The sequence below is a fragment of the Abramis brama genome (assembly GCF_963993115.1).
Source record: "Abramis brama genome assembly, chromosome: 7".
Classification (NCBI taxonomy): Eukaryota; Metazoa; Chordata; class Actinopteri; order Cypriniformes; family Leuciscidae; genus Abramis; species Abramis brama.
The window spans coordinates 44,419,902-44,564,080 of record NC_139969.1 but is presented as its reverse complement, the minus strand read 5'-3'; the positions used below and the strand labels follow the sequence as shown (position 1 = coordinate 44,564,080).

The window sequence follows — 144,179 nt, the reverse complement described above, 5'->3', positions numbered from 1 at the left end:
GATTAGTTGTGATTTAATTTAGACCAAGGATTATTCTGGGCATCTCATAATTTCAAATATTCGTTCATTACAGACCTAGTGTCACTTTGAGACGTCGCGAATGTGCGCTCACGCTCACAAACTAGCCAGTCCTGAAATAGTCAGAGGGTGCATTGAAAGTGTTTTACCCTATGCTCACTGCAGACTCATAGGTGTAATTTATTATAATATTTGCAGTGTACAACATGCTAAGTCAGGGAATAGTCAGAAATCAGAAGGTCTTCCTAAGATGTGCCCCATGGTCCATTCAAGGTGCCTTCAGTTTGATCTATCCTGGACAAAGATTTGCGGAAACACCAGACTACACTTTTAATCTACTGGAAATAATGATTTCAGAAGAATGCAGAATAATTCAAGGTTAACATGTATTTTTGCCAGGCAGAATTAAACATCCAATAAAAAGAATTAAAAAGAATACATAGTACACAACTGATCAGCATATAATAAAGACATCATTCAAAATGCAATATCAAAAATAGTTTAAAAGAGTCAGCATACCTGGCAATAGAGACACACAGCAACAGTGTGGGAAGTTCTGTTCACAGATGCTTCCTTGAGTGGTTTGCCAATTCCCTTTAAATACCCAAGTGGAACAAAAGAACAATAAACATCTAGCACCCAAATATTTATTCAGCTTTTGCTGGACCCTTTCCCGTGCCCCAAGTGGTCCCGCCTGAGTTTGGGAGATAAAGACAAATGTTATCAGCGATCTTTATTGGGGCATCTCCCACATCAGAAGAACAGGCATTGTTTTCTTTGTTCTGACTGTTCTCCTGCTGCGGGAATGAAACTTCTTTACCATTCGCACCAGAAGTATTTATTTTGACCTCTCATAAAACAACTGGAGACAGTAGGTGTGTGTGTGTGTGTTTTGCATGACTGAATGAGACCTGGAGGGGAGAAGATAGTGTGAGGAGTCAGGAACTCAGCATGGGGGGAAGAGACGAGATTGGAGAAGTTGTGTTTTTAACCACAAATGCCCGTCTTGTACCATCTCTGAGATGTGCCACGTATTACATCATCACGTTGGAAAGGTCACGCGTCACGTCATCAAAAAATGTGTTTTGGGGTTTCATGACCCTTTAAAAATGATATGAAATGAATGTGTAAACATGAATACATCAACAATTTCAACCTTTGTTTTGTTACAGTGTTGGTAGTATATTTAAATGAACAATGTGTAGTCTTTCTCCATGTTACCTTTACCTTGATATCCCTGTTTATTTGTCAGCAAAAGTCTGCTGGATGAAGATGAACACGTTAGTTGATCATCATAGATCTGAGTCATTTTCTCTTTCTGTCTTCAGTCTGAATAGATGCAGTATTACAGAGAAACAGAGTCTCATCCTGACTTCAGCTCTGAAATCAAACCCGTCACACCTGAGAGAGCTGAACCTGAGCAGGAATACACTAGGAGACTCTGGAGTGAAAAACCTCAGTGATCTACTGATGAACCCACAATTCAAGCTGGAGAAACTACAGTTAGTATCATTATACTGTACAGCAATTACAGTGTTAAAACACTTTAACATTGTATTTGTGCAAACTTAGTATTTTGTGATCTGGTGAAATAAAGATGAAGATCTCTCTTCCTCTGCTTTATTTGCTTATGAAGATGATGTGACTTTACAGAATAAAGAGTTTTCTTTTCTTCTGTCTTATTTTCTTCTCTCTCTCTGCTAATGTAGGTTAATCTACTGTGATATGACAGATGAAGGTTGTTCTGATGTGACTTCAGCTCTGAGATCAAACCCGTCACACCTGAGAGAGCTGAACCTGAGCGGGAATAAACTAGGAGACTCTGGAGTGAAAAACCTCAGTGATCTACTGATGAACCCACAATTCAAGCTGGAGAAACTACAGTTAGTATCATTATACTGTACAGCAATTACAGTGTGACTGAAGTTTATTTATTTGAAGACAGCAGGGCTTATGTGTCATTGTTTATAGCAGTGCACTTTCTGGGTTTTTAAAACTAAAACACTTTAACATTGTATTTGTGCAAACTTAGTATTTTGTGATCTGGTGAAATAAAGATGAAGATCTCTCTTCCTCTGCTTTATTTGCTTATGAAGATGATGTGACTTTACAGAATAAAGAGTTTTCTTTTCTTCTGTCTTATTTTCTTCTCTCTCTCTGCTAATGTAGGTTAAGCTACTGTGATATGACAGATGAAGGTTGTTCTGATGTGACTTCAGCTCTGAGATCAAACCCGTCACACCTGAGAGAGCTGAACCTGAGCGGGAATACACTAGGAGACTCTGGAGTGAAAAACCTCAGTGATCTAATGATGAACCCACAATCCAAGCTGGAGAAACTACAGTTAGTATCATTATACTGTACAGCAATTACAGTGTGACTGAAGTTTATTTATTTGAAGACAGCAGGGCTTATGTGTCATTAGCTGCGTTTACATGGACACTTATAATCGGATTGACGACTCAATCGGACTAAAAAACCTTCGTGTAAACACCTTAATCGATCCGATTGAGCTCGATCCGAATGAAATTTCGATCGGATTGAAAGGGGTGGTTTATCCCTTTTGTAATCCGATCGAGAGAACATGTAAACACTTGATCGGATTGAAAACCGAAACTGAAAGGACTGCGCATGTGCGATGACGTTAACTAGTGTAATGACGCGCGGAACGAGCTGTTCTTCCTGTTGAATAAAGTGTCATATTAATAAGTTTCCCGTCATTCTAAAATCCTCATTTCACTCGCGCGTCTGTGAAGTGAAGCAGGACAACGTCCTTGTTTTGGATTCTCATCCACAGACGACTGGTTTTGGCCGCGGGGAGAGGCATTTTTACTGCATGATCAATAAGCAGCACGGCAAAACGGTTAAAATGCTCTAAATTATGACCAGAGACGAATTAATATTACGTCTGCTGTTTAAAACAAATAAAGATCCAATAGAGGAGAATATTTATGCGCGAAAAGCGGGAAACTCTGTATATTCGTGCAGTGTGCGCATGTCAAAACATCAGATCCGATTTGAAACTTGTGACATATAAACGCGCACATCAACCCGATTACTTTATTTATCATTCATGTAAACACCTTGTTCGGATTCATCAATCGGATTGATTTCATTCCGATTGTGTCCATGTAAACGCAGCTATTGTTTATAGCAGTGCACTTTCTGGGTTTCCCCTATTGCTCACAGGGGGTTAAAGTGGGATGTGAGTGTGCCGTACGGACTCTTATTCTGGCTGTACTGAAGACGAAGCGGTTTGACCAATCAGATCAAAGGGCCGTTTCAGCGCCGCCCACATGTGCAAACGAAATATCAAAGCCATAAACCGATTTGTAAACCACAAACGAAAACTTAGAAATCGAGCTGAAATCTCATTTTCCGTTTATTAAACTAAACGAAACACCGAATAAACGATCCGTCTTTTCATTTCTCGTTATTCCATTCCAAACAGGAAATGAAATGATCAGATGATACACGGACCGTGTCGTGTGTTCATTCGTTATTGATTTAATATTGAAAGTAGAGAAACGAGAAAACACTTCCTTTTTCGTCTTTTTATTTTTTCAAACAAACTAAAAACAAGTATTCAGCTTGATTTTTCACTTTTCGTTCTCAGGTAGAAACATTTATAAACAGCTTGAATATTCGATTTTTACACGTAGGCGGGAATGAAACGCTCCTTTCCTCTGATTTGTCAGCCGAAGATCAGACTGTCCCGTCATCAGTTCTTCCTCAGCTCCGCTCAGCAGAATAAAAGTCCTCTGCTGCTGCAGTTGTGCGGATTCTGAACGCGTTTATTGCAACTACTACATTTCATCTTTTCCTCATCAAACACCCAGACTAATGGCTCGACACGACCCGCACCGGGGAAGAGCCTCGACAGGGCTTTCTTATGAGGCTTTCAGTCCTCCAGTGCCAGGGGGTCCGTGAAATAATTTACTATAACCTACTGTGTTTTCCGGACTGTAAACTAAAGTCACGTTTTTATCAGGAAACACGTTGTGATTTATTCCAGAGTGACCTAGGCCTTTATAATGCATTTAACTTAGTTCACATAATCTAAATGTTGACTTTCAGAAGTAGACGCGCCAAGAAGACTATTCGCTGTATTTTGGTTTATATATATATATACTTTTTAGCCACAAATGCCCGTCTTCTACCATCTCTGAGATGTGCCACGTATTACATCATCACGTTGGAAAGGTCACGCGTCACGTCATCAAAAAATGTGTTTCTTGGGTTTCATGACCCTTTAAAAATGATATGAAATGAATGTGTAAACATGAATACATCAATGATTTCAACCTTTGTTTTGTTACAATGTTGGTAGTATATTTAAATGAACAATGTGTAGTCTTTCTCCATGTTACCTTTACCTTGATATCCCTGTTTATTTGTCAGCAAAAGTCTGCTGGATGAAGATGAACACGTTAGTTGATCATCATAGATCTGAGTCATTTTCTCTTTCTGTCTTCAGTCTGTGTGGATGCAGTATTACAGAGGAACAGAGTCTCATCCTGACTTCAGCTCTGAGATCAAACCCGTCACACCTGAGAGAGCTGAACCTGAGCGGGAATAAACTAGGAGACTCTGGAGTGAAAAACCTCAGTGATCTACTGATGAACCCACAACTCAAGCTGGAGAAACTACAGTTAGTATCATTATACTGTACAGCAATTACAGTGTGACTGAAGTTTATATATTTGAAGACAGCAGGGCTTATGTGTCAGTGTTTATAGCAGTGCACTTTCTGGGTTTTTAAACTAAAACACTTTAACATTGTATTTGTGCAAACTTAGTATTTTGTGATCTGGTGGAATAAAGATGAAGATCTCTCGTCCTCTGCTTTATTTGCTTATGAAGATGATGTGACTTTACAGAATAAAGAGTTTTCTTTTCTTCTGTCTTATTTTCTTCTCTCTCTCTGCTAATGTAGTTTAAGCTACTGTGATATGACAGATGAAGGTTGTTCTGATGTGACTTCAGCTCTGAGATCAAACCCGTCACACCTGAGAGAGCTGGACCTGATCTGGAATACACTAGGAGACTCTGGAGTGAAAAACCTCAGTGATCTACTGATGAACCCACAACTCAAGCTGGAGAAACTACAGTTAGTATCATTATACTGTACAGCAATTACAGTGTGACTGAAGTTTATTTATTTGAAGACAGCAGGGCTTATGTGTCAGTGTTTATAGCAGTGCACTTTCTGGGTTTCCCCTATTGCTCACAGGGGGTTAAAGTGGGATGTGAGTGTGCCGTACGGACTCTTATTCTGGCTGTACTGAAGACGAAGCGGTTTGACCAATCAGATGAAAGGGGCGTTTCAGCGCCGCCCACATGTGCAAACGAAATATCAAAGCCATAAACCGATTTGTAAACCACAAACGAAAACTTAGAAATCGAGCTGAAATCTCATTTTCCGTTTATTAAACTAAACGAAACACCGAATAAACGATCCGTCTTTTCATTTCTCGTTATTCCATTCCAAACAGGAAATGAAATGATCAGATGATACACGGACCGTGTCGTGTGTTCATTCGTTATTGATTTAATATTGAAAGTAGAGAAACGAGAAAACACTTCCTTTTTCGTCTTTTTATTTTTTCAAAAAAACTAAAAACAAGTATTCAGCTTGATTTTTCACTTTTCGTTCTCGGGTAGAAACATTTATAAACAGCTTGAATATTCGATTTCTACACGTAGGCGGGAATGAAACGCTCCTTTCCTCTGATTTGTCAGCCGAAGATCAAACTGTCCCGTCATCAGTTCTTCCTCAGCTCCGCTCAGCAGAATAAAAGTCCTCCGCTGCTGCAGTTGTGCGGTTTCTGAACGCGTTTATTGCAACTACTACATTTCATCTTCTTCTCATCAAACACCCAGACTAATGGCTCGACACGACCCGCACCGGGGAAGAGCCTCGACAGGGCTTTCTTATGAGGCTTTCAGTCCTCGAGTGCCAGGGGGTCCGTGAAATAATTTACTATAACCTACTGTGTTTTTCGGACTGTAAACTAAAGTCACGTTTTTATCAGGAAACACGTTGTGATTTATTCCAGAGTGACCTAGGCCTTTATAATGCATTTAACTTAGTTCACATAATCTAATGTTGACTTTCAGAAGTAGACACTCCAAGAAGGATATTCGCTGCATTTTGGTTTATATATATATATATATACTTTTTAGCCACAAATGCCCGTCTTGTACCATCTCTGAGATGTGCCACGTATTACATCATCACGTTGGAAAGGTCACGCGTCACGTCATCAAAAAATGTGTTTCTTGGGTTTCATGACCCTTTAAAAATGATATGAAATGAATGTGTAAACATAAATATATAATGTTACAGTGTTGGTAGTATATTTAAATGAACAATGTGTAGTCTTTCTCCATGTTACCTTTACCTTGATATCCCTGTTTATTTGTCAGCAAAAGTCTGCTGGATGAAGATGAACACGTTAGTTGATCATCATAGATCTGAGTCATTTTCTCTTTCTGTCTTCAGTCTGAATAGATGCAGAATTACAGAGAAACAGAGTCTCATCCTGACTTCAGCTCTGAGATCAAACCCGTCACACCTGAGAGAGCTGAACCTGAGCAGGAATAAACTAGGAGACTCTGGAGTGAAAAACCTCAGTGATCTACTGATGAACCCACAATTCAAGCTGGAGAAACTACAGTTAGTATCATTATACTGTACAGCAATTACAGTGTGCCTGAAGTTTATTTATTTGAAGACAGCAGGGCTTATGTGTCAGTGTTTATAGCAGTGCACTTTCTGGGTTTTTAAACTTAAACACTTTATACTCAATATCTCACAGTGAGTCTGAGTTCACATTATATTTGTGTAAAATTCTTCATATTCATGATTTGTTTGTGAGATAATCTCTCTTCCTCTGTTTGTGTCTTTCTAGTCTACAGGACTGTGGCATTACAGATGTTTCTTCTTTAACTCAGTCTTTGACTAACTCAGAAGCACTGCAGTTTCTAAAAGAGCTTGATCTGAGTTTCAATAAGATCGGAGACTCACAGCAGCGACTCAGAGACGAGCTACGAGACTCAAACTGTGTCCTGAGGTGAGGAAACATCACTGAGATATAATATATCTTCATTTACCTCTGATATGTGAACAAACCTTTCAAACATTCGTGAAAGGAAATTATCATTAAGCTTTATTGCAACAAAGGGTTTGTGTGAGAACAAAATGTGAAGTTATTGAAATGTTTAACACAAAGGAGGAAAGAGAAGAAAAGCTCACTGTCACAGCTTTATACATCAACACCTGCTTTATGAACTGTGTCAGTAGAAGTGAATCATTTCAGTGTGAAAACAGACTTGGTCAGATTGTAGGAAAACGCTGCACTCCTGCTAAAATCAGTGCAGTTCCAGCTTCAGCTCTCAGCGTCCAGCTCACATGAGGAATGTCTCTGTCTCTAGTGTGTTTTTACTGTGACAAGACACACGTCACACTACTTTACACTTACTTTACTCTCAGTTATTTACTAAGAGCCTACAAACATGTTTGTAGTAACAGAGACTCAATAGGAGTCGCACCGACACACACACACACACACACAGACACACACACACACACACACACACACACATATGAACATGATTCATGCTTTACATCCATTATATTTAAAACACAAATATCTATGCAAGATCATGTAGAGTCAGTAATTAATCTGATTACAGGAATTCAATTTAACTTATTTTTACAAAAAAAAACAGTAATTGAAATATAATAATTTGCACTTTGTTCCACTGAACACTGATTGTTTTCTCTTCTGTTCCACTTTACAGAGTAGATGAAGATCGATCGCCAAACATCCCTGATGAAGATCGATCGCCAAACATCCCTGATGAAGATCGATCGCCAAACATCCCTGATGAAGATCGATCACCAAACATCCCTGATGAAGATCGATCACCAAACATCCCTGATGAAGATCGATCACCAAACATCCCTGATAAAGGTCGATCACCAAACATCCCTGATGAAGATCGATCACCAAACATCCCTGATAAAGGTCGATCACCAAACATCCCTGATGAAGATCGATCACCAAACATCCCTGATGAAGATCGATCACCAAACATCCCTGATGAAGATCGATCACCAAACATCCCTGATAAAGGTCGATCACCAAACATCCCTGATGAAGATCGATCACCAAACATCCCTGATAAAGGTCGATCACCAAACATCCCTGATGAAGGTCGATCACCAAACATCCCTGATGAAGATCGATCACCAAACATCCCTGATGAAGATCGATCACCAAACATCCCTGATAAAGGTCGATCACCAAACATCCCTGATGAAGATCGATCACCAAACATCCCTGATAAAGGTCGATCACCAAACATCCCTGATGAAGATCGATCACCAAACATCCCTGATGAAGATCGATCACCAAACATCCCTGATGAAGATCGATCACCAAACATCCCTGATAAAGGTCGATCACCAAACATCCCTGATGAAGATCGATCACCAGACTCTGCTAAATGTGTTATATCGTAGTGTGAAATGATCATGAGAGGAGCAGAAACCATCAGCTGATCCACAGAAGAGTCTCACTACTGTCTATGAGGAGAAATAAATGTGTAAATGTGATTCATAAAGGTGGAAGAGACTCAGACTTCACAATTAAATAAAGCAGCGTGTGTGTTAGCATGCGTATTAGAAACATGTGATATTGAATGATCAATGTTGGTTTAGGATGTATAATAATTATTATAATAATTCATTATTATAAATATCTATTTAGTTTTGTGTGAAATCCAAGTTTTGGAATTGTGAATATATTGTTGATTCTGATTTGTATATTTCATTGATATTTTATGTGAAGTTGTACATGTCTTATATAAAAAAAATATTATTTATAGATTTTTTTGGTCAAATCTATGTTTTGGAATACATTTGTGACTCTGATCTGTTATATACAGTGAGGAAAATAAGTATTTGAACACCCTGCTATTTTGCAAGTTCTCCCACTTGGAAATCATGGAGGGGTCTGAAATTGTCATCGTAGGTGCATGTCCACTGTGAGAGACATCATCTAAAAAAAAAAATCCAGAAATCACAATACAGTGTGGTATTTTTTTTTTCCTATATAAATCTCAAATGACTTTTCCACAAATGGTTTACAGTGTCTTTTTCTTTAACCAATCAAATTTATCAATAAAACAATTTTATAGAAACGTGTCAGTGTCTTTTCTATAAACCACATTCAAGAGTTCCTTATAAAAACTCTTTACAGTGCTTTTCTTCATAATAAGGTTTATTATAAAAACCTTATACAGTGTTTCCATATAATCAGGTTTCTTATAAAAACCTTATAACGTGTCCTTCTTATACAACACTTTTCTTACACAGTCACAATTATACTTAATACCCTATTATAAGCCTATATGAGGCATTAATCATAACAGAATAAATTGCATGTTTACCTAACAATAATCGCATACTATGATGCAAACCCATGATATTTATGTTTTCTTATTTTGTTTTGTTTATTGTCATTATGATTGTTCATTGTTAAAGAACTGGAATCTTTCCCTGATCTTGTATGTAACTATAAGTTATGAGTGACAGGTGCACTAACACTTCATCACATCAGTAACTCGACAGCCTAGAGCAGTTCTCCTCAGCGTGTGTAATGTGTGTAATGTGTGTAATGTCTGCACAGAGGAGACGAGCGGCTGATCCAAGATCTCGCCTTTGGAGAAGGCACACACACTCCTGTGAGAGAAGCATAGTAGAGCGAGTCTATAACACACTGAACACACACTGATGCTTTATAGAGTCTGAACTGAACCTGTGAGACTCAACAACACACACTCCTGTGAGACTCAACAACACACACACTCCTGTGAGACTCAACAACACACACTCCTGTGAGACTCAACAACACACACTCCTGTGAGAGAAGCATAGTAGAGCGAGTCTATAACACACTGAACACACACTGATGCTTTATAGAGTCTGAACTGAACCTGTGAGACTCAACACACACACACTCCTGTGAGAGAAACATAGTAGAGCGAGTCTATAACACACTGAACACACACTGATGCTTTATAGAGTCTGAACTGAACCTGTGAGACTCAACACACACACTCCTGTGAGAGAAACATAGTAGAGCGAGTCTTTAACACACTGAACACACACTGATGCTTTATAGAGTCTGAACTGAACCTGTGAGACTCAACACACACACACTCCTGTGAGACTCAACAACACACACTCCTGTGAGACTCAACAACACACACTCCTGTGAGAGAAACATAGTAGAGCGAGTCTATAACACACTGAACACACACTGATGCTTTATAGAGTCTGAACTGAACCTGTGAGACTCAACACACACACACTCCTGTGAGACTCAACAACACACACTCCTGTGAGACTCAACAACACACACTCCTGTGAGAGAAGCGTAGTAGAGCGAGTCTTTAACACACTGAACACACACTGATGCTTTATAGAGTCTGAACTGAACCTGTGAGACTCAACAACACACACACTCCTGTGAGAGAAGCATAGTAGAGCGAGTCTTTAACACACTGAACACACACTGATGCTTTATAGAGTCTGAACTGAACCTGTGAGACTCAACACACACTCCTGTGAGACTCAACAACACACACTCCTGTGAGACTCAACAACACACACTCCTGTGAGAGAAGCGTAGTAGAGCGAGTCTTTAACACACTGAACACACACTGATGCTTTATAGAGTCTGAACTGAACCTGTGAGACTCAACACACACACACTCCTGTGAGACTCAACAACACACACTCCTGTGAGACTCAACAACACACACTCCTGTGAGAGAAGCATAGTAGAGCGAGTCTTTAACACACTGAACACACACTGATGCTTTATAGAGTCTGTACTGAACCTGTGAGACTCAACAACACACACACTCCTGTGAGAGAAGCATAGTAGAGCCAGTCTTTAACACACTGAACACACACTGATGCTTTATAGAGTCTGAACTGAACCTGTGAGACTCAACACACACACACTCCTGTGAGAGAAGCATAGTAGAGCGAGTCTTTAACATGAACACACACTGATGCTTTATAGTGTTTTGCGGAGTCACGAGGCTCCATCTGAAAGTGGCATTTCATTCACTTCACCCACATCTCAAACTCGACGTCAACGAAGGAAGGGTCACAATAAGAAGCCTGTAACTAATAATGCTGCAGATGCGCTTTCTGGTTTACTAAAACATATGACTGTCTAAAAATATTGTTTTGAATAAAGAGTTTTCTGTCCATTGCTGCTACTCTCAAGTCACATGAGAGAGCAGTGACAAGGGTCTTTGTCCACACATACAAAGGAACTATTGTATCTTCGGAGGAAAAGCCACTGACTGGACAGTCAGGCTGGTACAGGAATAGTATGTCAGACACTTGCTGGGATCAGCAGTTGTACATGTGATATGGCCTTACAGTAAATATGACGAAGACATTTGAATCTGGACTATAAAAGAAGAGACCTGGACAGAATTCACTTTGCTCTTCCTTGCAATCTCCAATCCGGAACGCCAGCAGTTTTCGGATGCAAGAAGCTTTAAGCCTAGCTAATATTACTCTGTTAGTTTAAGTACTCTATTATATTCTGTAACAAGTATTCTTTTCATTTTGATTCTTTTAATAAATATTGTTAAACATTTATTCTAAATCATCTGACTGGAACTTGGAATTTTTGAGTACGTCTCACCTTTCTTTCCTGGACCAGGACGGTCCCAACCGGGGGGAAAACTACAGAGGGTGAGCATGATTTCTGATATAAGAATAATCAGTGTGAACTTTGATTGATTGATAGCCTGGCCAAAGAGGCAGCTTACGACAGGTTTATTTGTTGTATAGCGAACACGGTTGAAGAGTACCTAAACAGGTAGACTTATACTACTTAGGGGACATTTATTATAGTTATAATCCTTATTATCATTATAATAAAATACGAATTTGTAGAGACTGATCGCCTAACTCTTAAAAGCACGACTAAAGGATAGGCTCTTTAGTTACCGCGGGATTATTTATATGTCCTGGTTAGGATGTAAAATAATTTGGAACGGTATCAATCGTGAATAAACTTTTACAATAGAGTCTGAACTGAACCTGTGAGACTCAACACACACACACTCCTGTGAGACTCAACAACACACACTCCTGTGAGAGAAGCATAGTAGAGCGAGTCTTTAACACGCTGAACACACACTGATGCTTTATAGAGTCTGAACTGAACCTGTGAGACTCAACACACACACTCCTGTGAGACTCAACAACACACACTCCTGTGAGACTCAACACACACACACTCCTGTGAGACTCAACACACACATTCCTGTGAGAGAAGCATAGTAGAGCGAGTCTTTAACACGCTGAACACACACTGATGCTTTATAGAGTCTCTGAACCTGTGAGACTCAACACACACACACTCCTGTGAGAGAAGCATAGTAGAGCGAGTCTTTAACACACTGAACACACACAGATGCTTTATAGAGTCTCTGAACCTGTGAGACTCAACACACACACTCCTGTGAGAGAAGCATAGTAGAGCGAGTCTATAACACACTGAACACACACTGATGCTTTATAGAGTCTGAACTGAACCTGTGAGACTCAACACACACACTCCTGTGAGTGAAGCGTAGTAGAGCGAGTCTATAACACACTGAACACACACTGATGCTTTATAGAGTCTGAACCTGTGAGACTCAACACACACACACTCCTGTGAGAGAAGCATAGTAGAGCGAGTCTATAACACACTGAACACACACTGTTATATTTTTAATATGGGAGGGAGTATTTAATATGATGATAAGATGAGACGAAACACATTGAAACACTTTCATGTACATGTAACGAATTACAGTTTAAAATATATATTTATATTTATAATGAATTTTAACGGATTATAATTAATCATAAATATTTTAGTTATTTTTAAAATTTACTGTAGAAGAAATAATAGTACAATTATTTAATCAGTTCATCCAATGAACAGAAAGCATAATCAATCATTAATTTGTATATTATCTTCTTGGCCCAGAAAGTTTAACCTTTTCCAGCTAAAGTAAATAAAGTTCTAGCAGGGTAATAGCAGGTATCGCTAGATCAAGGTGTTTAAGTGACTTCGATATGTGGCAAACAGAGACGAGTAAGTGAGGATAGGAGCAGGCTTCACTCAATGCATATACTATTAAACTTTAAGAGTGCTGGCCTGGATAATTAGAATGTATAAAGTAGGAGAGAGGCCTCACTATGCATAAATATACTTTAATTTGCACAGACGCGTTTCGGCGCATGCTTTCTTCAGTGTGCAACAAGGTAACAATGTAGCCAATCTTATATGCCCACACCCATTGACACACCCATATTAACACCAGCCAATGATGTTAAAGTGATATCCAGTCCAATAATGTCACTAATGTGTCAAACAGTCCATTAATGAAAGACAACAATTGTTATACATACAAAAGAATCAACATATAATACACATATTAGTGTTCTGTTTATAAGAAACAGCTTAGTGACAGATCTTCATTCATCCCATTCGGGATACATGTGTTTGAGTTAAAAATATGCCCAGCCTCTCGCTGCAGGAGGAGGTTCTCACGGTCCCATGAATTTGAGCATATTGACATCATGTCCCGCAGAGTTAAAATGCCTCGCGACTGATGATTTGTCATCATTCTTTCTGATAGCGCATTTGTGCTAAAAAATTCGGGTTTTTAGTTGTCGCTTAGTTTTGCCCACATAAAGCACAACAAGGGCACGTCAGTAAATACACAATAAAAGTAGATAAACATGTGATTCTGCCCTTTACTTTGTATATCCTGCCTGTTTTTGGATGTGTAAATACATTTTCTGTGAGCATGAAGTTACATGCTGCACAGTTCAAACACTTAAAATTGCCGTGTGTAATTTTAAAGGGAAAAGGCGACTGGGGGGGGGGGGGGGGGGGTGCGATCGCACTAACCGCTCTCTCAGGCTGGGTGCTCGTTTATAACAGCTGCGCGGCGGATCCTGGAAAGTGTGACCTATGTCCGGGTCACTTCTTAGAATGTGCCAGTGGCGATGCACAATGTTCTTCAAGCTATTTGAAATCTGACCATAAGTGGATACAAGTGTAACTGTAGTGTTGTTAGAGCTATTCTGATCGATACGTTTGGTCATCAAACCAGCACGTTGGATACTGCGCGCGTGCTCTAGACAATCACGCACCAAGTTATCTGAATATCCCCTGTCAAGGAATCTTTGACATAGTTCCCCCGCTTGTCGCTCAAATACCTCATTGTCATTACAGACACGGCGCACTCTTAACAGTTGACTGTAAGGCAGGCTACGTTTGAGAGAGGGTGGATGGAAACTCTGGTAGTGCAGAAAGAAGTTACGATCCATTTACGATCCCTCCCATGAACAATTCGTCAGTTGAAACGTTCTGCCGGCTGGTAGAACAAGATGTTTTAGTACTAGGTGAGTTATAATCTGTCAAATATAATTCTTCTGAAGGAAATCAACTAATTTCAGGGCAGAAATAGCCTTTCAGTCAATAAGTAGAGGCTTCAATCACTTTCTGGCAGGTGAAATGCTGCATTATAATGGTTGTATTGGCCATCTAAAGGTATTTTAAGAGGTAAAAAGTACTAGGTGAGTTATAATCTGTCAAATATAACCCTCATGAATATAATCAACTAATTTCAGGACAGAAATAACCTTTCAGTCAATAAGTAGAGGCTTCAATCACTTTTAGGCTTCAATCACTATTACCACGGACATAAGCTGATGTTTATTTGCACGTTATGTCTGTTTGATCCACATAAAAGCAGCTGTAGTCGTAAAGAGACTGGGCGATACAGCTTTAACACTGTGTGAAAGTCTCACTAATGACACTGATTTGCGACGTGGATGGATAAGAGCGCTCTCTTCCTGGTTGCGGGGACTCTTATTCTGACGGAACGCAGCTCATTTGGTGGAGTGCTTCAGAGAGCGCACGCGCGCGCGATCCAGTCTTGCATCAGCCGTCATCTTCAGTGAGAACGAGCCGAGAAATCCCCTGACTAAAGTTTTGATCTTCGTTATGTTTCTTTGAGTGTTTAAAGTTGTGTGCGTCCATAGAGAAAGTGAGTATTGCAAATTTCACTGTTACTCGAGCTGAGTTTATTGTTGTTTGCTGAGATAGAGATGTGGAAAGAGTTATGACACAAAATGGATGCTATGTGAAGTATAGAAGTATTTGAGTTTTCATCCAGTACAGTGTAATTATGTATAATTATTATACATGTAAGCTGTGTATTATGTTTCATGTTCTGCTGTATTCAACGGCAACATTGTGTTGATGGTTTTGGGGAAGCCAGTAGTTTTAATGCCATTTATGTTGTTATGAGTGTGATTGTGATAAGAAAGAAGCATTGTTTGTTAGAGCATATCTTTTATTTGTTTGTTACAGACCACACATTCATATGCTGACACTTCTAAGAACATAAAGCAAAGCCCATTAGGATCTGGCTCCTCCTCTTCACCTGCTTGTATAAATAAATCTGTTAAACTGGATTCCTTCTCCGATTTTGGTGTTCTTACCGGCACACCCGGACCAGCTTCACCTCATTAGCAACAGCTAGCACCTTACAGTCCTTAGCCCCTCAGCTACATTTTGGTCCTTCGAGCCGGATACAAGCTGTTCCGGGAACATGCAACAAAACGGTGAAGCATCCTGGGTCCCATCGACTCGACCTAAGAGGCAGCGGAGACCGCCACAGTATCTTGAGGACTATGAGGTTGGTCCAGTGAGACAACAGACACAGGTTTCATCTCGTACAAGTTTGTTACAGCATATGCATGGGCTAGAGGGGTGGAGCTCTCACCATGAGGGAGCGGCTATGATGACGCCCGCTGGAAGTACACATGTCACAAGGTCCCCTCGTCAGGTTCAGTGGGACTCCGATATTAGTGAGCATGATGAAGACTACTCTCCCAGCTATGATACACGTTCAACTGGCCGACGTGCAGAGTGGACAGACACTCCGACACCGTTTGCAGAGGACGAAAATGAGCTGTATGAGATGCGTAGAGAGAACACATCATTATGCCGATCTGAAGAGAACAGGCAGAGCGGCCATGCACAGCTTTGGAGTATTCAAAGGGAAATGCATTCTCCTGTAGCCTCAGTTAGGACACAGCAGGGGGCACGACAAGAATCGTGGCCAGTACCACCCCCTCCTATAAAGGATCACTTTCCGACCCGAAGGGAAGAAGAGGAGTATGACGACTGGCTACCGCCTCCACCATGGCCCTTTGCTGAACCACCGTCAATGCCTCCAGAGGGTGAGGAGACACAGATGGTCACAATGATAGATAGAATGATGAAGGAACTCCAGCTAATCAGAGACAGTGCTGTATCTAACTCAGCAACTAGAAGTAATCTGTCTTTAACCCCTAAGAGACCACCAGCTAGGAAGTTTCATGATACTCAGCCTCTGACTCACTGGTCGCATTTCTACTCACCAGGCATCAGCTCTCCTCCTGTTATGGACTCGGCTAAATCTGGGCATCCACCTAAACACGTACCATATCAGCCTTTATCAGCTATGATGAAGGAAAAGGAATACCATGGGCCAACGCCGAAAATTCCCCTCTTCATCCATAGGGACCCCATGGAATTCTCCCGCCTGAAGCTCGCCCTAATGAATCTGTTGCCAAGGGATGCCACTGAGCTCTTCAAATATCAGGTTCTCGTGGACCATCTGAGGTTGGAGGAGGCTTGCCTTATAGCAGACTCATATATCAATTCGCCTATGCCGTACTCAGACACAATGGCCGCATTGAATGAGAAGTTCGGGCAGCCACATCAAGTTGCCTTAAAGAGAATTGCTGCTGTCATGGACTCACCAGAGATAAGGCGGGGTGATACAGCAGCCTTTGAGAACAGCAGCCTTTGAGAAGTTTGCTTTGCATGTTCAGTCGTTAGTGGGCATGTTAAAGACCCTGGGCTCCGATGGAGAAGTTGAGCTGAGATGCGGCTCACACGTTGCACGGCTGCTCACGAAACTTCCGCCAGAGTTGAGGGCAAATTTCCGACGTCAGATGTTCCATCGACCTGGCTCTACTCATACCCTGCTTGACTTAGCAGAGTGGCTCCAGTATGAGTCGTGGTGTCAAAGTTATGACAACCCATCTGAAACCCGAGTCCAAGGGTCACTGAGCCACAAAGCTGAGAAGCGACACAGTAGATCAGCGGCTACCGTGCTACATGGGGCAGAGAGTTCTGGAGGTAGTAAGGCCACAAAGCAAGATGGTCAGAGTTCCTCAGATTTCAAAAGGAGAGGCAAGATAAAGCATTACTGCCCATATTGTGAGAGTTCAGAACATTTTCTGAATAAGTGCCCTGCCATTCAGAAGTTCACAAGGGAGGAAGTCATAGAGTGGATCAAGGTGAATAAAAGATGCTGGAGATGTGGGAGGTCCCACCAAGCTGCACAGTGTGACCTCAAAAGACTCTGTGACCTGTGCCAAGGAAAGCACTTGAGAGTTCTCCACAGTGTGAACACCCGTCCCGCTGCAGAGCCACCCAAAGTAGAGAGTTGTCTAGTGAACAACGGTACCGAGGTTCTTTACCTGGACCGGCCATCAGCTTCCACTCGTGTCCTATTAAAGGTTGTGAGAGTGCTTCTTCGGAACAAGGACCGTACTCTTGACACCTACGCGGTATTGGATGATGGATCGGAACGCACAATGCTCCTTCCAGAAGCTGTTGACCGACTTGGTTTGCAAGGTAGACAAGAGGATCTTGTCCTTCGCACAATACGACAGGATGTCCAAACATTGAAGGGATCATCCGTCTCATTCTGCATATCATCCCTTGCACATCCCAGAAGAAGCTTTCAGGTTGCAGAGGCGTTCACTTCACAGCGCCTCAGTCTGGCGGATCACTCATATCCCATCTCCATGTTGAAGAGGAAATATAAGCATCTGGCAGACCTCCCTATTGAACCATTCGAGCATGTCAAGCCACTTGTATTGATAGGAGCTGATCACCCCCATCTGCTCACTCCAGTCGAGCCAGTGAGGTTAGGCCCCCCAGGAGGACCGGCAGCTATCCGTACACGACTGGGTTGGACGCTTCAGGGGCCAACTCACCTCATCCAGTGGATAGCATGCGCACAACAGTGCCTCCTTACCAGTGTTTCACCGCAGACAACAGAGTTGATGAGGAATGTTGAGAAACTCTGGCAGATGGATGTGCTGCCTTTACAGAGTGACAAGATGGCAGTAAGATCGAAGCAAGACAAGGCGGCAATAGAGCACCTGGAGGCAAAGACAAGGAGGGTAGAGGTTGACGGCATCCTTCGGTATGCTACTCCGTTGCTACGGAAACAGGACATGCCCCTGTTCCAGGCATCCAAAGAGGCGGTTCTACCGAGCTTGAGGAGTACAGAGAAAAGATTGGCTAAGGACCCTCAACGTGCCAGAGCTTATTGTGAGGCAATCAACCAGCTGGTACAATCAGGAGCTGTCAAGAAGTTGGGCCCAGATGAGATTTCAATGACTGGCGAATCATGGTACATACCCCATCACCTAGTTAGCCATAATGGGAAGAATCGGCTTGTTTTCAACTGTTCCTTTCAGTTTGGTGGACTGAATCTGAATGATGCCCTTCTTCCAGGACCGACCTTGAGTGCATCTCTTCTTGGTGTCCTGCTGCGCTTTAGGCAACAAGCAGTTGCAATTAGTGGAGATATCAGGGGTATGTTCCACCAAGTCCAGCTTCTGCCAGAAGACCGGCCACTTCTCAGGTTTGTGTGGAGAGATATGAAGCGAGAGGATCCTCCTGATACCTTCGAATGGCAAGTTCTGCCTTTTGGCACCACCTGCTCACCTTGTTGTGCCATCTTTGCTCTTCAACGGCATGCTAGAGATCACAGTGTTCCAGGGGATGGTGTCAGAGACTCTGTAGAGCGCTGTTTCTATGTTGATAATTGCCTTCAGAGCATGCCAACTGCAGCTGAAGCCAGAGGATTGGTCGACAAACTCAGGGAGACTCTGGCATCGGGTGGATTTGAGATCCGTCAGTGGGCATGTAACATCCCAAGTGTCATCGGACATCTGCCAAAGGAAGCAAGGTCGGACAGTATGGAGCGCTGGCTCTCACATGATGACACAGGTCTGTCCGAATCAACTCTTGGACTTAGTTGGCATTGGGAATCAGACATCTTGGGGTATAAGAGCCGCCCACTGGATTATGGGATACTGACTATGCGCAACGTGTATAAAGTTCTAGCTCGGCAGTATGACCCTTTGGGTTTCATATTACCTTACACAACCCGCGCCAAGTTGCTTGTCCAAAGCATGTGGGATAAGCACCGTCACTGGGACGACCCCCTCCTCCCTCAGGAGCTACAGTTAGCTTGGAAAGAGTGGGAAGACGAACTCCATCTGTTGACTCGCATAACCTTACCTCGATCTTATGTTCCAGCTCACGTGGGTCAAACGGTTGTCTCTAGACAGATCCACATATTCAGCGATGCGTCAGAAAAAGCCTATGGCTCAGTTTCTTACCTGCGGACCGAGGATGCCCAAGGCCAAGTCTACCTGTCATTCCTGTCAGCGAGATCAAGAGTCGCTCCCCGGCGACGACACTCCATTCCACGTCTAGAGCTCTGCGGTGCCCTAACAGCAGCCCAAATGGCAAAGATGTTGGAAGGGGAGCTGACCTTGAAGATTGATGAGACTATACTTTGGAGCGATTCAACCACGGTGCTTACCTGGCTGCAGTCGGAGTCGTGCCGTTTTAAAGTATTTGTGGGCACCCGTGTAGCTGAAATTCAGGAGCTCACAGAACCCAGCGCCTGGCGTTATGTGGACTCCTCACTGAATCCCGCCGATGATGTCACGCGGGGTAAGACTCTTGGGGAGCTCGCCACACCTAATCGCTGGAGCCAAGGGCCCCCTTTCCTCCTTAAGGGACCCAACGAATGGCCATCTCAATCACCTAGGCTGCCTGATTCAGATTTGTCAGAGTACAGGAAGTCAGTTTCCTGCGGTATTGTGACTAACAGTGATTGGCCATGTTCTCTACAAGGTGGCCAACACACTTGGAAGGATCTGGTTGAGGCTACGGTGCGTGAGCTTCACGGGGCGGCTGGACTGGGTAGCGCTGTTACTGCTTCAGATTATCATCAAACAGAAATGATAATCTACAAGAGAATTCAGCAAGACTGCTTCCCAGAAGAACTGCACCATCTCCAGAAGGGCAAGTCAGTACCAAATAGTAGTCGCCTACTTACCTTGTCCCCAGATTTAGACCCTAAGGAGGCGATCATACGTGTTGGTGGTAGATTGCGGCGGGCTGAAGCGCTCGATTCTGCTTTTAAACACCCGATCGTCTTGGATCCTAGTCATCCAGCCACCAAGCTACTTATACAGGATTATGACACTCGTCTCTGTCACCCTGGACCTGAACGGGTATACGCAGAAATGCGTCGCACTATCTGGATCCTGTGCGGGAGAGAGCGATACTGAACACAAAGCCATTGGGATATACCTCAGCCAATATAGCCGATCTGGATGCAATCACTCCGAACATCCTTTTGATGGGGCGGCTGGATGGTGCTTTGCCCCAGGTGGTATACAACAAGAGTGAAGGCTTGAGCAGGAGAAGATGGAGGCACTGTCAGGTCTTGGCAGACCACTTCTGGTCTAGGTTTATCAGGTATTACTTGCCCACCCTGCAGCCTCGACAGAAGTGGCATACCACCAGTGTGGATCTTGCGGTCAACTCTGTTGTTCTGATGATGGACCCACAGCTTCCCAGGGCTCTTTGGCCAGTCGGCAGAGTGACTAAGGTACATCAGAGCGCTGATGGTCATGTAAGGTCAGCAGATGTCCAGATCAAGGACAAAGTCTACACCAGACCAGTTGCCCGTCTCATCGCCCTCCCAGCTATCCCAGATTCGTAACGGATTCCATCGTAGTGCCTATGGAAGAGGCTGAGCAGTGAGCCTTTCTCAGGAGCAAATTGCATGCAATTTGGGGGCGGCTGTGTGAAAGTCTCACTAATGACACTGATTTGCGACGTGGATGGATAAGAGCGCTCTCTTCCTGGTTGCGGGGACTCTTATTCTGACGGAACGCAGCTCATTTGGTGGAGTGCTTCAGAGAGCGCGCGCACGCGCGATCCAGTCTTGCATCAGCCGTCATCTTCAGTGAGAACGAGCCGAGAAATCCCCTGACTAAAGTTTTGATCTTCGTTATGTTTCTTTGAGTGTTTAAAGTTGTGTGCGTCCATAGAGAAAGTGAGTATTGCAAATTTCACTGTTACTCGAGCTGAGTTTATTGTTGTTTGCTGAGATAGAGATGTGGAAAGAGTTATGACACAAAATGGATGCTATGTGAAGTATAGAAGTATTTGAGTTTTCATCCAGTACAGTGTAATTATGTATAATTATTATACATGTAAGCTGTGTATTATGTTTCATGTTCTGCTGTATTCAACGGCAACATTGTGTTGATGGTTTTGGGGAAGCCAGTAGTTTTAATGCCATTTATGTTGTTATGAGTGTGATTGTGATAAGAAAGAAGCATTGTTTGTTAGAGCATATCTTTTATTTGTTTGTTACAGACCACACATTCATATGCTGACACTTCTAAGAACATAAAGCAAAGCCCATTAGGATCTGGCTCCTCCTCTTCACCTGCTTGTATAAATAAATCTGTTAAACTGGATTCCTTCTCCGATTTTGGTGTTCTTACCGGCACACCCGGACCAGCTTCACCTCATTAGCAACAGCTAGCACCTTACAGTCCTTAGCCCCTCAGCTACAAACACGCTGCGCGCGCTCCCGCGGACGGCAATCAATTTTCGGCGGACCATCACTCTTCGGCACGACACCTGTCAACACCTGACCGGACGCGACATTTTTTTCCCCAGGGCTGCGTTCAGCCCCGACAAAACGTTGCACAACGTTTTTTAAACAGAAACGGTGATGCGTTGAACACACTGTTCTGATGACGCAAGAGTTGCAACTATGGCAGCTGAGAAGGCCATTCTTTGTGTTCTTTGTGAAGAATTTTTGGAGCCTGATGAAGTCGGTATAAATATGTGTTTAATACTACAAAATATGCCCGATGTTACAGTTACTGCACTTGCCGCCCAGAACAAAAGAGAACATCCCAGTCGAGTGAAGGGATTGCTGAAACTGAAGCACACATCTTACCTAATTCAGACTAAAACACATCTATTTAGCCTCACATACTGACTTTATTTGTAGTTCATACTGTTTTAATACCCTGTATTTTCTTTCTCATTTTTAGGAAAAGCACTTAATTACCATTGTTTATTTCTATACCAAATGTCATACACTTGCAATGAAGCTAAAAATATAAACAACTACATCATTATGTTGATATCCTATATTTTTACAATAAAACTTACGACAAACATGTCTTCTAATATCCTCAGTTGTTGCGTATACCGAGCTGCACCTAACCTTTTCACCATTTGTGAGAGATCGAAACATGAAATGATAGTGAAATCTTCTATTGTCTGATTGTCGTTTTGGAAATGTGAAGTGGTGGTCAACATGTGCTGGTCCTCTGCTCACCAGATCAATGCGTACTTTGTCATTAATGACTGTTGGCCAGTCAGCTGGATCCAGTGGAGGAGTAGAAAGAGAGCGAGGTGTGGTGGAAGGCATGGGGGTACTGCTCTCCACTTCAACAGGAGAAAGACCTATAGGGAAGATTAACACAAAAATTTCTTAATTTTAGTAAGTTGACATATCGTCCCCTTGGAATTATAAGGTTCTATCTGCGTTCTGAGCAGTTTTGAGATATTGAGCTTTAAAGTTTTTGCATTCCATTCGACTGTGTAGAAAGAACCTTTTTATTTTCTAAATAAAAAGTTCCAAAATGTACACAACTTAAAAAACAACATCACATAATATAAAGAAGTGGTCACAGAATAAGAATATGTGAATAACTAAATTTTGACAAAAATGTCAGATAGAACCTTATAATTCCAAGGGGACGATATGTTGGATGTTAGTTTTCCTAGCGGTGAATAATTGTTAATTTATTGTCGATGTAGGACTAAACTTACCAGCATTGTCAGCTTGTTGGGTGACACCAGAGCTGGAGGTAGAGGTTGATGGGCCTGCTAATGAAAAAATTAAAATGAAATAAAATAATGAAATAAATTGACTGAATTGAAATTACCTGTGTTCTTAGCATCAAACCTAGAGAATCTTAAAATGCAAAACAATCTGCAAGAGTTTGATGCCATCTTCTTTTAAAAAGTTACTTTAGATAAAATGTCTTTTCAACATTAGCAGCTTTGGAGGAAACTCCATCATGTTGCTCAATAATCAGTCCTTAAAAACAGCTACACGCTCCCCTCAGGACAGATTTCATTTATGAGCAAAGGACAGGACACTACAACAAGTGGGGAATGTATCTTTCTCTATAGGATAAACTAAAACACAGAACTTACCAGCATTGTCAGCTTCTTGGGTGATATGACTGTGTTGTGAACCAGGAATAGAAGTGGTTGATGGAGCTGCAATGAAATAAAGAAAATAATTATACATAAAGTTAGACTTAATTTTTAAAATGCAGAAGGTTATCATTTTACAGCCCCTTTATACTCACCAACAGTTGGAGCTTTGCTTACTGGCAGAATATACTTTAATAGCAGAGGTGGAAGTAACGAATTACAACTACTCACGTTACTGTAATTAAGTAGTTTTTATGGGTACTTGTACTTTTTTGAGTATATTTTTTAATCTGTAATTTTACTTGTACTCAAGTACATATTAAACTAAGTAATCTACTTCGCTACTTGTAAAATCACATTTCGTTACTGAGTAGCCTACAATTTGAATTGATATTCAAATCTTTGACCGGCATTTCGGTAGCCAATAAAAATATTCGATCGTAAACGGACCAATAAAACCCCTGATATTTGGACTGAATTAAAGCCGCCGCAGTCGCAGCAGGTTTTAAGTGAAGGAGGCAAGGAGCTCAGAGTGATTAATGGCTGGACTGAAAGTTTGGAGAAACATTGTCAAAATATCTATATTTTGATACATATCAATACTGAAAAATCTGTCAATACTCATTTTGGCCAAAACACCGATACGATACCAGCTGCGCGTTCTCATTCTCTCATCTCAACGAACGACAGCGAGTTTGACACACCCGCCTCCTCTCAGCACGGGATTGCAGGTAGGCCTATTACGCATAATTTTATTAATACCTGCAAGTTGCTATGGCATATTTTAATGGCAAATGTCACGAGTTTAATATTGTAACGCGAGGGCACATTCATGTGATCGCAGAAAACTGGACGCGAGCTCTCAAATACGAATGAACTGGACTCGGATATTGAGTGTGCGCTCTCGGACTGTGTCATATCATGTGCAATCGCGAATCTCTCCAAGTGGTTCTCACTGCAGACTCAAATGACGTCCAGCTCCAATCTCTCCATGCTCTTGAATTAAACGTTGTCAAAAGTTATGAAAAATCTAGTATTTTTTGCAAATTAAATTCAGTTTGAAATCAAGCTTCCTTGTGCTGTGTGTGAGCTATTGCAACTAACGTTACCCTATTGTAAAGACAAATACACTGAGTGAGTAAATATTTAAGTTAGATTATTGTAATGGTTATTGATCAATGTTTAAATATGTAAACAAAAGCCTAAATTAAAATCTCACCGTATAAAGTGACGTGTCTCTTCAGAAGACTTGAATTAAACTTTTCCATTCAAATAGATTACTGTTACAATGAGTGTTGTGCTTTTTGATGCTTGAGAATAATGAATGCATTGACAAAATGGATGGACAAAAATGTAGATATTAAAATATTAAGTATGTGGTAGTTTTCCCGATGGTATTAAAAATTATAGACTAGGCCTACTGAATACTGACATATTTCACGGTGTCATATTGAAGTTAGAAATTCCAGTATCATGACCACTAATTAATGTCCTTCGACAATAAGGTAAAAGCGTGTTAAAAGTAGCTATTTTCTACATAAATCTATGATTTGGTTGAATATTTATTGGTAATACATTAACTATCGCCAACTAAAAAGTAACTAGTAACTAGTACTCTGAGTAGTTTTTGAGAAGAGTAATTTGTACTTTTACTTAAGTACTTTTTTGACACCAGTACTTTTACTTGTAATTGAGTATTATTTCAGCAATGTAACGGTACTTGTACTTGAGTACAAATTTTCAGTACTCTTTCCACCTCTGTTTAATAGTGCTCCTGGAAAGGGGACATAAGGAGTAAATTAATGTTAGCCCTTTAGTGTAGAAGCCAAACTGGGTTTATATTGTTCTGTTAAATGCTTTAACATCACAGCATGTTATTAGCATGTAAACAACTGTAGCATAACGAAAGTTAATACAAGCACGATTTAGGCTAATGTTAATATAAGACTTTTAGTGCAGATTATCCATACAGGTATGCAGGTTATCTTCCAACCTCTTCTTTTGTCGTTTTTCATGGCCAGAAAGATATTTTCGTTTCTTGTCAGACATCGTCGGAGTCACTGACTGACTGACACTGACCAGGTGACAACGAGTGACATCATAGGGTCAGTCAGGGTCAAGATGTGCGGGGAGCTCGCCATAAAGAACTAAATAAATAACAACTGTGCTTATCATGATGCCTGATAAAGATTGCTGTAGGCCCATTTCTTTTTATTTATTTATTTTATGTTACTTTTGACGTATGATTTTTTTCCCCCCACTAGCTAGCAGTGACTCTAGGGGGCCCTCTGCTGGCCACGGGGCCCTATGCTATTGCAAGGGTCGCTTAGTGGCTTGGCCGGCTCTGCAGCGAGCAAAAGCAGCAGTGAGTATGGCAAGCCAAGTGGTTCAGAATTACGCTATAGAAATAATGTGCGCTCCGTGCAACCAAAACGCGTTTTTTACACCATCATATGGCGAGATGAATGGCGTGAAAAGCAGCGCTTTCCATGCACACTAAACGTTTGACGTTTGTATTTCGCACGTTATTTACGCGTTTGTAATTACAACGCCGTATTTTGCGCGGTCAGATACAGTTTAAAATGCCGTAATTGATGGCGTTTGGCTGTAAACACGATTAATCTATAGCGTAATTCTGAACCACTTGGAGATCAAGCGCGAGAGCGTGGGGAATGATCATGCGCGCACGAGAGCTTGTATTGCGTGCAGAGGAGATGTCATGCACGCGAGCAGGGTTTGAATGAGCTCGCGAGTTCCCGTTTCCTCGCGTGTAGATCTGTTATCCTCTCGCGAATGTCATTTACTGCGCGTACTATTACCATACTATTAGCAAAGTTTAACAATAACTAAATCAGCTATTATGCACAGCTGAGTGAACAACACAGGTTTACTGTGTGTGTGTGTGTGTGTGTGTGTGTGTGTGTGTGTGTGTGTGTGTGTGTGACGCATAAGGTGGTTTTCTGCTGCTTGCAAACGAACTCTTTTGAGGAGACAGTGGATGTCCATTAATTTGTTGTCCTGATTCCACACGCTATGCGCGAATACACTGCAGGCTCACTCTCGCTCGTATCCAGGGTAAATCATCAACACTATCATCCCTAACATGTGTTTAATTTAACTAAATACATAACGATCAGCTGAAACGCATGGGCAGGATACTTTACTTCCTGAACAAGCTCGCACCGAGTCCGGGAGCAACCGAACTCAGAGCGCCTCCTCCAGGTAGTCTCGGGTTCGGGACCCCAGTGCACACCCGGGTCCACATGACAGCGTTCACATTAGCGATTTTTCATGCGAACCGTTCCCCGTTCCGAACTAAACTGCCAGTGTGAAAGCACGTAAGATACTGATGATTCTAATGATGAAAACATTCCCAAAATAAGTAAAGGAATAAACATTTTTATTTTAACAGAGGGGATAAAAACTGACAGCATACCATGAGGGATATAGTGGATCACAATACACACACACACACACACACACACACACACACACACACAGGCGGTGAGAGGACTAGTCATGCACACACACACACACCCCCTCAGCATACATACAGCGTTGGGACTGAGCCATGCAGTGTATTCTTCACACACACACACACACACACACACACACTTTGTTCACTAATACCCAGGACATGCAGTCAAAAAGATTTATGACCTTTTATGACGTGACTTATGAGCAACAGATGTGTGTTTGTCACCTTTTGACCTCCGTTTCCGGACTGTGTGTGTGTGTGTGTTTATGACCCCATATGTTGTGTGATCAGGAAGTGCATGTTTTTCCAGGCTGGTTTTGTCTCTCTCTGGGTAACGTCCACAGGTCTGTGGATTTATGAGCAGAGGAGATATGGTGTGTGTGTGCAGGGCTGCCAACGTTTGAGTTTAGCTTGGAGGGTTTTTTTTTTTATTATTTTTTATTATTTTTTTATATTGACTAATTTGGATACATGTTTATTTTAAATTTTATTAAAAAAAAATAATCTCACCTAATGCTGTAAACATAGAGGGCCCAATCTGCTGGTATTATTAAAGGTTAAAAATATCAAATGAAATTAAATATAATGCAGTTTTTGTTATAATAACAATTATTTAATGACATAAGTAAAAATATAATAAATATGTAATATAGTGCTCAGCAAAATCTCCTCTCTAGCTATTTTTTCTATTCAATTAACCCTTGTGTGGTGTTCATATTTTTGTTACTCAGCCAGTGTTCGTGGGTCTGGTGGACCCGCTGCATTTTTGGGTTTTTAATTCAACACAATCAAAAATGTTATATTAAAATACTCAACAGATGTTTACTTCATCCCAATTACAAGCAATATAAACAGCCCCCTCCCACACACACACACATACACATGCACATGCACATACACACACACACTCACTCACTTGGATATGTGGTGTACGGTCACTCTCCATAGGCATAATGGTTTTTCTAATGTACAAACTGTATAATATATCCCCCTACACTAACCCTACCCCTAAACCTACCAATCACAGAAAACTTTTGCCATTTTTTGAATTTCAAAAAACACCATTTAGTATGTTTTAGTATGAGGACACAGATGTCGTCATAAACCATGTTTACGTTGTAATACCCATGTCATTATACACATTTGTGTCCTCATAAACCATATACAAGAACATACACACACTAACAGCAGGCCCTGACAGGAGGACAGAGTAAAGGTACACAGTACCTACAATTTCCACACTTTTATTAGCCCCGGGTCCAGTGGACCCGAACATCCTGTGTGTAATATAAATGTGTAGGGGGGGTGTACAGTGTGTTTTCATTAAAAATGTGTTCTGATATATATTCCTCACAGAAAATGAGCCAAGGCCAATGAGTCTCAGTTTGAAAAAATAATTAATTGTATCATTTTTCTTTTGATAAAAAATGAAAACGGGTCCAACAGACCCGAACACCATACAAGGGTTAACATGCTATGGTCATTAAATGGCTTTCCTGAGGTTAATGTAACGTTATGTGACTTGTACATAGACTTGCTATTATATATTGACCTCTTTCCGTGGTTGAAAAACACTAATTGGTCGATATTATGTATACTTTCGGTAAGTTGTACTGCATCTTTAAATAAAAAAGCAACAGATGATCGGTTCACGTGCACTTGAACTGAGGCGCTCAGCGATCTGTCAGGTCACATTTACAAGCGCCAAACGTATTTTTGTCTGAATTTCGTAATAAAATTGACGGAATCTAAGAGCTGAGAATTAGTTTAATAAAGTACCTCTTTGCTCCGCAATTTTTCTGTGCGTGAGAAAATAGATGTGTGGCGTGAGAGCGTGTGAAAAGTGTCAATTGCGTCAGTCTCACGCTCAATGCGTGAGAGTTGGCAGCCCTGGTGTGTGTGTGTGTGTGTGTGCGTGTGTGTGTGTGTGTGTGTGTGTGTGTGTGTGCGTGTGAGTAAGGTCAGCAGAATAAGATGTTTATTGCTGAGTCTTCAGGAAACAGTCAGGAGTCACACACGTGGTCAGGAAGCTCCTCTTCAAACACTCCTATTCCCTGAAACACTGTTTTAAATAATCTCTTTGATCGTGTTTAATAGTTATCTCTCAGCCATAACTAACACATTATTTAGATATGTCTGTCATATTACAGGCCCTCTGTCTCGGTCACACACTTAGTCACACATTAACTTTCTGACAAGTCACGTATACAAGCTCATACACACACACACACACGTTCATAAGGGTTAATACCAGTTCTCTGTTGTAATAATGTGGCAGAGGATCATGGGACTCCACACGCAAACCTCATGCATTATATATGAGCTTAATCTCATTACTATCATGTTTCTAAGATTCTATGAATATAAGAAAATGCACACATATAGAACATATGCGTCATTCACAAAGTGTGGTCCATTGTCTGAACTGATTCTTCTGGGGATTCCCTGTAGTGTTTATTGATCAAACACTCTGAACAAATGAATAGTTTGAACTGGCGTGTAGCCTCTTTATTCTCAGAACATACAATACTAACTTGAGTTTAGCTCTCTGTCACTTCTTTTGTGACCCTTTAGGTTTTTGTCCACTCTACTAGGTATTACTGCCATCTAGAGGACCATCATAGGAAACACACCTAATCACCACATCCCCTTTCCTTTAGAAGAAAAATATAAACTGAAATGCATAAAACAATAGAAATAATATAACACAATTATCCATTTGACACTAAACAGAAATTTCAAAACAACATATTTGTTTAGCACATTTCAAATGTAACTGAGCAGAGTTTTTTACAAATTAAGTCGATCAGGTTTCTTTATTATGCGTGATGATCTTCTTATTATAGGAGAGTCATTTGATTCTGCAGGATGACCATTGTCCAGGGGAATGGAAGAAGATGAAGAAGACTGCATGCTGGGTGGTGTTACATCTTCAGGTGAGACCAGAACTTCTTCTCCTTTAATGTCAGTCAGTGTTTGGCTCGTTTCTTGCGTCTTAAGAAGACTTCTGCGATTTCTCCGAAGCACCTGCCCATTCTCTGTTCTGACAACATATGATCTCGGATTCACCTCTTCCAAAACAACAGCTTTCTTGTCCCAGCAGTTGGTATCTTCCACTCTCACAATGTCATTCTTTGATAACACTTTCAGCATTTTTGTTTGCTTGTCATAGTTTGCTTTTTGTCTCTTTTGAAGAGCCTTCTGTTTCTGCTTTATTGCTGCACTGTTCATCATGTCTCGTTTTGTGCCAATCCGGCAGGGAAGTGTCGTTCTTATCTTGCGATTCATTAAGAGCTCTGCAGGAGATGCACCATGTTCCAGAGGGGTTGCTCGATAGCTCAGAAGAGCTAGATATGGATCTGACCTTCCTTCAGATGCTTTCTTCAACAATTGCTTCACAGTATGAACTCCTTTTTCTGCCTTCCCATTAGACTGAGCATGATGGGGACTTGAGGTCACGTGTCTGAAATCAAAGTCCTGAAATTCCTTTGAATTGTAACATGGGCCGTTGTCACTCACTACAACCAGAGGAATGCCATGCCTGGCAAAAATCGACTTCATCTGCTGTATCACACATGCTCTTGAGGAGTTAGACAGCAGAGCTATTTCTGGAAAATTTGAAAAATAATCCACTACCAGCAAATACTCTTTACCATGGAAATGAAACAGATCAGTACCTACTTTCTGCCAGGGATGCTGAGGTAAGTCTGTTGTCATTGGTTCTCTTGCTTGCTTGTTTTGATGCTTCAGACAAACTTCACAAGTACTGACCATTTTTTCAATGTCAGAATTTATTCCAGGCCAATAGATTGAATCCCTGGATCTCCTCTTGCATTTTTCCATTCCAAGATGTCCCTCGTGTATCCTGGAAAGCATCTCTTTTCTCAGTGCTTGTGGAACAACTATTCTGTCCCGTCTCAGAAGAATGCCATCTGCCACACTGAGCTCATCTCTAACATTGTAGAATTGCGAGCAGGAACTTTTGACCCAGACATTGTTCAGATTTTCAATTATAGCCTGGAGAACTGGATATTTTGCTGTCTCCTCAGCTATTTGCCTGAGCTTCTGATAAGACACGGGAAGAGATTCAACAACAAGATTGACATGTGTGTTCACATCATCTTCTGTGGAACTCGCATCTGAAGATGTGCATGTTAATGGTGCACGGGACAGCGCATCAGCTAGGACTATGTATTTCCCTGGTGTGTAGACCAATTCAAAGTCATAACGTTGCAGTCTCATCATTAGGCGCTGAATGCGTGGAGACATCTGATTCAGATTTTTTCTGATGATTGCAATTAAAGGCTTGTGGTCCGTCTCTGCTGTGAATGACGATAAGCCATAGACATAGTCATGAAATTTCTCAAATCCAAAGACGAGTCCGAGACATTCTTTTTCGATCTGAGCATATCTGCACTCGGATTGTGTCATTGTCCTAGAGGCATAGGCTATCGGTTTCCAGCCATCAACATCTGCTTGGAGCAAGACTGCACCTAGACCATCCTTTGATGCGTCCGTGGAGATTTTCATACTCTTAGAGGAATCAAAGTAGGTGAGAACTGGTGCTTTTGTCAAGGTTGACTTGAGCATTCTCCATTCTTGCTCATGCTTACTTGTCCACTTGAACTCAGTTTTATGATTCAACAGTCCCCTGAGCTTCGCAGTTTCTGCGGAGAGGTTTGGTATGAATTTGCCAATGAAATTTACCATTCCCATTATCCTCAGCACACCTTTTTTGTCCACAGGACTCGGCATGTCCAGAATTGCCTGAATTTTGCTTTTGTCAGGTTCAACACCACTTCCAGACAACTTGTCACCTAGAAAAGTCATTTCAGTGACACCGAACAGACATTTAGCTCTGTTTAACTTGAGGCCATATTTCCGAACTCTCTGAAGTAGCTGGAGAAGTCTCTGATTGTGTTCCTGCAATGAGGATCCCCAAACGACTATGTCATCGACATATGCACGAACTGCCTCCAGTCCTTCTATGATATGCTCCATGGCACGATGAAAGATTTCTGAGGCTGAAATTATGCCAAAGGGTAGACAAAGAAATGAATACCGTCCAAATGGAGTATTGAATGTGCAGTTGGTACTGTCTTCATGAAGCTTCAATTGCCAGAATCCCTGTGAAGCGTCCAACTTGCTGAAATACTGTGCATCAGTCATTACACTCGTGATCTCCTCATGTTTGGGAATCTGGTAGTGCTCCCTTTTTATGCTCGCATTCAAGTCTTGAGGATCCATGCATACTCTCAGATCACCATTTTTCTTTTTTACACAGACCATCGAGTTCACCCAGTCTGTGGGTTCCTCCACTTTCTTAATTACTCCTAGAGCTGTCATCTTATCAAGCTCCTTTTTTAGTTTCTCTTTCAGTGGCGCAGAAACCCTTCTCGGAGCATGAACTACAGGGTGAGCATCTTCTTTGAGCTGAATTTTGTAAATGAATGGTAGAGCTCACAGTCCCTTGAAAACATCATCAAATCCGCGAACAATGTTATCTGTAGTTTCCTGCTGTGTTGCTGTTACACCATGACTATTGATACAGTACACTCTTTTTACCAGTCCTACTTCCTCACAGGCTTTGTCACCAAGGAGAGACTGAAGATTATCTGGAACTACAACAAAGAGCAGGTGATGAATTTTGTTCTTGACACATACTCGGAGTCTGCACACACCTAGGGCCCTATTTTAACGATCTGAAACGCAAGTGTCAAAGCGCAAAGCGCAAGTAACTTTGTGGGTGGGTCTCGGCGCTGTTGCTATTTTCCCGGCGGGATAAATGACTCTTGCGCCAGGCGCAAATCTAAAAGGGGTTGGTCTGAAGTAGCTTCATTATTCATAGGTGTGGTTTGGGCGTAACGTGAAATAAACCAATCAGAGCATCATCTCACATTCCCTTTAAGAGCAGACGCACTTTTTCCTTGGCGTATTTCTATTATAATGGCGGATTTGCCAGGCGCGCGCCAGGAGCGGTTCACAGCCGAGGAGAGCAACGCTCTCGTCACGGTCGTAAAAGAGAGAGAAGTGACATTGGGGATGGAGAAACACACCCAAATTAGCTTCGGTTAAACAGGTATATAATAATGTGGGTAAATGTGTAAGCTAGATGTATGCTTTTATAATAAATTGTCTATCTATCTATCTATCTATCTATCTATCTATCGTTTGTAATAATATGATTTGCAAAAATGAAAACTACTGCTTCTGTGTAGATTAGAGAATCAAAGTGTATGCGCGTTGTGCACGCTATACATTATGGTCAAGCATGCGCCCTTAAAATAGCATAATGAACAACGTGCAACGCGCCACTGACTTTAGACTAGTGAAGGATTAAAATTTAATTTACTCTTTAATGCAAGTCAGCTTTAAGTCAGCTGTCTAAACCTTGTAATAGTCAGGGGTTTTGTTAGTCTTTGATCTTCCAACTAAGTGTTGAACTGTGTGTGTGAAGGTTACATAGTCTTAGCTCTCGTGACCATTTGTTGTTTATACCTTTTGGGGAAGTCTTTAATCTTCCTACTCAGAGTTGAACTATATGTGAATGTTACAAAGTCTTCGTTCTCGTGACCATGTGTTATTTATACAATTTGGGGGGTACCATTATCTCAGTTGGGGGTAATTGCCTCTATTGTCTTTAGATGATTAGATTCAGTAGTCATCTCTAAGGCTGTGTGTAAGTTCAGCACCTTTAAGGACAGCCCACTGAATGGCCTATAAGATACCATGTAAAGTTCCCTCAGTTAGATCATGTTGGAAGTTTCTACAGCCGCGTACAGAGGAGTTCTCAATAAAGAATAACTTCTGTTGAACGCGATCCCGACTGTCTCACTGTCTGCTTCGAACAAAGAAAACTTTACAACACTAGGTTTTTTCTGGCCAGTGGCGCAATTGTTTTATGGAACAGTAAAATAGCACCAGGGATTGTTTGCGCCGGAACACGCCTCCTTTTTTGCGCTGAACCGCCCAGGGAGCGCAAGTTCATTCCCTAGTTTAGCGACGTGCTTCTGTGGAGGGAAAAGCGCGCTTTACGCGGGTGCAAAATAGGAATGAAACATGCGTCGGTGTACAAAGTCAATTGCGCTGGGTGCAAGATAGGGCCCATTGAGTCTTTATTTCCTGTCTATTGTAGGTTTTGAGCGACACAGTGTTTCTTTTTATCTGGGGCTTGATTTTCATTTCCTTTATATCACTTATGCTTATGAGATGCTTTGCTCCTGTATCAAGTTTAAGAGGCACAATGGTTCTATTGACTTGTAGTGACACAATCCATTTGTCATCAGATACACAGTTCACATCAGAGTCATTTTTTTCATTTTCTTCATGTTTTTGCTGAATATTTTCTGTGTCTCCATTGATCATGCCCACAAAGAAAGTGTCAGACAACTCTGTCTCATCCACAACATGAACAAATGATGATTGCTTTGTTTTATTCTTTGAAAAGCACTGCTTAGCGAAGTGGTTCATGCCTTTGCATTTTGCACACTGCTTTCCATACGCTGGGCACTGTTTAGGCTGATGCTTTGAGCCACATCTTTTACAGCAGAATAAATCTGTGCCAGTCTTTGGTACTGCTTTTTGACTCTGCCTTTTCATTTTGTGGGTAACAGCGCCAACCACTGGACAGTCAGCACCTGTAGTGCCATCTTTACCGGTGAAAGTCCTAGAATGCAACAGAGCGAGCTCACTCGCATGACAAATCTTAATAGCACTTTCTAATGTCAGCTCCGTTTCTCTGAGCAGTCTTTCTCTTATTTTCTTGTCATCAATTCCAAAAACAATTTGATCTCTGATCATCGATTCAGCTAAGACTCCAAAGTTGCATGTTTTTGCCTTTAGCTTCAAGTCCGTCAAGAATGAGTCAAAACTTTCTCCCTGAGATTGAATGCATGAACGAAACACATACCTTTCATATGTTTCATTTTTCTTGGGTGAGCAGTGCTCGTCAAATTTCTTTATGACCTCATCATATTTTTCTCCATCCGCAGCGTCCGCGAACGTAAAAATATTGTATACTTCAATCGCCTGAGGTCCAGCAACAGTCAACAGCAATGCTATTTTCCGTGAATCCGCCTTACCATCCAGACCAACAGCCTGCATATATAGCGTGAATTGCTGCTTGAATGTCCGCCAGCTGCTATCAATACTCCCGGTGAGTTTCAGCGATTGCGGTGGTTTGACAGCATCCATCTCTGTAGTATCACAGGACAGCTCACTCCTGGTACCATGTAGTGTTTATTGATCAAACACACTGAACAAATAAATTGTTTGAACTGGCGTGTAGCCTCTTTATTCTCAGAACATACAATACTAACATGAGCTTAGCTCTCTGTCACTTCTTTTGTGACCCTTTAGGTAACTGTCCACTCTACTAGGTATTACTGCCATCTAGAGGACCATCATAGGAAACACCTAATCACCACATTCCCCATCCGACACTACGTTGCTGTCTGGGATCAACACTCATCCAAACGCCGGTTGAATTCTCTGGCTCTAGAAAGACTGCATGCCTGTCAGATAACAGTCAGATAACAGTGTGCACTCAATCTCCTCTGGTTGTCCTGCTGGTTTAGCCGCTGCGTCTGCTCTGGCATTTCCTAGAAACAAAATCTTGTTTGTTAGTATGCGCTGTGCATCTGCAAATAAAAATCCTGTCAGGGAACAAAATAGCATACAGCAAATTGGCCAGTAAACTGTGCGATGTCTGTGCGATTTCAGCAAGGTACATACTCACACTGAACGAGTAGATCGCATGCGACGTAAAGCCAAAGCTCAGGATTTATGTGCTCACACTATACGGTCCGAACGTCGAGCTGCGACTGCTCACATTATACGTGTGAAGTATGCGTGATAACCCGGGGTGCGCCAATAGACGATATTGTGTATCCAGAGATATTGTCAAAACAAGCATCAGCTATAAATATTAAGATGATTTAGCATTTCCAATGTATGTATTAAATTATTATTAGTAGTATTGTATTATTAGGGAAGGCCAAGGCTATACTTTATTATTAAATTGATAGGCTATTAAAATTAAATTGCCACGCAATAATTGCATAGCGCATCACCGCTGTCAGGTATTGGGTAGATGATTTAGGAGGCGAACACAAAGATAAATCAAGGGTTTTAATTCTCAAATATAGCAAATACAAGAAACAGGGAGCGTGTGCTCAGAGTACTAACGTGAACACTAACATAAACATTGACCGACAGTGACGAGTGAAAACCAGGAACTTAAATACACACACAGATGAACACAAGACAGGTGATGCAGATGATGATGACGAACAGGTGGGTAATGGAGTGAGTTCAGGTGTGGAAACAAGGAGGATTCTGGGAACTGTAGGGAAGACGAAGACAGAACGATGACAGACGGTGAATGTGACATTACTCCCCTTGGGTGGGCATCCTGGAGTCCGTGACGGGGAGGTTGACCGGGTGCAGAAGGACGGACTCCAGGATGGTAGTAGAGCAGACTGAGGAGAGGACCATGGCGGTGCAGGCTGAGCAGGGGACCATGGTGGTGCAGGCTGAGCAGGAGTTCCAGGGATCCCCAACTGAGCCAGAGGGACCCAGAGCCGAGGCGACACCACAGGTCTGGAGGGCCGAGGCGGATCTGCAGGCTCACGGGACCGAGGCGGAGAAGGGGCTCTGCAAGCCCGTGGCGTAACCAGTGCGAGGGAGGACGACTGAGGAGCAGGAGGGAAGACGGAGCCCGGTGGAGCAGAAGGGATGCAGGGCAGAGGCGCAGCCGGCAGCACGGAGTCCCGAGGTGGAACCAGAGTGACGGCTGACCAATGCGAGGAAGGAAGGAGGAGTGAGCCTGGTGGAGCTATAGGGCTGACAAGACCTGGCGGAGGTGAGGGCACAATGAGCCGAAGAGAAGCTGCAGGGTCGGAGGACCAAGGTGGAGTCAGAGGTTCAGGGGACTGAGGCGAGGACAAGGGATCCACTGACCAGGGCGATGCTGAGGCCTGGAGTCCCAGAGGCGGCTCCACAGCAACACTGGCGGGCAGCTGTGGATGGGCAGCAGGGTTGACAGGGCTCAGTAGAGGCAAAACAGTAGAGCATGAAGACACCAACAGCGGAGGTGGGAGAGGGAGGCTGGGTGGGATCAGCGATGAGGGCTCTGTGCTGGGCAGCGATGAGGGCTCTGTGCTGGGCAGCGATGAGGGCAGGACCGGCGGCGAAGAGGGCTTTGTGCTGGGCAGCGATGAGGGCAGGACCGGCGGAGAAGAGGGCTTTGAGCTGGGCAGCGATGAGGGCTCTGTGCTGGGCGGCGATGAGGGCTCTGTGCTGGGCGGCGATGAGGGCAGGACCGGCGGCGAAGAGGGCTTTGAGCTGGGCGGCGATGAGGGCTCTGTGCTGGGCGGCGATGAGGGCTCTGTGCTGGGCGGCGATGAGGGCAGGACCGGCGGCGAAGAGGGCTTTGAGCTGTGCGGCGATGAGGGCTCTGTGCTGGGCGGCGATGAGGGTTCTGTGCTGGGCGGCGATGAGGGCAGGACCGGCGGCGAAGAGGGCTCTGTGCTGGGCGGCGATGAGGGCAGGACCGGCGGCGAAGAGGGCTTTGAGCTGTGCGGCGATGAGGGCTCTGTGCTGGGCGGCGATGAGGGTTCTGTGCTGGGCGGCGATGAGGGCAGGACCGGCGGCGAAGAGGGCTCTGTGCTGGGCGGCGATGAGGGCAGGACCGGCGGTGATGAGGGCAGGACCGGCGGTGATGAGGGCAGGACCGGCGGCGATGAGGGCAGGACCGGCGGCGATGAGGGCTCTGTGCTGGGCGGCGATGAGGGCAGGACCGGCGGCGAAGAGGGCTCTGTGCTGGGCGGCGATGAGGGCAGGACCAGCGGCGAAGAGGGCTTTGAGCTGGGCGGCGATGAGGGCTCTGTGCTGGGCGGCGATGAGGGCTCTGTGCTGGGCGGCGATGAGGGCAGGACCGGCGGCGAAGAGGGCTTTGTGCTGGGCGGCGATGAGGGCAGGACCGGCGGCGAAGAGGGCTTTGTGCTGGGCGGCGATGAGGGCAGGACCGGCGGCGAAGAGGGCTTTGAGCTGGGCGGCGATGAGGGCTCTGTGCTGAGCGGCGATGAGGGCTCTGTGCTGGGTGGCGATGAGGGCTCTGTGCTGGGTGGCGAAGAGGGCTCTGTGCTGGGCGGCGAAGAGGGCTCTGTGCTGGGCAGCGATGAGGGCAGGACCGGTGACGATGAGGGCTCTGTGCTGGGCGGCGATGAGGGCTCTGTGCTGGGCAGGACCAGCGATGAGGGCTCTGTGCTGGGCAGATCCAGCGATGAGGGCTCTGTGCTGGGCAGATCCAGCGATGAGGGCTTTGTGCTGGGCAGGACCAGCGGTGAAGGCTCTCTAGTGCTGGTGACTGAATTCCGGATGATGATGGGTGGCGTGGTGGAACGGTGAGGGCTGACCCACTCAACCACAACACATGATCAAGATAACTGGCGAAGGTTCCTGGAAAAGCTGCTGCTGGGGTTTGCTGGTGCAGATGATCGTCTAATCCCAACCAAAAGACAGATTTTAAGACCTCACTGGAAAAAAGGCCTCTCCAAAAATAAGCAAAAAAAAATTAATACAAGATATTTTTGCTTGTAATAAGCAAAAAAATCTGCCAATGGAACAAGTGAAAATTCTCTTGGTAAGATTTCTTGAAATAAGACATTATATTTAAGCCTTACAAGATATGAGTGATCTTGAAATTAGCTGGGAAAACTCATTTTTAGCTATATTTTACTAGTATTTGTCATGTTTTGTGTCTCATAATGAGCTTGTCATGCTCAAAAATAGTATTTTCCCCTCAAAAGTAGCATTTTTTTTTTTCGGTCATCCTGTTTGTTTCAAGTGTATTTAACTAATTTTTAGTTCTATAATTGTTACACTGTTCTAGATTTAAGTCACCACCAACTTGAAATAAGATTGGAAACTGGCATTTTGAGACAAAATGTCTTGAAGTTAGCATTCCTGACTCGTATTAGGCAGTGCTCTTTTGCCATAATAAGCCATAATTTACCATCCTGTCATTATCTCAAGTGTATTTACCTTATTGTAAGCTCAACAAAAATAATACTGTTCTAGATTCAAGACATTTTACCTACTAGATTCAAGACATTAACTACTGTTTACTAGACAGAAAAAGTGAAAAATAGACTTGCATTTAACCATTGTTTTTATTTAAACAGCAAAAAGTCCCAGAGGACTGCATAAAAGGGAAACAGCTTCATTTTTCTCAACATTTTGGCTCACAGTATGGAACTGCAATATGAAAACATAGTAGAACATTTTATAGATTATAAATGTAAGATCCCTTAACCCTACTCCACCTAAACATAGCCATTTTTATAGACAATATTAAAAGGATAAAAAGTAATGGACATGTGTAACATTAGGGAAATGGCAGTTTTATTAACAATATAGCATTAAATGATAGTTTGAGCCACTAATCCTACCCCTAAACCTAACCATTTCTTAAAACTACTGTACGTAAGGTTAGGCTACAATTATAAAGAAAGACAACAGACATAACGTTACAAGTTTAATCACAATAATTTATTTAGTGAGAAAATGTCAAAACCGGTACCAAAAGTCGTTCACATGACGATGTGTCGCAGTCCTCTCTGGCAGTGCAGTATAATAGTTTTGTAACGTTATAGAGCAGAATTTAAATTCTTAATCCATGAAAATGTTAATCCGGTTTCGGTTCGCTGTTCGCTCTGTAAAGGCGCGCGCGCTTCTCTGTTTCAAATGTAGAACACAAACTTAAACACGGCATGTTGCAATCTGTGACGAAGCATGCGAGAGCCAATGAGCGTTTGATATCGCTGCCGTAAAACATGTCGTAACGCTTCAGGCGCAATTTTTGAATTTGAATTCAATCGAGCGCGGGATGCTGGGATTTGACGTTTACGGTCTCTGCTGAGAGAAATGATGAAGATCGCTGGATAAAGGGCTGAATTTGGATCTGTTTCTTGCAAACAACACATGGATTCTAAAGATTTGGATTACACCAATCTAATAAAATGGATGTCTTTTGTGAATTTATGTTGTGTTTTTTTGTGTCTCACGCGGTAAATAAACCAAATATTACAAAATGGTTAAACGATAAAAAAGGTATTTTTAAGGTTTTAAAGTGTATTCTTGTTTAACACCATGTAGGCTATTAATCCTCCTAAACGAGATTGCAGCAGAAGCACGAACAGAGCTGTTATTATTTATGAGTAACGTTAAACTATTAATAAATGTGACTGAAAATTTAATTAATAAGACAATTGAATGCAATAGAGTAAAAACATTAATGCCACGATTTTAAGTTAAATAGGAATATGTACAAATTTGTACGTCGGTAAAGCTGTTTATACGTAAATAAATTAAGTTTTTTTGCTGTCTATATGTAAATATTATACATACTCACTGTACTGCATTGTGAGTTGTGAGTTTGGCATGTTGACCTACAGTTTTCAATAAAGCAGATTTGTTGTCTCAATTCAAGTCAAGTCTATTTCTTGAAATAAGACGATTCATCTTTTACAATTAACACAGCAGCTTAAAAACCTTATGACATGTCAAAAAAGCTTGTTTCATCTGAGATATGGCTCAAAACAAGATATTTTCAAGACAGATTCACTTAACAAGATATTCAAGATGCACTGTCTAAAAACAAGCTCCTTTATCTCACTTAAATCTTGGTCTTTAGGCAATTTTGTCTTATATTAAGTGTGATGAGATATTTTGACTAGTAATTAGAAAAATATACTTGGCAAGATTTTGAGTTTTTGCAGTGCTCATCTGACCAGCTTACCCCAGCAAAGAATTCCAGGAAATCGGCGATGTAATTCTCAATTGAAAGTCCGTCTTGAAAAGTGGTGAGTAATGAGTGAGCTGGGTAAACCGGGGTGAGAATGATTCCCATGCTGACTCCTTTCTTGGTCGGTCAATCTGTCAGGTATTGGGTAGATGATGTAGGAGGCGAACACGAAGAAGATACATCAAGGGTTTTAATTCTCAAATATAGCAAATACAAGAAACAGGGAGCGTGTGCTCAGAGTACTAACGTGAACACTAACATAAACATTGACCGACAGTGAAGAGTGAAAACCAGGAACTTAAATACACACACAGATGAACACAAGACAGGTGATGCAGATGATGATGATGACGAACAGGTGGGTAATGAAGGGAGTGAGTTCAGGTGTGGAAACCTTAAGCCAGCAGAAGTGCTGTACGACCCTGTGGTTTCAGTGTTCACCGAGACTGATGATATTCACCTGTCCTCTTCTGCATCAGGACATCAGCTCACTGACAGGGTCACTGAACCTCTACTTTGTGAGACCAGGTCAGGGCGTTCTTTGACTCATACATTTATTATGTCACCAACATGTCCTATTCCGTTTATAGGAAGAGATTTAATGTGTAGTTTGGGCCTGACGTTGATAGCCAATTCTGGGGGAATTAAAATAGTTGAAAACGAACAAAGTTGTTTGTTAGAAACTCCAAAATGGGCTTATGAATGGGGCATCCGGCCTTAAATGCGGTCCCTTTGAAATTATGGGCAAAATATAAATATGACGTGGGGTTAACTGCGGATAGTGAACCAGTGACGATTGTTCCAAAGTGTGATTACAGACCGTGTCAAACACACCAGTGTTCCAGTCACTACGTAAAGAGGGGATAATTGTGCCATAACTCTCCTGTGCTTACATTATTTACATTAAATCTCATATTTAATGTAATTTAAACTGTAATGCAGAGTTAAAGATAGAATAAATAGATACAAATGGTTGTTTCATAAGACACTGCTAGCTATAGAGTATTTAAAATGTATTTAAGCAACAAGGGTATAGTGTTTTGAATAGCATATAACCTATTTATTATTATTATTATTATTTGTTTAATTCGTTTAATTTTGTCCTTTATGAATACAAATAGACTGAAAATATCTATAACTACTCTTTATTTTTTCCACTCATAGTCTGTCTTATATAGTCTTGTTATTTGTTTAATATTTCTGTAATGAAGCATTTATTCGTTCATGAATGACTAAAATATATTAATTTTCTCTCTCACTCGCTGTGCTATAGCCAACATGACAGATTATTAGATTCTAGACAAACTTTAAAACATTACTTTTACTTGAATGGTAGTTTAAGGTTAAACCAAAGTTTTGGGGTGTCATGTGATCATGTGACGTCATTACGTCTCGGTACATTTCAGTCGTTGAAAATTTCTGCTGTCCGCCATTACCTCGCTTCGCAAGCAAAGGACCATCTCCATGTGCGAGTCTGCGAGAAAACTCAATTAAACAAGGTAAGAGCTCGAATGTGTTTTGCTTGGTGACAACATATCTGTTTTTGAGGAAATTAACATTAAGTCAAAGAACCGGGAACTACTTTACAGACGTCGGGGTGTTCTGTGATGGAGTTTAAGAAATATGAACTGGTTAAAATTGTCATCTCGAATTTTTGCTAATCGCATTATGTGGTCGCGTAGTTCAAAAATTACGAAACTTATAATAATCGTGTTTAGATCGCGCTTAATTCAACTGAAGAGCCCCGCCAGTGTCTGGACATGTTTAATCGGTAGCGGGGTCACTGCTAGCCCTCTTCAGAATTCTTTAGGAGTGAAGATATTACTGCGCGTACGTTGAAGTGCTCCTAAGGTGTTATTACGCCTTACAATATAGTACCCCTTTTTATCCGCTTAGAAAATCGACATGTTTACTTTTGTGTAACTATACTTGGATCATGTAACTACTCACGTAACCGTATTTAAATAGGGAAAACGTGGAAGAGCTTGGTCGCTTCTAACTTCACCCCCGTTTGGGTCCATGGAGGAGAGGCTAAATGCTAACAACATCTTTGGACTTTGTGCGTGACTGAGCGAATAGCACCAAGACCAGATTGGTACTCATCAATTCGTCTAAGCTCAGGTAAGAACATATCTCAGTATGGAAAAACGGTGGCCTGTTCCTTTAAGCAGCAAATGCCTAACATGGTTCTTTTTGTATGTTTCTTTCTTAGTTTTCTGGTGAATGTGGAAATGCAAAGACTGTGGTGTTTCTGTTTTACGAAGATCTTAACTTCTTAAACATTATAAGCTTGAGCACAGACACTATGGACGTCGCCATTCCTATCCTTGCATCTATTTTAGTTGTCCATGCACCTGCAAGACTTGGAAGGCACTTTTGACTCATTTGTCCAGATTTCATCAGCCTTCACAAACTGAAGCGACCACATTTAAATGCCTCACTTGCCACTGCAATCAATTCTCAACGTTAAAAGACTACTTGAAACATATTTCGCAGCATCTTCTGAACAGTGAAACAGTAGTTTGTGTCTTTCAGGACTGTTTGTACAAAACAAATATTTATGCCTCATTTCGAACACACAAAAGCAGAAATCATAAGGGCTGTTCAGTGAATGACTTAAAACCTGGAATTCTTGAAAAAACTACATGTTCTGCTAAAACAAATGATTCTGATCATGTCCACATTGATAGCATTCTTCCTGAGCCCGCAGATGATTTCAGGACCGAAGATTTCAATGATACGTCTTTGGATGGGGAACATTTAATTGACTTGAAACATAACGTTGAGCTCAAACTAGCCTCTCTCTTGTTGAAGCTCGAACATATTTATCTTGTTTCTAGTGTTGCTGTTGATGAACTTTTGCAAGAGTTTGTCCATTTGATAAGCGCTGCTTCTGTCCCTCTTATCCATCAAAGTATAGTTCAGCACTTGCGGAATGGTAACAGTCATGTAGATGAAACAGTTGTAAAAGATCTAGTATTTGCTCTTTGTAAATCACATCCAATTACAGCCTCTATTGGAAGTCCAGGCCCTCTTTCCACTGCTTGGAAGAGAAAGGCATACTATAAAGAACATTTTGATATTGTTGAACCTGTGGAAATTGTGCTTGACCGCCAAAACAAAAAATCATTTCAATACATCCCTTTACTAAAATCCTTACAGCAGATTTTAAGTTGTGAAACATTTTTGGATTTTGCCATTAATTTGAAATCTCCCCATCAAATTCAGTCTGGTCAAAGACAGTACAAGTCATTTTATGATGGGAGTAATTACGACGGAAATTTTCAGTTGTCAAAAGAGTGTGCCATTTCACTTTTTTTGTACATAGATGACTTTGAAATCTGTAATCCCCTTGGTACCTCCAGAAAAAAGTATAAGGTCTGTGGGGTATATTGGACATTGGGTAACTTACCTGCTAGCTGTCACTCCTCACTGTCTAATATATATTTAGCTGCACTTATTCATAGCGACGATGTTAAATGTTATGGTTATGAAAATGTATTGAAGCCCTTAGTACAGGATCTTATTATATTAGAACAAGAAGGACTGTTTATTGCCAAATTGGGGGAAAATGTGAAAGGCTTTGTTCATTGTGTTTTAGCAGACAATCTTGGAGCACACAGTATTGCAGGATTTGTGGAAAACATTTCTGGCAGATACTCTTGCAGATTTTGTACTGCAGAAAGATTGGATATTCAAACAAAAGAAGTGAACTCGGGAGCATTTTGCATGAGAAGCAAGGAAATTCATGCTTCTCATCTTAAAGCAATTGAAGAAAAAATATTGGCTAATTATTTTGGTGTAAAAAGGAAGTGTGTGCTGTCAGAAAATCTGTCATATTTCAATTTGACACAAAGCTTTCCCCCTGATATTGTTCATGATTTGTTTGAAGGGATTATACCGGTTGAGATTGCTCTTTGTCTTAATGTATTAATTTCCAAAAAATATTTTGCATTATCCAATTTGAATGAAGCAATAACATTGTTTCAATTTAAATGGACTGACAAGACAAACCGTCCCCATCTTGTGCCCCAAACCTACACAACAAAGAGAACAATTGGAGGAAACGCACACGAGAATTGGAACCTTTTAAGATTTCTCCCTCTCTTAATTGGACTCAAAGTTCCTGCCAATGAACCAGCGTGGCAAGTACTCTGTGAATTGAAGGACATTGTAGAACTTGCTGTTGCACCTTTTCACACTGAGGACTCAATTTGTTATCTAGACTTTAAGATATCAGAACACAGGACAGTATTTCATGAAGTATTCCCTCATGAAAGAATTCTACCAAAACATCATTTCTTGGAGCATTATCCACGACTGATCCGTCAGTTTGGCCCGCTCGTTGCACTATGGACTATGAGATTTGAAGCTAAACATAGTTTCTTCAAAAGAGTAATACGTCATACAAATTGTTACAAAAATGTTTTGTATTCATTAGCACAAAGACACCAATTTCAGTCTGCACATAATCTGCACATCTGTAGGTTTCCTAAACCATCCTTAGAGGTCAGTGAGGTATCAACACTACCCATTGATGTTATTAACGAGGATATAACATGGGCAGTGAAACAGAAGTACCCACAAATGGAGACTGTGAGCCTTGCAAAAAACTTTTTCTACAATGGTTTAAACTACAGGATTGGAATGGTGTTGTCCCATGGATCGCTGGCTGGACTTCCAGAGTTTTGTGAAATTGTTCATATGATTGTTGAACAAGAGACCCTGCTTTTCATTGTAAAAAACTTGGATGTCTGGTACCTGGAACATTATCGAGCTTATGACTTGGTCATGTCTACTACTAGAGTGCTAAAGCTTGTTGGCCTGCATGAACTGACAGATCACTACCCTCTAAATTACTACATGGTTGGTGGATGGCGCCTCATATCCCTGAAGAGATACATCCATGCATAAGGTTGTATAGAGTATATAGGTGTGTGAATGGAATATATATTTTTACTGATTATCTTTTATAAATATATTAGTTTAATGCTGAGCAGTATAAGATGTCTTTGAGCAAGACACTTACAGCCTGTGTGAATATAGTGTGTGTGGGTGAAATGTTGGTCGGAGGGGTTTATGGTGCAGATTGGCAGCCTTGCATCTGTTAGTCTACCCCAGGGCAGATGTGGCCAGAATAGCAGCTTACCATGTGAAAGAAAAAATATGTCAGTGTAGCACTTAAACCTGACACACAGTCTTGTAAAGCTTAACATGAGTGTAATCCATTATTTGTAATAATATTCGCCTTTTGTTCTTGTTGTTTTTAGATTGTTCTGTATTGGGTGACACAGCAGTGAAGATGCCAATCAAGTTGCAAATTATTCTGAAGCCCGATGACACCAGGAAGCTACTTCTGCCAGATGGAATACCAAAAACAATGGAGCAACTCACGGATGAAGTCAGGAAAGTGTGTGGCTTGAATGGGGAATTCAGACTACAGTACCAAGACAAAGACTTTGGAGATGCACTTGTAAATTTGACATCTACAGCTGAACTAGAGGATTTGACAACTATCAAGGTCATCCCAATAACTGATGATTGCAGCCAAAGATTCAATGTCACTGTCTTGGAGGATGCTCAATCTTCAAGCTTCCATTCAGATGACACGGAGATCCTTTCCTCACCATCAAGCTCAGTGTCTACAAGACGTGAAATGTGGCCTAGAGAGTTTACAATCCCCAAGTTTTCGTATGACACTGAAATGCAGTTAGAAAAAGGAAATGCAGAGTATAGGTCAAACAAGACAAGGTTTAAGCACAGTACAAAAACAAAGTCGGATATTCTGGAAAAGGTAGCTGAAGAAATATTCAAGTTCAAAGCTTACCCATCAGATGCTGACTTCAGTGAAGTTGCAGAAGCTCTAATCAAGAAGCATCCATGCCTTTCCGAACCTGGTTCGTACAATGGCTGCTATGGTTGGAAGCAGCGGTTTAAGACAAAAATGACCTTTTAGACAAAAAAACTACCAAACTCAGCTAAAGGGCACTGGGTGTTCTGAGTTACTTGTAAATGCATTGAAGTCCAAAGCCCCAGAGGATGCCTTGCCAGCAAAAAAAGTAAAGAGACCAAAGAGAGGAGAAGCTAACCACATACCCCACATTACAACTGGAGAGACTCGAGAAAAACTGGAAAATGAGAGACACTCACTTTTGACAGAAGTAAAGAAAAGAGACAATCGTGCAGTGGTAAAGGACAAAATGGCCAAAACCTTTTCACTGCGAAGACAAGAAATTGTGGAAAAGGAATTGCGAGTTGAAGAGTTGATAGAAAGATGGCCTGCATTGTTCACAGAGGATGAGGCAATGTAATATTTTGAACTATAAGTAATTGCCTGTAAAGTAGAGGATACTAAATGCCTATTATAAGAAATCTGCTATGAAATATCACAAATTTTGTTCAAAATGACATGCATTTTAATTTTTTTTTGTAATTTTGTATTTCAGAATGTATCTCACATGTAGCTGTCATGTAATCATTCTTCTGTGTTTTGTTTTATTTCATATTTTTAAGATCAACGCTGAATTTATCAGGATTACAACTGTTCCACTTCAGACAAGATTCCTGGCTTCTTTGGACAAGCACCACAGCAAGCTGATCGAGCTCATCAGAAGGAAGGGAAGAGTTATCAGAGAGAAGACCCAGAAGATACTTAAAGTTCTTGATCTGGTATGTACTCGGGTATGTTGTGTATATATAGATAGATCTAGATTCATTTGTATGCCTATCCTTTGATCCTTTGTTTGCCTTGTAACTTGTATTCTGAATTAGAAAGTTACAATTGTGGGTTGAAATTAGTTTTAAAAATTAAAATTAAGTGCCAATTTACTGGATATGGTAAATACACTCCAGTTGAGTGACGCTCTCATGGTTTTATTTCCCTCGTAAAAGTTATCATATGTTGGTTATGTGTCCAATTTTGTCACTTAAAGGAGCTATCCCTTACGAAAAAAAAGTATACTTCAAGTTCATTTTATGAAGTATACTTGAGTAATGTTCAAGTATACTTTATGTAGTAAGTATACTAATGTCAATATGTACTAGTAGTAAACTTGTAAGTGTACTATTTTAATACCGCTTGGGACTAAATTGGCCCACTTGAAGTATATAAAAGTATATGTTTAAGTATACTATAAGTGTAACAGTAGTAAACTTTAAGTGCACAACTCGTTCATAATTATGATTCTCATTTGTACTGCAAGTGAACTTATGAGTATACTAGTAGTTTACTATTTTAATACTTGTAGCAACTTTGAAGTATACTCTCAGTAAACTACTAGTTTAGTAGTTCTCTTACGAGAGGTTCTCTCGTATTGCGTAAGTAGCTTACGCTTCGGGAAAGTTCTCTTTCTTCGAGATCTGAAGCCAAAAAATTATCCTTAATTTTGCATTTATTGTCAACGCAGTGCAGCGGCAGGCAGACCAAAGCAAGCTGTATAAGCGTGCTCATTGGCTGCCAGGCGGCAACTGCTTAAGCCTACCAGTGAGCCCGGCGTTACGTCACACCCAATGAGGGCGCTTCGCGCCCTCCACACCCTTCTAACCGTCAAGAAGGGTGTGGCCAGTGTGTATATATTGAGGGCTCACAGGCTGAACTCTGATTTTCTTGTCTTCAGCGAAGCTCTTCGCATCGCTGGATCTTGAGAAGCCGCCGCCGTCGAAACCAGCGACCAGCAAGCTTAGGACAGCGCCTGAGGAAGCCGGCCGCCTTCGCCGCCTTCAGCCATCCGTGCCTGCTACGCTATCCGGCGACATATCCTTTTATTACTGCTGTGTGTGTTCGCCCTGCGACCCACACTTTCTCTCACTGTTCTAAAAGAGCACGAGGCGTTTTTGTCAAAATGCCTAGTTTTTCCTGCGGCTCGTGCCGCGCCCCGCTCAGCAACGGAGACCGCCACCTCTTCTGCGCTCTCTGCCTGGGCCGCGAGCACGCCGCCACCGCACTCTCTACGGGCGGCTGCCCCGAGTGCGAGGAACTTTCAATGTCGACCCTGCGGGCTCGACTTGAAGTTTTCGACCAAGCTGTCGCTCCGCCTGTCCCTGCCGGGCCGCGCAAGAAGAAGCGCCGCTCGCAGAGACCACCGGAGACTGTTGTGACTGAGGAGCTCGCCGGAACCTCTCCCTCGAGCTTCTCTCTCGCCCTCTCCGCCCCCCCTCCCGGCCGCTCAACCGCCGGCTCTCGCCCCGCCGCCGCCGCGTCAGGGGATGAGGCGAATGAGATAGACACTCTCCCTCTGTTCGAGCCGCGCTACTGCGCCGCTCACAAGGGATGGCAGAAGCGGATGGTCTCGGAGCGAGCTTCCTCTCTCTCTGTTCGAGCCGCGCAAACTGCGCCGCTAACAAGGGATGGCAGAAGCGGACGGTCTTGGAGCTCTCTTTACGTTACAAGAAAGCTACTCCGTCCTCGCGCGTCACTCACCGGCGAAAAGGAGAACAGAGTGTTTTCGTCCCGCTGTGGCCGGACCTACCTCCATTTCTCAGTCCAGAGACCCGTGTTCGATCCCGGCTCTCGCGGCAGTTAATAATTTATGCTGTTCGCTTCCCCGAGCTCGCGGGCAGCTTTTCTTACATACAGAAAGCGAACCCGCTCTCCCCCTTGTTGGGCCGCGCAGATTGCGCCGTTCACAAGGGATAACAGAGCGGACGGTCACGAGCAACGTTCAGCGCGCGCGCCTCACTCACCGGCGAAAAAGAGGAGAGAGAGTGTTTTAGTCCCGCTGTGGCCGGACAAACCGCCTATTCTCACACATTTCTCAGTCCCCTCTTAAGTTCAGGCGGCTGGAAATATTACTATTGCAGTAAACGAGCCTGTTTTTATATACGCACGCCTGCAAACGAACATGAGGTCGCTCTCTTATATCTTCGCGCTAACTAAAAGGTAATGTGTTCTCCCCTGTGGTTCAGTGGCAGAATCATAGGCTTTCGCGCTAGAGACCCGTGTTCGATCCCGGCTCTCGCGGCAGATAAAAATTTATGCTGTTCGCTTCTCCAAGCTCGCGGCCAGTTTTTCTTACATACAGAAAATGAACCCGCCTCTCGTACCACTCCTACTCATGGTGCTCGAGTATTTATGAGCGTCTAAACACGAGGGAAGAAAAGACGGTTAAGTCCCGCTGCGGCTGGACCACTGTCAAAGCTTCACGCTCTGTCAGTCCCCGTTGCCACGGCTACTGCAGATGTTTACCTCGCAGTCATCGAGCCGGTATATCTACCCGCTCGCCTGCGCGCAACCACCGTTCTCACGGCGACCCAGAGAAATCTCAAATGAGCATAATGTCTGGTTGCACGGCTCACGCCGTATGTGTTTCAAATGCAGTGAATGTGCCCACGTTTCCGTGTTCACCCCTGCACACAAGCACTATAAATCCCGTGTCTCTCACAGAGCCCACTCTCATAAAGCAGGCAGAAGCCGCTCGAGTGTTAAAAGTAGGTCACGTGTCCACCTCACCGTGCCCACACCTACTCACTGCCCGCTCTGTCACACGGCCTCTCACGACCGGTCATGTTTTAAATGTAAGTCCTGTGCCCGCCTTCGAGCGCTCACACATACTAACGAACATTTCGCCCCGACGCCGCCCTCGTGCGTCGCGCCTCACACTATATGTTCCCCGTCCAAGCCACCGGGACACCGTGTGTAAAACGGCCAGCTATCGCTGCGTGCGATCCGCCGTATCTAAGCACCAAGAGCGCGCGCGCTGCGCCCACCCCTCCGTTTCGAGCTCTTGAGCCCGCGACGCGCGGCGATCAGAGCCCGGAGGCCATTCTGCCCCTGGCTTCACACTCAAAAGCGTGGGAAGCTATTCCAGGTGCATCAGAATGGGTGCTAAGCACAGTAAAAAAGGGCTATACTCTGCAGTTCGCTCGCCGCCCCCTGCGCTTTCAGGCGTGTACCGAGACGAGAGTGAATGGAGAAGTAGCACATCTACTTCGAGCAGAAATAGCTACACTTCTGTGCAAAGGGGCTATAGAACCGGTTTCCCCTTCTATGAGCGAGTCGGGCTTTTACAGCCGTTATTTCCTCGTTCCCAAGAAGGACGGAGCTCTCAGACCAATTTTGGATCTAAGATGTTTGAACAAGGCTCTTATGAGAAGACCGTTCAAAATGCTCACAACCGGGCAAATTCTCGTGCAAATTCGCCCGAGGGACTGGTTTATATCTCTCGATCTAAAAGACGTGTACTTTCAGATCCAGATAATACCCCGTCACAGGCCATTCTTGAGATTCGCCTTCGACGGTCAGGTATATCAGTACACCGTCCTGCCTTTCTGCCTGTCGTTGGCCCCCCGTACATTTACGAAGTGCATGGACACGGCTCTCGCTCCCCTGAGGGGTCGGGGAATGCGAATTCTGAACTACTTGGACGATTGGCTAATTCTAGCACAGTCAGAGGCCGAACTCATCGCCCACAGAACAGTGCTTCTAAGCCACCTGGACAGCCTGGGGCTCAAGGTCAACTGGACCAAGAGCTCATTAGTGCCCAGTCAATCAACCTCTTTTCTGGGTTTGGATCTGGACACTGTGGCAATGACGGCCCGCCTGTCGACACAGCGCGCGCGCTGCATTCGACACCTGGCCGTGTCCTTCCAGCCGGGCAGCACCGCACCTCTCAAGACATTTCAGAGGATGCTGGGTTGTATGGCTTCAGCTGCAGCAGTGCTTCAGCTGGGTCTGTTACGTATGCGCCCGCTACAACGCTGGCTGAATGCCCGAGTGCCTCACAGAGCCTGGGCTTCCGGCGGCATTCGAATCAGAGTGACTCAGAGCTGCGTTTTCAGCACTGAAGCCCTGGTTAGCGGCCGACTGGTACCAGCGGGGAGTGACAATGGGAGCCATCTCACACCGCAAAGTTATCTCGACGGACGCTTCCACCTCAGGTTGGGGCGCTCTTTCGAGGGCAAACCGGTCTTTGGCCTGTGGTCAGACCAGGAGAAATGCCTCTACATAAACTGTTTGGAGATGATAGCGGTCGAGAACGCGCTCAAGCGCTTCCTCCCATTCATACAGGATCACCATGTGCTAGTCCGCTCGGACAACATGTCCGTGGTATCCTATGTGATCCGACAGGGCGGTGTCAGATCCAGGAACCTGTGCAAGCTGACAGAACGCCTTCTCGTGTGGGCTCACCGCTCATTGCGCTCGCTGAGAGCCGCGCACGTGCCGGGCCACCTGAATGTCGGTCCAGACAGACTGTCCAGAGACATCATTCCCCCGGGAGAATGGTCCCTGCAACCCCAGACAGTCCAGTTTCTCTGGCGCCGATTCGGCAGAGCGGAGGTCGACCTCTTTGCGTCGAGAGACAACGCTCATTGCCCGAAATTTTTCTCGAAAAGCGAGGACGCGCTGTCCCAGACCTGGCCCAGCCTCCCGCTGTACGCTTTTCCCCCGATCTCCCTGTTACCACAGGTTTTAACAAGGATGAGGGAAACACAGCACCCAGTGCTCCTTATAGCCCCGCGCTGGGAGAACCAGATTTGGTACCCAGAGCTGGTGAGGCTGTCGCACTCACCCCCATGGCCGATCCCGGTGAGAAAGGATCTCTTCTCTCAAGCCGGTGGGTCAATCTGGCATCCCCACCCGGAGCGGTGGTCTCTGCATGCATGGGTAATCAACGGATACCCGTTGACCTGCCAGAAGGGGTCGTGAACACGATCACGCAGTCTAGAGCTCCCTCCACGAGACGGCTCTATGCGTCTAAGTGGTCTGTGTTCTCTAAATGGTGTGCTACTAAGAGCTTTGATCCACGCACATGTGGGGTTCCGCAAGTGCTCTCCTTCCTACAGGAGCTGTTGGAAAAGGGCAGGTCCCCTTCCACGCTCAAAGTGTATGTGGCGGCTATTGCAGCGTTCGCTGAGACGACGCGCAGCCGGGCAATCGGAAGGAATGAGCTTATTATCCGTTTCCTCAGAGGAGCCAGGCGGATGAATCCCCCGCGGCCCCCCTCGGTTCCTATTTGGGATCTGTCCTTGGTCCTGGAGGCCCTGAAGGCTTTTCCTTTGAACCGCTTGAATCTGGGGATCCTAAGTACCTTTCGCTCAAAACCGTTTTTCTGATAGCTCTGTCTTCAGTAAAACGCGTGGGGGATCTGCACGCGCTATCTATTAGCCCTGCATGTCTTGAGTTCGGACCGAATGACTCTAAAGTCATTCTCAGACCGAGACACGGGTATATTCCCAAAGCGATTGGTACCCCCTTTAGGGCACAAATCATCTCCCTCTCGGCTCTGCCAATATCAAATCAAAATCAAATCAAGTATATTTGTATAGCGCTTTTCACAATACAGATTGTATCAAAGCAGCTTCACAGTATTAAAATAAAATAATACAACAAAGTTTGTTTCTAGTGGAATTTATTGATTGATAGAATAAAATTAAATATCCCCAAAATATCCCCAACTGAGCAAGCCAAAGGCAACAGTGGCAAGGAACCGAAAAACTCCATCAAGTGACCTAATGGTGTCCTAAAACTCCATCAAGTGACCTAATGGAGAAAAAAAAAAACCTTGGGAGAACCCAGGCTCAGTCGGGGGCCAGTTCTCCTCTGGCATTTATGAACTAGAGGCCGGATTGTAGTTTGAAACTGTGAGATTAACAATATTATATGAATGCCTGGCTGAAAAGATGCGTCTTTAATCTAGTTTTAAACTGGGAGAGTGAGTCCGAGCAACGAACAGTATCAGGAAGGCTATTCCAGAGTTTTGGAGCCAAATGTGAAAATGCTCTCCCTCCTTTGGTTGATCTGGATATCCTAGGTATGACCAAAAGCCTTGAATTTATTGATCTTAAAGAGCGCGATGGATTATAGGGTGATAGAAGATCCGCTAAATAGACTGGAGCTAAGCCGTTTAGGGCTTTATAAGTCAGTAGCAATACCTTATAATTAATACGGAACTTTATAGGTAGCCAATGTAGTGATGATAAAATTGGTGTTATATGATCATATTTTCTTGATCTAGTAAGAACTCTAGCGGCTGCATTTTGGACTAACTGTAGCTTGTTTATTGAGGATGCAGGACAACCGGCTAATAAAGCATTACAGTAATCTAGTCTCGAGGTCATGAATGCATGAACTAACTTTTCTGCATCAGAAACTGATAGCATATTACGTAGCTTAGCAATGTTTCTAAGGTGGAAAAAGGCTGTTTTTGTAACATACGAAATATGATTTTCAAAAGACAGGTTACAATCGAGTATAACACCCAGGTCTTTTACTGTAGAGGATAAAGTAACAGGACATCCTATGATGTCAAAGTTGTATTGTGAGAGGTTCTGTGGGCGTTTTTTTGAACCGATAAGTATTACCTCTGTCTTGTCTGGATTTAATAATAGAAAATTACGCGTCATCCAATCTTTTATATCTTTAACACACTCTGTCAATTTGGATAATTTAGCGTTTTCATCCGGCCGTGATGAAATATATATTTGAGTGTCATCAGCATAACAATGGAAACTAATTCCATGTTTCCTTATAATATTTCCAAGTGGCAGCATATATATTGAGAATAACAGAGGGCCCAACACAGATCCCTGCGGCACTCCATAGTTTACTGGAATTATGATCGATTTTTCTCCATTTAAATAGACAAAATGGTAGCGGTCTGATAAGTATGATCTAAACCAGCTTAATGCTTGTCCTTGAACACCAGTATAATTTTGTAGTCGATCTAAGAGTATTGTATGATCTATAGTATCGAACGCAGCACTTAGATCGAGTAAAACTAGTATTGAGATGCAGCCTTGGTCAGAAGCTAAGAGTAAATCATTTGTGATTTTAACGAGCGCAGTTTCAGTGCTATGATGCGGCCTGAATCCTGACTGAAACTTTTCATAGATATCATTTTCTTGCAAGAAAGAGCCCAGTTGAGTGGACACAACTTTTTCTAGTATTTTAGACATAAAAGGTAGATTTGAAATGGGTCTATAATTTGCTAGATTATGCGGGTCTAATTGTGGTTTCTTAATGAGAGGTTTTATAACTGCCAGTTTAAATGTTCTTGGAACATGACCTAAAGATAAAGACGAGTTAATAATATTGAGGAGAGGCTCTTCCACTACAGGTAACACTTCCTTCAGTAGTTTAGTTGGTATAGGGTCTAATAAACATGTTGTTGTTTTAGATGAAGTGATAAGTTTATTTAACTCTTTTTGTTCTATAGTTGTAAAGCACTGTAATTGTTCTTGCGGGGGGAAAATTGAGGCTGAATTATAAGGTGCGATTGAGGATTGAACGTTTACAATTGTGGTTCTGATGTTTTCTATTTTCTCAGTGAAGAAGTTCATGAAATCATTACTACTAAACTGTAACGGGATATTTTGTTCGGGTGACGTCTGTTTATTTGTTAGTCTAGCCACGGTGTTAAATAAAAACCTAGGATTGTTTTGGTTGTTTTCTATTAGTTTGCGGAGATGCTCAGCCCTGGCCGCTTTTAGGGCCTTTTTATAACGTGACATACTGTCTTTCCACGCGATTCTAAAGACCTCTAAATTAGTTTGTTTCCATTTACGCTCTAAATTACGGGTTTCTCTCTTTAGAACATGCGTAGTATTATTGTACCATGGTGCTTTAATTTTCTCTGTGACCTTTTTTAATCTAACGGGTGCAACAACATCCAATGTTCTAGAGAGAATGGTGCTCATAGTGCTTGTTAGTTCTTCTAGTTCATCTGTTTGTTTGGGTTCAGGCAGCAGCTGAGACAGATCAGACAAGCAACTCGAGAAATTATCTATGGTGGATGGAAGGATTGTTCTGCCTGGTCGAAAACGCGGCGCCGCATGACATATTACAGCAGTACGTAATATGCAAGTTACCAAGTAATGGTCAGTGACATCATCACTTTGTGGAATGATATCTATATCGGTTGGATCGGTTCCATATGATATAATTAAATCGAGTGTGTGATTAAGACGATGAGTTGGTCCGGTGACGTTTTGTTTGACCCCAAAGGAATTTAATAAATCTATAAACGCAGCCCCTAACGCATCATTTGGATTATCTACGTGTATGTTAAAATCTCCAACAATTAATGCTTTATCTACATTGACCAATAGATCTGAGAGAAAATCTGCAAACTCTTTTAGGAAATCAGCGTAAGGCCCAGGCGGTCTATATACGGTAGCCAAGGCTAGAGATAATATGGATTTTTTTCTAACATCTAAGAGCGTAACATTTAGTACAAGTATTTCAAACGAAATAAACTTATAACCCGTTTTCTGAGTAACATTGAGAATATCTCTATAGACCGCTGCAACACCGCCGCCACGACCAATCAGACGGGGTTCGTGCTTATAGGAGTATCCTGATGGAGTAGACTCGTTTAGACCGAAATAATCATTAGGTTTAAGCCAAGTTTCAGTAAGGCAAAGTACATCGAAGCTATTATCCGTGACTATTTCATTTACAATAACTGCCTTAGGTGTGAGTGATCTAATGTTTAGAAGACCTAGCTTTAGAAATTGTTTTTGGTTACTAATAGCAACATTTTCTGGTTTAATAACAATTAGATTTTTTCTAGATCCTGCAGTAGATTTATTATTTTATCTCACTAAACGAGGAATAGACACAGTTTCTATGCAATGTTCTACACTATTTATATCAGTTAATTTGGTGCAGCAGAGACTATGATTTGAACTTTTGGTTACTAGTCAAAAGGTATTTAACATTTTGGAGATGTTATCTGACAGAAGATCCGATCCGAATCTGCTTGGGTGTAAGCCATCAGCACGGTAAAGCCTAGGACGCTCCCAAAACAGATTCCAATTATTTACAAAGAGCAGTTTCTGCTCATTGCACCATGACATTAACCATTCATTTAGCGCGAATAATCTACTAAACTTTTCATGACCTAGTCGGTACGTGGGAAGCGGTCCTGACACAATGATCGTTATATCAGGCGATGTGCTGCGTACCGTATCGATCAGATTCCTGAAGTCTTTCTTCAGAACCTCTGTCTGTCGCAGCCTGATGTCGGCCCCTCCGCGTGCAGGACCACAGTTCCGACGCGCTCGTTCAGAATCTCGGGAACGTGAGCAGCGATTTCAGAAACACGAGCACCAGGAAAGCAGTGACTATGCACCTTACTTTTATTTAACGTAGCTTGTACGTGTCGAACGATGGAATCACCGATGATCACAGCATCGCGTTCTGTTTCGCGAAGAGGGGAGAAGCGGTTTTGTGTGGATATCTCGAAAACCGGGAGGGTCGGAGAGAGTTTTCTTGGTCTAGACCTGACTCGCGTCTTCCGCTGCGGAAATATCCAGGCTTCGTGGTGGCATGTTGGAGCCGGCGTAAACGAGACCATAGCTGATCGCGGCCTCGACGCTCGTGACCGATGCTGAGTAATGCACGGAGTAGACGAGGTCGGAGTCAGCGGGTTAGTAACGTTGATCACTGATTTGTGTGCATCGGCGCGTGATGTTTCAAGAGCTAACCGCCGGTCTATCAGCTCGGCTTTTCTCACTAAAAGGTCGTGGATCTGTTTCTCAACAGCTTCCAGCTCAGACTGCAACGCGTGTAGCTCAAATGTGTCCTCACCTGCACCAAAAGGTAGACTACTTACATCTGATATATTCGCCATTTTAACAGATGGACAGTAAGTTAAGTTAGCAACGACGCTACCAGTGATGCTATCAATATTAATACTAATTTATGACTGAAGTCTTGGATATAATCCGTCTTTTTAGTGGTACAGGTGTAGAGTAGACGCACGATAGGCGAAAAAATGTTTGTTTGTAAGTGAGTGTGGAGAAGACGCGTTCAGCCGTGATCCACAGGAGTAACCTATAAGAGTATCCGACGTTGGATCACTAATAGGCTTGAGGCGCGTCTGCTCAACAGTCCGCGTTGTAACTATGAGGTGAGGAAAAATAGAAAATGTTCGTTGTAAGTGAGTTTAAAGAGAAATCAAGAATTATAAATCAATCGATGGAGCTCCAAAGACAACAACGCGTTCAGACGCGACGCATGCGCATTCGAAACAGAATGCGCTTTTTCTCTCTGTTTTGGCCAATATCCGATAACGGGGACAGTGATAACCTCCTATGCCCTGTAAGGGCGCTGAGAGTTTACATCACGTGTTCCGCCGCTTTCAGGCGGTCCGAGCAGCTCTTTGTTTCTTTTGGCGGACGCACCAAGGGTCTCGCCGCCTCGAAACAGAGCCTGCCCAGGTGGATAGTGGACGCGATTGCAGCAGCTTACGCCTCCAAACACCTGCAGTGTCCTTTGGGTGTCAGAGCCCACTCCACTAGAGGCATGGCCTCTTCGTGGGCCTGGTCCAGCGGAATTTCGATTCACGATATTTGTATGGCGGCGGGCTGGGCCTCCCCATCTACATTCGTGAGGTTTTATAACCTGGAAGTTCCCGCCCTGCAGGCTAAACTGTTATCAGTATAAGTGGCATGTATGCTGCCCAGTCGCTTATGTGCAGACTATGTCGACATACTGGTTAATTTTCTGGTTGGCACCAGGGGAAGGATTCTTTTCCACAAATAGACCAGTGTTTCTGCTCTATTCCCTTTCCCTATACGTGTTTATGCACTGTGTGGGCCCGCGCTGCCGGCCACACCATTTCCACTGATGTATACAGACCGGCTATGCCGCTCTATCATTTATGTGAAGTGAAGTGCTTAGTACAGGCGTGGGCCCAACCGGCCACCTGTTTCAACGTTATGTTTTTCCCCGGTCTCCCTGGGATTCATGTGTTGGATGCTCGGCGCGCACGGCGTTGACAATGGGTTCCCGAAGCGTAAGCTACTTACGCAATACGAGAGAACCTCTCGTAAGAGAACGTACTCGGTTACCTAATGTAACCTCGGTTCTCTCTAGAAGAGGGAACGAGTATTGCGTAACCTGCCGTGACGCGCCACAAGCTTTTGCGCTTCAGACTATGAAAACCAGAGTTCAGCCTGTGAGCCCTCAATATATACACACTGGCCACACCCTTCTTGACGGTTAGAAGGGTGTGGAGGGCGCAAAGCGCCCTCATTGGGTGTGACGTCACGCCGGGCTCACTGGTAGGCTTAAGCAGTTGCCGCCTGGCAGCCAATGAGCACGCTTATACAGCTTGCTTTGGTCTGCCTGCCGCTGCACTGCGTTGACAATAAATGCAAAATTAAGGATAATTTTTTGGCTTCAGATCTCGAAGAAAGAGAACTTTCCCGAAGCGTAAGCTACTTACGCAATACTCGTTCCCTCTTCTAGAGAGAACCGAGGTTACATTAGGTAACCGAGTACGTTTTATACTACAAGTTTTCTTTTAATGTACTCTCAGTAAACTACTAGTTTAGTAGTTTTATACTACAAGTTTTCTTTAAGTGAACTTAACATCATACTTATAGTTTACCATTTATATATTATTTTTACTCTTTTAGTGTACTCTCAGTAAACTACTAGTTTAGTAGTTTTATTCTACAAGTTTTCTTTAAGTGAACTTAACATTATACTTATAGTTTACTATTTATATACAATTTTTGCAGTTGCAGTAGGCCTATACTACTATGTTCAAATGTTATTTTTTATACTTGAAAAATACCTTTAACTCTACTTTAATTTTAAAAACATTTTATTAGCTTCATGCATCCTTTTTATCAACACTTGAATGTCAGTAAGTTTCATAAAGAAAGGCAACATTTTAAACAAAATAGTTGAGAAAATCACATTTTTGTCAAAGACTACGCCTTGATCAGATCCAGAACGATGATCAAAACACAGGTGGAGTAGATCGAGTCCAACACCTCCAAAGCTTCACAGTCGTTTTCTCTTCATGGGTTAGGCCTACGCTTCATTTCATTTGGAAACATTAAGCAGTTTTGATTTACAAGCTGTTTAATGTTTGATATCACATTATTTTACATTTGAGTGAGCAATCTTCTATCACTTGTTTCAGCTTCTTCTCCTGTGTTTTGATCCGGAGAATCTGTACTAGAAGATGTGTCATAGCGCCCCCTACCGTATAACAGTGAAAACATGGATAGCTGGAAAATTCAGTCAATGATGGGGAAAAGTTTAATTAAAGTAAATATGTACACTACCAGTGGACTAGCCTACGCAAAAATTCAGATACGCAGAATTAGAAACATATCTGTTTTATATCAATATTTTAATCAATATTTTCAAACAAAGTTTCATAAAACTGTATATGAAAAACGATGTAAAAAAAGTATATTTAATAGGCTACTCAATCAAAAGAGTTAACACAACTACAAGCCAAGTATACTTTGAATAATTATCTCGATCAAAAGATTGAGTACAAGTATAGGCCAAATATACTTGGACTTTTCTCTCAGTATAAGTCAAGTACACTTAAGTGTAATTAAGTATATTTTTGAGAAGTATATAAAATGTAGACTGAAAGTATGCTTTCTTCTTTTTAGTTGAAAAGAAGTATAATAGAACACTTGAATAAACTTATTTTCCATGCTTATTTTATTTACTCTATATTAAGCTATTCCACCCGAAAGTTTGTTACTATATAAAGCTGAACATGTTAGTTTATAAGACGGTGTGTAATATTATGTTTTTAAAAATGTATTTAATAAGCTACTCAATCAAAATAGTAAACACAAGTACAAGCCAAGAATACTTAGAATACTTAATTATACTTTTAAGTATATCTCGATCAACAAGTATAGGCTAAATATACTTAGATTTTTCTGTCAGTATAAGTCAAGTATACTTAAGTGCAATTTAAAGTATATTTCTGAGAAGTACATAAAGTATATTTCTGAGAAGTATATAAAAAGTAGACTGAAAGTATACTTTCTTATTTTTAGTTTAAAAGAAGTATACTAATAGAACACTTGAATAAACTTCTTTTTCGTAAGGGATATCACGCACACTTTTTTTTAAGTCGATTCATGCGTGTTTGAGTAATCTTCGTGGATCCTGCTTGCTGAGCTGCAGCCCCTCCAAATATCTTTAAGAAAACTCTAGATAGGACATGGTAACCGTTAACATGGCAAATGTGGCCGACATTTTGTGAGTGGCTGATTAGCTGGATTCTTATTTTAAGTAATTTAAGAAGAGGGACAGAAATGTCAATGAATGAAGGTCAAAGAAGAGATCCAGTGGTAATGCTGGAGTCCTAACAACACAGGGAAGGGCATCTGTCTTTATCAGGACATAATTCTACTGAACATGATTCTACATAATTACACCTATTATTATTTTCCTATTAGTATTGTTAGATCGTTACCTTGCCAGCAAGCTGAATTCTCGCTGTATTTGTGAGTTTACAAACACACGAGAATCCATCTTGAACCGCTCCCGCCTTCACCGTTCGGACAGAACCAAAATTGGTTCTGGCGAAAAAGACATTGAACAACACGTAACACAAACACACATAACTTTTTTCAAAACTAAACATTGAATGGATTTGCAGTGTTCTTGATCCAATCAGCAGCAAATGCTGCTCCAAACATGCGAGTGTTGCTTTTTTTGTCACTTTTTTGTGGCATTTTTGTCGTGTTTTTGTCTCGTTTTTGTGGCTTTTTCATTGCTCTTTTTTTCATTGCTTTATTGTCACGTTTTTTTGTCACGTTTTTTTTTGCTTTTCCAGTATGTTTTTGTGACGTTTTACTCGCTTTTTTTGTCACATTTTTGTTGCATCCTCGTTTTTGTCGCCATTTTGATGCTTTTTTTAAAGCTTTTAGATTTGGGTGATGCCAAACTGGAGAAAATGTGCTCGGTTTAGGTGGGGCTTAAGAGGTTAAATTTATGATTTGATGCTGGGTCAAAATGCAAGGCTATTAATAAAATGTTTAATGTCAAGTTTGATACAAACTTCCTGAAATGGGCAGCACTTCCATGAAGCCATAGCGCCAGAAATTAAGTAATATTTCAGTGCAAATGCGAACTATGTTGTGCCAAAGGTAACTTTTTATCATTTGTATATGTACCTATAGTTGACTGTGAAAGACTTAAAGCAGGATAAAGCTCCTTTTATATTGTTCCTGCAAAACATCACAGTTATGTCTTTTCATGCTACCTTTATACTTTAAGACCTCAGGTAAAGACCTAAATGTGATCACAATTACTGTAACTCTGTCCCCATCTTAGTCTTGTCCATGTTTCCGTTTTAAAATGTAAAAATATGTATTTGTATGTGTGTGTACTCATCTAGAGCCTTGAAGTCAATATAAAAAGAGAGTGTCTGCTGAAGTGTCTAATTCTCTACTTCGGAGAAGACCTGGACCAACTCATTAAGGAGTATCTGGTGAGTAGTTTTGCATGAATCCATAAGCTTTTATAATGATAAAGCACATACGCACAGATAAACTTTAAATTTGCTTGCCACGTGCTGCTGCTCTTTTTCTGCCATGCACATAGCAGCGGGATAGATGCTTAGCAGTGTTTTATTCCAATTGTTAAATCACTTACTCGGCTAGCCCACAGAAACTCATGGACAATTCTGATTTGATACTTTGTGGACTGGTTGGAACAAAATGTATCCATTATATCTACTGTATCAGAGCAGCAGCAGTCAGGCACTGAAAGCCTGGATGTAGCATTAATATTACACCAACATATTATGGAACTTGTGTTAGTTATGTCCAAATTATGTAGTATATAAAAAAGTTGTGTCATTTGATGTGGAAGTAAATAATTTTACTATTGTAAAAATGTCAGTCCACAAAACATGTTGGTCCTATTTTTGAAATAACATGCTCAGTGCCCTATCATTATCACCAGTCAGGTGTAAAAAACAATTATAAACATTTTTATCTGATTTTGCAGCAGTTAAATTGTTGTAATAAAAAGCTACTTGGTTTTTTTTTTGGTTTTTTTTTAAATATCTGCAACAAGTAACAGGAAACATACAATTTTATTTTTTTGCACATTTCAATCCCAAAGGGGGGGTAGGATGCATCGGACACATTGCCACCCTTGCCCATGTGGAAGCAAAAGAAAATGTTGCTGGGAAAGTGCTAATTTGGTCATATTTTGATGAGAAAATGCTTCTTTTTTTTTTGCATCAGTTCATTACATTTTGAATTCGCTAGAGACCAAAACCAAGTCGTCAGCAGGGCGTTTTACTTACAATTTATAATCATCCTACTCGAAAACTTGCTTGTCTCTGGCAATCAGACGACTGTGAATCTTGTCTTGTGTATATAATATAAACCAGCTTAATCTCATCATCAACATTTTTTTATTTGATTTTGGCCTGTGTCTGTGTCCTTTATGTCGGTACATTGGAAACCGGTTTCATCAGAATAACTTGTAGCTCGTCTTTTATCAGGTTGTCCAGAGGGATGAAGCTGAAGCAGAGCTTGCAAGTTCCACAATGGCTGTGTTCGTCATCAGGGAAGAGGGTGATTCTCTCCAACCACCACATGACATTGGTATAGTCATTGAAGGTGAGAAAGTCATGAGCAGGTTGCCATCAGTCGCACATGCATGTGCCATGTTATTTGGCCTAATTTATGTGCTGAACTTGAGCTATCCAGGTGAGCTGGAACACACCTTTGATGCACTACAAAAGTTATTTATGGAGATTGAACCAAAGAAAATGACGCGCAAAGTTCTCAGCCTCAGTGTTAAGCTGTGAAAGTAAAGTTGCCAAGAGAAATACATTTGGATATGTTGTATTTGGTTCTGTTTTAGAGCTTGTACTCAAATACATTGCAGGTTAATGAATCACTGTTCAATGAAAAACACTTTAAACTGATGTTAAACTCAATTTATTGTGAAGTTGTTTTGTGGTATAGATATTTGGGCACATCGTTAACATATTAAAATGTTTAAACAGTTTTACAGTTATTAAAGGCTATTGCATTACATTTCTCAAGTTTTACATATTTTACTGCTTCATTGATTGGTAATGTGCTCAATATTGATGTGGGACTCTTAAGCACTTGTTTTTATTTAATTTTTTTGTTAATCTAGCCAAGTTTGTACAGTGTAGAAACTGTATTGCACTCAATTGCTGTTACAAAAAAAGGTCAAACCATATTTACTGTCAAAGCTGTGGATGTTACATGATCTGCGAACATGTTTTAAAAGATGTAATGCTTGCAGAATTAAATTTCAGTCCTTTTGAAGTTAATTTTTGTGTCTTTATTTAAGGAAAGTGAGCTACAGACCGAAACAAGGTATTTTCATTTTATCTGAAGTACAACAAAACTTGAATATGGGAGCAACTTTGGCTTTTTTATTGACACACGTTCTTTGTAACAAACGATATTATTACTTCGGGTTAAAGTAAAACGTTGTGTTGGAAAAAATTTAAATTTTGGTTTGACATTAAATCAAAACTAAATCTAAGTTTTAACTAAATCATAAATACAATTTGAGAAAATCTAAAAAAAATAGTTGTAACAAATTACATAAATTTTTTTAAGTTAATCCAAAGAAAGAGTAGAAGTAGAAGAAGAGGATACGTCATAAAGAGGAAGAAGAAGAAGAAGAGGATACGTCATAAAGAGGAAGAAGAAGAAGAAGAAGAAGAGGATACGTCATAAAGAGGAAGAAGAAGAAGAAGAGGATACGTCATAAAGAGGAAGAAGAAGAAGAAGAAGAAGAGGATACGTCATAAAGAGGAAGAAGAAGAAGAAGAAGAGGATACGTCATAAAGAGGAAGAAGAAGAAGAAGAAGAAGAAGAGGATACGTCATAAAGAAGAAGAAGAAGAAGAGGATACGTCATAAAGAGGAAGAAGAAGAAGAAGAAGAGGATACGTCATAAAGAAGAAGAAGAAGAGGATACGTCATACTCGAACATGACGGAAAGGATGACGGACGAGAGTGTTTTCAAATGTGAGTATTACAAACCCAATGATCGCATGTGTTGAACTACTGTAGAGTAAACTGTTGAGTTGTTGAAGGTGTAAAGACGCTATATAGTATGGTAAATTTGTGATTTTGCTGTAAATCACATTTTATTATGTATAGCTAACAGAGGAGCTCCAGTAAGGACACATACGTCTCCAAAGTGGATTTGCATACATTTTAAACTGTATACATCTTAAACACAATTACTAAATGTCTATTTAATATCTGGCAAGAAAACCTTCTATAAGAATTGCAGATTACTACGTCTAATAGATATGAAATAGATCTGAGTGATGTATGTGTACTATTGTTTAGGAGAACTCACTGTTGTCAACACTGTTTTCATTAGACAAATGTTTAATACATTTACATAAAGTAACTAAACATAAGTAATCCATTTCCTTTGTCCATTAGTACTGTTGAGAAATTGTGGAACATTTATGATCAACATGTAAATGTAGTGTTGAGCTCATAAATCACAGAGGTAACGTGAATCTTATTATAATAAAATAAAATAAAAAATCATTTTTGCAGGATCTGAAGTGTCCGCAGACAGGGGTGAGCACTGAGGATGAGGAGGCCGGAGCTGATCCTGGAAGTGCTGCCATGGATGAGGCCCTCCATCACTCCTCCATCACTCCATCACTCCTCCATCACTCCTCCATCACTCCATCACTCCTCCATCACTCCTCCATCACTCCATCACTCCTCCATCACTCCATCACTCCATCACTCCTCCATCACTCCATCACTCCTCCATCACTCCTCCATCACTCCTCCATCACTCTCCATCACTCCTCCATCACTCCTCATCACTCCATCACTCCTCCATCACTCTCCATCACTCCTCCATCACTCCTCATCACTCCATCACTCCTCCATCACTCTCCATCACTCCTCCATCACTCCATTACTCCTCCATCACTCCTCCATCACTCTCCATCACTCCATCACTCCTCCATCACTCTCCATCACTCCATCACTCCTCCATCACTCCATCACTCCTCCATCACTCCATTACTCCTCCATCACTCCTCCATCACTCCTCCATCACTCCTCCATCACTCTCCATCACTCCATCACTCCTCCATCACTCTCCATCACTCCTCCATCAGTCTCCATCACTCCATCTCCTGCCCTCGTCGCCTCATGTGGGCCGGATGTTGCTGTGGCCTCTTCATCCTCTTCATCCTCAGTGAGGCCAGAGCCAGCAAGAGCCAGGAAAAGGGTGAAAGATCTGGAGGACCTGATCCAGGAGATGGAGGAGAGAGAAGAGGAGAGAGAGTGGAAAGCAGCTGAGAGGGAGGAGAGACTGGAGAGAAATGGAGGAGAAGGAGGACAGAAGAGAACGGGAGAGACGAGAGAGAGAGGAAAGACAAGAAAGAGAAGAGAAAGAGAAGAGAAGAGAAGAGAAGAGAAGAGAAGAGAAGAGAAGAGAAGAGAAGAGAAGAGGCCCCGGGAGGCAAGCGAGAGAGAGGAGAGAAAAGGAAACAAAAGAAAGGGATGAAAGATTTCTTAATGTCCAAAAAATAAATTCTATGACAAAAACATCTTATGATCATTTACACATTTGGGTTAATGTGAATTACATTATATGTATACACACACACACACACACACACACACACACACACACACACAGTACTGTGCAACAACAACAAATGGTGGCCTAAGACTTTTGAACAATACTATGTCTATAAATTATTATTATAATTATTAGTATATTTCTAGGCATTCACAGTACATTATAGACTTCTAGAAGTTTAGTGATACTTTAAGATTGTGATAAAATTCATAAATTAAATATTTATGAAGTGATGAATAATTAGTAAATGTGTGGTGTAATGTAAAAAAAAAACACTTTAAAACAATAGTTTTACTGGAGTGTATTATATGACTTGTAAACGCACACAGAGCTCATGCAGGGCTACTCAAGTCAGGTCATGGAGGGCTCAGTGTCAAAAAGTCTAAGCTGAACTTGAGACTGTTTACACACACTACCTTGAGTTCTGCATTAACCAGGGTTAGTGAACCCAAGCAAATAATCCAGTCATTATTTACTCCCCTTCATGTTGTTTGATCCCTCTGTTTTCTTGGTTTGTTTTCCTGAACACAAAAGGTGATTTTGGTCAGGTTTGTACTGTTGGTTTAATACAGTACCAGTCAATGGACTTCCAGAAGCTTCAAAAGCATCATCAAATAATGCCAGTGCGCTTCTGAAAGTCCATGGACTGATATTGTATGAAACCAGCAGAACAAAAATCCCCTTTTGTGTTTAAACAATAAAAACAGAGGCATCTAACAGCATGAAAGCAAGTCAATAATGGCTGTATTTATATGTTGAGGTGAACTAACCCTTTCACCCACCAAAGAGAAATGGTAGTAAATGTATGCATGCATTTTGTATTATAGTAATACGAAATAAGCAGCTTTGAGCGTTTATGCCCGAGAAATCAATCACATTTATGCATTTGGCAGATGTTTTTATCCAAAGTAAATGGTAAAATGGTAAATGGACTGCATTTATATAGCGCTTTCACAGACCTATGGCCACCAAAGCACTTTACATATAGCCTCACATTCACCCATTCATACACCGACGGCAGTGTCAGCCATGCAAGACCATCCAGCTCGTCGGGAGCAGCTGGGGTTAGGTGTGTGAGAGAGAGAGTGTGTGTGTGTGTGTCGGGAACAGCTGGGGTTAGGTGTGTGAGAGAGTGTGTGTGTGTCGGGAGCAGCTGGGGTTAGGTGTGTGAGAGAGTGTGTGTGTGTCGGGAGCAGCTGGGGTTAGGTGTGAGAGAGAGAGAGTGTGTGTGTGTGTGTGTGTGTGAGGGAGCAGCTGGGGTTAGGTGTGTGAGAGAGAGAGTGTGTGTGTGTCGGGAACAGCTGGGGTTAGGTGTGTGAGAGAGTGTGTGTGTGTCGGGAGCAGCTGGGGTTAGGTGTGTGAGAGAGTGTGTGTGTGTGTCGGGAACAGCTGGGGTTAGGTGTGAGAGAGAGAGTGTGTGTGTGTGTGTGTGTCGGGAGCAGCTGGGGTTGGGTGTCTTGCTCATGGACACCTCGACACTTGGTCAGGTGGAACCGGGGATTGAACCACCAACCTTCCGGTTCGTAGACAACCTGCATGAACCACTGAGCCACTGCCGCCCAAAGTGACTAAATGCATTTATTACAGGGACAATGACCCTGGACCAGCCTGCAGTAAAGAGCCTCGCTGATCGACCAGCAATCTTCTGCTAACCAGTTCAGTGGTTTAGCCCACTACACCACAGAGGTAAAGCTCATAGAATATTTGCATGTAATTGTAAACCTATAAAATGACATTTGGCACGAAACGGAATGCTGACAACATGAATTGTAAAACATTTTAATCTTCTTAAATGTTTTAAAGGTAGTCGTGCTCATGTTTGGAGCAGACACAGATCGTCCCGCACATGTTCTCCCACTCTTGCTGCAAGGTTGTGGGATCAGGGGGCTGTCATCAAGGTCTTCCTCATCCTCTTTAAAATAAAGCGATGTTTTATGTGGTATTGACTTGTATGTATTTATTTATTGTGATGATTTCTTTTATTCATTCATTTACTTATTTTTATTAATGTTTCATATTGTTGTCAGTAAATAAAATATAATAATTTCATTCATTTACTTATTTTTATTAATGTTTCATATTGTTGTCAGTAAATAAAATATAATAATTTCATAAGTTCATGCATTAATCATTGCTTGAATAAAATTGTATGTCTTCACATCAGCTGCATTAGTCTAGTGTGTATTCATGCGTAGCGATGTCATATGACAATACAACAGTTTGCTTGTTTTACCAAAATATATAATTTTCATTAAGAAAATGTTATATAATTAAGTGTTGGTCAGCATTTGTCATTATTATTGTGCATAAGTGTTGGGGTGGGCTAGTAACGCAAGTCATTCTGGGGTAATCTTCATTTAAGTAGTAATACTGGCTTAGTTTGAGTATAAATCATCAGTCTTCTCCACAGGCGAGATCTCCGAGCAGCTGCCCGTCTCCTCTGTGCACACACTCGTCTAACTATTGCAGACATGCCAACCCTTTCAGACGCTGATGAAACCCGTTCTGGTTAGGTTGTACTGATGCAGTCAGATGTCGGTGCACCTGTTGCTCATAACTTTTACATTGTTGCGCTTCTGATGATGTCATAGGTCACATGACAACGTCAACATGGCGGATGATGTCCGGATCGCATTCATACTCAACGAGAAGGGGGCACGGCAAGATGGGGGGGCGCGGCAAGATGGCGGCCATGGTGGATGTTATTTTTTAGCTGCAAAAGCCTTGGGGTGTTTTTTTTCCAAATAGTCATGAAGGGAGAAATACATTTTACATTTACACAATTTTATAGACTATGCTGCATGTATTTTACGTTGGATTTGTGACAGGATTAGTTAAGTGATTGACAGTTGTGGTGTCCTTTCAGGGGGGAGTAGGGTCTATTTAATGCGGGTTGGCTGTATCCTGAGATGCGTCACGTCTTTGCTCCGCCCCCTCGTGCGTCATTCACTGGAAGCTCAGGTATGTGATTGTAGCGGCTGGTTTAAATCCTGTGTTTAGAACACTACTGATGTTGTCATCTCTTCAAATTGTAGCTTTCCCTTAGCACTTTTCCGACGGTGCACTTATCAGTTCAGAGTGAGTGTCTGCTCACCCTTCAGGTACGTGCTATCTCTGTATTCAGCGATTGGGTGCGGTATAGTGGGTCGCTGTTACTATTAACGTGTTGCTTCCTGTACCCCAGCTAATCGGCGGTTTTGATGAATGCTCTAAACAGTAGCCTGTGGGAATTATATGTGAGGGATATCCTCTTGTGGTAAGTGTTATGTAAGATGGCTGGAAAATTGTAGTAAAACGAGCATTAGTAACATCTCGCTTCCTTTAAGGCTTTCGTGAGGCATGGGTCTCCTCTCTCGTCCTTCGGACCGTTCTTTTTGCTCGTCCTTCGGACCATTTCTCTGATCTTCAGCACGATCTCCCTCTCGTTACCACAGTAATTGCACTTCGTATAAACCTGAGTTCATTTTAAGAACCACAGTGTTTGCGCTGTGATCGCGCCGTGGGGCAGCAAACACGTCAACAGGATTTGTATTGTCTACTTCCTTCCTTTTAGAGTGACAGCAAGAGTTACAATTTCTTTCTAGAGTGACAAAGTTATAACGTTAATCTGACTGACTGTTAGTGTATGAAAATCAGTGTATGTGTGTTGCACCAGCTCTATTCTTTTGTCATTCGTTTCTTTAGTTCAGCCTTGTGTATTTTGTTTAGATTTATTTTGTTATCTAAGTGTGTGTGTCGTTGTTAATCTTGATTATTGTATGTGTAATTTGGCTGTGATATTTTCTTTGTTTATTATTTTGGGGTTTTACTAAACTCAATTGTTAAGTGGTTTATTTATTTTGCTTATTTTATTCCTCCCAGGAACTGAGGTGGCCAGGCGGAAGGACCTTCTCTTGCAGTGTTGTAGTGGTGGTGTTGCAGTGGGTGACACTTTTGAAGTGCCTGCATGTGTGATCCAAGTGCACGGTGATGTGTGTGTGTGTGTGTGAGTAGGATTGCGCTTTTGGAAAAGCCATTAAGTGGTCCTTCCGCCGGTCGACTGGTTGGTTGGTACATCTATTGTTTTGTTTGAACCTTCCTTTCTTGAGACTCCTCCTACCCTTGTGGGTAGAGGACTGTGTTGGTGCTGCCATTTCATACTGCTCTCTGTTATTTCTCTTGTTACGTGTCATTAAATGTAGCGCTGGGCGCCTTTTTAAAGCAGAACATTTTAACTTTTTGTACATTAATAAAGTGTTTATTTAATTATTTTGTACTTGTGTCTCTGACCTCCCTGGCACACACGAACCTGTGACCTAGTGTCCATTACTGGGTTATTTAGATATTCCCTGATTGATTCAGGGTGGCGTAGTCGACAATTATCACCGTAAGCTAGAGTACTTATTGAGAGCCCCTACCGCTTCATGCCACAGATTATTATAGACGATAGAATTTGGAATCGTTCCCCCTCAGTTGTTGGATATCGATTTCCTCTCACGAAATGAAGCCGAGTACTGTCAACAGCTCTGGTGGTGCCATTAAACGAAAAGAGAAGACTGCTTCTAAAGCATCAATATCGGTGGAGACAAATGTAGCAGGAAGGGTTATGACCCCTCCTACTTGTCATGGTTTGGCCAATGGCCTGGCATCCGGTGCGTATAAGAGCATGGGTTACCGGTTCCTTAGTGTGCGTCACTATCCGGGGCCGTGACGTCACCCAGGCGCCCTGCTGCTTTTTGCTGGAGTGCAGTGTCAGGTGTTGCTCGTAAAAGATCGTTGAAGCTGCTTATTCACTGTCAGTGCTGTTTGCCAGTCTGTGTGCTTTCTGGAGAGTTCAGTATGGACATTTGAGACAGGTAAGGGAAGCATTTGTATGCGACGGTGTTTTGTAAATGAAGTTTTGCTTTGGCTGAGCGGGTAATCTGACTAATCTGTATGCTTAACGTAGTATAAGATCTATCTGCGCTTTCTGCCAACGAGTTTTGTCGGAGACATCTGGCTCCATCCACCGCATAGTTCGGGGATAGTAATCCCGGGACAGCACGTTTTGTGAGTATACTGCTCGAGCATGAAGCCAAGGGAGAGGGAATCGCGGTGTAACACCTTTTTGTTTTGTTTTTAGGCACGCGATAAGGACAATAGAGGCGTCCTGCATGAGAATTATCTGCCCGTTGCTTCATCATAAAGTGCTGTTTGCTCTGCTCCTCATCGGCTGCTGTTCTGTTTTGTGTTCTGTTTTAAGTGAACTCTTTCAAGTGAACTGTCTTGAGTGAACTGTTTCGAGTGAACTGTCTTGAGTGTTCTGTTCCGAGTGTTCTGTTTCGAGTGTCCCGACTCGAGTGAACCGTCTCGAGTGAACTGACTCGAGTGAACTGACCCGAGTGTCTCGAGTGAACCGTCTCGAGTGAACTGACTCGAGTGAACTGACCCGAGTGTTTTCGAGTGAACCGTCTCGAGTGAACTGACTCGAGTGAACTGACCCGAGTGTCTCGAGTGAACCGTCTCGAGTGAACTGACTCGAGTGAACTGACCCGAGTGTCTCGAGTGAACCGTCTCGAGTGAACTGACTCGAGTGAACTGACCCGAGTGTTTCGAGTGAACCGTCTCGAGTGAACTGACTCGAGTGAACTGACCCGAGTGTTTCGAGTGAACCGTCTCGAGTGAACTGACTCGAGTGAACTGACCCGAGTGTTTCGAGTGAACCGTCTCGAGTGAACTGACTCGAGTGAACTGACCCGAGTGTCTCGAGTGAACAGTCTCGAGTGAACTGACTCGAGTGAACTGACCCGAGTGTCTCGAGTGAACCGTCTCGAGTGAACTGACTCGAGTGAACTGACCCGAGTGTTTCGAGTGAACCGTCTCGAGTGAACTGACTCGAGTGAACTGACCCGAGTGTTTCGAGTGAACCGTCTCGAGTGAACTGACTCGAGTGAACTGCCCCGAGTGTTTCGAGTGAACCGTCTCGAGTGAACTGACTCGAGTGAACTGACCCGAGTGTTTCGAGTGAACCGTCTCGAGTGAACTGACTCGAGTGAACTGACCCGAGTGTTTCGAGTGAACCGTCTCGAGTGAACTGACTGGAGTGAACTGACCCGAGTGTTTCGAGTGAACCGTCTCGAGTGAACTGACTCGAGTGAACTGACCCGAGTGTCTCGAGTGAACCGTCTCGAGTGAACTGACTCGAGTGAACTGACCCGAGTGTTTCGAGTGAACCGTCTCGAGCAAACTGTTCCAGTGCACTGTTTTCTGTGAATTTTGTTTTCAGTGATATGCTTTGAGTTTCTTTTGTTTGCTTTTTCCTGTTTATTTCTTTAATTGATTTATCTTTTTGAATTTGTATATTATTTTGGTTTGATTATTGTATTAGTGACTTATGGTTATATCATTTTGTTCTTGTTGCATATCACTGTTTGATGTCTTTTTCTTTTGTTTGTTGGCAGGGCCTGGGCACCCGGGGGCAGACGAGTGACCATTTAGGTGGTGACGTCCTCACTGTGTGTCTTGGTCTTCTCTGACATGAGTCGTTGAGTGTGTATTAGTGTGTGTGCACTGTGAATAGAGTAATTTTCATAAGGGTGATATCTTGAGACTGCCTCTGTGGGTAAGCCCAGGTTCCTCTGCTGCCAACGATAGAATTAAGCAAATAGATGAGAGTGATTGCTGGTCAACGCCTTTTATAATCATTATGTCTTTTAATAATTAATAAAATATTTTTCATTACCTATGTCTCTGATTCCAACAGTGATTAGAACCTGTGTGTGTCTGTGTTTAGAGGTTGTGTTAAATTCTTGGGGTGAAATTCCCCAGGTGGCGTAGTCGGAAATTATATCAATTTGAGCCAACCCGCGCCCGCTCTGCTACACAAAGAAAAGTCAAGAAGAAGGGATAAGCAGTGACATTGAGATGGCAGATCTCAATATTCAGCAGATATTCATATGCCAGATGAGTTTGACACGCCAGAAAAACCTTGCTCCAAAAAAAAGAAAGACGAACCGTCGCTTCTTGAGATGCAAGAGAATATTGTAACTCTCTTATCCAAGAAAATTAATGAGAGTTCGGGTCACCTGGAGAATCTGATTCGGGAAAATACGCTCAGCATCGGAACTTTGAAAAAGTCAATTGACTTCGCACTGAATGAAGTTAAAGACTTGAAAGACGAAATGAAAGTGGTGAAAGAATTCACTAAATCGCACGAGCAGAAAGTTGCTGAGCTTGAACGAAAAGTTAATGAAGCAGAAAGATATCGGAGAAGATGGAATTTGAGGCTCCACGGTGTTCCCGAGAAAACTTTGAAATTTGCGGTTCAGTTGCTCCAGAGTTAAAGGAGAGATGCCAGGTTGATGTGGACATTGTTCATAGACTGGGTCGAAAAGAACAAGGAAGAAGCACAAGAGCGACGATAGTTCAGTTCACGAACAGGTCTACTCGGGATCTACTCTGGAAAAGAGCGAAGAACTGTGAATTCCTTCAAGCACAGCGGTTACGGTTTACAGAAGACTTGACGGCGTTGGACGTGGAGAGACGAAAGCTCCTGTGGCCCATGGTGAAAGATGCCAGAGAGAAAGGTCGCAAAGCTTATTTTGTGGGGAGTAGAGCCTTTGATGATGGCGTTGAAATTTTCCCCCAAAAAAGGTTTGGTTCTGATGGTCTCTGACCTAATAATTAAACTGAGGATTTGTGAAGGATTGGATTTTATTTTATACAGGAGTATGGAGAGATTTAAAAGATGATGGAAGTGAACCGGTTTTCATAGCAGAGTGGGCTGGATCAACCACGGGTACAAGATACCGACTTCTCGCGGATTATTTCAATAAACACCCAGAGGATTACCTTTACATACTTTGCAGTGATTTTGGAATGGATGTACCCGAATGTTCGTGACCTATTTCTGAGGATGAGCATTTAAAATAGCCTACTACGATTTAAAATTCATGTTTCAATGGAAGGTTTACCTGTGTTGGAACAGATTTCTTCTAAAATCACGTAGCTTTTTTTAAATGGAGCGACGCATTTGGATCTGCTGATGGATACGCACCAATAGGATTACCGGCTGCAGCGAATGGATACCCACAGAAAAGCATCGATTGGCTGAATAAATTGTGATTATTTAATCCTTTCTATGTAAAGTATTTTGAATTGCCAGTGTATAAAATGTGCTATATTAATAAACATGCTATGCCTTGCTTCGCCTATGTCACAGGAGAAATTATATTTAATTCACAACTCTATGCTCTCATACAGGCTAGAACTGACTCACACAAACAAAATACAAATTGTAAAATACAAAGGTGTAGTATTTAAAACGTTAGGCCTATCAGAAAAAGTTAGAATGTTTTCCTTCACATACAGATTTTAAAACCTGTTAAAAAACAAAAAAAAGTAAACGTTAAATCATTTAAAACAAGTTATAGAATGTCTTTCACGAACGACTTTTAAAGATACCAGAAAAATGGTAAATTATGTTTTTTAAACAATGTTTCAAACGTGAGCAACATATCAAACATATCAAACTACAACAGTTAAAAAATACATAAAGTGAATAGTTTTTAAGCAAAACTTTTTAACAATACGATTTGCTACTAAGTTTTATTTAGTTTTTAGCTAAAATATCTCTTAGCCTACACGGTTCCATAGGCATCCTTGCGCTCCGAAAGCACAACACGAATGAGAAATAGACTGGTCTGTGAAGCGAGTCTCCGCCCACCTAACACTCACCCCCAACGCATGAGAATACACGCGTGCAGAGGCAGCTACACATTTAAATGGTGGTAAATGATTAAACATAATAACTCTAGGCGCACACGACGTCACTCGTCAACATGCATGGGGATTTATTCGTATAAAAGTACACAAACAAAACATCCAACTCGGTTCACAAAGTGAAAGAGGCAAATAATAGGAAGAGAACAAAAGTCGGTAGAGCGTTATCTCTTCTCCTGCACAGCTCTCGCATCTCATACGGACATACCCTCTACGTACATGAGCAGTTGTCATTCTACCTCAAATTGCCGTAAATCCTCCAAGTGACCGTTACAATGTGTATGCATTAAACATATCATGCAACAGTAGTTAAAATATGTCTCAAACTATTTTTAAAAATATGAATACAACTCTTGCTTTACAAAAACTGCTATTACTCTAAAACAAGACACAAAATTGTATATTTCATTTACCCCTACAGTTTTTCCCAGTTAGGCATATAGTTATTTCTTTTTTATTCTCTATTTTTACAGACCTAAAATCATGATGCTTTAAAGTATGGATTGGAAGTAAATTACCAAAGACACAAATGACTTCGAACATTTATACAGTAGTGTGTTGCAAAAGCAGAATTCTATCTTCTTTAAATAAAGATTAGTAGTCCTTATGGGGGACCTTATGTCAAAATGATTTACGACTTTGACCTTTGACCTTTTGGCAGGTTGAACTTCCGGTGACCTTTATGATTGACGGGTTGAACTTCCGGAATGCGGTCATGGGATTAACCTATTGACCCTGCTAGCCTATCGATCATGTTTTTGACAGTTAGTTTTGAACTATGACCTAGCTAGGACTAAATCATAGTTTTGACGGGTAGTTTTGTCCTATATTAATAGAACAGATGTTTTTTGCCGTTTGTTTGAACTTTGTCCCAGTTATATGTGTGTGTGTGTGTGTGTGTGGTTATTGTGCCTGCGCCCCCACCGCAGTGAAAGTGAGAAGTGTATGTCACACAAAATAATCTCATCCTTTAAAATAAAAACATACAGTGAAACCAATTATTTTAGTTTTAGATGAATAAAAGTATATAAAATAAAAAGCTACTAAAACCAATTATTTTAGATAAAAATTACATAAACATTCTATCTTTTATATAATTTATATAATTTATATAATCTAAAGCAATTTAACTAAGGTTGAAAATATTCTGTTCTTTTAAAAGCTTACTAAAACCAATAGTTTTAGCTGAATAAAAGTGTATAAAACATTCTATCCTTTATATTCTATCCTTTATATAATTTATATAATATAAATTATATAATCTAAGGTTGAAAAAAAACATTCTATCCTTTAAAAGTATATAATGGAATGCTTACACAGTATATCTTACAAAAAAGAATAAAAATAAAAATCTTCTTACATGTTTGTAAGTCGGACGGTCTCTGACTTCAGTGATCAAGATATCAGGGGGTGAAATTATAATCCTAAAAGTTTAAAAATGTTTTAAAGTTGTAATAATGCTTTTAAAATCAATGAATTATTAAAAGTGGTAAAACAAAAACACTCCTTTCCTGTATGAGCTCACCAGCGTCTATGCACGCCCCCTCTCCGTCTGAGCTCTGACCCCCTCCTTTGCATACTCCTTTGCATCGTGAAATCTCACACTAACAAAAGTTGAAAACATACCTTTAAAAGTGTATAATATAAAATAAAATATCTTGCTAAAGTTGAAAAACATACCGTTCCTTAAAAGTATAATATAAATATCTTATTGATCCAATTATTTTAGTTTTAGATGAATAAAAAATGACTGAGTTAAAATTAACACATCAATGTCCATACCACTGATGCCCACAAAAATAATTAAACTAAAGTTGAAAAACATACCTTTAAAAGTGTATAATATAAAATAAAATAATTTTACTAAGGTTGAAAAATATTCTGTTCTTTTTAAAAGAATATAAAATAAAAAGCTTACTAAAACCAAGTCATTCAGCTGAATAAAATCATCTTACCTTATTTTAGAAAGTTGAAGTATACCATTGATGTCCACAAAAAATGCAATGTATGAATGGATTCAAAATTGTTTTACACAACTGAATTCACATAGTCATTCCTGAATGACCTCACACTGTTTCAAAACATAAGGAGCGCGTGTCTGTGTGTGTGTGTGTGTCTGTGTGTCTATGCGCGCGTCCTCTTCCTGCGAGCTCTGACCCCCCTCCTTACAGTGTAACTGTCAAGTGAATCTCACACTAACAAAAGCTGAAAAAACATTCTGTTCTTTATAATCTACTAAAACCAATTCTTTCAGTTTTATAAAAAATCATCTTACATGTTTATAGAGAGTTGAAGAAGCTCTTAACACATCAATTCCATACGAATGGGTCACAAAAATAATTTAACTAAAGTTGAAAAAAATATTCTGTTCTTTTTAAAAGTATATAATGAAATACTTATAAAATCTACCGAACCAAGTATTTCAGTTTTAGATAAACAAAACTGTCTCAAAACATAGCGCGTCTAATGTATGTGTGTCAAAAAGTAAAGGAGCCGTGCGCGTTTCTGTGTGTGCATGTGTGTGTGTGTGTGTGTGTGTGTGTGCATGTGTGTGTGTGTGTGTGTGTGTGTGTGTGTCTGTGCGCGCCCCTTCACATGTGAGCTCTGACCCCTCTCCTTCGCATACCAGAGCACGGTGAAAGTGAGGAAGGGGTTTCCTAATATCACACTAACAAAAGTTGAAAAACATACTGTTCCTTAAAAGTGTATAAATAAAATGGTTATAAAAATATACTGAAACCAATTATTTTAGATGAATAAATAAAATTCATCTTACATGTTTAGAGTTACAACTCTTGAACTTACAAGTTCAAGAAGCTCTTAAAGACATAAATCACAGAGTGGTTCTCTCTCACACCAGCGTCTCTGACTCAGAGGGTTGTATTCAGTGATGGGATGAGACATTTTGAATGCTGTGTTGGGGGTAAATTAATTTCAAAGTTTAAATGATATCTTTTTAAAAAAATATTTGTTTCATAACATATAGATGTCCATACATCCTATGAATGAGACTGCAGTTGTAATAGAAAAGACTTTTTTTTTCCTGACTCTGCTCCTTCGCATTCCTGAGCACAGTGAAAGTGATAATAATGTTTTAAATTTCACAAAAATAATATAAAATAAATACCTTGCTAGAAATCTACTGAAATGCTTGTAAAAAGAATAAAATTCATCTCACATGTTTAGAGAGTTACGATTCTTGAACTTATGTGTTCAAGAAGCTGTTGAGAGCCATAAATCACAGAGTGGTTCTCTCTCACACCAGCGTCTCTGACTCCTAGGGTTTATTCAGCGATCAGAATGAGACATTGTGTTAGGGCTAAATTTATTTCAAAGTTTAAATGATATCTTTATAAAATGTAAATGTAATGTATAAAAAATGTATAAAAAAGTCTCTCAAACAGAGGCCCTCGCTCGTGTCTATGCTGCATTCTGACATCCCCTCCTTTCATTTCCAGAGGTAACAGTGACACTGTGAAGTGTATCTCACACTAACTAAAGTTAAAAAACATTCTGTTCTTTATAAGTATATAAAAAATATTCTCTCTCTCATCTAAAAGCATAACCTTAAAAAGTTTGCATTAGATATTTTAAAAGATTGATTAAATTAAATCTTTAAAGTTTCAATACATACTCATCTTCTATTTATCTGTACTTATGTATGATATAAATTATTATTTTTTGCTTAACGGTGACCTAAAGTATAATTGTTATTAAACAATGTCTGTTCAAAAACTGTACTTGGTCGTCTTAAATCTCATTTATACGAAAAAGATTCAACCAGCATTTTTTGTCCATGTGGGGGTTTCAACTTTTATGGTGGGGCTTTCCATAGCTATCCCGTACATCTAAACAGAACCATCACAGAAAACTACATTTTCAAAATGTAAACAAAAGTTTTAGCTAAATAAAAACACCTTATTTCCAGAGAGGCAAAGTAGTTCTTTATGCAATGATAAAAACGATCCAAAAAAGCAAATAGTTTAAGTTGTCCTATAACAGCCCCAGGCCCTTCAGTGATAAACTACAGTGTGAACTGAAGCTTCAGGATATAGGGCGACAGACCAGATGAGTCTCGGGGGGAGTCTCTCTGCATTCCAGACTACATCCAAAGTTTACACTAATTTCATTTAAAAGTTTAAATCAAATCTTTAAAATCATATCTTCTTAGAAGATTTATGTATTATTGTTACTAAGCAGCGTCTGTCCAAAAACTTGAGATCTTAGATCTTTTGTCCATACAACATGAAACATGTTGTCAAAGTTTGTCACAATGTTTTTAAGAAATCCTAGGACTTTACATTGCTCTTATTTAGACAAAGTTGTATCATTTGGAAAATCATCACACAATTTGAGAGATGCAATGTGTGATAAGTAAAAATCACCCATCGTATAAGATCATTTTTACTTGTATCTCCCGAACTAGGGTGAAACCCTTTACTGAGAATATACCACCGGCCATCTACTCAAAATATATGTAGAAGTTTCAAATGTTAGCATTTGTTGATGGTGGTCGCATGAACAGACTTTGGGGAGAGCTATATCAGGAAGCTATGCCCTTTGACCTCCTCGATTTTGCAGGCCTTTTTGTTAAAGATTTTAGAAGATTCCCATCTAGCGGTGAAATTCTATTTTGCATTTAAACGAATAGTGCTTTCTAGCAGTTCTCCCATCTACTCGCTTTTTCAACTTTGGTAAATGTGCCAAGAATCTATGACAACGTGTCTTCCGATAGCGCTTCATCGAGTTTAATTGTACATGTTCTACCGTTATGATGTACTTGTTACATGTTCTACCGTACATGTTCTACCGTTCTATATAATGATTTACACAACCGAGCAATAGACCGTACCTTTGACTTACCCGTCGAGAAGAAAGTAGATTCCTAGATAAAAGCTATCCCGATATTTATTTACATACCGATAAATTAAATTTGAATTTAATTAAAACTTCTCCTGTGGCTCGGCTTAACTATGATCCAGCATTATATTGTACCGTGCAGTGCAGCCTTTCAAATGTGGCGGGGGCAGTATCAACGCCTCCCATATGGTCTAGCGGTTAGGATTCCTGGTTTTCATCCAGGCTGTCCAGGCTGCTACTCAATAGTCGAATAATCATCAATAATAATTTTTAGTAATTCATAGTCTTAGAGGCCTACACGAACTGCAGAAACAAGCAGAATGTGTGAAAACTCAGTTTCAGTACCAAATCATTTTCACAAATACAATTATATTGAATTCAGAAAATTTCACTATGGAATACTTTATCTATCATAATTTCAATTTAGTACGTCATCATTTCAACTTTTCATCTCATAATTATGACGCATAGTCATAATTTCAACTTTTTAAGTCATCATTTCGACTTTTTGTCAATTACGCCTTTTTAATGTTTTAAAGTCATAATTTGGTTGTTGACTATAGTAGTGTTGCACCTGCATGTCCACTAACTCGCTTGTGAGAGTCAGAGTGTGTAAAGTAAGCTCTCATTAGTGTTAGTAGAGTATTACTGGACTGGTAGGGTTAGAATAAGTAATATTACAATAAAATATCTGTTGGTGGGCATCGCGATAAAGAGTTAGCAGATATTAAGCACATATTAAAATTAACATTTTTCAACCGAGCGAGTCTGCGCATGAGAGGCCTTCTTCAACTTTTTAATTCAGAATTACAATGACGCCTTTTTAATGTAATGCTTAAAACGTTTTTTAGTCATAATTTGGTTGTTGACTATAGTAGTGTTGATGATGAAACGTGCTAGTGCTTTTTGTACCTCTCTGGTATTATAGTGTTTCAAGATGGCGGAACGACACGGAAGCCTCCTTGGACTTACCCGCCCCATGTAAATAACAGATAAGAAATGATCTGATTTTAAGAAAGATCATTTTACACCCATGAGGACATATTTATGAATAAAGATGATGATTTTAGCTAATAAAATACCATTTTTTTCAACCGAGCGAATCTGCGCATGAGAGGCCTTCAGAAGTCATAACTTCAGCGGTTTAGGCCCGTTGGCGAAAACACTGCATGTGTAAGGTAGTTTTCCAGATTTTCACCCAAAATCAAATACTGTATGACGCTTTTCAAAGTTAGAATAAAAAGTTAAGTGTCACAAAGTCTGACACAAGGCCATTAACCGGTTCTTTTTGTTTTATAAATGTACTTTGCTTATTTCTACAAATATCAACCTGATAAATATGAATACGATTAAACAAGATCATTTTTAAGAAAAAACATTTTTAAGAAAAATACAACTAAACCATGATAATGTTTAGTTTAGATGTGGATGATTAAGTTTCAGGCGTAGTGCAACCAGATTTCTCTAACATCTCACTCACAACGCAAAACGTTGTAAATAAACATTTTCAAACTGTAATTTTATTTTATTAATATTATGTTGATTTAAAGTTTTTGTTATTAACTAATACCTTTATCTTTTAACTAACATCTAACCCCAAATAAACAGATAATGGAATGTTCACAATCTACATTGTTAGATATTCTCCTATGTATCTAAGTAGTTGTGCTTAAATCTTTGGCTGTATTTTGTCACACCGTAGTGATACAAAGTTCCAGACTTTGGTAAAACCTGCAGGTAAAATTCCACAAAAGTAAATTCTAATTCTTCATCATCATGAGCCATTTAAAACAAATACAGGAAAGCCACTATAGTGATCCGTTTTAGCTTTTGAATGTCTGTCATTGACATCTTGTTTCTTTAGTTTTTGTACAGTTTGCAAAAAGTACATAGACTGTGGTCAAACATGTTAGGAATGTATCCTATACATTAGAGGTCCTTCTACACGATAGGCCTTTAACCGGTTCTTTTTTGTTTTATAAAAAAAAAGAAAACAAAAAATATGACTAAAAAAAATGACTAAATCTTTCTGCGATGCCTACGAAACATCGACGTAAAAGATGAGTATGGCTGTTTTTCTGTTACCTATTACGCTATAACTCGTCTAACTATTACACTTATTTTGTTATTTTGTGTGTGTGTCGCTAAACAACGGTTAAGCTAATGAATTACGGTTGATACGTGGTATTTTTACGTGAATTGATTCATTTTTTTATTCCGACCACACTTTGACACCATTGTTTTATTCGGCAGAATGCCGAAATGTTTTAATCTATCGTCAATTTCAATGGTTAGATAAATCATCTAACTATTATATCTAACAAGCACAGTCGCATTAGAGTCAGATTCTTGTTTATTTTGAACATTGTTATTGAACCGTTTTTCAATATTATTGAAAATAATTGTTAAATAAAAGCGCTATTGTTCTCGGCCTCATCAAAGTTCACATAGTTTTCACAGGAGCGTACCGTTTTTGAACAAGACTTTGTTTAAAAGATTTTGTTTGCATTTCTTCTGAAACACCCTGTTTTGAAATTGTTTAACATCGCTAGCGTAACACTTACCGTACTGCCGGTTGTGATTGTATGGCGTTTTCTTTACACTTTTCCTACAGTTAGCTGTAATGTTAGTGAACTCTAGGTCTTCTCTTTGTTCATATACGACGGTATTCGCATGAATTGGCTTGAATTGTATCTTGATTTGATACGAGAGACATTTATTATATTATATTATTATACCATAAATAGCGCTAGAATGTATATTTTAATATTTTAATCTCTGGTTCTATGTTTTTAAAGACAAGGACGCCTCTTTCTATAAGCGACCCTCAAAATCTGTGCATACAACAAAATTACTTTTGTCTCATTGTTTGAAGAAAAACTCAGCGGGTGCTTGATCACTATTGAATCTATTAAACACCCCTGAATTCGGTAATGTTATCACATTTTAATTTCAACTAACTTACTTTTCAAATAACATCTTGTTGGTCAAATTAACTTAAAGCCTGCGCAAAATTATTCTTAAAAAACATTAACTTAAAGCATGCACATCCTAACTACTTTCTAAATGTTTGTAAATCCAAAAACTGTTGTCACTGGATCGAGTGAAAATAATAAACTTCTCCTTTGTTTTTATGCATCAAGTTAAATGTAAATTTGCAAATCCAAATGATAGGAAAACTTTATGATAGGAAAGTACGGACGGCGTCTTTGACCAATCCTCTACATATGGGGCACTTGCGCAGAGAAGGCGCACATTCTTTGCACACAACTAGGTGACCACAGGGGATGAAGACAATGTTTACTTCCTTATCCATGCAAACTTTGCATGTGCGCTCCTCTTGAAGTCTTCTTAACTGTTCCTCCATAGGCAAGTCTGAAAGATCTTGACTCGGGGATGCAGCTTCATTTGTCTGGGCCGTCAGGCCACACTCAAATTCCATCTCCAAAGCAGGATTGTTCTCTTGTTCTCTCACAAATTCTCTCGAGTCACTGTCTCCATGAGTCAATAGCCGCTCAAATAGTCTTGGAAATCTTGCTTGAATCTGATGAACAAACTCTTGGCCCTTTTCTTGCAGCAGGTATTGACATCTTGGAAACCACTTGGCATGTTCTACCCATGGATCATCACCAGACTCCCAACATCTGAGTCCACCATCGCATGAAAAGCACTTCACGTCATCATTACGACCAACATAGTAAAAACCAGCCTTAGCCAATTGGTCTGGTCGAACAGTTATTCTTGAGGGCCAGTAGACAAATGTGAGCGACCTTTCTTCACACCGTTGCATTGCCGATGCATTGAAAAGGCTAGATAAAGGTACATTATCTGCACGGTCACCTCGAATGAAGGGGCAGTTGGGGTAATGTCTCTGGTGCTCTGATACTGCACGATCTCCCGGTTCCCAGTTGCTAAGCTGGCCTCCACAACTGAAGCAAGCCACTCTGTCGCCCTGACCAAGGTAGTAGAAACCACTTTTGGCAAGCTCGGCCGGACTTACTGGTGCAAGAGTCCAATTCTGAAAGGTGTCAAGGCGTTCCTGTTCCCGACGCATGCCAGGATTGTGACAAGCCGGAGGTTGCTGGTGAGACATATCCATGTTTAAGTAAACTCCTCCGTTTGGCCTGAAACGGATGTCGCAGGGGTGGAAAGCTCTCAGTTGCGAAGCGGGGAAAAGGGTGAAGACATAAAAATGGGACCACAGGGCGTGTCCACTCAAGCCCTTCTCTCTGCCGGACTAGTGTCTAGTCATCCATGGCAGAACGCATCATCTTATTAAAAAAATGTAATGAGAACAAGAACAACACCACAAAATGTCCTTTCTTCTGTACACGGCGGGCAAAACAGTTGTATCATTTGATACAACTGTATTGCCGCCTCGGGAATATGGTAATTAAAATGCAGAAAACAAATATTGAAATATTGAATTATTCTAAATATTATGAGCTCAGACATTTTTTACCAGAATTTTATTTCAACATTATACTTTCATACATTGAAGTAAAATGACAATAACGACATTTACAGATGGTCTAACCAGAATAAAAAATCTCTGCAGGCTATCATGTTTTGCTCCAGGCTATAGTTGACCAGACTTTCAACTAATTCACCAACGTCAGTTTTTGCATTTTTTGACACCAGTGACACACAGAGATCCGTTACAAAAGTCCATATAGCGAGTATTTCTGTGATTTCGAATTCGTCACAACATCCACCCAACACATCCAGAACTTTTCTGAGGATTACGCCGTTCGGCTCTTTGCCGTTAAAAAACATGGGCGTTACATCAGGCCATGGCTTTGTCAAGCCTCTTACGACGTCCATTTCATTTTTGAGATTTGTCACACGTTTGGTATCCTGCGCACAATCTTTTTTCATATCACGCGCAGCGTCGATGATCCTGTGCATCAAGCCAACCATTTGGCCTCTAAAATAATCTTTAAACATAGAGTCCAGCATATCTCTTAAACGACACTCTTTGCCCGTGGCACACTCACACACCGGAGGATAATTGTACCCCGTATCGCCAGAACTCAACGGGGAGTCGCTCTCCTTTAGGTTTTGCGTCGCCATTTTTTCAGCTTTTCGAAGAGTCTACTGAATCTCCTGCAATGTTCCTGGAATCTCCCTTGCGGTACAATCGTGCCTTGTGCGTTAATGCGCAGAAGTTTGTGGGTCAGAAGTTTGCGTCAGGTTCAGGACTTTCAACTTTTGTTGCAGTGGCGCAGCAGTCCGAGGCTAGTAGAGCTAGAGTAGAGCGTGTAATGTCGTGAAATATTTATCAGGCTGGGGTCCACCCACCCTGTTGTGTAGAATGTATGGAGGTTGGCCTCAGGAAAGCCATAAATAACTAGTTCCTGCATAACCAACAAGTCCTACATGTCGCCAGAGAGAAGTTTGAATCGTTCGAGTCATACACACAAGTGCAGCGATGGAGCGCGTGAACACGAGCAGTGTGAGAGGATTCCTGAGATCTTGCGACGATCTGACTGAGAAGATTCGCTGTTTAATACAGAAGAAACTCATCAAGAAGTACTTGAGCAGGTATAAAAACCTATTTTATTTGTGGATTAAAGAATAGAATAAAGAATAGCCATTTCTATAATAAAAGTATTTCTCTCACTATGGACAACCAATCCCATGCATGCCAAACTATCATTTGGCATAACTAATCATTATCAACATATATTTTTTTGATAAAAAGAGTTCCAAATGGCACTTATTTTTGACCCACTAAGTGCTCCAAAGTTCACTTTGTCCACAAAAAAAAAGGAACTTAGTCTTAATTTAACGAAGGCTATGGATGTTAGGTAAATACGTTTATTAAATTGTACACATTCATTCATGTACACATGTTATGTGTTTCTTCTCCTTTCACATTAAATCACAATTTAGAAAAAAAGAAATTAGAAACAAATTGATTATTTTTGTAGTTGTTTAACATTTCTCAAAACATTTGTCAAATATGAAATGTTTAGTTTAGCTACTTGCACCTTATCTCGCACTTTGACCGTTATCAGCTATTATCAGATACTATTGTCCTAACATAGACTATTGTTTTAACTCTGGTTTAACCTGCTGTTCACCGGCCATCATGTGCTCTAACACCTGCAGCATCAGCCGGTTCATTGACTTTGAACTGGTGTATGAATGTGTTTATTTTATGTTAACTTTATTTTTGCTGTACATACATTTGATTCTTCTAACTGCTTGTCTTTGGTTAATACAGCTGGAGAAGAACAACAGGGAGGTTGGAAGATACAGTAGAGGAACTACAGAATAAATATGGAGAGAAAACAGCATTAAAAAGGATCAAGTCCATAGTGAAAAAAATCAGAAAAAAGAATATCAAACGTAGGAAAAGATTTATAATTTTACTTTGTTAGTAGTGAATATGTTTCTCAATCTTCAATCTTCTTAAAAAAATTTTTTTTTTTAACAGATGGTGACGTTCAGACGCTGAGCATTCAAACACATTCTGGAAACATGACAAACCAACAGCCTAACAACCATCTACAACGACAGCATAATAATACTAATAATAATAATAATAATAATTCTACATCATTCGGACGGCTATTAATTCAGATCCCTAATCAGCTTACCTTCACAATTGACCAGAAGAATGGTGGGACAATAGTTGCTCCAATCATGGTAGAAAAGACAATATATGGTGATGTTAACATCAGTGTGGTGAGTGTCTGATAAGTTAGTCCATAGAGTGTGGAACTTTGCATCACTACGGTGTGACAAAATACAGCCAAAGATTTAAGCACAACTACTTAGATACATAGGAGAATATCTAACAATGTAGATTGTGAACATTCCATTATCTGTTTATTTGGGGTTAGATGTTAGTTAAAAGATAAAGGTATTAGTTAATAACAAAAACTTTAAATCACCATAATCAATAAAATAAAATTACAGTTTGAAAATGTTTATTTACAACGTTTTGCGTTGTGAGTGAGATGTTAGAGAAATCTGGTTGCACTACGCCTGAAACTTAATCATCCACATCTAAACTAAACATTATCATGGTTTAGTTGTATTTTTCTTAAAAATGTTTTTTCTTAAAAATTATCTTGTTTAATCGTGAATTCATATTTATCAGGTTGATATTTAGAAATAAGCAAAGTACATTTATAAAACAAAAAGAACCGGTTAATGGCCTTGTGTCAGAACACAACAGGTTATTCTAACTTTGAAAAGTGTCATACAGTATTTGATTTTGGGTGAAAATCTGGAAAACTACCTTACACATGCAGTGTTTTCGCCAACGGGCCTAAACCGCTGAAGTTCTGACTTCTGAAGGTCTCTCATGTGTAGATTGAAAAATGGTATTTTATTAGCTAAAATCATCATCTTTATTCATAAATATGTCCTCATGGGTGTAAAATGATCTTTCTTAAAATCAGATCATTTCTTATCTGTTATTTACATGGGGCGGGTAAGTCCAAGGAGGCTTCCGTGTCGTTCCGCCATCTTGAAACACTATAATACCAGAGAGGTACAAAAAGCACTAGCACGTTTCATCATCAACACTACTATAGTCAACAACCAAATTATGACTAAAAAACGTTTTAAGCATTACATTAAAAAGGCGTCATTGTAATTCTGAATTAAAAAGTTGAAGAAGGCCTCTCATGCGCAGACTCGCTCGGTTGAAAAATGTTAATTTTAATATGTGCTTAATATCTGCTAACTCTTTATCGCGATGCCCACCAACAGATATTGTATTGTAATATTACTTATTCTAACCCTACCAGTCCAGTAATACTCTACTAACACTAATGAGAGCTTACTTTACACACTCTGACTCTCACAAGCGAGTTATAGTGGACATGCAGGTGCAACACTACTATAGTCAACAACCAAATTATGACTTTAAAACATTAAAAAGGCGTAATTGACAAAAAGTCGAAATGATGACTTAAAAAGTTGAAATTATGACTATGCGTCATAATTATGAGATGAAAAGTTGAAATGATGACGTACTAAATTGAAATTATGATAGATAAAGTATTCCATAGTGAAATTTTCTGAATTCAATATAATTGTATTTGTGAAAATGATTTGGTACTGAAACTGAGTTTTCACACATTCTGCTTGTTTCTGCAGTTCGTGTAGGCCTCTAAGACTATGAATTACTAAAAATTATTATTGATGATTATTCGACTATTGAGTAGCAGCCTGGATGAAAACCAGGAATCCTAACCGCTAGACCATATGGGAGGCGTTGATACTGCCCCCGCCACATTTGAAAGGCTGCACTGCACGGTACAATATAATGCTGGATCATAGTTAAGCCGAGCCACAGGAGAAGTTTTAATTAAATTCAAATTTAATTTATCGGTATGTAAATAAATATCGGGATAGCTTTTATCTAGGAATCTACTTTCTTTTCGACGGGTAAGTCAAAGGTACGGTCTATTGCTCGGTTGTGTAAATCATTATATAGAACGGTAGAACATGTACGGTAGAACATGTAACAAGTACATCATAACGGTAGAACATGTACAATTAAACTCGATGAAGCGCTATCGGAAGACACGTTGTCATAGATTCTTGGCACATTTACCAAAGTTGAAAAAGCGAGTAGATGGGAGAACTGCTAGAAAGCACTATTCGTTTAAATGCAAAATAGAATTTCACCGCTAGATGGGAATCTTCTAAAATCTTTAACAAAAAGGCCTGCAAAATCGAGGAGGTCAAAGGGCATGCTTCCTGATATAGCTCTCCCCAAAGTCTGTTCATGCGACCACCATCAACAAATGCTAACATTTGAAACTTCTACATATATTTTGAGTAGATGGCCGGTGGTATATTCTCAGTAAAGGGTTTCACCCTAGTTCGGGAGATACAAGTAAAAATGATCTTATACGATGGGTGATTTTTACTTATCACACATTGCATCTCTCAAATTGTGTGATGATTTTCCAAATGATACAACTTTGTCTAAATAAGAGCAATGTAAAGTCCTAGGATTTCTTAAAAACATTGTGACAAACTTTGACAACATGTTTCATGTTGTATGGACAAAAGATCTAAGATCTCAAGTTTTTGGACAGACGCTGCTTAGTAACAATAATACATAAATCTTCTAAGAAGATATGATTTTAAAGATTTGATTTAAACTTTTAAATGAAATTAGTGTAAACTTTGGATGTAGTCTGGAATGCAGAGAGACTCCCCCCGAGACTCATCTGGTCTGTCGCCCTATATCCTGAAGCTTCAGTTCACACTGTAGTTTATCACTGAAGGGCCTGGGGCTGTTATAGGACAACTTAAACTATTTGCTTTTTTGGATCGTTTTTATCATTGCATAAAGAACTACTTTGCCTCTCTGGAAATAAGGTGTTTTTATTTAGCTAAAACTTTTGTTTACATTTTGAAAATGTAGTTTTCTGTGATGGTTCTGTTTAGATGTACGGGATAGCTATGGAAAGCCCCACCATAAAAGTTGAAACCCCCACATGGACAAAAAATGCTGGTTGAATCTTTTTCGTATAAATGAGATTTAAGACGACCAAGTACAGTTTTTGAACAGACATTGTTTAATAACAATTATACTTTAGGTCACCGTTAAGCAAAAAATAATAATTTATATCATACATAAGTACAGATAAATAGAAGATGAGTATGTATTGAAACTTTAAAGATTTAATTTAATCAATCTTTTAAAATATCTAATGCAAACTTTTTAAGGTTATGCTTTTAGATGAGAGAGAGAATATTTTTTATATACTTATAAAGAACAGAATGTTTTTTAACTTTAGTTAGTGTGAGATACACTTCACAGTGTCACTGTTACCTCTGGAAATGAAAGGAGGGGATGTCAGAATGCAGCATAGACACGAGCGAGGGCCTCTGTTTGAGAGACTTTTTTATACATTTTTTATACATTACATTTACACTGTAAGCAATTGCTGTAAATTTACAGCCAATTTTCAACACTAAAATACTGTTTTCATATTAAACAGTTTAGTACTGTAGTTAGCAATGCATTGTGGGTTGCTTAACTTGGAGCAAGAGAACAGAGGCCCTAAACAGTATCCTGATGTTTTAAATTACAGGAAATTACAGTATTTTTTAGAAACTGCGTTGACTGGAGAATTTGGAGCACGGTCAGAAGTTTGATACAACGTTAGTCTTTTAAATTGAGCCTACTGCTTTTGTTTTGGTAAAATTTCTTTTAAAAAAAATACAGAAATAATTTGCCATCAACTCCTGAAGTGACTTCAGGAACGATCATTTGGAAAGGAGATTTTCCAGAAGAGGACGCACAATTTAAATGACGTGCATGCTACACATCATCGAGTGTTCTTCATCAACATCCATCGGCTCTTCTACAAATTAAAAGGTAATTAAAATCTTATTCATATTGCCAAGAATGTTTGATATCAAACTGATTCTCAGGAGCTTGTCTTGTTAGGGATTTTAACATGTCATTATCAGCGAGGCTTAGATTTGAATAGCCAAAACAATATTACTTTTGGGTGTTTTTTTTATTATTTTTTTTATTTTGAAACATTAGTCGAACGTCTGCATCCGAGAAACAACACGTGTTAACCGGTAAGAGAGGCAATCGGCAGATGGAGGCAGCAGGAAAATATCATTAGCAATAATTAGCTTACATCTTGCCCGGTGATTAAGGATTTATTTCAACCAAACCATAAGATTACTGGAACATCGGCTAACCGATGGTTTTGGTGAGTTTTATTTTGTTTGTGTCGACTTTTAATGCAATGTGTTTTACAAACAGTTAACAAGAAAATTAAGCTAACGTTAATTGTAGTTCGGTTAAAGAGAGACACTTGAATCCTCAAGGCTTTGCATTTTTCTGTTTAAACGGAAAATTGGTGAAAAAATATTGCCTTTCTGGACTCTTTGTGAATGCATTTTGTTTATTTATATGTCGCTGCGCGTCTCACATTGCCTAACGTTACTTCTCCCAACTGTTTTAGAGAGTTTTGTCAAACCGTTTGGCTTCATCTGTGGCTTTTCTTTCACAATCTTAACATTGCAACTCGGTTAAGGTTAAACATTTCTGCGTGAAGACTGATACGGTGTCACTAAAGCCAGCAGCCGTAATCAAGACTAATCTGGCAGTAACAAAATGTTCCCTTGTCAGATCTGTTGCCATAACTGTGCCACAATAGTGACATACATAAGGCACATGAGAATTCATAAAAATACACCTAATTTAACTTTTAAGTGTGTTTTGCCAGATTGCAGTCAGACTTTTCAAAACTTTTCAACTTTTAAGTGTCACACTTACAGACATAACAAACGTGTAGTTAGGCCTACTTTGTCTGGTGTTGAACTAACATGTCATGTTGATATCTGCAGTGCAAAGTGTGAGACTTTGACGTTATTTTACTCTCATTTGAAAACGCACATTAGAGAGGGGAAAACAGTCGCTTGTCCTTATAAACACTGTAGCAAGAGCTTTACAGTTTTATCAACATTCACATCACACATGAGTCGTAAACATAAAAATGGTGCTGAGGAAAATTTGTCTGAGTCCGTTTTGAATCCTGGCGTTTCCCATGAGAGTGAACAAGATCAGTCTGATATGCAGATTGATCCTCCCAGTGATGCAGGTGATGAACAAGAGATTTACCCAGAGATTGCTGATGAATCACAGTTCTTTAAAAATTTAGCCCTTTTTTATTTGAAATTGCAAGCCAAGTGTTTGCTTCCATCCTCTGTCATCCAAACAATTATTGAAGATTTTCAGGAAATACATGATATAAGCCAGTCACATTTGCTGTTCAAACTAAAAGAGAAGTTGATTACACTTGGGATTTCTGAACCTGACACAAACAATGTGATTGATGTCATGAAAACTGAGGATCTCTTTAGGACCTGCAACACTCAGCCACTGAAAACTGATCAGAAAAGAAAAACAGTTTTCAAGAACAGCTTCAACTATGTTGAGCCAGTTCAGATCTGTCTAGGTCAGAATGAGGCAGGCAAAGAGTGTTTTGCCCAGTATGTTCCTATTAAACAGACAATTGGTTCTCTATTCCATTGCCAGTCAGTGCAGGAACAATATAAGCAAGTACACTCCAGTATTGGTTCTAAGGATATTCTTAAGGATGTGTGGGATGGCAAAAATATGGCTGAGAATGTTCTCTTCCAAACGGAGAGCTCATCACTGAGCTTGATCCTGTATCAGGATGCATTTGAAGTGGTAAACCCACTGGGATCTGGAAAGAAAAAACACAAGATACTTGCAGTGTATCTAACTCTTGCAGATTTAATGCCACACAACAGATCCAGCACTGATCAAATGCAACTTGTTCTTCTCTGTAAAGAAAACGATTTTAAGTATTTTGGTCAAGACTTGGTTATGGGCACCCTCGTCAATGATCTTAAAGATCTTGAGCTCAATGGTGTTACCCTGTCTGATGGAAAGGTCTACAAGGGAACTTTGTGTGCCATTGCAGGTGACAACCTAGGCTCACATAACATAGGAGGGTTTGTGGAGAACTTCAGCAGGAGTTCACACTTCTGCAGATATTGTGATATCAGCAGAGAAGCATTCCATGCAGATCCTCTTATCCAGGGCACAAAACGCACAGTGCAGTCATACAGTGGTCATGTTCAGAGCAGTGAAGGACAGTCTACATCTAGTGGAGGTGTTAAATTTGACTCTGTGTTTAATACGCTCAAATACTTCCATGTATGTCAGCCTGGGTTGCCTCCATGTCTTGGCCATGATCTTTTTGAAGGTATTGTATCCTCTGATCTGGCACTGTACATTAACCATCTTGTTAAGGTGGATAAAATGTTTAGCTATATTGAGTTGAATCGACGAATAAATCAGTTCAAGTATCTCTGTAGGGATGCTAATGACAAACCGTGTGAGGTTAATCCAGAGGGTGGAAAACTTGGGGGACATGCTGTGCAGAATTGGTGTTTGCTGAGAATGTTGCCCGTTTTGATTGGAGACAAAATAAAAAATCCAGGTGACAACAAAGTATGGCAGTTGGTTTTGCAACTTAGAGAAGTTGTGGACCTCATTTGTGCACCTGCAATTTCAAATGGTCAGATAGCCTACCTAAGAGTTCTGATTGATGAATATTTGCATTGCCGAATACAAACCTTTCCTGACAACCCACTGAAGCCCAAACATCATTATGTCAGTCATTATCCTGAGCTTATTATCCAGTTTGGGCCACTTATTCGCCTATGGACTTTAAGATTTGAGAGCAAACACGCATATTTTAAGCAGTGTTTGAGAAAATTGCGCAACTTTAAGAATCCATGTTCTACCCTTGCAGAGAGACATCAGCTTCTGCAGGCCTTTCTGAGTGCTGGTACCTTCTTCCCTCCAGGTGTTTCAGTGGAGAGGGGCACACAGTTTTTCTCAGATGACTACAATGATGTAATCATAGAAGCAGTTGCACATCACAATTTTGACTCCACAAACACTCTGATAGCCAATGAAGTGACTGTGAAGGGGACAAAATACAGAAAGAACATGCTCATTGTGATTGATGATGATGATGAGGGGCTTGTCACTGGAAAAATCAAAGTGGTTCTCGTTCATAAGGATTCAGCAGTATATTTTATTGCTGAAAAGTATCGTGCCCTGCGTATTCCTGACATGGGTGTTTACAGCCTCACACTGATGCAGAGAAGCTACTGTTGTATTAATCAGGAGAATCTGCTAGATTACTATCCCTTGCCTGAGTACACTGTCCATGGCACACCACTGATAATTCTTCACCATTCTTTCCCTCTAGTCCAGAATGATGGCGAACATGAGTGAAGAAATCAAAGAGATCATCTGCAAGACCTTGCCAAATCTGTCTGAAGAAACCCAGTTACAAATAATATCAAAACTTCAGAGCTCTGGCTTGGAATCAAAAGAAGACTTAAAATATGTACAACAGGAAGACATTGCTGATCTGTTACCTGTTATCCAGCGCAGGAAACTCCTGGATGCATTCAAGTTAGGTATGGTTAATTTAGTGTGCCATTCTCTTGTTATATTCTCTTGTTTATTCAGTTGTGGAATTTCTTTTTTCTAAAACTACATAATGCACCTTTAAACTTTTCAAATATGCCTAATATAAGGAGAGTTAAGTAGACTTTTGGCCAAATGTCTGCAGTGACTCTGATATAGTTTATTAGTTATGTGCCCTAATTCTTTTTTTGTTTGTTTGTTTTTTTAGAAACTGAGGCAGTTACATTGGATCTTCAAGTCATTCCAACTTCGTCACCACTGGCGAGTAGTGATTGGTCGGTGTCTGGGTCTTCATCACCAACATTATGCACTCCGCCTAATTCTAGCTCATCACAGCTATCGACCATTTCATCATGTTCAAGCCAGGGAAGAAACAGCGAGCCAAGCAACAGACCTTCCACATCTCAGATAATGAAAACATGGCCAGAAACATTTCAGGTCCCTTGGGAACAAATGCCACAGGAAATTCGTTCTGCTATTGCAGATGGCAAGAGACCTAAACCAGTTGAGCGACGCCAAATGGTACGAGTACTCGCGGATGAAATGAGAAGGTATGAAGCTAACCCCACTCGCGCACAGTGCCTAACTGTGGTTCGAAATATCATCAGGCAGTACCCCAAGAGTTTTGCTGATATTGCACCAGATGGGTCACTTCTGTGTGGAGGTTATACATCACTTTTGATTCAATTGAAAAACCGCATTGAGAATGTGAACCGTGACGGAAGCTTCTCATGCCACCGATCCTCTACAGGCAAGAGGGGTCCAACTGACACATATGGTTGTACACGTTTTCAGCCAGAGCTACCCCCAGAAGAAACCGATGACACTGTGGAGCAGCACCGCCAGAGACTGGAGGAGATTTACAGACAAGAGGGTGCAGGTGGAGCAGAAAGAGCAGAAGTTAAAAATCTAATGGAGCTCACATTCTCTCTACAACGTCGCCATATAAATACACTTCCACCACCTGACATTGAAGATATGAAAAGCAAATGGCCTTTTCTTTTCATGCCAAGGTATATATACGCACATTTTGAGTTGCTCACAGACATCAATGTGCTTCGTAGCTTGGAACTCAGTATGGAGGAATGTGGAAGAGCCATCACAGAATACTTCAGGGGAAAACCTACCAACAAAGATGTCAAGGATATCCTCTCTAATGGTGAAGATAATGAGTTGGCACTTCGTGTTGTTCAATTGCTCATGGCACACTTTGGAGAGGACCTAACCGGACTGATCCTCCTTACAGATGTAAGTTTTATTTTTTATTTAGCCACAAAAGGGTGCATACTACTTTTTAGACATTTGCAGTAGAACTCCCCAAGACCTGTACAAATAAAATTAAATAATAAAGTTACCCTTTACCCAATTTTGAATGGCAAATCTATTTAGCAGTTTGACTGTTGGTACTTCAGAAGCCTACCTCATTCACCTCTAGGTTACTCTCACCTAGTGTTTACTAATTATTGACCTTTTTACAATTTTTCTTCTTAAAAATCGTATTATGGTAAGCATAATGTATTTGTTCCCTAAAGGTGTCTGCCACTGCAGCTGACGTTGAGACAACTCTCAGTCTTCCTGCAAGTCCACGCCTGATACTGCCTGGTATACATTTAATTTAAATTCCTTGATAGACACATTATATACAGTATCATATCGACCATTCATCTTAGGTTTACAAATGTTTACACAAGGTAACATGCATTCCCATGTTGTTATGACTTAAAGTTTCAGGTGCAACAGGGCAAGTCACAATTAAAGGTTGGATGATCACTTTTGAGGGGCGTGTAATATCTGAGGGCATCACACCAACATTTGCAACGGGACTTGCTGCTGTGTTTGCAATCTACTATATATTCAACCTTCAATATCAAGATGAGGCAGCCTGCACTCTGGAATTCATTCAGAGGTAAAACCCCTTCATTCCTTGTCATCATTATATGGATATATACAATTAAATTAATGTGTATGTGTTTGTATTTTTGCATAAAATGGTATTAGTACTGTACATTTCAAGCCACAAAACACACACACACACACACACACACACAGGGTATTTTTTTGGACTATAGGCTTTATCATAATTCCATTTGTCATAATGTCACTTCTATATGTCATTCAAGTCCACTCTATTTGTGCAATGAAGAAAGACAAAAAACAATTGCATTTAATTGAATGTACACAAAACAGTAAGTTGTTGCAACCCCACTCTGATTTTAGACTATTTTGATTTCAGGCGCTTCATTGGTATAAATCCAGAGAGAGGGACAAAGGCCAAAAGGGGCAAGGTTGTCTCCAAGAAGAAAGGTGTGATCGTCCAGAAGAAGTCTTCTGCAGTCAATACACACGTCGCCATGCTACTGAAGAATCTCCTTGACTTTGAATGGAACTTCATATAGATCGGTGAGCTCTTTAATCTCACTCTCTTTGTTTTGACAGTCTGGCATTGACACATTAAGCCACAAGAGAACTGGTATTATTACTTCATAAACATTAGCTTGGAGTGTATACTGTACTTATTGTATAGTTTATTTATTATTATGATTATGATTGTTTGCTGTTGTTTGACAGTGGCAACACTGGAATAATGCTGCAGAGAGGAACAGCTACCAAAGTGATGGTCATCTCTCCTGGATCCACAAGAACTAAAACGTAAAAACACAAGCCTACCTCACAGGACTATTTTCAGAGGTAAAAACATAAGCCTACCTCAAAGGACAATTTTAAGAGGTAACCTGCAAGTCTAGTGGCACAGATGCCTACCTTACAGTTTCATCCCTAAATGTTTTTTTATTTTTTATTGATGCATATTATGCATATTGTCAAAATGTTCTGCTGTACTATAATAGTTTCAAAATGGCCTTAATGCACATTTTCAAAATGTTCTCAAGTTTGTTTTCGAAATGTTGCCAATTCTGCATGTTCAAAATGTTATTATGAAAGTATATTTTTACAGACAATACATTGCATTTTAAGAGGAAAAACATGCGCCTGTGGGCTTTTTTTCCCAAAAACATTGCCAAAGATGCTTGTATGCTAAATGTTCTTACTTATTTAATCAAAAAGGTCTTAATGTTGTCTTAATAGTGCAGTTTTCCAAGAGAATTTGTTAAGTGTTCAAACTTATGTCTTAAAGGGTTAGTTCACCCAAAAATGAAAATTCTGTCAGTAATCACTCACCCTCATGTTGTTCCAACCCCGTAAGACTTTCGTTCTTCATCGGAACACAAATTAAGTAATTTTTTATGAAATCTGAGAGCTGTCTCACTCCTCCATAGGCTCCTAAGGGATTAAAAGTTGCCGGCCCAGAAAAGTTATTAAAGACATTGTTAAAATAGTCCAAGTGACTACAGTGGCTCAACCATACGTTTATCAAGTGACGAGAATACTTTTTGTGCGCAAAAAACAAACAAAAATAAGGACTTTATTCAACTATTCATTTTCTTCTGCGTGGGTCTGAGTATATTCATGTAGTGTAACAGCGCAGCGCGTCTGTGTTGTACGTCACCACGTAGGCTCACTATTGGCCGTAGCTGGTCGTGTGTGATGCGTGTGACGTACAACACAGACGCTCTGCGCTGTTACACTACATGAATATACTCAGACCCACGTAGAAGAAAATGAATAGTTGAATAAAGTCCTTATTTTTGTTTGTTTTTTGCGCACAAAAAGTATTCTCGTCACTTGATAAACGTATGGTTGAGCCACTGTAGTCACTTGGACTATTTTAACAATGTCTTTAATAACTTTTCTGGGCTGGCAAGTTTCAATCCCTTAGAAGCCTATGGAGGAGTGATCCAGCTCTCAGATTTCATCAAAAATATCTTAATTTGTGTTCTGAAGATGAACGAAAGTCTTACGGGGTTGGAACAACATGAGGGTGAGTGATTACTGACAGAATTTTCATTTTTGGGTGAACTAACCCTTTAAATAAGATAAAAAAGTCATCTATAGATCATGCCCTTCCCGTTTGGTAAAGGGTTAGGGGCAGTCTCTGACGAGCAATCTAAGAGTTTAAGTTTATTGCCATAGTCTAAAGCAGACACTACTTTTCCATTTGTTGTATTCATGTTGATATTAACATTGCTCTTTGAAATAAAGGTATTTGATTTTGAAGTTTGTATTGCTTATTGTGCATAATATTCACAATAATGTATATCTTAAGCAACTGTCTATAGGCCTGAGAATAATGAAGTTTATTGCAATCAATACTGATTGCAATAAAGACTTTTAGTAAACTGATAAATTTAGTTATTGTATTATCTACTGTGCCTGTCTAAAGTAAACTGTGAAAAGTTAAAGTAACAACCTAAACAATATTGTAATTTCCAAATAATCACATATTATTCACCAAATATGCATTTGTTTTACTGTATTAGACTGTGAAACCATTTAACAGTGTGACTACAGAAATATACTGTATTTCTGGTTTACAGACTACAACTGTAAAATTACGGTATATTGCTGGCGTCTTTGCTGCCAGCTCTTTACTGTAAATTATAGAAATACAGAAATATACCATTTTTCTGGTTTACAGACTACTACCGTAAAATCATTTTACGTATGAATACCGTAAAAATAACGGTATACTGCTGGCGTCTCTGCTGCCAGCTCTTTACTGTTATTTTACAGGAAATTTTTTTACAGTGTACATTTTATAAAGATATCATTTAAACTTTGAAATAAATTTAGCCCTAACACAATGTCTCATTCTGATCGCTGAATAAACCCTAGGAGTCAGAGACGCTGGTGTGAGAGAGAACCACTCTGTGATTTATGGCTCTCAACAGCTTCTTGAACACATAAGTTCAAGAATCGTAACTCTCTAAACATGTGAGATGAATTTTATTCTTTTTACAAGCATTTCAGTAGATTTCTAGCAAGGTATTTATTTTATATTATTTTTGTGAAATTTAAAACATTATTATCACTTTCACTGTGCTCAGGAATGCGAAGGAGCAGAGTCAGGAAAAAAAAAGTCTTTTCTATTACAACTGCAGTCTCATTCATAGGATGTATGGACATCTATATGTTATGAAACAAATATTTTTTTAAAAAGATATCATTTAAACTTTGAAATTAATTTACCCCCAACACAGCATTCAAAATGTCTCATCCCATCACTGAATACAACCCTCTGAGTCAGAGACGCTGGTGTGAGAGAGAACCACTCTGTGATTTATGTCTTTAAGAGCTTCTTGAACTTGTAAGTTCAAGAGTTGTAACTCTAAACATGTAAGATGAATTTTATTTATTCATCTAAAATAATTGGTTTCAGTATATTTTTATAACCATTTTATTTATACACTTTTAAGGAACAGTATGTTTTTCAACTTTTGTTAGTGTGATATTAGGAAACCCCTTCCTCACTTTCACCGTGCTCTGGTATGCGAAGGAGAGGGGTCAGAGCTCACATGTGAAGGGGCGCGCACAGACACACACACACACACACACACACACACACATGCACACACAGAAACGCGCACGGCTCCTTTACTTTTTGACACACATACATTAGACGCGCTATGTTTTGAGACAGTTTTGTTTATCTAAAACTGAAATACTTGGTTCGGTAGATTTTATAAGTATTTCATTATATACTTTTAAAAAGAACAGAATATTTTTTTCAACTTTAGTTAAATTATTTTTGTGACCCATTCGTATGGAATTGATGTGTTAAGAGCTTCTTCAACTCTCTATAAACATGTAAGATGATTTTTTATAAAACTGAAAGAATTGGTTTTAGTAGATTATAAAGAATAGAATGTTTTTTCAGCTTTTGTTAGTGTGAGATTCACTTGACAGTTACACTGTAAGGAGGGGGGTCAGAGCTCGCAGGAAGAGGACGCGCGCATAGACACACAGACACACACACACACACAGACACGCGCTCCTTATGTTTTGAAACAGTGTGAGGTCATTCAGGAATGACTATGTGAATTCAGTTGTGTAAAACAATTTTGAATCCATTCATACATTGCATTTTTTGTGGACATCAATGGTATACTTCAACTTTCTAAAATAAGGTAAGATGATTTTATTCAGCTGAATGACTTGGTTTTAGTAAGCTTTTTATTTTATATTCTTTTAAAAAGAACAGAATATTTTTCAACCTTAGTAAAATTATTTTATTTTATATTATACACTTTTAAAGGTATGTTTTTCAACTTTAGTTTAATTATTTTTGTGGGCATCAGTGGTATGGACATTGATGTGTTAATTTTAACTCAGTCATTTTTTATTCATCTAAAACTAAAATAATTGGATCAATAAGATATTTATATTATACTTTTAAGGAACGGTATGTTTTTCAACTTTAGCAAGATATTTTATTTTATATTATACACTTTTAAAGGTATGTTTTCAACTTTTGTTAGTGTGAGATTTCACGATGCAAAGGAGTATGCAAAGGAGGGGGTCAGAGCTCAGACGGAGAGGGGGCGTGCATAGACGCTGGTGAGCTCATACAGGAAAGGAGTGTTTTTGTTTTACCACTTTTAATAATTCATTGATTTTAAAAGCATTATTACAACTTTAAAACATTTTTAAACTTTTAGGATTATAATTTCACCCCCTGATATCTTGATCACTGAAGTCAGAGACCGTCCGACTTACAAACATGTAAGAAGATTTTTATTTTTATTCTTTTTTGTAAGATATACTGTGTAAGCATTCCATTATATACTTTTAAAGGATAGAATGTTTTTTTTCAACCTTAGATTATATAATTTATATTATATAAATTATATAAAGGATAGAATATAAAGGATAGAATGTTTTATACACTTTTATTCAGCTAAAACTATTGGTTTTAGTAAGCTTTTAAAAGAACAGAATATTTTCAACCTTAGTTAAATTGCTTTAGATTATATAAATTATATAAATTATATAAAAGATAGAATGTTTATGTAATTTTTATCTAAAATAATTGGTTTTAGTAGCTTTTTATTTTATACACTTTTATTCATCTAAAATAATTGGTTTCAATGTATGTTTTATTTTAAAGGATGAGATTATTTTGTGTGACATACGCTTCTCACTTTCACTGCGGTGGGGGCGCAGGTCTCTGACACAAGCCATATAACCACACACACACACACACACACACACACATATAACTGGGACAAAGTTCAAACAAACGGCAAAAAACATCTGTTCTATTAATATAGGACAAAACTACCCGTCAAAACTATGATTTAGTCCTAGCTAGGTCATAGTTCAAAACTAACTGTCAAAAACATGATCGATAGGCTAGCAGCGTCAATAGGTTAATCCCATGACCGCATTCCGGAAGTTCAACCCGTCAATCATAAAGGTCACCGGAAGTTCAACCTGCCAAAAGGTCAAAGGTCAAAGTCGTAAATCATTTTGACATAAGGTCCCCCATAAGGACTACTAAGATTCATCTTTATTCATGCTTTAATTTCTTTAAAACAGTCTGATGACATGCAATATTTCTGTGGTCATCATCACTGCATCTTCTGAACGGTCTTCTCCAGGACCCAGGTGTACAACAGGTGGATCAACAATTTCTCTTGAGTCGCTGTCTCCATTAGTCAATAGCTGTTCAAATAGTCTTGGAAATCTTGCTTGAATCTGATGAACAAACTCTTGGCCCTTTTCTTGCAACAGGTAATCACATCTTGGAAACCACTTGGCATGTTCTACCCATGGATCATCACCAGACTCCCAACATCTGAGTCCGCCATCGCAACAAAAGCACTTCACGTCATCACGACGACCAACATAGTAAAAACCAGCCTTAGCCAATTGGTCTGGTCGAACAGTTATTCTTGAGGGCCAGTAGACAAATGTGAGCAACCTTTCTTCACACTGTTGCATTGCAGAGTTAGATACATTGGAAAGGCCGTCACCAGATAAAGGTACATTATCTGCACGGTCACCTCGAACGAAGCGGCAGTTGGGGTAATGCCTCTGGTGCTCTGATACTGCACGATCTCCCGGTTCCCAGTTGCTAAGCTGGCCTCCACAACTGAAGCAAGCCACTCTGTCGCCCTGGCCAAGGTAGTAGAAACTGCTTTTGGCAAGCTCGGCCGGAGTTACTGTAGCAAGAGTCCAATTCTGAAAGGTGTCAAGGCGTTCCTGTTCCCGACGCATGCCAGGATTGTGACAAGCCGGAGGTCGCTGGTTAGACATATCCTCAACTCCACGGGGGGGGAATGGGACTGGAGGGGGCCAGGTTTAAGTAACCCACCTGCTCCTCCGTTTGGCCTGAAACGGATGCCGTGGTGGTCGATGTTACGGCTGTCACAGGGCTGTAGGATGGCTACGTTGCGAAGCGGGGAAAAGGCAGAGTGAGAGGACGACAGGAGGTTTGCGGTGGGGGGTAAACTCTGGATGAAGACATAAAAATGTGAGCACAGGGCGTGTCCACTCAAGCCCTTCTCTCTGCTGGACATCCCATGACTAGTGTCTAGTCATCCATGACAGAACACATAATCTTATTAAAAAAATTTAAGCATAGAATTGTGAATTAAATATAATTTCTCCTGTGTGTTTCATGATAAAACGTGACTTAGCCTATACAGTCCGGAAAATAGGCTATAGGTTATAGCAAATTCAGACCAACTGCTGGTCTACACAGAGAAAAATCCCTTTCTAGGCTCTTCTATTGTACCGAGCCATTCGTTAGTCTAGTTGTTTGATGAGAAAATGAAATGTAGCCTATAGTTGCAATAAACGCGTTAAGTTTTGTAAGCTCCGTACAACTGCTGCAGCGGACTATTATTACTAGAATATTAGAAATCTAATACTCAAGCTGTTTTCTCATTTTTCTACTCTTAATATAAAATTTAAAAAAACGACTGAACGAAAGATACATGGATTATCTTGAACCACCACCGCGTTTGTGGCAGAAAACTACTGCAGTGCAGCCAAAATGCTCTGTTCGACTTATCTGAGATCCTTTACTCTTCCCTGTGGATGACCTGTGACCTACTTTCTGTAAGATCTGAATTTTTTAACTTGAATTTTAGAACTTGAATTTTAGAAAACTGAATTTGAAGTTCCGAATTTCTTCATCTTGAAAACTTGAATCTGTATTTTTTTAAACTGAATATTTGCAGTATACGAATTCAGAACAAAAAAACTAGCTGTTTGAAAATACATGTCTATAAAAATCAGCCATAAAAACTAGTGGTCGACCGATATATCGGCCGATATTTGGCATTTTTGAAATATCGGCATCGGCCGATAAGTTTTTCTGATTGGCCGATGTGTTGAAAGCGGGACTTTTATTTTGACGGCGCTCCGGACTTTTATTTTGACGGGCGGCGCCAGAAGAGAACGGCAAGGCAGCTCCTCAGAAACAGCGCTCACTCACATTCTCCGTCTTCATTAATTTACGATCTCTGTCAGTCATATCTAATACTTTGTTAGACAGAACTGGTAAACAAAGTAAGTAAATGGTAACTTATGCGAAGTAAGTAACATAAAGCGTTTGCTTTTATATTATTTGTAACAGAAAAGGCAAACAATCAGGCTAAAATACTTTCTCATTTGCCCTCAACATTCAGCAAATGCGCATCTACGTCATTTAAACAAATCTCCGAATATCTAATAAACATTTAAATTCACAAACCTTGCAGATTTAATTGAATCCAGCTGTGATATCTTGTGAAGTGTGCATTACTGTCTGCAAGTGACGGTCGGTCCGTGCGAAGTGAGTGAATGCGAACAGAAGATCAGCTTCAGGAGACGCGATCGAAAAACTTTAAATCCTTCATTTTAAAATATGCTGATATATAACCAGTTGCCAACTGTGTCATATTCATATCATTTTCACTGTGCTGTATGTAAAATTAGCGTTACCTTGTCTTTATTTGAAAAAATATGATTACCAGCACGAAATTACCAGATTACTGAGTGCCCTGTTACAGTGTTTACATACTTTTTATTCACATATTCATATATTTCTAAACAATTACTTTGTGAAAAATACTGTAATAGGATTGCAAATTTAAGAAGTTGCCATCTAAAGTATAAAAGCATGTTTATTTTAAAAATTTGTTTTATAATTTATTAAATATTGATTAAATTAAATATATATAAAAATATCGGCTTTATATCGGCCATCGGCCACCCTGCTCTCCAAGATATCGGCATCGGCCATCAAAAAACCAATATCGGTCGACCACTAATAAAAACATTTCAATTTATTATCACCAAATGTTCAATATTCGTTTAAAAAAAATCAAATTCAGAACTATTTAAACTACCACCTAAAATTCAATTTTAGATTTCACTTGTAAATAATTCAAATTTACACAATTCAAATTCAAATCATATTGTCATATTTTAAGCTCCATAGGTTTCCTCCCCCATCAGCTCTCTCTCTCTCTCTCTCTCACACACACACACACACACACACACACAGAGTGGCGGGGAAAGGTCTAGTCTTGGTTTCCTCTCCCATCAGCACACACACACTCTCTCACATTATTCCAACGCTCCTCTAACACAGAGATTACAGAGCAGTGTTTGATTGATGACCGTCAAACATTCCACACACACACACACACACACGGGGAAAGTACTGGTCTTGGTTTCCTCCCCCGTCAGCTCTCTCTCTCTCTCTCTCTCACACACACACACACACTAAGCCCGGACAGTCAGTGTCCATTCATCAGAGCTTCAGTTCGTCGGTATAAACACAGATCAGATCCTCCTGATCACCACACACACACACACTGGAGAAGAAGAGCGAGTCTCCTGCTGAGATGATGAAGATGGAGTTTATTAAAGAGGAGTGTGAAGACATGAATGAAGGAGTGAGAGATGAAGACACTGAGGAACAAAGAGGTTCGTGATCTTTCTTCAGTAGCGATAATGACTGTAACTGCGAGCGTGTGTGCGCGTGTGTGTGTGTGTGAGAGAGGGATTAAAGTTCTCCGTCGCTGCGCCTGTCCATATGTCTTAAATTCACTTTTCATAATTTTAAGGCCGTAAATATGCTTACATTTCTCAAATAGTGTAATACGTTTCCGCTTGAAAACGAATATTTTTCTCCGTTTTGTCCTTCCGTCCACACTGAGAAAAGGAAGCGTTGATGATCAGGAAAGACGAGGTGTGTTCATCCTGCTGAGGGGATGTGATAAAGCCTGGAGTGGAGCGGAAGCACGTTCCCCTCTGCACTCTAAGCGTTCTGTATCACTCCGCTCTGACTCCACTCCGGGTCTTCCATTCCCGCTCACGGGAAAACTCGTGTTCAAGTTATTAATGTTTTTTTTTATAGTGCTGGGAAAACATTAATCGCATCCAAAATAAAAGTTTGTGTTTGCATAATATATATATGTGTACTGTGTATAATTATTTTGTATAAATACACACATATTTGCATGTATATATTTAAGATTTTTATTTTTTATATATATAAATTATTTATATTTATATATAATATAAATTATGTATAAATGTATATACAGTATATACATGCAAATATTTCTTAAATAAATACATGCATATGTATGTATTAATATACAAAATAATTATACACAGTACACACACATATTATGCAAACACAAACTTTTATTTTGGATGCGATTAATCCCGATTCATTTTTTCCCAGCACTATTTTTTTTAAATATTTTTTTTATATAGGCTATATATCATGAATGTCTGAAATTATAATACTATATGTAACATTTATAATACTATATGTAACTAAAGTATTCTAAACATTTAATAAATAAAATTACACAAATATGTCCAAATTTAGTGAGCACGCCTATAGAGAGAAATGCACATTTTATACGGATTACACCAATATTTCCCTGAATATTGCATTCTAGAGCTGGGTATCGATTCAGATGTTCCAATTCGATTCGATTTCGATTCACAAGCTCTCAAATCAATTCTATTTTGATTCTCCAGAGCTCACAAAAATGATTGATTGACAGGTGCCCTGCCCCTTTTGGCATAGGATCAAAGGCATCAAAGAGATCAAAGGGATCAAACGGTTTTTGAAGTCTTTTGAACCCTGCGATTGACATAAAGTTTTAATCGTTTGAAGACACTGTTATAATAATATGTCATGGTATGACAGAAAGTTTTTGAAGCCTTTTGAACCTTGGTATCACAGGATACTCCTACATATTCCTGAGCGTATCTGGGCTGTGTGAAACTGATAAGAAAAAACTGTGGAAGTTTATCTCACACAAACGTTGAAAAACCATTCAGTTCTTTAAATGAAAATAAACGATTATAAAATAAAGATCTTACTAAAGCCTCACACAAAATATTGAAATGAGTCTCTCAAAACAGCACCGTCTCAAAACATAGGGAGCGCGCGCGTGTCTGTGTGTCAGCAGGGCTAGTGGAGCGTGTGTGTGTGTGTGTGTGTCTGTGTGGCAGCAGGGCTAGTAGAGCGTGTGTGTGTGTGTGTGTGTGTGTGTGTGTGTGTGTGTCACGGGATTCCCCTGCCACCCTTCGCATTTGAGCTCTGACATATGAAAAAATTATTGCATCACAATAAGTGTATTGTGATTGTCAAACCATTTTAGTAACTAAACTGAATTTTATTAGGTTTAGTGACAACATGTTACAATGTTTACATGGTACAATTTCTGGTAAGCTACGCCTTTTTATTATTTCAATTCAATTATTGTGATTTGATTTAATATTGACTCATGTGGATAAATATTAGGTACACAAGATAGGCGTACATTTTTCTCAGGAAAAAAACATCTCACCTAATGCTGTGAGCATGCAGAGAGCCCTATCAGCTGGCAGTAGGCTATTATTTAAGGTTAAAAATAACTCAAATTAAATATAATGCATTTTTTATTATAATAACAACTTTATTTAATGATATAAGTAAAAATATAATAAATATGTAATATAGTAGGCCTACACATATTTAGCAAAATACTCTCTAGCTCTTTTTTTCTAGCCAACTTTTTTTCTAGTCATGGTCATTAAATGGCTTTCCTGAGGTAAATGTTATGTGTAGTAAGTACCCTATACCATGTGTCAAAATTTGAGTGATGGCTTCCGGTTGACCTTCCGGCCTATATTGTTATGGATTGACCTATTGACCCTACCTATCCCTTCGATCATGTGTTTTGACAGGTTGACCTTCCGGTGTCTTTCCGGCATATGTTGTTATGGTTTTCCCTATTGACCTTGCTAGTCTTTGATCATGTGATTTTGACAGAAGCTTTTGTCCTATTTGAACCTTTTTAGCCCCAGATCATGTGATTTTGACGGGTGTTTGTATGACAGAAAGTTTGAAGGTGCTGTTATATATATATATATATATATAGGAAATGTGTCAGCATCTCCTCCGCATTCCAGAGCACATTGTGAGTCCCTTTGGAAAATGAGAAGAAAAAGACAGAGTATTGTGCCTGTATGTGTGTGTGTGTGTTTGATTGTGTTTGTGCGCGCGTCCTCTGACATGATCCCCTCCACATTCCTGAGGTAACAGTGAAAGTGAGAAAAAGAGAGTTGCCCTAATCATGTTTTATATTTCACACAAATAATATACAATAATATCTTACTAAAAATCTACTGAAACCATTTCATTAAGTTTTAGATAAACAAAAGAATAAAAAATCATATTACATAAACATTCCGTTCTTAGGCCTATAAGTGTATAAAATAAAATAGTTATCTTGCTAATTTAACTAAAGTTGAAAACCATTCAGTTCTTTATAAAAGTATATAATGAAATGCTTATAAAATAAATATCTTATTGATCCAATTGTTTTAGATAAACAAAAGAATAAAAATCATATTACATATATATAAATTAAAATGGTTATCTTGCTAATTTAACTAAAGTTGAAAAACATTCTGTTCTTTTAAAGTATATAAAATAAAAAATCTACTGAAATTTCAGTTTTAGATAAAAATAAAATTCATCTAAGTCCGCTGACTGAAGATTTCATGAAGCACCAGCCAAATGGTATGTGTGTGTGTGTGTGTGTACGTGTGTGTGTGACAGGTTCCGGCAAATTAGCGTGCCGCCATCTTTCTGAATTTATTTCAAAGAATAATCGTAAAAGTTTAAATATGATCTTTTAAAATTAAAAGCCTGTTTAAATAAAATCTTTAAAGTTTGAATACATACGCATATTCTATTTATCTTCTTAAAAGACTTATGTATTATTTTTACTAAACAGCGTCTGTTCAAAAACTTTAGATTGTTGAAAAACTGTACTTATGTGTCTTAGATCTTATTTATACAAAAAATTCCAAACAGTATTTTTGTCCATACAACATTTTGTCAAAGTTTGTCACAATGTTTTGTTGTTGTGTTGTTTTTAAGAAATCCGAGGACTCCACATTGCTCTTATTTAGACTAAGTTTGTATCATTTGGAAAATCACCACACAATTTCAGAGACACAATGTGTGATAAGTAAAGTTTGTCTTGAGCGAATATTTTATTTTACTCGTCTTAATTCACAGCATGATCTTACTGGTAGCTATGATCTATTACACGTATAAGATCATTTTAACTTGTATCTCCCAAACTATCCTTAATCAGTGTGGAAACACACAAGATGAAACCCTTTACTGAGAATATACTATCGGTTATCTACTCAAAATATATGTAGAAGTGTAAAATGTTAGCATTAGCTGATGGACAGGCTGTGTGTCTGGTGGCCGCATGAACAGACTTTGGGGAGAGCTATAGCAGGAAGCATGCCCTTTGACCTCCTTGATTTTGTAGGCTTTTTTTGTTAGAGACCCTACTAGTTAGTTCTACCAAAATAATTTCTCTCATCTAGCGGTGAAATTGTATTTTTGATGAGGTCGGCTAGTGCTTTTTGTCCCTCTCTGCTATTATAGTTTTTCAAGATGGCGGAACGACATGGAAGCCTCATGGACTTACCCGCCCCATGTAAATAAAGATAAGAAATTATTCGCTTACGAGGATAAGTCAGATCATTGGCAGAGGTCATTTTACACCAATGAGGACAAATTTTATGAATACAGACAATGATTTTAGCTAATAAAATACATTTTTAAAAACTCCTGTACCTTTAATTTCAGATGTTTAAATTACAAAATACCATTTTTCAACCGAGTGAATCTACACATGAGAGGCCTTCAGAAGTCATAAGTTCAGGGGTCAACGCAGGCCCGGCTGCAGAATGAAATGACTGAGGGGGCATGTGAAATTGTTAAGGGGGCTTAACTTTATACCATCAATGAACAATACACACTGATAACTTGCTTAGTAAAAAAAGATAAGCCAGCGTCATTTATTATGCATATATTAACCCTTTCACGCTTAATTTTAATATTCTAACTGACTCCCCATAGTGAGAATTTAGAACGTTCCCCCTTAATGTTTCCATGGCAACGCGTCATATTTGTCACGTGACACACCGCGGATGTATCGCTTTTTTTTCCTTTTCCCTTTTTTATTCAAAATATTCACAAACTTGCTTACCATGTCATCAACTATCTGATATTCCGATTCTCAAAAATGTGTTTGTGAGTGTGTCTGGTCATTTAAAAACCTTTATAATCTTGATCTTGATCTATAACGTGAGATGGCTGTTTCTTTGCGCCGCAGTTCAGAGAATATTGGCTGTGAGTCATCAATTTCTCCCGAAATACATGCAAGAAAGTGGAATAGAAGAATAGAGTAAACTACTTTATAGTTACTTCCACTGTGTTTGTCTGATATGAATAACACACGTCGGCAAATTATTTGAATAGATTGTTATTGCTGCTTCCACAGACATCAGTGTGTATTTTACAAACTCCAAATGTTTTGTTTTACTAGTGCTTAATGTGTATTTAAATGTCTGAAACCTAAAATAATCATTGTGAGGTTGAAAACACTGCATAGTTGTGATATATGACAGCGCTGAGCACGTCCGACTCTGGCTCAGTGCCAACCAACGCCGCGAAAGCACAGTTTGAATCTGGCAGTTATGTCGTCACTGAACACTCTAAATCCCACATGTGGGACCGTACTCTCAGGGGCACAGAAATAAAAAATCCCATATATGGGACTGTACCGCTCAAAAGGTTAAACATTTCATTAGTAACCATGAATACAAAAATGAAACTGAGGGGGCACAAATCAGATCTGAGGGGGCAATGCCCCCTTTTGCCCCCTCGTGGCGCCGGGCCTGGGTCAACGGCTTAGGTCAGTTGGCGAAAACACTGCATGTGTAAGGTAGTTTTCCAGATTTTCCCCCATAATCAAATACTGTATTACACTTTTCAAAGGATAATCTAGCTTTAAAGTTTGAATAAAAAGTTAAGTGTCACAAAGTCTGACACAAGGCCATTAACTGGTTCTTTTTGTTTTCTAAATGTATTTTGCTTATTTCTACAAATATCAATCTGATAAATATGGACGTAATACACGATTAAAAAAGATAATCATGCTACCAAATACGCCTGACACAACATTTTTTAAGAAAAATCAGTGTTTTAAAATACAACTAAACCATGATAACAGATGATTTTTTTATTTTTTTTTGTCAGTGTTACATAAATTCATGTTGATTACTAAGTTTCAGGCGTAGTGCAACCACGCAATGTTAAATTTCTCTAACATTGCGATGTCTCACTCACAACACACAACTTTGTGTTGGGTGATCCAGGCATATACCTTTACTAAAATAAGATATTATGGAAGTCATTTTCAAACTGTAATTATACCATATTTTATTTATTAATATTATGGCTTCATGTTGATTTAAAGTTTTTGTTTGTTTGTTATTAACTAATACTTTCATCTTTTAACCAACACTTCAACATCCAGCACAAAATTAAAGAGATGTATGAGCTAAGGATGTTCTCTGACCCCAAATAAACAGATAATGGAATGTTCACCATCTACAATATACAGTTAGATATCTCCTACTTAGTATCTTTGGGTATATTTTTACACACCATAGTGATGCAAAGTTCCACACCCTATGGACTAACTTTAAAGCATAATCTTTATACAGGAATCACACATGTCCTTACAATCCATGTAAGATTCAAAAGACCAAATCACTAAGAAAAGAGCCGTTTCCAAATGCCGGTTTTATTACTCCGCTAGATTTAGTCATCTTGTTCAGACGACACTGTTTCACATTTTGTATGTTGGACTGTATGTGTTTTAGGTGAAGACGTTTCTTTGAGAGCCGTCAACATTCAGTTTTTATAGAAATAAATGACAATTAAGAATTTAAGTGATAGTCTTTCTGTTTGACTAAATTGATACTACATTTAGTGCAACTTTCCCTCTATCTACGAATCACACAAACTGTTTTACACTTAAACTATTACAACAGAATCACATCCGACTATTGCACCGAGAGAGGCATATTCATCAAAGCTTGAAGCTGTTAAACAAAGCTCCACACTTTGGTAAAACCTACTGATAAAATTGCACAAAAGTTAATTCTAATTCTAATTCTTCATCATCATGAGCCATTTAAAACAAATACAGAAAAGCCACTATAGTGATCAGTTTCAGCTTTTGAATGTCTGTAATTGACATTTTACCCACTAGTCAATTACGCTGTTTTTGTACAGCTTGCAAAAAGTAGATAGTCACAGAGCGTGGTCAAATATAGGAATGTTAATATAGGAATGTATGAAAAACATGAACAAATATTGCATAAAGATAATTAAATGATGGTCCTTCTACACGAGAGTGTTTAAGACTAAAATCATATTTCTTTGAGAACATCTTTCTGCTATGTCTACGAAACATCAACGTGAAAGATGAGTATTTCTGTTTTTCTGTTACCTATAAAACTATTACACTTCAAACTCGTCTAACTATTACAGTTAAAGAGGTGCATTTCGCAGCACAGTCATAGATACACAGTTATTTTGTGTGTGTGTGTGTGTGTGTGTCACTAAACAACAGTTAAGCTAATGAATTACAGTTGATATGTGGTATTTTTATGTGAAAGGAGGGTTGATTCATTTTTTATTCTGTTCACACCAATACTTTTACACCAGAGTTTTAGGCCCGATACAGAAAACAGACGTTGTGTTTTATGTCTTAATAATAGTTCTTCTTTTTATGATCTTCTTTTTATTCGGCATAATGCCAGAATGTTTTAACATACCGTAAATTTCAATGGTTAGATAAATCATCTAACTATTATATCTAACAATCAACAGTTATATGTGAAACAAGCTCAGTCGCATTAGAGTCGGATTCTTGTTTATATTGAACATTGTTATTGAACCGCATGTTTAACAGCGCTATTGTTCTCGGCCTCATCAAAGTTTTTACCGGAGCATACAGACTCTGAAACAAGACCAAATATTAGCACGTAACATTTTGGGTACATTGTTTTTATCCATCTTTCCATTTCTTCTGAAACACCCTGTTTTGAAATTGTTTAACATCACTAGCGTAACACTTAGCATATTGCCGGGTGTGATTGTAATGGCGTTTTCTTTACACTCTCCCCGGATATCTGTTTCCTACAGTTAGCTGTAATGTTAGTGAACTCTAGGTCTTCTCTTTGTTCATGTACGACAGTATTCACATGAATTGTCATAAATTGGTAAAATTATGGTTTAAACCATCATCTTCACGTGAGACATTTACATTATATTATTATACCGTCCTAGATTTAAATAGCGCTAAAATGTATATTTTATATTTTAACCCTTTATGCGGATATAGAATGCCGCACAAGGTTCTCTGACATATCTTATCGTGTAAAACATCTATGTAGATCTAGCTATGTTTTAAAAATACCGGGAAACAAAGACAAGGACGCATCTTTCTATAGCGACCCTCAAAATCTGTGCATGACAAAACACATGTATGTGTACAATGATTTATCAGAAAATTACTTTTGTTTGAAGAAAAACTTCAATCAGCTGGTGCCTGATAACTATTGAAGTTATTAAACACGGTAATGATGTGTTTAATGCGATATGGATATCACGTTTTAATTTTAACTCAATACATTTGAATGCGCTAAAGGTCTATGAACTTTAACATCTTCATAGTCGGTAAAATTAACTTAAAGCATGCGCAAAATTAAATGCATCCTAACTACTTTCTAAATGTTTGTTACAGAACTTATGGTGAACAATTCACATATGTTTTAAACGTGTAATGTTTAATCAGATTTTGTCACTGGATTGAGTGAAAATAATAAACTTCTCTCTGGCGACATGTAGGACTTGTTGGTTATGCAGGAACTAGTTATTTATGGCTTTCCTGATGACAACCCCCTATTCAGCCCCTCCAGCAGGACGGGCTGAGCTGTTGTCCTGATAAATATTTCAGGACATCGCACGCTCTAGTTCTACTCTAGCTCTACTAGCCGCGGACTGCTTCCGCCTCTGTCAGAGTGCAAAGGTCCTTATTTTCGCTCCGACGGACTTCAGTGCGGCTGAGATTGCCGGTTGCTGCTCCAGAAATCTGTCGAGCTGTTCCACCTGATCACCACGTACATTTTAAGTCTGCGACGGGGCAAGTTCAATAGCGGCTGTTTTTCTTTGAAAACTCTGTTAGCGTTAGCGCTCCTGTGAAAGAATGTCACTATGCGCCTAACTCGACCTAGCAGCTGAGAGATGGCCAGAGGTTTCAGCGCAGCTTGCGATGCTAGATTTATTGTGTGAGCAAACAAAGCAGCCGATATGGAGCAGCTCCATCATCTCCACGGCACGAATCATATTGGGAGCGTTGTCGGTCACAGTGATCGGGTCCTTCTCAGTAAGCCCCCACTCTTCCAACGCATCTGAAAGCAATGCACATATATTTGCCCCTGTGTGAATATCCAAATACCGGAGTAAACATGGCTGTGAACGACTTTTGCAGATTATGTGAAGTAAATCTACGCAGCCACGGTACAATCAGCGTCTACGTCGCGGCTCTCAGCCCGCCCTCTGTTCGTTGATTGGCCGGCTGTTCTGAGGCCGGAGGAAAACGGGGAGATAGGTCGCTATCTCAGACTGAGTACAGAAGCGAACTGAGATTGAGCGGAAGTACGAAGTCTGACGTAGTCAGACTACTGCATTACAAATCACGCATATAGCTTTGTTGTTGTCAAGTCAAGTGAAGTCAAGTCATCTTCATTTAGCGCTTTTAACAATGTAGATTGTTTCAAAGCGGCTTTACAGAGATAAACGTATAATTTATGGTAACAGAGATTGTTTTGGCTTTATAGCGGTTCTTTAATAAAGTTATTTTCCAGCTAAAGTTAGTTTTGATTGATTTGCTTCCGTCTCAACGATCATTTGTTATTAAATTAGGGGCCGCTAAGACAACACTATTCTCTCTACACAGACTTTAAACGCGAACCTGTGAGAAACGCTGATGGTGGTCACATGCGCATTAAGAATGGGTTCTATAGTTATGTGCGTTTGAATATATGTGAGCAGGTTTGGAATTCCCTACAAGCCAAGCCTAAACAAAGTACTGGTCTTTCCTTATAAATTTTGATACAGAATTTTATTCTATTTTATCAATTTGGGGTAGATACGCGAATTGAGTTTTCCCGACAACGCTTTATCCGTAGAGTGGAAAAGGGATCCTCCATAGGGAGAGACTAGTTGGCACTTCATCACTGCGTTGACATCGGGTCCAGGCGAAGGTCCTTCGTCAGATCTGGATACGGCCCGGATCCGGCAGGCTGCAGGAAAACCTCGGGATAAACAAAGACACTAATATTAGCGTAGATGCCATTCTTCTCATGATGTAACGAGTACATCAGGATTCATGGGAAGTGTTCCCGGTTCCGGCTGGCCTAATCTATGCAGCCTAACATTGAATTATAGAAGTCTATAATGTGTTATGTGAATGCTAGGTCAAAGAGATGTGTCTTTAGTCTAGCTTTGAACTGACAGACTGTGTCTGCTTCCCAACCACACTATCGTCATCATCTTGCTTGCGAAATCTAAAATGCTTCTATACCTCTGACTTTTTATGTGATGGTGGCATCAATGTCGACAACGCACCTGAAACCGCCATTTTAAGCACTGAATGAATGAATGACAGGCTCGCCTCTCTTCTTGGTAACATCGCGCAAGGCAAATAAGAGGGTGACATCTAGTGGAGAAGACTAGTAATTAGATTAACGTTAATCTTATGTTCAATGTTTGCGGAAATAAATATGGAAAAAATTCAATTCGTGGCCTTTGAGAAATGATTTTGAATAGACCACGTTTTATAAAACGATTAATGGAAAAATCTATTTTTTTTTGCCCAGCCCTTCAAATGTGTGAAACCATTACATTCTTGTGCATATTGAATTCAGTTCATTCAACAAACTACAAACCTGGTTTACAAACTCAGTGTCTTGGTCAGTGAGTATTCTCTTTGGTGCTCCAAACCTGTAGAACAAAAGTAATAATGCAGCGTGAGACAACATCTGCAGATTTATGTGGAACTGCATATGCCTCAGACCCTTTAGTGTTATAGTCAACGAGGACACAGATGCACTCGTTTCCCCGGTTGGTTGTGGTGACTTTCCCCACTAAATCCATGCCTAGCAGTTCCAGAGGCGTATCCACCTTAGAATTAAAATAGCACAATAAATACATTTACATTATGTGAAGTCATGAAATACCAGTCTCAAAACCCATGCACATCTGTGGACAAGCTTACACATATTGGGATGTACTTGGGCTCCTGCTAAATTGGCATCAGGCACACTGCAAAACCTGATGTTCAGAAATAAGCACACCTCTTTTTGTCCAACCACTTTTTTTCTCAAACCCATACCATTTTTTGAGGAGATGTAGTAAAGTTGGCCATCTATTGAAATAGGTTTATTGTTAGTGAAATATATAAAATAACATGCAAGGAGCTTCTGAAGGCCCAAGGAAAAAATAGGCTTATTTATTTATGTATTTATATTATACTTTATTTTTATAGTTTTATCACATATATACAAAAGACAAAAATAATAAAACAAACACACCAACTAACAAAAACCCATGAACAATCTGGAATGCCTTAACATTACAATTTGTTGAATGATCCATCAGTTTTTCAGACCTCGTCCTGTCGTTGAGATGTAAATATAGTCCGTTTCCCAGTTATTTGTACATTGATCCTCTTGAACTCCTATCTTATGAGTCAACCGTTCCATTACGCTTATTTCAGACACTAGTTTCAGCCATTCGTCTCATGTTGGTGGGTCCGGTTTGTACCATCTTTTTGTAATGGCCTTTTTACAAGTTGCTAACACAGGTATCGGTCTTCACAATGTTTCCTTTCATATTACCAAAATACAGCACTGTACATGATGTAGGTATATCATAACCCAGGATTTCAACAATAACCAAGTGAACATCCTCCCAAAACTGTGTAATAACAGGGCAGAGCCAAAAGACATGCGAATGGTTTACATTTACTGCTCCACACTGTCTCCAACATGGTTGGGGCACTGACAGAAATTTGCTCTTAATTTTAGGTGTAATGAAACATTTTATTCAATTTTTCCAACAGAATTCCCTCCATATACGCAAGGATGTGGTAGATTGTTGTGTATTCCATACCAGGGCTCTCAAGTTTTATCAAAAGCTTGGAGTGAGATCACATGCGGTTAGGGGAGGAGCCCTAATGGTCATCATGACAGTTTAAACAAATAGATTAGGACACTTTTCATTCATAATATACATTAATTCATTACAACTATACACAACTAATTGTTTAAAACACTGTTACCCTAATAAATAAGATGGACTCACCATGCGTAAATTACGCAGAAACTGATCACGTCAGAGTCACTTTCCTGCAAACTCAGCAATAAGATCTTTATAATCCAGTTTTGATGCAATGTCCTTTACAGTGGATGGCAGGGCGAGCCCGCACAGTCTCTCCTGTGACATGGAGGTGTGCAAATAATGTTTAATTAGTTTTAACTTTGAAAAGCTTAGCTCGCCCGATGCCACGGTTACTGGATCCTGAGCGCAGTCTCACAGTTAGGGAAAGTTCCTTCAATCCCTCTGAGGTAACGCAGTGTTTTTATTGCTGTAGTTGTTCCCTTTGGGATTATCTCTCGTAGTATCCTCAACTCCTGCATTTATATCCTGAGATTCGGACGTGCTCAGAGCATCACGCAGTCTTGTGCAGTGTCTTTGCAGGTCAGTCTCCTCCATTTGACGCAGCTTGGTCAGATCAAAGAGAAATCCAAACATGTTGCCAAACTCCTGCATTTGTTTAAACCGTGTATGGAGAGCTGCATTGAGGGCCTGGTCCACTATCACATTAAAATAGTCTGTTATATATACCTGCTCTGGGTCTGGAGTTTATTCATTTTCATCACGTTTGCGTTTCACTCGCCGTGTTGCTTTTATTACAGGTTCAGTGTCCATATCAGAAGCAATCTCTGTCGCAGTAGCTATTGCAGACACAAATCCAGTATTTTTGCATGAAGTCTAATCCATCAAGCTGCATGTCCTTTGACTGGAGCGTCTTGCTGACGGTGTTCACGGCAAACAGAACATCATACCATAGACATGATGAACTCAAAGCTTTGCATTTCATTAGCAAGCGACTTTGCTTCACTTTTAATTTTGGGGTCGCTACAGTCCTCTGACACTTCGAGCAAAGCATCCTTAATGTCACTTGATTGATAGCGTATTGCTTTTACACTCTCTACCCGACATTCACATTTTGTTTCAGACAGAGGTTTTACCGTGAGATCCAGGACTTTTACTTTGAGTATTTCCCATCGTTTAGGAGAGCCTGTGAATATGGTATAAAGTCGTTGTACAATACCAAAAAATTACATTGCTTTTGGACAGCATTTTTCCATATCTCCCAGTGTTAACTTCAGGTTGTGGCAACCGCATGGCATGAAGTAAGCTCGGGGATTGAGACGCAGAATATGGGCTTGCACATATTCGCCCCGTTATCGTATTCTTGGCCCCGACAAGTCATTTATGCTCAGTCCATGGGCCTCTAGTTCCGCCAAGAGTGCATTTGATGGTCCCTTTCCAGTTTGGTCGTTCACTGGGATGAAGTCAATGAAATGTTCTTCTACATTCACTTCTAATGATGTCATATTGACAAAACGAAGAATCAGCGACATTTGTTCCTGATGGCTCATATCTGGTGTGCAATCAAGTAGCACAGAGAAATATTTAGCTCTCTTCGTGTCATTCACAATAGAGTTTTTGACGTTTGTGGCCATAAGAGAAATTAACTCATTTTGGATCTGAGGTCCCAGATAATGTGCATGCGTCTCCTTATTTCTTATGCGTCTGACATGTTCTTGCATAGTGGGATCAAATTTGACATTCATCTCTATTAATCCCAAAAAGTTACCATTGTTCTCAACATAAAGCTTTGCATTTATTCCTCGAAATGCCAAGTTATGCTCAGACAAATTGCACAGCTGCTAGGATGCGTGTTAAAACGTCCTGCCAATGTGCCTTTTCTCTGTTTATCTCTGTTTGATGAGACTTGTCTATAGCAGTGTGTGTATCTAATCTTCGTTTTGTCTCCATCCATTTTGCAGCATGTGTGATATGATCAGGGGACGTTTCGTGTTGTTTCAGCAAAGTACTCAAATGTCTCCAATCATTATTGCCATCATTAGCTAATTTTGGCCGACTTGTACTGTTGTTAAACAGATTGCAACAAAAGCAAAATACAGAATCTGTTTTCTTCAAATAAACAAGCCAGTCTCTGTTAGCTTTTTCACCATTGGGCAACTTTCTTACATATAAGTCATGAGAAAAGTGTCGGTTTTCTTGATTGACGGGGGAAATCAAAGTTGGAAACCTTTACCGGGCCTTTTTCCGCAAGTAAATCCACTGTTTTGGTATCCAGATGCACGGGCCAATTGCTGGCATCGTTAAAGGGATACTCCACATTTTTTGGAAGTAGGCTCATTTTACAACTCCCCCAGAGTTAAACTGTTGAGTTTAACCATTTTCGAATCCATTCAGCCAAACTCCGGGTCTGGCGGTACCGCTTTTAGCATAGCTTAGCATAGATCATTGAATCGGACAGGACCATTAGCATCTCTCTCAAAAAAAATGGCCAAAGAGTTTCGATATTTTTCCTATTAAAACTTGACACTTCTGTAGTTACATCGTGTACTAAGATCGACGGAAAATGTAAAGTTGCGATTTTCTAGGCTGATATGACTAGGAACTATACTCTCATTCCTGCGTAATAATCAAGAAACTTTGCTGCCGTACCATGAGTCCAGCAGGCGTAATGATATGACGCAGCGCCTGAAAATAGTCGACCCTATAGTCTACCGAGCTGGGGACTATTTTCAGACGCTGCGTCATATCCTTACTTAAAAATTGCGACAAATGTTGGTGATGGGCAGCAACCTTGTCTGGTAGATCTTTCTAAGTGCATACTATCAGTTAGACTACCATTCATTTTTATCCTTGCAGTCGGCTTTTGATAAAGTGTCTTAATGCATTGAACAGCTTTCTTATTCAATACAATTTTCTTAAGTGTCTGGTAAAGAAATGCCAAATGAACGCAGTCAAATGCCTTTTCAGCGTCAAGACTTGAGGCTGCACTGGTATTGTTATGCTTAACATGTTCAATAATCAGGGCTCCAGACTGCGACCAATTGGTCGCATTTTGTGACCATTTTTTCTGCCGGTGCGACCAGATATTTATTTAGGTTGCGCTGGTGCAACCACAACATTGCCAAGCACTGAATGCAAAAAAAAGAAAGCGTAACGAAAATGCGCTACTTATTTATGCTTCACGAACCGTTTATTAGTTTGGACCAACAACAGACAGCGCAGAGAACTTGCCAGTTGCGGGCCGATCTCGCGACACTGTAACTTGGAGATCCAGTGAAGAAATCAATTGAATTCGCCTCAGAATTAATAACATCATCACTGCGAGATCCACTGAGAAAGAAACCAGGAGAAACAATTATAGAAGGCTTTCAGTCCACAGATCAGCAACATTCACCATGGATTTAGGCTAATGTAGTAACTCTAACCATAACTATGGTATTGTGACAGAAATAGTCAAACGCTTACAAGTACTACACATCTTTTTCCAGCACTTCTAAACTAATATCATAAATAAACGTTATTTTTAATGTGATGACCAACACATACATCCTTCAAAGATTGTACTAAAACTAAAATTTTAAGATGTAGGAATTTTTTTTTTTAAACGCTTATTTAAAAAAAAGAAAAAAAAAAGAAAATATCCATTGTAAACAGTAGGATGCTTATTGGCTATTTTGACTCCCTAATAAAAAACATTTTCCACTCGTTTTGCTTCTTATTTAATATTAAGACATTATGAATGATACTAATTAATTTCATCTAGCCCCACTCAGCAACGGGGACCGCCACGTCATATGCGTTTCCTGTGCCGCGCCATAAAAAGCGCCGTGCTCAGCGGGTCCCGGAACCTCCTCCAACCCGCAAAAGATTGCCGGTTCGCCCGCCGTCTGCCGTTGCTTCCGTCATGGATGACGACGAGGAAGTCGCATTTGTGGTGGATGACTGCTGCTCTTTCCTGGCGTCGGGCAGCGAGGACTTGTCGAGCTCTGTGGATCTGGCCCCCCCCGCTCGCGAGCCTTCTGGAAAAAGGGCCAGCATTGAAGCAGAGCTGATGCGTCTGCTCACGCAGGCCGTAGCGAGCCTCGGCCTTGAGTGGTCGGTGCCCGTGGAGCCTGCACACAACCGGCTGGATGGATGTTTCCTACGAGGGGACCGCATTTCTCCGTCTTCAAGACCCGCACCTTTTCTTCCTGAGCTTCATGAAGAAGTCGCTAAGTCTTGGAACGCCCCCTTCTCAGCCAGAATGCGTACCTCTGTCTCAGCAGCATTCTCCGTGGTGGACGGTGCTAAAGATAGAGGATACCATTCTCTTCCTCCTGTAGAAGAAGCTGTAGCGGCCCATCTTTGCCTGCCCTCCGCTGGACGGTGTGCTAAGATAGCGCTACCGTCCAAAGCTTGCCGCACGACTTCAGCCATGCACAGTCGCGCTGACACCGCCGCTGGACAGGCTGCATCTGCGCTACATTCAATGGCCATCTTACAGATCTTCCAGGCCGACCTTCTCCGTAAATTGGATGAGGAAGGACCGGGAGCAATCAGCGTGCCGGACTTGAGGAGCGTCACGGATCTAGCTCTTCACGCCACTAAGTCCGCTGCACAGGCCATTGGGCAGAACATGGCCTCTCTCACCGTAGCAGAGAGACACTTATGGCTGACGCTCTCTGAGATGTCGGACTCGGAGCGCACCGCATTCCTCGACGCCCGCATCTCTTCTGCCGGCCTCTTTGGATCATCTGTCAAGGACTTCGCAGATAGATGATAGATCGCTGAGGTGCAGAAAACGTCACAGGCCATGAAGCAGCAGGCCGCACAAAACGCAGCGTAGACAGGCCCGGGACTCAAGACCACACTCTCGCTCTGCTGGCCGCCGTCCCCCTCCGCGCAGGCTCCGGCCTTAGATTGAGATAAAGCCCGAGGCCTCAAAGTCTTCCTAGTCCGCCTAGGAAAACGACGGTGTTCAAGTCCCACTGCAGCCAGACTTCCACCAAAACTTCTCGCTCGTTCATTTCCAGAAAATGCAACTGTTCCAGTGTATTTTGCAGAAAACAAGCCGGTACCACAGCCCGTTTGCCTGCACACAAACGCCGTTTTTACGGCGACCCAGAGCTTTGTGCATGGGCAAAGCTCCCCGGGGTATCAGAATGGGTGCTGAACATTATAAATAGAGGCTATTCGCTACAGTTCTATCGACATTCCCGCCGTTACGCGGCGCAAATTGAAACTACGGTAGAAAAGGAAGTAGCACATCTACTTCGAGCCGAAATAGCGAAACTGTTGAGCAAAGGGGCCATAGAGCCTTTATCTCAAGCTCAGAGCGAAGGGGGTCTATACAGCAGATATTTTCTGGCACCGAAAAAAGACGGGGGTCTCAGACCCATTCTAGATCTAAGACAGCTGAACAAAGCGCTTTCGAAACGCCGGTTCAGAATGCTCACAACCAGGAAAATCCTCTCGCAAATTCGCCAAGGGGACTGGTTTATGTCAATAGATCTGCAGGACGCGTATTTCCATATACAAATAGCGTCACGTTACAGGCGATTTCTGAGATTCGCCTTCGAGGGCCAGGCATATCAATACACAGTCCTGCCGTTCGGCTTGTCCCTAGCACCCCGTACATTCACGATGTGCATGGACGCGGCGCTCGCACCCCTGAAACTTCGGGGAATGCGAGTTTTGAACTACTTGGACGATTTGCTGATTCTAGCTCGATCACACTCAGAGCTCATAGAACACAGGACCATATTACTCGAACATCTCGAGAATTTAGGTCTCAAAGTCAATTGGGCGAAGAGTTCACTGTCTCCCAGTCAGAGAATATCCTTTCTGGGCACAGAACTGGACTCGCTGTCTATGACAGCACAAATATCGCCACAGCGCAGACGGAAAATATATTCAGCGCATGACGGAATCCTTCCGCTGCGGCACTATAGACCCGCTCAAAAAGTTTCAGAAGATGCTGGGTCTCATGGCCTCAGCATCATCAGTACTTCAGTTGGGTCTGCTTCGCATGCGCCCACTGCAAGTCTGGCTAAAAGCACGAGTAGCATGGGCCGCCAGTCTTTTTTGCCTCAAGGTCGATCAGAAATGCGTCTCAGCTCTGAAACCTTGGAGAGCGACCGATTGGTACCGTTCAGGTGTAAGCATGGGGACTTCCTCGAGTGTGAAGGTGGTGTCTACGGACGCCTCCACCTCGGGATGGGGAGCGCTGCTCGAGGGCAGACCGTTCTTTGGCCAATGGTCAGAACGGGAAAAGCTTCTACACATAAACTGCCTGGAAATGATGGCAGTCGACAACGGGCTGAGGCGTTTTTGTCCCCAGATAAAAGGACACCACGTCGTGGTCCGTTCTGACAACATGTCGGTGGTAGCCTATATAAATCGCCAGGGAGGTATCAGGTCTCGAAACCTTTACAGGCTGACGGAGTGCCTCCTGGTTTGGGCTCAGCACAATCTGCGCTCGCTGAGAGCAGCGCACGTGCCAGGCCACCTGAACATGGGACCAGACAGACTGTCCAGGAACAATGTTCCGGCAGGAGAATGGTCTCTACCAGTGATGTGCGGGTCAATGTATAAACAAACCGCACCCGACCGACGTTTTCAACTAACCCGCCCGCAACTCGGACCACAAAAAACGAAAAAGAAAATATTGTACCCGACCCGCTTCCTGACCCGCATTTTTTTAAAAGTAGCTATAATGCTCATCGTAGCGTCTTAATATAACTTAATATTCTAATTTTGTTAAGAATTATAAAAAATCGTCAATATAAGCTCATAATTTGTACTAAAATAGTCTAAATGTTTAGTTTTAAAAACAATTTTAAAAAGCTGGCTATGTCTATTTTTTTTTATTTCTGCGCAAGTTCAGCAGACAGTGAGGTTCGGGTTTGTTCCGATCAGAGCTCGTGAGCGGAGAGCGCATTTCTGAATATTCCGCTCCGCTCACGGTCGCTCGCCCAACCCAGATGGTCTGCTGGTTCGAAAATATGTGGAATAAGGGCTGCCTCCGACTAATTTTTTTTCTAGTCGACTAGTTGTTCATTTAAGCCATTCATGGACAAATCGCCCCTTTATATTAAATTAATTACTTAAATAGGCTAGCCTACAGGAATAAGCGTAATGACCGCACGCATAAAGCTTGCCACAAAGAACCGGTTAAAGTAATGATTATGAATGTGTCTAAATTAGCAAGGAGACATTTAATTGTTTAGTAATAAACTGGTGTTTTCTGTGTCGCTGCAAAGATGAAGTTGACAATGCGGAGATTGCGGACTCGCCATGAAAGCCAGAGAGAAATGCACATTTCATATGGATTAGCCTACATAATCAGAGAGTATAGCCTATTTATTTTGGTTTGAATATTTTCGTTTAACCCATTTGTGCCCAAATTTTTCTGAATGGTTTCATGCATATAATCCTGTTAATAGTGTCCTATGTGAACATGTTCTGCATTTATTTTCCCCAGGTTTTTTTTTTCTTTCTTGAAAATCATATTTGAATGTGCGGCAACTATAGTTGCCGGTGGGCAAATATGTTGTATGCACCCCTTCAATGTAAAATATGAATAGGAGGAGAACATTTGGCATTTATCTCAAAATAACTGCTTTCAACAGATCAATCTTTATTCATAAACAAATTTATTATGTATAAAAGTCGAAGAACATTTGATGCAGACCCAAAAAAACTGCATCTAGTTTATAATCTCTTGAATATGAAAACACAACAAACAACAAATCCATTTGCCTTAACCATTGTGCTCTGTTCAGGGTCTTTTTGACCCACATTTCTGACTTTCATTCATGGGGATAACATGGATAATTTGACATGGTTTAGTGTAAGATTTTTGCCCATCTTTTGGAAAATGCTGTTTTAAAAGTAACAAATTATCACTTTAACCAGTAGATGGCTGCAGAGCACCACTATTTGCTATTTGCTTTTTGACTAACTGAAAGACATCTTTTCACAAGTTTTTCCAGTTATACTCATCTACATATAATGAAATCACAATTATAATAATAAAAGTTACTTTTTGTCAAAGTTTAGGCACTTTTTGTATTGAAAAAAAAAATCAGTTTTTCAGTAATGTTATATTATGGTTAGAATCAAATGAATTTGATCAATGGACAAAATTCATGCTCAAAATCAGAAACAACACAGAACACACATTAAATTTGTAGAATTATATGAAAAACAGATGTTTGAAATAAATGATAAACTCTAAAAACTCCAACTTTTCTCTTTGTAACATCCTGATCAGGTTTGATTCTAATCATAATGTAACATTATTGAAAAAAATGATTTTTTTTCAGTACAAAAACTGCCAAACTTTGACAAAAAGTAACTATTAACTGTTATAATTGTGATTTCATTACATGTAGATATGAATCTAACTGGAAAAACTTGTGAAAAGATGTCTTTTAGCTTGAAACTTTTAGTACTTTTAGAGCTCTGCAGCCATCTACTGGTTAAAGTGATAACTTTATATATTTTTTTTACTTTTAAAACTGCATTTTCCAAGATATGTCAAATTATCCATGTTATCCCCATTAATGAAAGTTATAAATGTGGGTATTTTATAAGGCAATTTTTTTTTTTTTGGAGAATTTTTCTTTTCTTTTTTTGAACATTTTATGGAGTAAAAATGTCCAAATGTAGAGTAAAAACATTAATAAACTGAGTAAAATTACATCTATTTAAAATATATATATTGTTACAAAATTACATTTTGTTGCCTGGGGTCTTTCAGACCCCAAACAGCCTGACTGTAAACCGCAAACGAACAGCGCACAAGGGTTAAAGTTGTGGAACATAGTGCAGAACAAAGTGCAGCCATAACAGGGCATTGTGTATCAAAAAGTTAAATGAAAATAAATAAATACAAATAAATAGAATGAAGAAAAAATATATCTATATAGAGATGTAATTTAAAGGGTTAAGTTATGTTTGTGCACTAAACAAGACCAATAAACCTGATTTATTAACCTATTAACATAGTATACCCCATTTTCCCATGATATATGTACTTACAAGGCATTTGCCCACCGGCAACTATAGTTGCCGCTTGGACTTTTGACTAAGTATACAAAAAACTATAGATCTCTTGTAAGATTTGTTTTGTTTGGATGATTCTAGAGACCTTCATGATTATGTAGATATATATATGTAAACAAAAAATACTTATTAGTAACATGAAAATGACCTTTCTTTGGGAGGGTTTGCCTTCGCCATGCTTCCTGGAAGTAGGGCTAGGAAGTTGACAGCCTCATGTGACAGGGAGGAAGTGAATACCTTTTTTTTTTTCTTGAAATCCTTTATTTGGTTGTTTGCTTGCATGTCATTGAGAAATAAAACATGGACAACATCTAGAAAAATATTTACAAAAGGAAAATGACAACTATGCACTGCGGCAACTATAGTTGCCGGTGGGCTTAAATGGGTTAAAAGTAGACATTTCAAGCTTTCTGTAATATATAGCCTATATTTATCAAATCTGTGAGGCACAAGCTGAGTTTCGGCGCCCTCCAGTTCACATGCAGTGATCGTACCGGCGCCTTATTTTGTCTGCTATATATTTGCTTCTTATTTAATAAATACGGGCAATTGATTGATAAAACATTGATCAAAATTAAGATACAATTTATACAAAATGAAAATCTTTTAAAAAGAGTTTTCTATAAAACAAAACTTAATGAAGTCGTCAAAATCATGTTTTACCAAAAACAGCGCCGTTGCTAGGAGGGCGCCAGCGCCTCTGCCTCTCAGCGCCTCTGCCTCGCGAGTGGATGATAGCCCTGAAGACGCCTAGCAATGATATACCTTTAGTGGTAGTATACTTTTAGTTAAGTTATCGCAGCGCGCTAAGAGACAATGTTATCGGAAAATGCAGCCCAGGTATATGCATAATGGAGATTCCAAAGCTCTCTTCTTTGGTCAGAACCATGGAGAGCGATCGCAGATTTACTTTAACAATGCAACACAATATTTAAAGAGCATCAAGCTATTAAAATCTATATAATGTATACGCACAGATAATATAACAGTAGGCTATATTAGTCAATATTTTTTTATTAGGTTAAGCAGTGATTGGATAACGTTTTTTTAATTTATTTTTATTTAACGTTTTTAATTTAAGGCCCACCCACAATTGGTCTGGCTTAACCAAAACTGGAATCCTGGTGCCGTGCCTGGTTGGTCGTGCCAGTTTTATGGTTATCAAATGTGTAAATAGCATCGCAAGAAGTAGCCTACACATGACAAAGCCAGCACTTTGGTCATCATCTTTCATTAGTTCGGCAAATGTCTCCCACACTTTGCTCTTTCTATTTGTGTATTTGCGGAGCTTCCACTCCCCAGTCTTCACCTTTTCTCTTGCCGCCTCCATCTCTACCTGCAGACTGAGCTTGTGCGTCATCTTCGTGCCAGTTATTCAGCCAATAAAGTGTAAATTAAATTAAAAACGTATTCATCGAAAATTGTGTCTAGAACTATATAAATTACAAAGGTTTAATTGGCATCTTTATTTCAAACTAGGGCTGTAGTACTCGAGTCCGGTCTTGGACTCGAGTCCGGACTCGAGACCGCTTTTCTATGGTCTCGGACTTGTCTCGGACTCGCTGGTATTCGGACTCGGACTTGTCTCGGTCTCGGCCACTGGTCTTGCCAAATATGGCTTTTGGTCTCGACCGAGTCCAGGTTTCTTTATTATGTTCCCAGTAATCACACATACGTCGCCGCGATATTAAAACAATATATTATTGGAGGGAAAGTGAAACACTGGCCACCTAATAAGTATTTCGGCTCTTTTTCGTGAGCCGGCTCGTTTCACTCAGCTCACTGAAAGAGCCGGCTCTTTTGACTCACAAACAGCTCTTTAAAAAATAAATGTGATAAACTCGCTGAAAGTCCACCGCTAGTGCAACGTGAATATTCACATTTTTAATTGTCCATAACAACCCGAAAACTAGCCTGCTTGCCTTGCACATCTAATTAATGGGCAAAGTTTTCCGACTTTTTTTCTTACCTTTCTTTCTTTGCCTATTCCATGAGTGGTAGGCACAATGACTGGCTGTTTTAAAATATAGCTAATATCGAAACAAAATAACCCAGCTCATAACTTGCAGGTTTGCTTAGTGGCAAACTTTGCTTCAGCCGCCACCCGCCCGAATTTAATTAAAATATTATTTTTCGTCACGTCATCCGCCCGATCCGCGGTTTATCCGCATCTCTTGTGTGTGTGTGTGTGTCTGTGAGTTGTCTCGGTCTTCCCTCATGCAGTTTAATTGGTTGACATCGCGTGTATGATTGACAGGAACAGAATGTAAGGCTGATCAGACAGTCGAAACGAATGTGTTAGGCCTAGGCTATATAATTATTATTTTTTTGTTGTTCTTTGAATTAGTCAATTATTTTAAATAAAATTAAAATTATTCATTATTTCATAATGATTTAATTTCTATAGGCTAGCCTATATTTTTTAGCAGACTTTTTTTTTCCTGTCCTGGACTCGGTCTTGACTCGGACTCGAACCTTTTTGGACTCGGTCTTGACTCGGACTCGGACGGGTAACCGCGGGTGACCGCAGGCACCCGCTCATTTCGGATCAACCCGCGCATCACTGGTCTCTACACCCGCAGACAGTCCAACTGCTGTGGAAAACATTCAGCAGAGTGAAGGTAGACCTGTTTGCGTCTCAAGAAAACGCTCACTGTCCGGTGTTTTTCTCCAAGAGCAGGGATGCGCTGGCCCACGTCTGGCCCAGCTGCCCGCTCTATGCTTTCCCCCCCGTCACGCTCCTACCTCAGGTATTAGAGCGAATCAGGGAAAACGGATGCTCAGTGCTACTTGTGGCTCCACTCTGGAAGAACCAGGCTTGGTTCCCAGTTCTGATGCAGCTGACAAGCACTGCCCCATGGCAGATACCAGTGAGGAGGGACCTCCTCTCTCAGGCCAAGGGCTCGATCTGGCATCCTCGCCCAGAGCTGTGGTCCCTACATGCGTGGGCCATCAACGGGTACCCGCTAACCTCCCGGTGGGAGTGTTAACCCTCTGGGGTCTGAGCTGTTTTCTGGGCCCTGGAGGTGTTTTGACATGCTCTGACATTTGTGGTTATTTCTGTTACTTGTGACATTTTCATGGCTAAAGTCTAATTACACTGTATTCAGCACAAACTCTGCTACAATAATATATCAGCAGCATGTATGTAAAAGTTTGTAGTTTTGAGATAATGACATTTATGCGTGGTTTGTGAAAATACAAAAAAAAATTCTCACTGAAATAAGGCCATGAAACCCATACTGATTATTTCTTCACAAGACTTTTGAAAATTGTATGACGTAGCCTAGAATATTTGATCTAAAACTATGTGAAAATCACCCTGACTGCTCATTCAGATAAGACAATATATTGATTTAAAAATTTTACAACATGTTTTGTGTGAATAAGCTTTATGCGGGAGGTCATTAATATGTATTGTTTTCACACCTGAGAAAGACAAAGACCCTCCCCTAACGGCCCTATTAGGAGCTATCAGGCCCTGTCATTCTTAGCAAACTTGCACAATGAATGAGGATATTTAAAAAAGAATGGCTGTTTGGATTTATTTACAACACAACATAATCCAAAGATACACAACAAATGACAAAAAAGCACTTACTGAAAACAATGATCCAAAGACAGAGACCTTTGTGCCATTCCTAAAAACATTGTACATACCTTTCATTTCCAAGGTGTTTGATATTAACCCCCTGAGGTCGGCGGTATCGCCGGCGATACCAGCTCGCTTTTTTTTATCAGTGTAAAAGAAACTCATAAATACTCTGTTGACTTTGATTTTCCATAGGAGTTTCATACATCAATCGATTCTGTTAAATGTGTATTATTTTTGTGTATACTCACAATAAAAACAAAGTGTTGTGCTTTTTGACAAATAAAGAAAAATAAACACGAAGCGAGTTCTGCCTTCTCTCTGCCAGTGAAGTCCATTCTGAAACGCGTCCGAAAATGAACAATAACTCAGCGAATACTCAGTCAAACAGGCATACAGACACACAGGCATGAAGCTTGAATTCTCTTCTTTTAAATGAAGTAATTTATATAAAAAACAAATATTCTCATCTTGTGAAATCTGTATTAAAAGAGAGCGATTCCAGTCGAGCTCATTACAGCTCATTCAGATGTAATGTGACGCCCACGGAGAGCGCGCGCTATTCAAACGCAAATGTCTGAGGCAATCCGCACAATCCTGTGAACGCCCCCATATCAGCTCGAGAAAACACAAGTTTATTCAGATCATTACTTGTTTACACCGTCTCGCAGCGCTGTGAGGAATAATAATAATGTAAAATGTCCCTCAGAAGTGCGGGTATATCGAGGAGCGAGCTGAGGAATGCTGTAGTAAGTTTTTTTTCCTTCTTACGTGAATCGGGTTTCTGTTTATGAATGAATGAACGGCAGAGATGTGCGCTGTTTACCACAGCTCGCAAAAAGACGCATGTGTGAATGAATGATGATGTTTTAGCAAACTGTATTGCTATACTGAGATGAGTAAAAATCGACTGAAATATGTTGAAATAAAATGTATGCTATTTGTATAAGCAACGTATTAAACTGTTTATTAACATTTTAACATTTATATGCAAATTAACATTTATATGCCCTAATATTTCATGAAAACAACGTTACAGTCAGGCGAAATATGAAAGACAACATTTTGTTGACTAGATTTGGGTACAGTTTTTACTGTAGAATATACTGCCACATCAAATAAGTTTTTGTTTAGCAATTTCTATATATATAAAATACTATTTTTGTCAAAAATAAAGTCATCAACTAAGATGTTAGCTGTTCCAATGTTGGCTATATTCAAACTAATGAATACATAGATAAAATGTAGGCCTATAATCATTTTTTTTTTTACAAAGAAAGAGTACACTTGAAATATTGTTGAAATTGTAATTATTGTTGTAATTGTAACCTTTTTAATAAAATAGCAAAACATATTTACAAGATAGATGTAAGCAAAATCTTAAATGATCAATATAAGTCTTCTTCTAAATATATCTTTTGTCCTTGCATTGTGGCTCAGTCAGTGTCACACCTGAATGAATGGCTCATTATGCAGAGTGGGTGGGACATTGTATTCTAAGGTGTAAACCACTCCTCGTTCACGCCCCCCTCGCATATTGGCTTTCCAAGCAAAACCTGTTTTACATCAATTTAAATCAATGTTTAGTTTTATGTGAACGATAAAGCAAGACTATTTTCACATAATTTTGAGGTAACACTTTATTTTGATAGTCCGTTTGTTGAGACTTTACTAGTTATTAGTAGCCATTCAGTAGCTTGTCAACAGTGCATCAGTTGACATTCAACAACACTGTTTCAACTGACAAGTAACATATGTTCAACTTACTGCCTATAGACTATAAGGTACAATTCAAGTGTTAATCTACAGATTTTACAAAAAAGTGCCTGTTGACTGTCAGTGTTATTTTGCAACAGGTTATTAACCAATTGTCAACTAACTTTCAATTGTCAACTAACTTTCTGTAGATTGAGTACCAACAACTCAAGATCAATCTGTCAGTTAAATGTCAACAGTCATGTCAGCATATGAAGTATATGATACTGTATATCCTACTCAAGGGGTCTCATGTGCATCAAATTAATAATTATTTTAGCTGATTTAAAACTGTTTTTAAAAAATTGTTAACCATTTGTAGATAATCTGTTGATAGTCAACTAAAGATTAGATCTGTTGCTTGTCAACAAATAAATTGTTTATGATCAGTAGACTATTAATAGACATTCTCAACTAAGTGTTAGTAGATACATTTTAGGACTATCTAATTAAAGTGAAAAACAGTTTATATCAGTAGAAAGTCTATAACCTATCAACAGATTAATATATTGTTTATGATCAGTTGACTATTAATAGACATTATCCACTAAGTGTTAGTAGATACATTTTAGGACTATCTAATTAAAGTGAAAAACAGTTTATATCAGTAGAAAGTCTATAACCTATCAACAGATTGTAAACATACTTTTTTTGTACGTTTGGATAGATGCTGAAACGTATGATACAGACATGTCTGCAACGTAGAATTATTACTAATTCACAGCTACAAAACGTTTACGAATCATAAAGATATCTGTATCATTTCCCTTATACTGTTTTATAGATAAATGTAAGTTCCCTTAACCCTACTCCCAAACCTTAATATACATTACTAATTTTATACAGAATATAAAAAGAATAAAACACTTTATGGACAGAGATGTGTAGGGAAATGCCAGTTTTATTAATAGCATTAAAATATATTTCGAGCCACTAACATTAACGTTAATCCTACTCCTGCCCCTAAACCTACCCATAACCATTTCTTAAAACTACGCAGGCTAAAATTATGAAGAAAAACAACAGATGTGTAATCATAATAATTTATTGCGAAAATGTAAATCGGTACCAAAAGTCGCTCAAATGACGATGTGTTGCAGTCCTCTCTGGCAGTATATAATAGTTTTGTATAAGGGACAGAGCAGAATTTAAGTTATTAATCCATGAAAATGTTAACCCAGCTTCCCTTTGCGTGAAGACGGCGCGCGCGCACGCGCTTCTGCATTTCAATGTTGTTTCAACTGAAACACGGCATGCTGCAATCTGTGACGAAGCAGGCGAGAGCCAATGAACGTTTGATATCACTGCCGTAAAACATGTCGTAACGCTTCTTGAGGGCGCAATTTTTGAATTTAAATTCATCACGAGCGCGGGATTTGACATTTACGGTCGCTGCTGAGAATGGAGATGGAGATCGCTGGATGTGGATGAAGGGCTGAATTTGGATCTGTTTCTTGCTTGCGTATGGATTATAAAGATTTGGATTACATCTAACGTTACGTTAGCTAATAAAAAAATATGTATTTTGTTAATTTATATTGTGTTTTGGTGTATTATGGTTCTATAGGAGAAAACGCCTTTTGTGTCTCACGTAATATTAAATAAACTAAATGTTACAAAATGGTTAAACGATTAAAGAAGGTATTGTTAAGGGTTTAAACTATAGTCCTGTCTGTTAATCCTCCGAAGCGAGTTTGCAGCAGGAACAGAGATTATTTCTTAAATGAGTAACTGTTATAACGTTAAACTGCATTTAATAAATGCGATTTTCTGTAAAACTTACTGTCATGAAAGGCTAAATGTATTAATTAATAATTATTGTTATTTGTTGTTTATAACTTTTGATCTTGGCCTCGGGCATTTGAAATGATGTAGACTATTGAGAGTTTTCTCATTTTGAATGCTCAATATAATGTTTTTCACATAATCAGATGGTTCAGATGTGATCGTGATATCCTAGTAAATAATGGGTTGTATTATTTTTTTTATTTAATAAAAGTGTTTTTTTTCTTTCTCTGACGTGCTGGCCATAGTGTTTGTTCTAACGTTACTTCAGTCAGGTTAGGTATGCAATCTGTTGATATCCGACGTTTGGCCAGTCACTTGGAAGGAACGATCTAGTCATCCGCTTCCTTAAAGGAGTTAAGAGGCTGAATCCTCCCAGACCTCCCTCAGTCCCCATCTGGGACTTTTCTACGGTTTTGGAAGCCATGAAAGGTGCCCCATTCGAGCCAATCCAATCAATAGATATCAAACACTTGTCTTTCAAGACAGTGTTTTTTCTGGCTCTCGCTTCGGTAAAGTGTATAGGGGACTTGCAAGCGCTCTCAGTGAGCACGATGTGTATGGAATTTGGGCCAAATGACTCGAAAGTCATACTCAAACCAAGGCACGGGTACGTTCCTAAATCCCTCAACACACCGTTTAGGGCTCAGGTGGTTTCCCTGTCGGCCCTGCCGATCTATAACGAGGAAAAGGACGCGAGCTTCCTTTGCCCGGTCAGGGCATTAAGGGCTTATGTGTCTCGCTCCACTGTCTTCAGACAGACGGAGCAGCTCTTTGTTTCGCTCAGCGGACGTTCTAAGAGACTTGCTGCGTCGAAACAGAGTCTATCCAGGTGGATAGTTGATGCCATAGTGCTGGCTTACACTTATAAGGGCCTGCAGTGCCCGTTAGGTGTCAGAGTGCACTCCACAAGAGGCATGGCCTCGTCGTGGGCTTGGTCTAGTGGGATTGCCTTGCAGGATATCTGTATGGCGGCAGGCTGGGCCTCCCCGTCTACATTTATAAGGTTTTATAACCTAGAGGTTCAACGAGGTCATCCTTCATAGTTTACATGACATCATTTTTAAATTCACCCAGGTCCTGTCTCATATCTTGCTTGAAGTCCATTAGCTCTTTGGACAGCAGAGTCAGACTTTCAAGCAGAGTGTTTTGGTTAACAGTAACTTTAGCGTTAGTAGTACCTGAGGCTGCTTCTTCGCCACCATCTTCGCCATGCCTAGTATCCACATCCGAGTTTACTTGATTTTTATTCATCTATTTGTCGTTCTTAAGACTTCTTTGCATTCTCCGTCCTCTCATACTCGAGTTTAGATGATTTTTATGTTTTTTTCTAGTGATCAGAGGCATTTTTCTAAACTTGACTGTGAGGCACACACCACTACACGTCCATCTCGCTCTCTTGCACCACCGGAAGTCAGGATAGGTTATTTTTTATGTTCTAGTTGCAGGCAAGTCAATAATAAGAAGGCTATAGTCCATGGACAAGTATGGGCTTTTTGTTTGTATCAAGGCTTGGTGTATCGCCTGTCTGTGGAGTTATCTCCGCTGTCTAGAATAATTATAATTTAGAATAGATTACTTGCCATCAATTTGGAATTTGGAGAAACGTCTGTGAATGACACATTTGTGGTCTTTTTTTTATGCCAAGTGGGTATGTGCCTTGAGGTTTATAGTTCATGATTTCCTCATACATTTTTGGATTCATTGTTGGAATGTGCCAGCAAGAGTAGAAATTCAAGTGGCAATGTTGTGTGGTCATCTCCCCAATTTATAAAACCATTTATTAACTTGATTAATTGATTGATTTAATTAGAGCCCTCTGAAATTTTGAGTCCACAATTTAACTATTCTGATTTCTCAAACACTTTTAAAGTATGGTTTTGTCCAGGTAACCCTTCCCAGTCCATAACTTCATATTCTTATTTGTGAGATCTTTTACAGTACACTTTTTGTCAGTTAACCCTTTCCTGAATGCCTAACTTCCCTGTTAGAAATAAAAGTTAAGTATGAAAATGTCTTCTTTTCACATTCTGGGCTATCGGACATCACAAATCACAAATCAAGCGGTTAATATTAAACTGGTTTCAGTCTTCTAAGTGACCAAAATATTTAGCTAAAGGCATTATAATATTAAGAGTTTTCAGACCAGAGAACCGCATCACTTGAATTTACAAACCTTGAAGAATCACATGCGATATTAGATAAATCAAGAATTTCTGCCTGAATTTCAAACTACAAGCTGGGGTCACTCATTTCATTTTCATTGTCAATTTAATTGAAATTCTGAAAATTTTAATTTAATTTGTTCCTTTCAGATTTGATTAAAGTGGAAGAGGAAAGTGAAGTGGAAAGTGAAGAACTGATTGAAGAGGAAAGTGAAGAACTGAGTGAAGTGGAAAGTGAAGAACTGAGTGAAGAGGAAGAACATCAGAAATCTCAGAATATCACAACTAGAGGAACATCTTCTAGTCGCTCAAAGACCAAAAAGAATGTTTCACAGAAAACAACTCAAAGATCAGGAGCTAAAAGGCCATCATGCACCTGCCTTCAGTGTGGAAAGAGTTTCACATGTAAAGGAAGCCTTAGGGATCACACAAGGATTCACACTGGAGAAAGACCTTTCACATGCAGTTACTGTGGAATAGGGTTTAAACAAAGCGGAAGCCTTACAGAACACATAAGAATCCACACTGGAGAGAAGCCTTACACATGCAGTCAATGTGGGAAGAGTTACAGACAGAAAGGAAGCCTTGGGATGCACATGAGAACTCACGCTGATGAGAAGCCTTTTACATGCCCGCAGTGTGGGAAATGTTTTACACAGAAACAAAACCTTAACCTTCACTTAAAAACTCACACCGGTGAGAAGCCTTTCGTCTGTCCTCAGTGTGGAAAAGCTTTTAGTCAGCCGTCACAGCTGAAAGTCCACGAGGTCGTTCACAGCGAAGTGAAGATGTATCACTGTGCTGAATGTGACAAGAGTTTCACCCAAATGTGTGGCCTTAAAAGACATTTAAAATCATTCATGCATAATAAATACAGGTGCCTGGAAAAATTCATGATCCCAGCTGTAGCCTCAGGTCATGGTTTTCCCTCGGGAGCAAATGTGTCCCAACAGAGCAATATAATAGGGTTGTCTACTAAAACACATTACTTGCAGTGAGAAAGGCAGTACAGGGGACATGAATGTATTAGTTCAGAATACAAACAAATAATTAAAGCACGTCTGGTGTTGTGAAGGGATGCTTTTCTTTAATGTTCAGCAGTACAAACACTTTTAAATGAATAAAAGTACATGTGTGGTACCATTCAAAAACAAGGTCTGTTAATTAATTCTACACCTTAGTAGTTTAATGTCTTAAAATAAACATGTTTGCACTGAGAATTGAGAATATTCACTTGTAATGATGTTAGGAGTCTAAAAGAGGATGCCATGATGTTGGAAAAGAAAACCAATCAAAACCAAAAATGTATTCATTTATATGCCTCTTATAGATTTTTACAATTGATAACACAGTTTATGAAGAAATGAACTTTTCTCACAGCTATAAACACAATCTGATAACTACACCCCAATCTGTACAAACCTCAGACTTCCATATTTCAGTCAAAAGCATATTCACTTGTAAGATCGTGACACACAAATACACAGACGACTCCACTTCCATATTTAAATATTTACTCCACTTGAACACAAGCCTCAGTCATCAGTGTCCGAGCGTCCTATGTAACGATATTAGTTCAAAAGGGAAATATTAATAATAATCAATAATTACTAATTATGATTAATTAATATTTGGGTCAGTTAATTAGATTAACTTTGAGGTAAGCCAATTAATATTACAATCAATTAATCAGTTCCAACGATTATTCATTTATTTTAAGAAAAGTGTATCTTTCATGGTCACTGAAAAATAATTATTCCTTAGCATGTACAGTGCTTAGAGCATGTAACAAGATCAATATCGTAAAAGGGACTTTGTATGCAAGCAGAGACACTTAGAAACCACATCCATATTGTGCACAAGTTTTATTAACTAACTCACAAACATAACTAACACTAAACAAACAAACATACATACATTCATCCATCCATACAGCTGATCATTTTCAGAGCACCTCATTAAATTGATATACTTGCATGGTCAGTTGCAATCGTGGACAATTCTTGAAGTGGTTGAAAAATGAGTCCTGCTTAGCCCCCCCAAAATGCTCTGGAATGCATGTTCATTTCATGTTAGTCAGTTCATCAATAAATTAATGCAGGAGAGTCTGTTCTAGAATTGTAGCAGAGGCTCTGTCCGCATTGCTAAAAGTCCTAAAACTCCTCATCTGATCGTCGTCCGGGTAACTAAGACCGTCTTGTCCTGTGTGGGGGATGGGACGCAGATCCCAGAGAAGTTTGAAAGTTTTTATGGTACATGTACCAAATGTGTGTCTGATTTGGTCTCATTCATTACACCTACATGTGTTTGGATTGTGGGGAAACGGGAGCACATGGAGGAAACCCAAACGCTTTTAACAAATTGTTCCAAAGCAGCTTTACATTGATAATAGGAAATTAAAGTAACAGAGATTGTTTTGGCTTTATAGCAGCTCTAGAATAAAGTTATTGTCCAGCTAAAGTTAGTTTTGATTGATTCACTTAGGTTATTAACTTACTAATACAACACCTGCTAACACAACACCGTTTTAACAGAAAACTCTGCTCTGCTCGAGTCTCCTGGTCCTTCCCCAACTGTTGGAGCAGAAATCAGGGCTCACGCGGAGCAGGTCTGTCACTGCTGTTCCACATGACCCATTCAGTCACACCTATTGAATAACACTGAGAAGCGTGCCCTTTCCAGGGGAGAGGAAAGCTATGGAAGTCACATCCTGCATGCAGGGAGGTATCATGTGGAAGTTACACATATGGACTGGGCGTTTCCGGGCAGTACAACATATGGACTGTCACTGAGTGGCTCCAGCCTATAGCAGGGGGGAGGTGACACCGGTTCCACCAATGCATACCTGTGTTAGGCCTGGCCTCTGAAGCTCCGCCACGTCTAACTGCCGACAGGTGTGGAAGAACTCATCAGAGTTCAGCTAACGGGGAACTCACCTGGAGCAAGAATGGCACACGTATCCGGTCCATAGGAAGGGAATGGCGCTGCAAGCCGACACTTCGAGCACCTACAGTGTTGACTGGCTATGAGAAGAGAGCACTTCGGAGACTACTGGCTCGACACAAGGGCTATAAAACCTAGCAAACGTTTTTAGTGTGTTGCGCCTAGCCAGCAGCTCTTCAGATATGTCTGTCAGCGAGGCACCCTGTGTCAGCGCCCAGGAAGAAACTACACTCCGAGTGGAGTGGGCATGCAACCTGAGGGGGCATGGTGCGTCTTGGGATTTGTACGCCAAGATAATGGCATCCACTATCCAGTGGGCCAACCTCTGCTTGGAGACAGCCTTTCCCTTCGGCTGGCCTCCGTAACAGACGAAGAGCTGGTCTGAGGTCCTGAGGCTATGCATTCTTTCCACGTATGACCCACGAACAGGACAAAGAATAGCCAGGGCTGGGTCTGCCTCCTTCTAATCTGGTCGTGTTTTCCCAAGGATTTTCCGTCTACTGCCTTGTGATGTGCACCAATCGGGGCAACATACACTTTGAGCCTGGAGGGAGACAGTTTTCCCTCCAAGCCATCTTGGAGGAAGGAAACCACAGTACTGACCAAACATCTTCGGGGGTCTTCGTAAGCGTAAGTGTGCCTCGTTGAGGATGCTCTAACGGAAGTGATAGTGTCTACGACTGCGTGTGGTAGATCACTTAAGTCCTCCGCGTCCCGTCCAGGGACCAGACATGGAGTTTCCAGAGGTCTGGACGCAGGTGGCATACAGTGCCCCGTCCCTGAGAAAGCAGGTTCTTCCTTTGAGAGGAGCATCAGTTCGGGAAACCAGGTCCGGTTGGGCCAGTAAGGCACGACTAGCAAGACCTGCTCCTTGTGCTCCCTGACTTTGCACAGTGTCTGTGCGAAAAGGCTCACTGGGAGAAATGCATACTTGCATAGGCCCCGGGGCAGCTGTGTGCCAGCGCATCCTTGCAGAGGGTCCCCTCGGTCAGGGAATAGAACAACCGGCAATGGGACGAGTCCGGAGAGGCAAACAGATCTATCTGTGTGGCCCTGAAGTGATCCCATACTCTGCCGGGGCCACAGGCTGTCGTGAGAGCTTGTCGGCGGCATGATTGAGCGGAACGGTTGCAGTGTTGTCCGTGCGGACCAGCACATGCTTGACGAGCAGCAAGGTGTACTGCTAGCAATTCCAGGCAGTTGATGTGCCAATGCAGTTGTGAGCCCGTCCAGATCCCCGCTACTACATGCCCGTTGTACATGGCCCCCCAGCCAGTGTTGGAGCCATTTGTGGTGAGCACAGCATGCCTGGACACTTGTTCTAGGGGCTCTCCTGCCCGGAGAAATTAAGGGTCTGACCATGGGCTGAGGGTTTTGCGACAGTGTAGGGTGATAGTCACACGGAGCATGCCACTCTGCCATGCTCATCTCTGGACTTGGATGTGAAGCCAGTGCTGAAGCGGCCTCATATGAGCAAACCCAGCGGCATTACTGCAGCTGCCATATGCCCCAGGAGCCTTTGAAAAAGTTTCAGTGGGACTCCTGTCCTGCTCTTGATAGTATTCAAGCAGTTCAACACTGACCGGACACGTTCCTATGTAAGGTGTGCTCTATCACACCCTTCGCCAGTAGGAATGCGATCTCTGTCCGCATGACAGTGGCCTGTTCACTCAACACCGAAGTGTAGTGGACACCCCCTGAACCTGGGTGGGCACCGGATGAACTGAATCGTATAGTCTGATGGTACGGAGGAGCCAGCTGGAAGTGCTGTCCAGGCTTCCACAAACCGAGTCAGGGGACATGGGGCACCACAGACGTACCCGCGGTGGGGCAGCGAGGTGGAAGACAGGGACCCGATTTGGAAGGCATTGCGGTCCCAAGTGGGGTCTGAGTGTGCGGTGCATTTATCACGTCAAGTCAAGTCAAGTCTATTTATATAGCGCTTTTCACAACATAGATTGTATCAAAGCAGCTTCACAGTATTAAATTAAAACAATACATCAATGTTTGTTTCTAGTGGAAAACGTCCACGTTTGGTAATGCTGATCAATAGTATTGTTGATTGATTAATTAAATTAAATATCCACAAATATCCACAACTGAGCAAGCCAAAGGCAACAGTGGCAAGGAACCGAAAAACTCCATCAGGTGACCTAATGGAGAAAAAAAAAACCTTGGGAGAACCCAGGCTCAGTCGGGGGCCAGTTCTCCTCTGGCGTTTATGAACTAGAGGTCGGATTTAACTGTAAGATTAAAAGTATTATATGAATGCCTGGCTGAAGAGATGCGTCTTTAATCTAGTTTTAAACTGGGAGAGCGAGTCTGAGCAACGAACAGTATCAGGAAGACTATTCCAGAGTTTTGGAGCTAAATGTGAAAATGCTCTCCCTCCTTTGGTGGACCTAGATATCCTAGGTATGACCAAAAGCCTCGAATTTAGTGATCTTAAAGAGCGTGATGGATTATAGGGCGATAGAAGATCGGTTAAATAGACTGGAGCTAAGCCGTTTATGGCTTTATAAGTCAGTAGCAATACCTTGTAATTAATACGGAACTTTAAAGGTAACCAATGTAGTGATGATAAAATTGGTGTTATATGATCATATTTTCTTGATCTAGTTAGAACTCTAGCGGCGGCATTTTGGACTAACTGTAGCTTGTTTATTGAGGATGCAGGACAACCAGCTAATAAAGCATTACAGTAATCTAGTCTCGAGGTCATGAATGCATGAACTAACTTTTCTGCATCAGAAACTGATAGCATGTTACGTAGCTTAGCAATGTTTCTACGGTGGAAAAAGGCTGTTCTTGTAACATCTGAAATATGATTTTCAAAAGACAGGTTGCAGTCTAATATAACACCCAGGTCTTTTACTGTAGAGGATAAAGTAACAGGACATCCTACTATGTTAAAGTTGTATTGTGAGAGGTTTTGTGGGTGGTTTTTTGAACCGATGATTAGTACCTCTGTCTTGTCTGGATTTAATAAAAGAAAATTGCGCGTCATCCAATCTTTTATATCTTTAACACACTCAATTTGGATAATTTAGCGTTTTCATCTGGCCGTGATGAAATATATATTTGAGTGTCATCAGCATAACAATGGAAACTAATTCCATGTTTCCTTATAATATTTCCAAGTGGCAGCATATATATTGAAAATAACAGAGGGCCTAACACAGATCCCTGCGGCACTCCATAGTTTACTGGAGTTATGATCGATTTTTCTCCATTTAAATAGACAAAATGGTAGCGGTCAGATAAGTACGATCTAAACCAGCTTAATGCTTGTCCTTGAACACCAGTATAATTTTGTAGTCGATCTAAGAGTATTGTGTGATCTATAGTATCGAACGCAGCACTAAGATCAAGTAAAACTAATATTGAGATACAGCCTTGGTCAGAAGCTAAAAGTAAATCATTTGTGATTTTAACGAGCGCAGTTTCAGTGCTATGATGCGGCCTGAATCCTGACTGAAACTTTTCATAGATATCATTTTCATGCAAGAAAGTACGGAAGAGGATTAGGGCCAGGCAATAATACAAATAATAAAACCATCTCGAGATTAAAGTCATTATAATGCGAGATTAAACTCGTTAAATTTCGAGAAAAAAAGTCGAAATACAATCTTGAGAATAAACTCATTAAATATTGAGAATAAAGTCGTTGTGTTTCGAGAAAAAACTCGTTAAATTTCGAGAAAAAAGTCGAAATACAATCTTGAGAATAAACTCATTACATTTCGAGAATAAAGTCGTTGTGTTTCGAGAAAAAAACTCGTTAAATTTCGAGAAAAAAACTCGAAATACAATCTTGAGAATAAACTCATTAAATTTCGAGAATAAAGTCGTTGTGTTTCGAGAAAAAAACTTGTTAAATTTTGAGAAAAAAGTCGAAGTAATTGTGAGAATAAACTCCCTACTGATAGAGGACATGGCAGAGTTAGATCACTTAGTCAATCTATATTTTTGACTTTCTTTCAGTAACAAAGAATAGAACATGGTCGAGGTCGGCTAGGTGTTTTTAGAAGAAAAAATCAGTCCAATTTGCGCGATGTACTCGCTTTTGTCCAACATGAAATTCATCGAGGTTTCGTGGTTTCCCAGGATACCATAAGACGCATTATTAAACTTGTTGATCCTCAAGGTGTGGAATTTCGACGAAGGAGACGCTTGAGAAGACGCCACTTGCGCTGGCCCAAATGCCCTCTGGCATATGGACTGCTATGATAAATTAAAACCGTACAGCATTGCCATTAATGGCTGTATAGATGGTTACAGTCGTTACATTCTGTGGATGGAGGCGTACACAACCAACAACGATTAATAATGCGTCTTATGGTAGCTGGGAAACCACGAAACCTCGATGAGGTTGATATCAGTAGGCTATGCAATGAACACTGATCGAATGCGTTATTCTCTACATTTCATTTCGACTTTTTTTCTCGAAACACAATGACTTTATTCTCGAAATTTAATGAGTTTATTCTCAAGATTGTATTTCGAGTTTTTTTTCTCGAAATTTAACGAGTTTTTTCTCGCAACACAACGACTTTATTCTCGATATTTAATGAGTTTATTCTCGAGATTGTATTTCAACTTTTTTTCTCGAAATTTAACGAGTTTTTTCTCGCCACACAACGACTTTATTCTCGATATTTAATGAGTTTATTCTCAAGATTGTATTTCGACTTTTTTTCTCGAAATTTAACGAGTTTAATCTTGCATTATAATGACTTTAATCTCGAGATGGTTTTATTTTTTTATTATTGCCTGGCCCTAATCCTCTTCCGTAAGAAAGAGCCCAGTTGGGCGGGCACAACTTTTTCTAGTATTTTAGACATAAAAGGTAGATTGTCTAAAATATAGACATAATCTACCCCCCTGCTACATGTAAATCCTGTGCTGACAGAGAAGGCTATGCTATACATGTTACATGAGGTGCAGGTGACAATAAGAGGAGATGACATGACTCACCGTGTTTGTTTCAGCAGCAGCAGGCAGGGTTTGCTATTTTGCTGTTTGCTATTTCTTTTGTCCTCGCATTCTTTACTTGTGGTACTCTCAGTGACACACCTGAATGAAAGGCTCATTATGCGGGTCATTGTCTTCTCAGGTGTGAATCACAGCATTAATCATGATCATTCACGCCTCCACGCATATTGCCTTTCCAAAAAAAACAACAACTTTCTTACAAAATTTAAATCAATGTATTGTTTTATGTGAATGATTAGGCAGGATGATTTTCAGATCATTTTGAAGCAAAAAACTCTAGGCGACAACATCCATTAGTCAGAAGTCTTGTGGACACTTTTGTATTATGTGTTTTGTGGCTTTATTTCAAAACTTTATATATATTTTTTTTTTAAATAACCATGCATAAACATTATTCTCTCAAAAATACAAACATGTACATACATGTTGCTCACATATTGTGGTAGCCCTGTTTGTGCTAAATAGAATGCAATGACACTTTTGCCATTAATATGTTTATAAGCAACTGAAAAAAGCACAAATGTCAGGGCATGTCAGAACATCTCAAGGACCCCAAAAACACCTTAGACCCCAGTGGGTTAAACTCAGTGATGGGAATAACGGCGTTATAAATAAACAGCATTACTAACGGCGTTATTTTTTTCAGTAACGAGTAATCAAACTAATTACTGCTTCCTCCATTACAACGCCGTTACCTTTACTGTCAATAAAAATGCGAATGCCACGAGCGCGCTGGACAGTGCGCGAGAGAGACCGAGTGTGTCCGAGAACGCGCTCGACAGTGAGCGAGAGAGAACGAGTGTGTCCGAGAACGTGCTCGACAGTGAGCGAGAGAGAACGAGTGTGTCCGAGAACGTGCTCGACAGTGAGCGAGAGAGAACGAGTGTGTCCCAGTGTTAATTTCGTTTTTCACAGACGAAAACGAGACGATAACTAAATAAAAACTAGTTTTGAGTGACAAAAACTATGACGAAAATCTATTGACATTTTCGTCAACGAATAAAAACTAGACGAAAATGTTAGATAGTGACGATTTGGAAAGCGATCCAGTCAGAACTGATGTCCTGTGTTTGTGTTAGATGCGCACATTTGTACTGTAACATGCTGATCTACCCAGCAGCACATGGGTTGACATGCGCTGCATGTCTCATAAAACATTAAAACATGTAAACGTCTGGGAGAATGAGTAGAGCAGACATGTAGATCTGAATAAGAGTGACGACTCAAAAAAGAGCTCTATTCGGTACAGTTTTCTGTGCGCACACACCCGACCCGAAGCGTGCAGCCATTCACATAGACACTATACAGCGCGAGTACGGAATTGAGCTCTCTTTCGTGTCTGAATGGACAAATACAAACAACATTATGTCTAAATGTCAGTTTTGGAGAGTATTCACGTAAATTATGTCGGTTATGTCTTAAACAGTTGTGAGTGTATCGCATGTGCATCTGTGCAATTGGATCCGCATGTCATTGGACATGATCCGATGTCTTAAAGTGACAGTGAGTAATAAACCTGATGTGTGTCCTTAATATTGATCAAGCAACAAAAGAAAAAGAGAAAAGCATTCATTGGTCATTAATAGCTTTAATAAGGATTAATTATATTAAATTCATACAAATAAATATGTCTACTTGAAAGAATAGAGAATGATGTATGCAAGTAGTTATAAAGAATG

General features: G+C 40.2%; 4 protein-coding genes and 1 long non-coding RNA gene across 13 annotated transcripts in view; 4 read left to right on the top strand and 1 right to left on the bottom strand.

Moving 5' to 3' along the window:
• LOC311087309 (uncharacterized protein) overlaps positions 1–9,228 on the top strand; it is a 504,672-nt gene extending 495,444 nt beyond the window's left edge. For 6 of the 9 annotated variants that reach the window (XM_084120622.1, XM_084120620.1, XM_084120623.1 and 3 more), the window contains 8 exons: positions 1,347–1,520; positions 1,728–1,901; positions 2,188–2,361; positions 4,496–4,669; positions 4,955–5,128; positions 6,524–6,697; positions 6,933–7,094; positions 7,825–9,228. In XM_084120622.1, coding sequence (XP_083976748.1) covers positions 1,347–1,520; positions 1,728–1,901; positions 2,188–2,361; positions 4,496–4,669; positions 4,955–5,128; positions 6,524–6,697; positions 6,933–7,094; positions 7,825–8,548 — 1,930 coding nt within the window. In that variant the 3' untranslated portion in view covers positions 8,549–9,228. The remainder of the gene's footprint in view (positions 1–1,346; positions 1,521–1,727; positions 1,902–2,187; positions 2,362–4,495; positions 4,670–4,954; positions 5,129–6,523; positions 6,698–6,932; positions 7,095–7,824) is intronic. The other 3 variants (XM_084120626.1, XM_084120627.1, XM_084120628.1) reach the window with 3 other exon arrangements.
• Positions 9,229–82,952: 73,724 nt separating this feature from the next.
• On the bottom strand, positions 82,953–83,870 carry LOC311087556 (putative inhibitor of apoptosis; the record flags this gene model as incomplete). Its single annotated transcript, XM_084120880.1, has 1 exon — positions 82,953–83,870. One exon carries the CDS (start codon positions 83,868–83,870, stop codon positions 82,953–82,955), a length of 918 nt encoding a protein of 305 aa, XP_083977006.1.
• A 415-nt stretch (positions 83,871–84,285) lies between these two features.
• On the top strand, positions 84,286–86,611 carry LOC311087192. Its single transcript, XR_014607184.1, has 3 exons — positions 84,286–85,315; positions 86,001–86,125; positions 86,214–86,611. It is a non-coding gene; the product is annotated as an uncharacterized lncRNA (long non-coding RNA).
• Positions 86,612–94,940: 8,329 nt separating this feature from the next.
• LOC311087113 (uncharacterized protein) lies at positions 94,941–96,456 on the top strand. The gene is made up of 5 exons (XM_084120356.1): positions 94,941–94,997; positions 95,282–95,351; positions 95,475–95,655; positions 95,983–96,149; positions 96,318–96,456. The coding sequence occupies exons 1-4, from the start codon at positions 94,950–94,952 to the stop codon at positions 96,143–96,145; spliced, it is 462 nt and encodes a 153-aa protein (XP_083976482.1). The 5' UTR covers positions 94,941–94,949; the 3' UTR covers positions 96,146–96,149; positions 96,318–96,456.
• A 7,681-nt stretch (positions 96,457–104,137) lies between these two features.
• On the top strand, positions 104,138–135,843 carry LOC311087335 (uncharacterized protein). Its single transcript, XM_084120675.1, has 2 exons — positions 104,138–104,567; positions 134,713–135,843. The coding sequence occupies exons 1-2, from the start codon at positions 104,486–104,488 to the stop codon at positions 135,558–135,560; spliced, it is 930 nt and encodes a 309-aa protein (XP_083976801.1). The 5' UTR covers positions 104,138–104,485; the 3' UTR covers positions 135,561–135,843.
• The last annotated feature ends 8,336 nt before the right edge of the window (positions 135,844–144,179 follow it).

Excerpts from the sequence above, each read along its gene's own strand:
- LOC311087113 (XM_084120356.1), top strand. The coding sequence starts at position 94,950 with ATGGCACACTTTGGAGAGGACCTAACCGGACTGATCCTCCTTACAGAT. Across the intron at positions 94,998-95,281 it reads GACTGATCCTCCTTACAGAT|GTGTCTGCCACTGCAGCTGA; the intron begins GTAAGTTTTATT and ends TGTTCCCTAAAG. Across the intron at positions 95,352-95,474 it reads TCCACGCCTGATACTGCCTG|TTTCAGGTGCAACAGGGCAA; the intron begins GTATACATTTAA and ends TATGACTTAAAG.
- LOC311087335 (XM_084120675.1), top strand. The coding sequence starts at position 104,486 with ATGATGAAGATGGAGTTTATTAAAGAGGAGTGTGAAGACATGAATGAA. Across the intron at positions 104,568-134,712 it reads AGACACTGAGGAACAAAGAG|ATTTGATTAAAGTGGAAGAG; the intron begins GTTCGTGATCTT and ends TGTTCCTTTCAG.